The sequence below is a fragment of the Sminthopsis crassicaudata genome, chromosome 4 (assembly GCF_048593235.1).
Source record: "Sminthopsis crassicaudata isolate SCR6 chromosome 4, ASM4859323v1, whole genome shotgun sequence".
NCBI classification, from domain to species: domain Eukaryota; kingdom Metazoa; phylum Chordata; class Mammalia; order Dasyuromorphia; family Dasyuridae; genus Sminthopsis; species Sminthopsis crassicaudata.
In genome coordinates, this window is record NC_133620.1 from 131,182,027 (window position 1) to 131,304,939 (window position 122,913).

The 122,913-nt window shown below is 35.1% G+C and overlaps 1 protein-coding gene across 2 annotated transcripts; it reads left to right on the forward strand.

Annotated features, from left to right (window-relative positions):
* The first annotated feature begins 60,382 nt into the window (after window positions 1-60,382).
* Window positions 60,383-121,651, forward strand: PLG (plasminogen). 2 transcript variants are annotated; one of them, XM_074309383.1, is made up of 19 exons: window positions 60,383-60,488; window positions 70,378-70,513; window positions 79,745-79,851; window positions 81,709-81,823; window positions 83,635-83,774; window positions 84,669-84,789; window positions 87,922-88,040; window positions 96,810-96,972; window positions 98,494-98,627; window positions 100,650-100,809; window positions 103,324-103,508; window positions 106,444-106,592; window positions 107,786-107,879; window positions 109,192-109,315; window positions 111,749-111,823; window positions 112,872-113,012; window positions 113,914-114,020; window positions 120,054-120,199; window positions 121,171-121,651. In XM_074309383.1, the coding sequence occupies exons 1-19, from the start codon at window positions 60,440-60,442 to the stop codon at window positions 121,330-121,332; spliced, it is 2,427 nt and encodes an 808-aa protein (XP_074165484.1). In that variant the 5' UTR covers window positions 60,383-60,439; the 3' UTR covers window positions 121,333-121,651. The 2 variants fall into 2 exon arrangements, with proteins under 2 accessions (XP_074165484.1, XP_074165485.1); XM_074309384.1 differs by having other exon boundaries at window positions 60,387-60,488; window positions 81,721-81,823.
* Window positions 121,652-122,913: the final 1,262 nt, after the last annotated feature.

The following is a 122,913-nucleotide window of genomic DNA, read 5'->3' on the forward strand; positions in this document are numbered from 1 at the left end:
CTGTATACTTTTTGTCTTTTGAAAGCCATGCCTGTAGAAGGACTGGTTCTAACATAGAATCATAGAATCACAGACTCTTGGGAGTTGTAAGGGTTTTAGGAACCATATAGTCCCACCTACAGCTGAACCAAATCCTTTCTATAACATAAGTGGCCATCTTTCTAGCCTTTGCTTGAGAGTCTTAGTGACAAAGAATCTTATTACCTCCCAAGTTAACTCATTCTGCTTTTGGTCATTCCTAATTGTTAGGAAGTTTTTCTGTTGTGGTACTCTACTTTTTGTACATGCTGGAATATCCTCTGATCATGAGCAGAATGGGATTTTTGTACTCTTATGTCTTTCTATCTCTGCAGAATGGAGTAGAACAATAAAGAAGCCAGATGGAAAGAAGACTTGACCCTATTTCATGGATATCAAATTTTAATTCTCCTTTCTGAAACTTCTCTCCTTTACTCATAATTCTCCTTCTGGAGAAAAGCAGAATGTCTACATTCCCTTTTGTGTGACAATCCCTTAAAAAATTTGAAGATGATTCTAATTCCTTCCTTCCCCCCCCCCACCAGTTAAACATCCTCTGATGCTTCTTCTAGTCCTTACATGATATACTCTCAAGTATCTTCATGATTCTCATTGCCTTTTTCAGGATATTTTCAAGTTCATTATTATTCTACCTAAAAAGTGGTATCCAGAACTGAACACAATATCCAAGATATACTTTGATAGCAGAACCATCTCCAGTCTGATCCTGGACACTCAGCCTTTTGTAATGTAGCTCTAGATTAGGTTAATATTTTTGACTACCATGACATTCTATACACTCATACTGAGCACTAAAAACTTCAGTTTTTTTTTCAGATGGACTTCTATCAAGCCATATCTACCACATTTTGCACTTGTAAAGTTGAATTTTTTGAACCCAACTGGAAATCTTTGTATTTATCCCTATTAAATTATCTCTTTTTAGATTCAGCCTAATGTTGTAACTTGGCTATTGTTATTTCCAGGCTAGCTCATTGAAAGGCTCAGAATCAGCCAGAGTCAGGATAAGCAAAAGTCCTCACCCCACATTGAGCGCCAAAATGTAAAGTTCTGTTGTCTCTCAATTATAATCCTTCTCTGAGAGATTTCTTTTCTGAAATGCCTTTTCTCTGGGAGCAGGTTTCTTGGGAGGCTTCTGGAGCCTCTAGCCAGAGCGAAGGTAGATGTGGGAATGAATCAGATTCTCCGTCCAAGAGTATGGGATTGTGGGTTTCCGGGAAGTCAATCCTAGTTGTGAATCTCTATGAGCAGGCTTTTCCTTTAGACTTGTGAATCTGCTCTTATGCAAGTGTCCACAGTCAGCACCACAGTAGAATCTCGAATCCACAGGAAGTCTTCTCCTTGACCCAATCTGGACTCTCTTCTTCCAGACTGACTCCTTTCAGACTGACTTCTTCCAGACTGACCTCTTCCAGACTGACTACTTATATCCTCCCAGAGAATGGGGTTGTGGGTACTCCCAGGGGCTTGTGGGAATTCCTTTACAACTGATGAGCTAGCTCCTTTTAAAGGGGTAAACCTAAAGGTGTGAACTCTGAGTTAGAGAATTGTTAAGTACCGACTTAGCACCTAATAAGGAACCTAACAGGGTGTGGGGCATGTTTAAGGAGGACTAGCACCTCTTGCTAAGCCCTTTTCAGGGGTGCTCATCTATCTTTGGTGTCCATATGGCAGTCAACTCTTATTTGTGACTCCAAGAAGCTGTAGTGTACACAGTAGCTACATCCTAGTAAACTGTTTCGGCAGATGGGCTAACTGATGTGCCTCAAACCAGTTGGTGATTTGGGGATATCTACCCCAAGTATGTGAAATGGGTGGATAAGAACAATTAGTTCCAACAGTCACAAGAGTGGTTGAAACAGGCATTGTGGAGTGCTTAGAGCTTTGTTGGGCATTGAAGATGCCAAGGTTATCCACTGCATCCCAGGCTATTGCTAGTCATCTTGACTTTTGTCTTGCCACTGAACAGATGACTCTGGAAGAGAGGCTGAGGCTGGCTACTTTGTGCATTTTTGTCTCATTTTAATGCAATTCACTATCAAGTCAAGACATTATACAATGATATCATTTGTCCTCTTTGAAAATGAAGGACAAACAACAAACAATATGTCAGCCTATCAAAATCTTTAGGGATCATGTCTTTTTCTTCTGGTATGTTAGCTGTTCCTTTCAGCTTTCTATCAAACGTAAATTTCATAAGCATTCCATTTATGGCCTCATATGATTTGCTTTTTTGACTGTTGAGTCCAATCCCCTCATTTTATTTTTTTTTATTATAGCTTTTTATTGACAAAATATATGCATAGGTAATTTTTCAACATTGACCCTTGCAAAAACTTCTGTTCCAGCTTTTCCCAGCTTTTCCCCTCCTTCCCTCTATTCCCTCCCCCAGGGGGCAGGTAGTCCCATACATGTTAAATATGTTAAATGTGTGTTAAATACAATATATGTAAACATATTTATACAATTATCTTGTTGCACAAGAAAAATTGGATTTAGAAAGAAGGTAAAAATAATCTGGGAAGAAAAACAAAAAGCAAACAAACAATAACAGAAAGAGTGTAATGCTATATTGTAGTCCACACTTATTTCCCAGTGTTCTTTTGCTGTGTGTAGCTGGTTCTGTTCATTACTGATCAATTAGAACTGATTTAGATCCTTTCATTGTTGAAGCTAGCCAGTTCCATCAGAATTGATCCTCATATAGTATTGTTGTTGAAGTGTATACTCATATGATTTATTGATACAAATCTTCTGCAAAACAGCATACATATAGCACAGATCACTGGGAAAATCCACTGGCGCTCTACTTTCAAGTTTAAATCAGCTCACTGATAACTTACCCTTTGGTTCTAGCTGTTCTTATGATTTCAAATTCACCTAACCATACTATTGTCTAATTTGAATCTAACCATCATTTCTATAAGAATAGTATTACTTTGTTAAATGCTTTGCTAAAATATAAGTGAAAATAAAAGCAGGTAGATGATGCAGTAGATATAGTACTAAGCTTAGAATCAGAAAGGTTCTTCTTCGTAATTTCAAATCTAACTTCTGGCACTAGATATATAACCCTGGGCAAATAATTTTATCCCCTTTGTCTCAGTTTCCTCATTTGTAAAATCAACTGGAGAAGAAAATGGCCAATCACTCTGATATTTTTGCCAAGGAAAACCTAAATGGGGTCATGTAGAGTTGGGTACTGATCCACAGCAAAATATAAGTAAATTATATCTATAGCATTTCTAAGTCTCCTTCCCTTGTAACCTGTCAAAAAAAAGGAAAGAAAATGAGTCTATTACAAAAAAGATAGGATGATGAGAGATAGGATGGAAATGTAAATAGAGATTAATTAAATAATAATTCAATATAAGATATGACTCGGTCAAAATGAATGGTGAAGTTAAGTGCTCTGCTTCTTTAAAACCTACCTACAGAATCCAATTCACTTTCTTAACTCCTACATGAATTTCCCCTCATTAATTCTAGCCTCCCTATACCTGTCTTATTTCTGAACTTCTACTTGCTCTCTTTCCCACTCACTTTTCACTTATATACTACTTCAGATTCTTATTGTTCCATGGGTGTTAGCTTTGTTTTCCTAAATAGATTAGGAGTTTTTGGAGTTTAGGGATCTAATCTATTGTTGTTGTTGTTGCTTTGTTTAGTTTTTGTTTTTCTATTCTAGCACCTTGTGCAATACTCTTGGTTATAAACCTGACAATGTTACAATGACAATGACAATTTAGTCAAAAGGAATATACAGTTTAGTGACTTCTGGAGTATAGCTCCAAATTAATAACTAGACTGATTTACTTATTCTTATACACAGTAAATAAGCACTCAATAAATGAATGAACTACTGGCTTTTAGACCACAAGATCTCTTATCCCAACAAGAAGAATTTTATTGGGCTCCCCTTGCCTTTAGGTTAAGTGAACCAAAATTTTAAAAAGTCCAAAAAATTATTTTTAACTTATATGTTCTGTCATAAGGGTAGCTAAGTGGTATAGTGGAGAGAATGCCAGACCTAGAATCAGGAAGATTGCCTGTGAGACCTAAGCAAGTCATTTCATTTTGTTTGTCTCAGTTTCTCATCTGTCAAATGAGCTAAAGAAGAAAATGGCAAACTACTTCATATCTCTACTAAGAAAACCCCAAATGTAATCACAGAGGTTGCAGCAGGACTGAAGAAAACAACTGGACAACAATGTTTTCTTCTCTATATTCAGAGATTCAAAAATTTGAGTAGTTGCCTTTAACAATACATAATTATTAAAAATCAGTTTCCCCAACTATGAATCAAATGTCACATTGATTATGTATTATTCACAAAGATTCCTTATATGTAAGCTAAATTTACAGAAAATTTATATTCATGAATTTGACCAAGTTCCTACGTACTCAAGAGTTTAAAGTCACTAAGTAGATGTAATTCTTTATGATTTCAGATAAAATAATTTTCAGGATCACTCCATTCTGCATCTGATACTCAGACTGGTTGAACTCCTAGAACACATCCTTCCCACATTAAACTCATGCATCACTATGCAACTAACTCAAGCCTTGAGTAATGTACTCATCCCTTTTTCTCTTACCTCACTAAGCTAGTTTCTTAAGAAGTAGATAATGTGCTTCATCATAGGTCAATTGGAGACATGGTTGGTCCTACCTTTGATTAAAGATCTGAAGTCTTTCAAAGTTTTTTTCTTTATATTGTCATTATATAATTTTTTCTCCTAGTTCTGCTCACTTCACTCTTTGTTGGATCCTACTTCACAGAAGTTGCTAAAATCATCTCTTTTTTTGACTCCTCATCACATAATATTCCACTGCATTCATATTTTACTTATTCTGCTATTCCTCAATTGATGAATACTCCCTTAGTTTATAGGGCTTTCTTTTTTTTTTCTAATCTTTTCAATTCCCCTTTAATAGCAGACTATCTGACTAGAATATAAAATATAAAGGAATATGGAATAAAAAAAGGATAGGAAAGTATATTGCAACCATGTTGGATTGGAAAGTTTCAAATGCCAGGGCAAGGAGTTTATATTTTATCTTATCAGCAATGGGAAACCATAAAGTTTTTTGCTAGAATGACCTGGTCAAACCTATGAAACACTGAGGTGATTTAGTTTTCAGTTCTTGGCTTCAACTGGAGCCTCTTGATGAAGTCCTGGGTTACTAGATGGAGTTGACAGAGAAAGCCTGAAAAACTGTGTAATTGATTCCATTGCTTTATAATCATGTCAGGAATTTCCCCCTAGCATTAAAACTTATTCTTTCATATTATAGCTTAAGACCAGTCATGTTGTACCATGTCCTCAATGGAGATAGAAAACAACTCTACACACCATTTGCAATATAATTTTTTTTCTACTGGAAGTGAGAGGCCATATAGTCAAAACTCTCAGTAATTCCATAAACAACAACAACAAGAAAGTGTTCCCCCTACATCCTTTCTACCCAGTAGGAAAAGTTTTTCTGGTCCATGGCAAGGCTGGTTCCTTTTCTGAAAAAGCTACACAAAAAAGCTTTTGGCTTTGAACTAAAAAAGCATGGCCAGTTGGCCAGAGTCTACTCTTCAAATGAGGAAGAAGTAGAATGATAGCCAATGATTTCAGCTGAAGTAAGAAGCTAGAAAAGGCTCCATAGATACATGCCCAGTTTTGCTATCCTTGACAGTATTGGAACTATGATTTGCTATCGTATGACTTGGCAACACATTCTCTACGTGTGTCTCTCCATAATGTGATCCCTGCATATATTTATACTTCCTCCTGCTGATATATGTATCTATGGGAGAATATGTACCAAGTCTGTAGATTAAATGTTTTATTGATGCTTTTCCTATTATTTTATGTTATTTAAATGCCTTTCCTTTAAGTTAATAATGCCCTGTGGTTGACTAGTAAAAGTAAATGTCTCCTGTGGAAGCTATTTTTAGTGGCTACAGAACCTGGGATTGTCATCTTTGAAAGTTCATCTCTAGGGGGCGGCTAGATGGTGCAATACATAAAGTACTGGCCCTGGAATCAGGAAGACCTGAGTTCAAATGTGGCCTTAGACACTTAACACTTGCTAGTTGTGTGACTCTGGTTCATTTAACCCCAACTGTCTTGAAAATTTTTTTTTTAAAAAGGAAAGTTTTATCTCTGTGAGTTGTCCAGTCCTCTACCTCTCAATTACTGCCCTCATCTGAATTTGTATTGGCCTAAGATTTTCTAGTTACTTCTTTATATACACTGGTACAAACTTTTTAAGGAGCAGTGAGCCACATTCAAAATTGATCTTGTCCTTTGACTTAAGTGATTCTCCTGTTAAGAATTTATCTTGAAACTATTAATTAAAAAGGGGGAAAGAAAATACGACTCATCTGTTTTAAAATATATATCACTGCATTAACAAAAAAAAATTGAAGCAATCTATATCTCCACTAATTATAGAGTGGTTGGTTGAATTGTGCATGCAGAGAAATATATGTAAATATGGAAAGATTCATATAAAGCCATGCAAAGCAAGACTGACAAAACTAGAAGAGCATACCTATTACCAACAAAGAAATAAAAAAGAAAATTACATCTATACCAATAGAACTATAGGTGGATGCAGGAAGGATCATAAGGAAAATAATTATTGGGTTGCTGTTGGTTTTGGCTGTTAATTTCCTTGATTCCATTTTGTTAAATAGTATATACATTTTTATTCATTACGTTATAGATGCATTTCTGTTGATTTTTTTAATGTTGATTATTATTAGCTTTATAGTTATTACATTTTCATTACAAAAGAGTCAGCATTTTGAAGCCTTTCCTGGTTCCTGTCATTGCTAGTACCTTCCTGCTGAGAAGGCTCATATGTAAACATAAACACACACACGTATATTTTTTATGTATTTAGACACACTGCATATCTTGTGTATACTTAATTATTTGCATATTTTCTCTCCTATTAGAAGTGAACTTCTTGAGGGCAGAGTCCATGTTTTTGTCTTTCGATGTCACCTTCCTGTAGGAATTGATCCATAAAATATATACATTACTAGTGGAATTGAACCATATCTATATTGATATTCTCACTATAAATAAAACAAGCTTTTTTAAAAAGTTATAGCTCGGTGGAAGTACAATTTACAAGTTGGCAGGGTTGGTTTTATTGTGTGCCCAAAGGCAGAACATGCACAAGTCATATTAAGATGCCCTTTATGCCCTTTACGCAATTTAAGTTGCTTCCCATTAATTATCCAAAGGGCAAAATGCCCAGCAGAAAAGACTCCTCTCATAGTCTGTCTCAGCATAAATTGATACTCTGCACCATCAGCTAAATTGCTCTGAATTCTTATGGGGTTCACAGGATAGGACTCCACTTTCTGTAGTGTCTGGCAGAGCCTACTGAATACATTCCAACCAGGTTGACACATTCAAGCTAATTGTAAAAGCATAAGCAAAACAGAGGCTCTAATGTGGTTCTATAATTTTAGCCTCTCCAAAATAGCTGACTTTGACACAAATTCGATACTATCTATGTATTTGAAAAATCAGTGTGATACAAAATTATTATGCTTTTTTATTCATCAGACATCTTTTAGCTCTGGATTTTAAAACATGTAAAATTCAACTAAGGATGTTATTGTTTCCATATTCTAGGTAGTAACAAATAGAGTAAAAAATTACTTTTGCTAAAGGTCACACTGTATAGTCTGCTGTTGCTTGCAATCAGATTCATCATTCTCCCTACTGAAATTAGAATCCTTTCTACATACCAACTGATCAGTTATGCTCTACTATTCCTTAATTATCCTTCCAAAGATAAATTATTTTGAAAGCATTTCTGTGAAGAAAAACTTAGGGACTTATAAGTCATAATACATTTAGAAAAGTAAGAACATGAAACATGTAAGCCAAGCAGGCAAAAATAAGACAGGGTCCAATAGGGGCTAGAGAGCCATACTTGGAGTCAAAAAGATTAACATTCACGTCTCTTGAAGTTTTTTGATTCTGGGCAGGTCATCTGACTTCTCAATGTCCCAAGCAATTTTTTAAGCCTATAAATTGCTGGTCTAAATTAATTGAAGGAGTTTCCTCACCAGGAATGTCCTAGCATATAGGATCAAACAAACAAACAAAAACCAGCAACAATGAAATCACTTAAGTATCATTTCATTCCTACATACCTAGGAATTTGGCAGGAGGGCATAAATTATTCTGTGACTGAACCACATAAAAGAGGAGAACAGCTATAAAGACTATGAAATCCAGGAAAGGATTAGTTAGATCTAGGTGAGGGGACAAGATAAGGAATATGAAGAAAATGTTTTATTAAGGATGTAGACAATATTCTTTTCCTGTATTCCTGTACATTGTAATTCCTGTACAAGAATTAGATTAATTCAGGCACTGAGTCATTCTGGGAATTGAATATAAAGATTCTCAATTCATGTAGAATTGAAGCAGGAAGGTGCTAAAGCAGGAGAGCCAATCGTTAAATTTTCAATGAACATTTATATCTCAAAAATTGGCAAATGCTATAAATTAGGTCTTGATTTATTGTTTTAATAGCCATCTGGGCTTAAGGAAATGTTCAAGAAAATGTTAATAATGCAGATTAAACTTAAAAGTGTCAAATGTATATTTTATTTTTTGGAGAGCTTGTTGTTAAATACATTCCAGTATACCACTGGATCTATCTAATAGATTTTCAGCCTATTTTAGAGTTGTATATTTCTTCCCTTTTATCACCTGGCTTCCTCCAAAACTCATTTCAAATCTTCTTTCTTGGTACCAACCACTGTGTTAGTAGCTTCTTTCTGAGATTCTTTCTGTCTCTCATTTTATACATACATGTATACACATAGACATACATGTGTGAATATGTGTATGGATGTGTATATGTATATGTATTCATGTATATATGCATATATACATATACATATCTTGAATGTAATTAATTATTTGCAGTTTCTTTCCCATTAGAAGTAAACTTCTTAAGGGCTTGGACCATGCTTTTGCCTTTTAATTTGTACAATAATACTTAGCACGATGGGACTGCTGGAAGCATCAGGCCTAAAGTCATGAAGATCTATCTTTGTGAGTTCTAATCTGGCCTCATTGCCGCAGTTTCCTCATCTATAAAATAGGCTGGAGAAGAAAATGGCAATCTACTTCAGTATCTTTGCCAAGAAAACCCCTAATGGGGATGTGTAGGGTTGGACATGACTAAAAATGATTGAATGACAACTTAGGATAATCAATATTTATTAGTTGACTGACTTTACCAGAGAGTGAATTTAGGATTCTCAGATCTGAAAGGTTGTGAAACATTGCAAGACTAAATTCTTTCAATTCTGACTCTTAAGGATTGAAACTGCAGCTGTGAGGATGCCTGCAGCTGTTGCTTTCCTGGAAAAGAGAGAGAAACCCTCTTGTAAGTAATGCCAGGATTTAGACACAACTAAGAGGCAGCTCTTTGGATTAGCATCCATTTTATTCTTTTCTCTCTTCTAGCAACTTGCTCAAATCTTCCTTTGTCCAATCTTTCTTGTGATAATTTACACCTAATTTCCCACCAGGCACATAGCAAATACACTTTTCCAAGTACACTCTATGGAATATTTGTTAGGTAAGCATGACCAACTGTTGTATGTCACATAATCTTATAGGGGATGAGATTCCTAAAGAAAACATTTCCAATACACCAGTTCATATAAACACACACACACATGCACACAAAATAACTTCCTAATTATACTGATTGGTACCTGGCTATACTACATGAAACTCAGATTGATCTAGATATGTTCAGTTCAGGTAACATGGAGGTCTGTCTTCTCCACCTCATAATAGGGGACACACTGTTATCCACCCTGGCAGTATCCAAACCAGCCTGTCACCATACATACATACATACATACATATATATATGCATGCATATGTACGTACATATATGCATGTATATAATCACTTATAGAACAAATGTGGTTCATATATATGTCATTATTTGTTATTCACAAAAAAATTTCAACTTGAAGCCTGTAGCTCATTGCCACCATTCAGGCAAAAACAAAGTTTTGTCATTTCCAATGTAAGTCCCAATTCAATCTAGTGTTTTTTTCTGTCAGTTTTCTAATTTAATCTTTTTTTGTGCCCTAACTTACCAATTAAGGTTCAGAAAGAAAAACAACAACAGCACTCATTTGATTAAGGAACTGAATTTGTGTAAGGTGCTTTACCTGTGGGGTCATAGAACTTAGAGAAAGTAAGTACCTTAGAGATCATTTAATCCAATTTTCTCATTTTACAGATCAAGGAAACTGTTCTCTGGATCTCAGTTGCCTTTTCTGTAAAATGAAGTTGCTCTAAATAATCTCTAAGGTCCTTCCTAGCTCAAAAATTCTAAACTGACAATGAAAACCATCTTTATTTTAATTGTTTCAATTTTTCTGCTAGTTAGCATAACTTTTAAGTTTTCTTAGTCATTTGTGATTTTTCATAAACCCATTTGGGGTTTCCTTTTTTTTTCTTTTTTAGATTTTTAAATAGTATTTTATTTTTCCAAATATGTGCAAAGATGGTCATCAACATTAACCTTTGCAAAATCTTGTGTTCCAAATTTTTTTCTCTCCAGCTCTCTACCCTCTCCACAATAGCAAGCAACCTGATATAGATTAAATATATGCAATTCTTCTAAACATATTTCCATAATTGTCATGCTGCACAAGAAAAATCAGATCAAAAGGAGAAAAAACACAAGAAAGAAAAAAAAAAGCAAATAAACCACCACCACAACAAAAAGATGAAAATACTGTGCTTCAATTCACATTCAGTCTCCATATCTTTCTTTTTGGATACAGATGGCATTTTCCACAACAAGTCTATTGGAATTGACATGAATCATCTCATTGCTGAAAAGAGCCAAGTCTATCACAGTTGATCATCACATAATCTTGTTACTCTGTACAATGTTTTCTTGGATGTGCTCACGTCACTTACTATCAGTTCATGTAAGTCTTTCCAGGCTTTTCTGAAGTCAACCTGCTCATCATTTCTTAAAGAACAATAATATTTCATTACATATATCATAATTTACTCAGCTATTACTCATTTGATGGCATCCACTCAGTTTCCAATTCCTTGGCACTACAAAAAAGCTGCTACAAACATTTTTGCACATGCAGATCCTTTTTGATCTTTTATGATGTCTTTGGGATATAGATCCAGTAGAGACACTGCTTGATGGTCCTTTGGGCATAGTTCATTTAGTTTTTTTTTTTTGGGCAAAGATACCAGAATGGTTTACTATTTCCTTCTTCACTCATTTTACAGATGAGGAAACTGAGGCAAACCAGGTGAAGTGATTTGCCCAGGGTGACAAAACTAATGAGGCCAAATTTGAATTCAGGAAGGAGAGTGTTCCTGACTCCAGAACTGGTACTCTGTCCACCATGACCTCTAGACCTGTGATTTTGCTATTATAAGGCAGTGCTATCAAATGCAAAAAGAAATGGATCCCCTGCGAGTACATGTTGACTTAGAACACCACAAATTAATTAAGATATATATAGTAATATATGTAATATTAATTATATATGCATTAGACAGATAAATAGATACATATGATTTTGTTAATCATTTCCCAGTATATTTTAATATGGCTTTTGTTTAAGAGTTTTGTAGTCCATGCTACTCCTTAGCTGGATTTTGATACTACTGGCACCCTATCTGCAACTTAAGAGTCTTAGGGAATTTCCTGGGGATAACTTGAGGTTAAATGCCTAGCCTACAGTTACAGAATCATTATATATCATTAGCTAGCTCTCTATCCACTGTTCCAGTCTGTCTTTCATTTAAACTATTAATGTATTGGATTTTCCATCCCTGTATTAGCTTAAGTTTTTACACTTAGAATTCTATTTGTCTTCTTTCCAAAAGGATTAGTTTATCCTAAATCACTTCATTACAATATGGCTGAATTTTCTTTGTAATGTGTCTGAATTTCTCATCTGTAGTGACAAAAGAAGATAGATATCCTTGGACAGATGGTACAAATAGGTGTGTGTGTGTGTGTGTGTGTGTGTGTGTGTGTGTGTGTGTGTGTGTGTGTGTGAAGACTACTTGTGATTGTATTAATGCATGGATTTTCCAAAAGGAAATCCCCTTTACCAAGGCAGATCAGCATTTACTCAACAGTTTTGTAGTCTTACTGGGGCTATTTCTAATTATCCTGATCTATATCTTGCCACTGGACCCAGGTGGTTCTGGAGGAGAAAGTGAGGCCAATATCTTTGTACAGCCCTCTCTCGCTTAAATCCACTCATTTCATCACTTTCATGATGTCATGGTCCTCTTCTAGAAGGAAGGACAAAGGACAATAACAATAGTTTTACAGAATTGGCTGGGGTCACTGAGAATTAAGTGATTTACCTGGTGTCAAAAAGCCTGCTGAACTTGCTGGTCTTGAATCCAGGTCATTCTAACTCAATAAGCTGGTTCTCTATCTACCATCATTCTTTTTCTCCAATTTGGTATCTATCTTTCTTTCTTCCTTTCTTCCTCCCTCTCTCCCTCCCTCCCTCCCTCTTCTCTCCCTCCTTTCTCTCTCCTCCTTCCTTCCTTCCCTCCCTCCTTCTCTCTCTCTCTCTCTCTCTCTCTCTCTCTCTCTCTCTCTCTCTCTCTCTCTCTCTCTCTCATCTATCTATACTTAGAAATAAGTTCTTGTCCTAAATTAATTACAATCCCTTTGTCTTACAGCTCAGTATTCAATTGAATACATCTTGTGTTTCCTAGTACTCTTCTGTAAACTATTGTCATAGATTCACATCTTCTGAGCTCCAGAGAAGGCATGGATTTGTATTCGACTCAATAGAAATACATAGACTCTTGTGCAAACAGTTGGCATCCTGGGGATGGCAACTTTCTTAGAGAAAGAAAAGGTTAGTTAAGGCTCTTTGGCCATTTTACAGCTTTGAGATAGTTTTTTTTAAAGAACTCTGAATTTAAAAACAAGAACTACTTTTCTTTTGTTCTTGGGATCCCTAGAGATTGAACTTTTATATATCCAACTTGGCTTGTTAAGTCGTTTTAAGCATATGCTTTTTATTTTGAATAAAAAGGGTTTAGGAAATACCTTCTGGGCAACACACAGATTTAAAAGAGGTTTGAAGAAGTGTTCAGCAAGGGTTTATTTAATAAAAAATATTTACATAGGTGTCCTCTGTGTGGTTCAATGGACATTTAATGTTACTTTTCAAAAGGGAGTGCATAGCTGCATATGTAGCTTAAGTAGCCTCATTCTGAGGTTCATTGTGCTTAGGAGGCAAAGCCAAGATGGCATAGTAATAAGAAACAGTACAGCAAGTTCCTCCAATGCCCATCTCCTTCAAGGAGACCCAGAAAATATAACAAATGGAATCCTGATGAAGAAATCCAAGAAAAAGTCACAGTGACTCATTTTTCCAGCCAAAGTTCGCATAGGGAGACAGAGAAGCCCATGGACACAGGAGATAGGATCTATCCAAGAGCATGCTTGGTGTGGAATACTTTAATGCCAAGGGGGAGGCTATATACTAGGTCAAGAAAAGGTCCCAGACCCATACTGGGAAATCCTCAGAATTATACAGGCCATTGTGATACGGTCAGGTATCAACTGGCAGCTTTGTCATTCACTACCCAGCTCTGGGTCACAGATCAAAGATGAACTGAAAAGGAGATCTCTGTCCACTCCCTTCCTCCATGACTCAGTAGTATATAAGAGAAGAGCAAGTTCAGAAGCAAGCAGTAGCCATGAGGCTCTACTTTCCAGCTCAGTCTGAAATTTGAAGTCTGAAGAAAAATCACCAAGCCAGGAATCCCAGATTTCAAGAGAACTTGCAATTCTATCCCTGAATAAGTCTAGCTTCCTGGGAACTGTTTGCTCTTGCTCAGACTCATTTCTAGAATTTACAGAGCTCAGACCTGGGGAGCAGCAAAAAGACTTTGATCTAGATCATACCATTTTACTAAAGAAGGGAAAGGGACCTGTATGTGCCAAAAGGTTTTTGGCAGCTCTTTTTGTAGTAGCTAGAAACTGGAAGATGAATGGATGCCCATCAATTGGAGAATGGTTGGGTAAATTATCGTATATGAATGTTATGGAATATTATTGTTCTGTAAGAAATGACCAACAGGATGAATATAGGGAGCCTTGGAGAGACTTACATCAATTGATGCTGAGTGAAACAAGCAGAACCAGAAGATCATTATATGCTTCAACAATGATACTGTATGAGGATGTATTCTGATGGAAGTGGATATCTTCAACATAGAGAAGAGCTAATCCAATTCCAACTGATCAATGATAGACAGAATCAGCTACACGCAGAAAAGGAACACTGGGAAATGAGGGTAAATTGTTAGCATTTTTTATTTTTCTTCCAAAGTTATTTTTACCTTCCGAATCCAATTTTTCCTTTGCAACAACAACAACAACAACAAAATTCGGTTCTGCACATATATATTGTACCTAGGATATACTATAATATATTTAATATGTATGGGAATGCCTGCCATCTAGGGGAGGGGGTGGAGGGAAAGAGGGGAAAAATTCGGAACAGAAGGGAGTACAAGAGATAATGTTGTAAAAAATTACCTATGCATATGTACTGTCAAAAAAAGTTATAATTATAAAATTAATAATAATAAAAAAAGATCATACCATTTTGGGAGCACTGAAAATCTTCAAGTCCTCAACTTCAGATGTTCCTGAAATTCTGGAACAGCACAATACTCAATAACCCAAGAAAGTAGCAATAGAACCAGACTATTTTCTTGCCAAAGATGTGCAAAGAGTCAGGAAACAGGATGGACACTGTGTGTGTGTGTGTGTGTGTGTGTGTGTGTGTATGCATACATTCATGTATATATACATATATATAAATACACACAGTGTACAACCTGTTGGATATATAGATGTATATATGTTTACACACATGTATATATGTAAATGTGTATGTGTGTATGTATATATATGCTAAAATCTCAAAGGAAAAATAGCTTTGGAATACATTCAATAGAAATTTTTCAAGAGATGAAAAAAAGTTTAAAAAACAAAAAGAATAAAAAATATTTTAATCGATGAAATGACAGTACTGGAGAAAAAAAATAAAGTAAATAAGAGCTATGGAAAGAAGAAAGGGAATTAATAAGTTTACACAAGAAGTACAAAATTCTATCCAGAACAATTAACTGCATTTTTTAAATGTCTATTATGTTAAAGTACTGGACTATGGACCAGAGGTTTAACTCTGTGTTCCCATGTAGGACAAAATACTATCTCTGATCTGACATTTAAAACCCTCCACATTTGGGCCCAAATGTTCCTTTAAAATATAATTTCATATTACTCCCCTTTACACATCCTCTACCTGAGCCAAACTGGAGTACAAAATTCTTTCCACTTTCTTATTGCTGTCTCTCACCTCTAAATAGTTGTAAAGACTGTTTCTCAGGCCAAATAGAACATACTCCTTGCTCATCTCTGCCTGTTGAAATATTCCTTTTCCTTAAAGGCTCAACTTAATTGCCGTTTACTCTGTTATATCTTTTGGGATTGGCCAGACTTAAAGTGTTTTTTTCTCTATCCATTTTCCAAAACCATTTTATTGAGGCTATCTCCTTTGCCCTGTTACTTTCTGACTTCCCATTGTACTTGTTTATTTCTCAAGTTCCTTTAACAGACTGTAAAGTCTTTGAGAAGACTGACTACAACATCAAACATTTTTGTATACCTAGTGATTAGCCTAGTATCATACAATAGACAGTTAATAAATACTTGTTAAATTCAATTGAATTAAATTACACCTTCATGTGTGCTGTGAGGCTACGCAGTTCTTACAGGAAAATGCGGATTTAGAGCTGAAAGGGGCCTAGAGACATCTAAGTAATCCAATATAGTCAAATCTAGCCATGGGGTCTTAGTAACTACATGACACAGGGCAAGTCACCTAAATATGATCTGCTTCAATTTTTTCAAACTGTAAAATGAGGATAATAATGGCACCTGCCTCATAGAATTGTTGGAAGGATCAAAAAAGACAATATTTGTTAGTTTTTGTCCCATGTTATTACAAGGTGATGTCTTGTCTCAAGAATGAATTGGATTTCAATGAGGCAGAGTTGTACAGAGTTGTCAGTCTCACTCTGTTTTGCAGAGTTATTAAAGTTCTGTGGCAAAACAAAATCAAAATGACTGGCAATGGCTTGGGATGCATGGGTCACATTGGTAACATTTTGACATCAAAGACATTTTCATATCCTTTGAAGAGTTTCCTCAGCTGAATGGACAGATGAGAACAATTTGTTCCAACAGCCATCATAATATTTGTAAAGTGCTTAACATAGAGCTTCAAACAAAGTAGGTGCTTAATAAATGATTGTCCAGAATCACACAGCTCATAACTGAAGCAGATTTGAACTCAGATCTTCCTAACTCCAAATTCAGTTCATTCTCTCTCTCTCTCTCTCTCTCTCTCTCTCTCTCTCTCTCTCTCTCTCTCTCTCTCTCTCTCTCTCTCTCTCTCTCTCCACTATATAATATTGCTTCTCACTTTAGTCTGATCATAATTATTTAGAATTGTAAAGGAGCTTAATCCAGCACCTCATTTTTTATTTTTTTATTAATTTTTATAATTATAAATTTTTTTGACAGTATATATGCATGAGTAATTTTTTTATAACATTATCCCTTTTATTTGTTTTTCCAAATTTTCCCCTCCCCTCCCATACATTTTACATGTGTTACAGTATAACCTAGATACAATATATATGTGTAAATCCAATTTTCTTGTTGCACATTAAATATTGGATTCCGAAGGTATAAGTAACCTGGGTAGATAGACAGTAGAATCCAGCACCTCATTTGATAGTAAAGGAAACAGAATTTTTGAGAAAGGTTAATCATTTTGTCAAAGACCACACAAATACTAAGAGTAAGTGAGGATCATACAACTAATAAATATTTCAGATCTTTAGGCCCAGTTATTATCTGTTGTATCACTTAGCTGCCCTCTGTATTATCCGTATTCCCATAATCTTGTATTTTTTCATTTCTCTAAAGAGATTATATCTCCTAGTAGTGTTAAGGACCATGCCTAGGTGAAGGGGCAGGCCAATTCTCTGAGAGCCTCCACAGCTGTGAATCATAACACTTGAAGGAGTCACAAAGCAGCCTTTACTTACACATATGTTCCTTGTGGATTGGGAATGAAATAAATTGGTGGCAGAGGGAAGAGGAGAGAGGTCAGAGAACACAACTGCTTCTCAGTCTCCTGTTATCATCATCATCCTCTCACATGGAAAGATCCATTCTACAGGTCTGAGTTAGACTTCCGGCAGCCACTGGCAGATGGCTCCCATAACACAACAAGTAGAATGTAATCTCCTTGAGGATAGACAATGTTTTTCATAGAACAAGGTTCAGAAGAGATCAAACCCTTTGAATTCAATCTCCTTATTAGGGAACTGAAGCATGAAGAGGTGAAAGTAGCAGAGATGGGTTCTGACCCAACAATTTCCATCTCCAATACTCTTTTCTATTACATTTTATTTAAAAAAAATTTTTTTAAACTAACAAGCACTAGGGCAGAATTGGAATTTAAAACTAGTACACTAACCTCAGTGGAAAATCAATATGTACTCTGTTCTTATAGTAGTTTTCTAGCTAGGAGAATGATTGAAAACATTAGCTAAAATATTAGCTAAACTATTTTTTCTTTGTTAGGGACAATATCAAATATCTCATCATTGTCATTATTATTGTTGGTTATAGTGACTACTGCTGTTGATTAATGTCCTGTAATGGCCATTTGCAAAAATTTGCACTTGTAGAAAATATATTTCACTGTGCATTCCAATGCAGCCAGCAGAGGAGGAAAACACACACACACACACACACACACACACACACACACACACACACACACACACACAGTATTTGGAATGCAAAGAACTTGTCTTTAAAAATGAAGGCATTGGCTTAGACAAATCTCTGAATTCCCTCTCAGTTCAAAATCCTATGATCCTATAGTAAAAACCAGCCAGTTTTTTCATACGCAGCATTAGCACTTGGCTAGAGGAATACATGCTTTCTTTACCAGTCAGTTTTTCAACAATGTGCTGTTCAGAAGTCCCAACAAACTGGACCATGGAAAAAAATGTGCAAAAGGTTCCCATTTGAGGAAAATGCATGCATCCATTAGGAAAGAGGTCACAGTAATTTTAATGCTATAAAAGTTCAAGGAATTTGCCTTCAAAGTCCTCTTCTTACAAAGGCTTCTCTGAGCTCAGATTCTTTCCTATGTAGTAGAATGCTGCTTTGCATAGAGGAGGAAATAATTTAACAGTAGAATCAATGTTAAGGTTTCTTGGAGACCGATAGGCATTTGCAACAAAGGAGAGTTTGCATTATGCATTGAGCTGCTTTTGGCAAAACTTATGCACATGCTGACATGCAACGTATATTCAGTTCTGAATGCTCATTTATTTCTTGTTCATTTATTGCAATTGTAAAACTTCGTGGCAATGGAAATAACAGAATAGAAATACAGCAGATGCAATGTTTGGGTCAAATTTCTTTGCTTGGCCAAATCCATGAAATAACTCAAAGCCTGAAGTGATGGCAAAAGGTTAAAATGCAAACATGTTCTTTTGCTGTTAGGACAATGCTCTTGTATTTATTTATGGAAATAATTTAATCCAAAGCCAATTTTTTTCTCCTGTGAACAAGTCTCTTAAATCTGCTCTGCTTCTGTTTGCTACTGAGGTCTGTAAAGAATATTGAATCAGGGCTTTCATAAAGAAAAGAAAAACAAATTATCTGATAAAGATATAAAGAGAACAAGAAGAATTATGTATCTAATATGTGCAAGACATTGTGTTAGATGCTAGGGATTAAAAGACAAAAATTAAAAAATAGTCTAACTCAAGGACTTAGAGTTCTAGGTGAGGGAATGGAGCTGGGGTGCTGTGGCATATAATATTTAGACAGATAAGTCAGTGCAAAATAATTTAAAGAGGGAGAAAGTGAACTATATCATGTATTTTATAAGATAATTTAAGAATTATGATCACCTGATTTTTCTTGTGTAGCATAATGAATATGGAATTATGTTAAGAATTGTATATGTTTAATCTATATTGGATTGTTTGTTGTTTAGGAGGAAGGGGGCAAGTAAAGGAGAAAAATTTGGAACACAAGGTTTAGCAAAGGTGGATGCTGAAAACTATCTTTTGCATATATTTGGAAAAATAAAAAAGCTAAAAATTATGATAAATCCAATACTAGATAGGGAGTAGCCTTGGAATCAAGAAAAAAATATTTTGAAGCTTACTTAAAATATCTTATTTTGAGGCAACTAGATGTTATAGTGGATAGAATGCCAGGCCTGGACTTGGGAATTCAAATCCAGTCTCAGATATTAGCTGTGCGATCCTGGATAAGTTACCTCACTCTGCCTCAATTTCCTCCTCTATAAAATTAGCTGGAGAAAGAAATGGCAAGCTACTCCAGTATCTTTGCCAAGGAAACAGCCAAAATAGAGTAGTAGAGAATCAGATTTGACTTAATAACAACAGGTGGTATAGTTAGTTGAATGGTGGACTCTTGTTTTAGTCACTTTTCAGCTTTGTGACATTGGGCAGGATCACTCACCTCTCTGTACCTCATCTGTTTCCTCATCTGTAAAATAGAGGATTAGTTTTGGTTGTCTTTAGGGTTCCTTCCAATACAAAATCTATAATCCTATGAACTATGATTGCAGTATCAGCACAGTGCCTGGCACATGGTTCTTATATGCCTGTTGATTGATTGCCAATAAATAGGGGTCTTTGTTGCATTGTAGAAAATAAAGTGTAGTTAATTTAGGACTCCCAAGAAGGGAGCTATTTAAGAAGCATGTTAAATAAATATTTTAGATCATGGAAACATCTTGGTGTTTTATGTATACAGTAGTCAGTCAGCACACATTTATTTATTTATCTATCTATCCATTCATTTATTGCTGAGGCAATTGGGGTTAACTGACTTGCCTAGGGCCACACAACTAGGAAGTGTTTAAGTATCTGAGGCCAAATTTGAACTCAGATCCTCCTGACTTCAGGACTGGTGCTCTATCCACTGCCTCACCTAGCTCCCCAAGCACACATTTATTAAGTGCATACTGTATGTTAGGCACTGACTTAAGAAAAATAGAGTCCATATTGTCAAGGAACTTACATGCAAACAACTATGTCTAAACAAAATTATCCAGGATAAATTATAGATAATCAAAAGAGAGAAGATAACTAGAATTAAATAAAAGATAGGATTTTAACTTGGACTTAGAATAGCCCTGGCCCCTTACCAGGAGGTAGGAACGAGAAAGGATAGTATTCCAGACATGGGCAATAGGTTGTGAAAATGCCTGGAGTCTGGTGATGGAGTGTCTTATTCAAGGGACAGCAAAGTAGGAAGCAGCCATGTTGTGAAGGGGGTGTTGAATGAAAAATATTTTATATTTGATCTTGGAGGTGATAGGGAGCCACTGGAATTTATTGAATAGGAGGTGACAGGGAAGATCTACACAATAGGATGATAAATTTGACAGCTTAGGAGAGGATGGAATAGAGTGACAAAGACAATATAGGCAGACCAGACTAAAAGCTATAAAGAGATATATGGAAATCATTTTTAAAAATCACCAGCTTTTTTGAGAACTATATTAAGCAGGAAAAATTGCCAAGAAATTATCAGGGATCTTCTCAAAGTCTATAAAGTTACAAGATGCAACTTTATATTAAGGTGTATTTACTGGGATTTTGAATTTCTTCCTGGAAAACCTAGGTTATTTCAGTTATTAGCTAAATATTTCCCAATTACACATAAAATATTTTTAATATTCATTTAAAATTTTTTTTGAGTTCCAAATTCTCTCCTTCCCCTTTTCCTCTCCCTCCCTTAAGAAAACAATTTGATATCATTATATATGCATGTAAGTGAATTCTAACAATGTTGTTTGTATTAATGACATATGGCAGGAAATCACCAGTAGCTAGATTTTAGTTGCATTAAAAATTTTGTTTTATAAAAAAAGCACATATATTTTAAAAAGTGTGTTATTTTTATGAAAACAGGTGGTGATAGAACCTGAAACCATTTTTGAAATGAGCACGAAAATGACAGTTTGCCTCCTTTTATGGGTGTGATAGAGACAAAATTGTTGTTTTAAATGTCATCCAGAGGAAATAATTGTTAAAGAAGAACTCCTACAAGTTACTGATTTGGCTGTAGTTGCTGGTCAGTCATATCTGACTTCATGATCCCATATGGCAAACATAATAGAGTGGTTTGACATTTCCTTCTTCAATAGAGTAAGGCAAACACTAGCCTAGGTTCACACAGCTAATGAGTGTTGTTCTCGTTGTTTGGTCATTTCAGTTAAGTACAACTCTTTGTAACCCTATTTAGAGATTTCTTGGCAAAGAAAAAGTGAATTGCTATTTCCTTCTCCAGAAAGGAATGATTGATTTGAACTTGGTTCTACCCAATTCTACCTGGCTATTTCTATTTTCAAAATATGAAGCTTACCATTATTTCATTCATTAAAAGATAAAATTAATACATGTTCTGGTAAAGTTTTTATTTTTATATTTTTTGGTTTTTAGTTGTGCTCAGCAAACTATTCTAAAAAAAATTGCCCTTGGGAAATTATTCCTGTGAAAATCCAAGCCATCCAGTTCTACTAGACACCCTTCTTCCTTCATGAGCCCTTTGGAAGCTCATGTTTTTATCCTGAGTTATCACAAACATATTCCTTCCCTGTTTGCAGGCATTTTAGAGGAAGTCACATATTGGTCCTGTGTCAAGTATAAATTTATTTTAACTAATCTCAGGGGGATCTCATTGCTGCACAGCAATTCTTTTATTCTTCCTTTTTTGACTCCCAAGTCCTAATGTATAAGAAGTCTGGAAAAGCTGATCCAAACCTGGACAAATCTCTTTAAGCCTTTTAAGCCAAACCTTTCCAACTCCTTCTCCACAGCAGAACTTAATTCCTCATACTTTAATGAAAAAAAAAACAAAAAACCAAACCATTAAGGCTCTGTGTCATGAACACTCTTTTCTCTACTTTAGAACCCTTCTGTATTCTTCTATTTTCTCCTCTTCTCCAGGTACTTAGGTGGCTCTTCTCCTTGCCAAAATCAACCTCTCTACTTACATCACCATACTACTACTATCTTCTCCAGCAGTGTCCTATCAGTAATCCCCCCTCTCTTCATTCAGGCATTTATTAAGCACTTACTATGTATGTTCTAGGCACTGTGCTAGTGCCTGGAAGCCAAAAACCCCAGTCCTTGTTCTTAAGGAGTTTTTATTCTCTTGAGGGAAAACAGCATGCACACAAATAAGTAAATTCAAAATATATAATGAAATAATTTTTAATTTTAGGGAGGAGAAGAACATTTTGGAGGAAAGGAGATCAATTTAGAACTCATGCAGGAGGGTGGCATCTGAATTGATTCTTTAAGGAAACTCAGAGACTGTGATGAGGATAGAGAGAACATTCCAGGCAATGTGGGACAGCTTTTGTGAAGGCACAGAACTGGGAGCTGGAATGTTGTGTCCAGGAAATAGGAAGCAGGCCAGCATGACTGCACTAAAGAGCCTATGAAGGGGAGCAATGTATAATAAGTCTGGAAAAGTAGCTTGCAGCCAGACAGGGAAGGGTTTTAATTGCCAAACAGAGGAGCCTGTATTTGATCCTAGAAGGAAGAAAAAGTTACTGTAATTTTTTTTAAAAAAAGAATTACATGGTTAAAATTGTGCTTTATCAATGTAGCAGTTATATGAAGGGTGAATTGGAAATGGAAGAATTTTTTTTTGCCAATGTATTTTTATTTAGTTAGTTAAAATTTCCCAATTACATGTAAAATATTTTAAAAATTCATTTAATTTTTTTTGAGTTCCAAATTCTGTCCTTCCTTTTTTCCTCTCCCTTCCTTGAAAAAGCAATTTGATATCATTATAAATCCCAAATCATGCAAAACATAATTCCATATTAGCCATGTTAAAAAAAAACAGACAAAAAACTCAAGAAAAATAAGGATTAAAAAGTATGCTTCAATCTGCATTGATTTCATCAGTTTTTTCTCTGGTATAGATAGCATTTTTCATCATGGGTTCTTTGGAATTGTATTGATCAGAGTAGCTGAATGTTTCACAGTTGATCATCCTTACAATATTGCTATTACTGTGTACAAAGGTCACTCACTTCATGTTGCCTCAATTCATATAAGTCTTCCAGGGTTTTTCTGAAAGCAATCTGCTCACTATTTTTGATAGTAAAAGAGTACAAGACAGAATATGGGCAACTAGGTGGTACAGGGATAGAATGCCAGTCCTGGAGTTTGGAAGACTACTCTTCAAATCCAGCCGAAGACACTTACTAGTTGTGTGACCCTGAGCAAGTCATTTACCCCTGTTTACATCAGTTTCCTCATCTGTAAAATGGAACCAAAGAAGCAAATAGCAAACCACTCTAACATCTTGGCCAAGAAAACCCCAAATAAGGTCACAAGAAAATCAGACACAATTGAAAGACTCAACAAAACAAAATGAGATAAAAGAGACTTAATTCAGAGAGATTCATTAGGAGACTATTGTAGGAGTCTTAGTGAAAGTTGACAAGGACCAGAACTAGGGTGAATGTGTAGTGATGAATGGAAAAGATAGCTTGAGATAGAATCAGTAAGGGTGAGACAATTAAGGTGAATCTGCGTGACTAGAAGAGTGGTTGTGTCCTATATAAAAGATCTTCAATCTCTGTTCTTTTTGGCTCATTTATTGCTGCCTATAACCCTAATTAATTCTTTTCTTTTTTTCTTTTCAAAACAAAACAAAACAAAAAAAACTTCTACTTAATTCTTCTCTCCTTTAATGGTATACTGGAAAAAGCATTGGCTTTGAATTGAGAAGTCCTGAGTTCAAATCCTGTCTCTGATACTTGAGTGTTTAAGTCACTTGGTCTTCTTGTAATTCAGTTTCCTTATTTGTAAAGTGAGGAAGTTAAAATCTCTGAGGTCCATCCCAATATCAGCTCTATGATTTTATTTCTTTCCTTCCTACTTGGAAGACAAACTTCCAAAGAAATTCATTTCTTCTGTCTTCTTTTAGTCATATCTCAAATCCTTATAATTTGACTTTTGCTTCCATTGCTCTTTCCAATGTTATCAATGATTTCACCATTTCTAAATCAGATGTCCTTTTTCAGCCTCTGTCTTTCTGGGTTTTCTTGACACTAGTATCTGACTTCTGGCACTAGTGCCTCTCTGAGTCTTTCTTTTCCATCGTCTTTGTTGCATCTTCATTCAGGTCCCAGTTTCTAATTGTAGGTACCCCTAAGGCTCACTCCTGAACACTTTTTTCTTCTCTTGAAATCCCTTTTCTTAGTTATCTCAACAGATTACATGAATTCAATAATTAAGCCCTGATTTCTCCATTGAATCCTTCATTCCTAGTTGCCTCATGGACATCTGGATCTTGATGTTCCATAGTATTTCAAAATCTATCTGTATAAGAAAGAATCCCTTCTTTTCTATGAAAAATCTGTCTCTCCTCTAAATATCTTTGTTTCCATTGTACCACCAAACTTCCTGTCAATCACATTCATAATCTCGGAATTATAATCGACTCTTATTCTTTTTCACCCCCATCCATCTCTAACCTGTTGTCAAATCTTGTCACTTCTACCTCTTCACCTTTTCCTAAATTATCCCTTTTCTTCCATTCATATATATTGACAACCCTAGTTCAGGCCTTTATCACCTCTCAGCTACCTTATTGCAGTAATTTCTAATCAGGTTTTGTTTCCATTCTCTCTCTTCTCCAATTTATCCATCACAGAACTGCCAAAGGTCTTCCTAAAGTATCAATCACATCACATAATTCTCTTTCTCAAAAATCTGTAATAATTTCATATTTTCTCTAGTATCAAACTCCTAAAGCTAGTTGTGCCACTTTAAACCTGTCACAATCTGGCTTCAGCCTACTTTTCTAGACCTTTTTCATATTAATTCATTTTATGTATTCTATATTTCAACTAACCCATTTCCTCCTTAAACCTATCATTCTCTCTCAGACCTTTCCTCTAATCTTAATGCTTGAAATACACAACTTCTTCCTGTTATAACCTTTAATTTGCTTCAGGAATCAATTCAGGTGCCATCTCCTACAGGAAGATTTTCTTGATCTCTCTAGTTCTTAATGTTCTCTCTCTTCAAATTTTCTGTTTTATTTGTTTCTATGTTATATTCTCCCAGTTTTATGTAATCTTCTTAAGGGAGTTCGTGGTGTGTGTGTGTGTGTGTGTGTGTGTGTGTGTGTGTGTGTGTGTGTGATCCCCAATGCCTAATACAATGCTTGTGAGCAATTTTTTTGACCAAACCTGTGAAGGAGATCTGAGGAATAGCTAGAAATGCAGCCCAATGTCTTCTCTTCAATTTATTGTTTTAGAAAATTGCCTGGGGGTACTGAGAGGTCAAATAACCTGTTAAGCAGCACATAACTTATATCAACCAATTAATAAACATTTATTAAGCACGTACCATGTGTTGGCCATTCTGCTAAGCACTGAGGATACAAAAAGAGGCAAAAGACAGTCCCTGGCTATTATGTGTCAGAAGCGAGATTTAAACTCTTCCTAACTTAGAAGCCAGCTTTCCATCCACAACCCTGACTTTTGCATTTGGACAAAGTAAGCATTTACTAAACTAGCTGAGTTGAATCAGTCCACTTAAATTTCTTAATTCACTCACTATGTTTCTTTTCCATTAGAACAGTATATTTCTGAGGATCCTTATACTTGCTTTCAGTTATGTTTATTTAAAATATGGGTGGGAAGTAAAATGTCACATCACCACATTCTGGTAGTTATTATACTAAAATGTGGACTTTTACTTTATACCAAGCTCTATTTCTAGCTCTATACTTAACACCAAATAAAAAGCGTATCTTGTCAAATTATGACAAATAGTTATTTGAATTGCAAAGGACATGCTAGCTATAAGTAATTCCAGCCTTCCAATTTAACCTTTGTGCAGCAGAATGAATTTGGTTCTTGTACTTCTGCAGTCTTAAAAGAAGTCTCAGCAAAAACAGTTGGATTATTCCCAAGGAGGTCCTAACACATTTTTTATTTTAAAATGAACTATTACTCTTTCCTTTAAAAAAAAAGTATAGCTTCATGCAGTTGGGTACAGAAGTCATCTAAAAATAATATGGTTAGGGTGAATAAAATCTTTCTGCTAGCAACATTAAAACAGTAAAGTCAGTGTTTGGGTGCACATCCATGCACATGCATGTGAGCATGTATGAGGGTTTTACTTTATGGTCAGAAAATTATAACTTTCAACTTTAAAGAAAAGAATTTTAAAAGATGCCTGTGGTAAAAATGTCCTCCCCATTTGTATAATTCAACTTAAATTCCTACTAAAATGTATACAAGCTTAAAATGGAGGTATCATAAGATTTAGATTGTAAAGGATCCTTGAAATCCAATCCTTTCAAGTTACAGAAGAAGAAATTTGGGTAGTAGAGAGATTTAATGACTTGCTCAAGATTATATAGGTAGGAACATGATTAGAATCTCTGACCTCGTACCTTGAGTCCAGTGCTATTTCTAGCTTATTGTCCTGGTTTTGTCAGAAACCATATGAGTAGATTATAATTTGGGTTGTCTCATGTAGTATGTCCTGCACAAAATAAAACAGATTTTAATAGCTTAAAATTGCACAAAGTGTTTGGGACACTCTGGATTTCCATTTTGCCTTTTAATCCTTTAGGAATTTTAAGACTATAGTTTCCACTTACGTGCTCTGTCTCCAATAGCCTTAAAAGCCTTTCTGTGCCTTCTCTAGGACTGCCTTTTGCCTGTTAACTACAGTTAACTACAGTTTTTACTTTCATGGTTTGTTCAAAGAGCCCTCTGTATGTAAGGTACTCTACTGGGCACTGGGTGGTGGTATGGATTGCTTAAAGAGAAAAATAAAGAACAAGTATGGTATTAATGTGTGGAGGAGAGGGAAGAATTTTCTGTTTGCCAGTTTTATCTGCAGTTTTTCCACCTGTCACCTTTTCTAAGATTGCTAAAATATGAAATTGGTGTTAAGAAAATTATTAGAGTGTTTTTTTAAACATTAAATTACAAAAGTGTCTGAGGATCCAGTCCTTAATTATATGTCATTAAGGAAGAGAAAAGTTTTAAAAACTTGACACTCACTTTAAAATTCTGAGCATATGGACAGGTTGTGGTTTTAATCACCATAGAAGACTGAAGCTTCACTTGTATGTTTATCTCAAGAAAGGTACCTCAAATCACACACACACACACACACACACACACACACACACACACGTCTGTCCTTTATTTTTAAATCTGGCTAATCTAGTTTCATCACCTTGTAAATATTTTTGCCTAATATTAAGCTGTCAGTTGTATAACTGACTTGAAGAATGAAGGATAATTTTCAAAGGCAATTATATCAGTAGCTACTTAGTTTCAACTAGCAATTCCCTCCATACATTAGATACAAAAATTGCTTTTTCCTTTTTGAACCATTGATTGTTAGAGCTAGAAAGGACCTTAGATTTGTATGTCAGTTTATCTACAACTCATTTTTCTACCTGAAATATTTTCTAAGATTACTGAAATATGAAACTAAATATTATAGAAATGTGTTTTTTAGTCTTCATAGAAAACTTTCATTCCACAGTGATATATTTTACACTAAAGACAGAATGGTTGTAAATATTAAGACAGTTATAATGGTAATGTAAAAGGTTGTAGAGAGGCCCAAGTTTCTTGCATAATTTCTGACAATTATATGAAAAAAAAAAAACAACAAGAGAACCAGTGGTAAGAAAAACTAAAAAAGAAATAGAAATAAGGTCTTCCACATCATCCAAAATTGCAAAAAAATATAAAAACAAGTAAAAGTAGTCTGGAATCTAGTATTTGTGAAGGTAAATGTTAAAATCTACAGAAGTGGGGAATGTATACCAGAGAGTGCAACATAAACTCAGATAAAAGGTCAGTAATCAGGGGAACTGAGAAGAGAAGTAGTATTAGAACAAACTCCCCCAAGTGGAAATAGCTATGTTCCCAAGGTTATTCAATTGCGTAAGTCTTTTACTCTGTAATACCCTATTAGGTTTATTCCCCTAAGAAATCAAAGAAAGAAAAAAAGAACCAATATACACAAAAATATTTCTATAAAAACAATGTAATCAAAATTAATTTTCTTATTTAGTCCTAGACTAAATATACCAAAGAAATATTTAACAGAGCTAGAAAAAATAATAATGAAATTTAATGAAAGAACAAAAGGCCAAGAATTTCAAAAGACTGGGAAGGCAGGGATGCACATCAGTACAAGATCTAAAATTGTATTACAAAGCAGTAATCATTAAAGTAACTTAGTATTAGTTTAAAAATAGAAATTGATAGAACAGATTTGTTATATTACATACAATTTGATAAACTCAAAGACTATTCTAGTGGGGAAAGGACTCATTATTTGACAAAAATTTATGGAAAAACCATAGAGTAGTCTGGAGGAAAGTAGGCTTAAAACAATACCTTCCATTATCTACCAAAATATGTTTGAAATAGACATATCCTTAGATGGTGACCTGTGTTACACAATGAACAAATTAGAGGAGCAAGTAAGAAATTCCCTTTTAAATCTTAGGATAGAGGAAGAGTTCTTGAATTAAGAAGTCATAGAGAGGAATTTACAAGATAAAATGAATAATTTTGATCATACAAAAGTTAAAAGATATACAAATAAATATAATAAATATAATACAAATAAATATAATAAAATTAAAATAAGAAGGGGTTTATCTAAATATGAAAAAAAATTGTAGCAATTTTTCAGATAATGAATTCATATCCAAAATAAATATGGTACTAATTCAAATGCATAAAATTAAGATCTATTCCCTAATAGATAAATGATTATGGGATATGGACAAGCAGTTTTCAAAGGAAGAAATCCAAACTATAAGCAATTTTATATGAACATTGTTTTAAATCAATGAGAAAACAATAGAGTGCAACTAGAGAAATGCAAATAAAATCACATTTAAAGTTCTGCCCCTCACCCATAAGACTGGTAAAGATTGCAAAAGAGAAAAATAACAAATATTGGTAGGGCTAGGAAAACAGGCACACTAGTGTATTGTTGGAAGAACTGTGAAATAGTCCACCCCTTCTGGAAAGCAGTTTGGAATTGTGCCCAAAATATTACTAAAGTGCACATATTCTTTGATCTAACTACTATGCCTTATATCCCAAAGAGATTAAAGAGAAAAAGGACCTATACGTACAAAAATATTTAGAATAGCTCTTTTTGTAAGAGCCAGAAATTGGAAACTAAGAGGCTTATTTTCCTATTGGGGAATAGCTAAATAAATCTTTTTGAATGCAATGGAATATCATTGTGCCATAAGAAATTAGAAAATGGTTAGGTAGGTTCAAAGGAGCTGGAAAGACCTCTGTTAGTGAATGTGGAATGAAGTGAAATGAAGTGAGCAGAATTAAGAGAAGAATTTATATAATATTATAGAGAAAAAGCAATTTTGAAAAACTTTAGAGCTCTGATCAATGCAATGATAAAGTATGAGTCTAGGAGACTAAAGATGAAATGCACCATTCATCTCCTGTCACAAATATAATTAACTTAAATGAAGAGAAAGAAACACATATTTTGGATCACAATGTAGGAATTTGTTTTCTCGACTCTGCATGTTTATGTAGGGGCTATATTTTTAGATTTTTTTGGGGGAAGGAGAGTGTTATTTGTGGATGAGACAGTAGGAAGGACCCATTACAAAGACCTGTAAAATAAATATTTATTTGAAAACATTCAAATATATACATATTAAGCAATTTTCAAGTATATCAAATTCTCAAACTAGATACATTCAGGATATTTGGTCAATAAGATGAAGCTATTAGCAATATATAAAGTCCCTAGAAATAATTAGAAGAAACTATGTGCTGAGTGGCTTCTTATATAAAATGAAGTCCTAGAAGGGGAAATAACCTTAAAATTATTAACATGAATCTGGTTTCATAATGTGAAATATCTAAATGGAAAATCAAAATAATCTGTCCATTTGATAAACAAAATCTAGGTATTTGGAAATGTGGCTGAGGGAATTTTTTACTTATCAGAAAATCATGCTTCTTGTTAATCCTTGAATTTTTAGATTTTTACAAACTAAGACACAATTTGAGTGTAGATAGAGGTGAACAAAACCCATTTCTTAATTGAAAAAAAATTGCTTTTGAGAAATCTGATAGATCTAATTAAATTTTAGTAGCTAGATGGCGCAATGGATACAGAACTCAACATGAAGATAGAAAGAACTGAGTTCAGATTTGACCTCTTTCAGTTTCTAGCTGTGTATTCTTAGGCAAGTTACTTAACTTCTGCCTGCCTCAGTTTCTCCAACTATAAAATGAGGAAAAAATTAATACTAACCTCCTCAGGTTGTTTTCAGGAACAAATGAGATTAAATTTGTGAAGTACTTCAAAATATTTTAATGAGTCCTATGAATGCTAGCTATAGTAATTGTTCATATAAAAATCTTCATTTTCAAAGCAGGTAACTGTTAGGTCACCACACGTTTTTTGTTTGTTTCTTTTCTTTTTTATTATGAACTTAACACACTTACATAAATTTGAACAGTTTAGTATACAAAGAAGTATGGAAAAGAGGATTATAGATGAAACATATAAAATTGTTCAAAACAATAAAATTGTATAGGATTCTAACACAAATGTCTTGTCTCTTCCATTTTGAATTTCTACTTTTTTCAGTGAATCTTTTTGAATTTCTTAGTGGTATTCGTTTCTTTATTTCAAAATTTTATATAAAAAAGAATGTTAAAATGGATTTTACATATAATTGGAAAAAACAAAATACAATTTAAAAGAAAAAAAAACAAATAGAGGAATTTATATTTGATTTATTTTTTGCCTGAAGGTAACAAAGGAGCCATGGGAGTTTACTGAATGAGGAAAGGTACTGTCAGAATCATGCTTTACATGCTTTTTACAGAATACATGGTTTTACAATCAATTTGATAGATGAATGGAAGATGGATTGGCGTGGGGAAAAACTTGTTGTATGGATCAAATGGGCTAAGATCCTCAAATCTCTGCAAACAATAAAGTAATAGATAAATATGAGTTATTATCTTCATGTTATTAGTGTTATCGTTATTATTATTATTTTTGCTGAGGCAATTGGGGTTAAGTGACTTGCCCAGGGTTATACATATAGGAAGTGTTAATTAAGTATTTGAGTCCGGATTTGAACTCAGGTTCTCCTGACTTCAGGACTAGCTGAGCCCTGTTATTATTATTTTGATGATGAAATAGATGATGCACTATAGAGAGAACTGTGTGTTCCACTAAGGAGAACTATGGACTTCTTCCCTTGGCGAGGGAATCCAATCCAATAATATCCAATAATAGATAAACTTTTGTATTGACATAGAAAGTTTTTATTGTTTATTTGCTTTTTTTTTTACTGTTTTCTCTTGCTTGACTGAAAGATGGCTATTAATATGAGTGAAAAAGATTCACCCTGACAGACCTTGGCAGAATAACTGAATAGAAGAAAGTGAAAAAGTCATTCAGTGGATATTGAATAATCAAATTGACATTTAAGTCATCAAAGAAAAATTGTAAAAATGAAAGCCAGTATTCTATACTCTGTATTATTCTCTTTCCGAACTCTCTTAACAAGGAGATAAGAGGGGAACAACTGAAGTTTTCATGGAGTAGGTATAATTTCTGTTAAGTGATTTGCCCACTATCACAGCTAGTTAAGTGTTAAATGTCAGAGGCTGAATTTGAACTCAGGTTCTCCTAACTTCAGGACTAATGCTCTATCTAATGTGTCATCTAGCTGCCCCAGGACATTTCTTAAGGAGTCTTATCACTGGAGCTATCTAAGAGAACAGCAGATCAATAAACAAACAAAAAAGCCAAATGCATCTGCAATGATCTTTCAGTTAGTTAAGAGGCACTGAATGCCTATTATGTGCAAGACTTTCTTTATAGATGTCCAGCTAAAAGTCTGTCCTAGATATGGGTGTGGGATTGAACATTAGCCAGGGTATATTTTTCTTGCTATCCTTGCTTGGAGCTGGAGGACTCCCACGGGTATAGAAGCGTTAGCTAAGCCACAATTGTCCAGCTGTTCTTGCTTCAAGATAGAGGTCTTCTGCCCTCACTTTTGCACTATCCCCTAGAGATTAGTGACTGTTAAAAGAGAAAGCCAACTTATTTCAATAGCAATATTTTAAACATCTACTATATACCAAGCACTGGGAATCAGGGTCAAGCAAGAAAGGAAAAGACAATATTTAGATAATACACAATTCTTGTACTTTCAAATACACACTACCAGAACTTAGGGTTTGGTAGGAAGAGAAGGCATATAGGCAGCTATAATACATGATAATACGTGATTAATTACAAGTGTGTATTATGAAATCATCACCTCTGACTCAGAGCACTATTTAATTTATATCTTGACTTTTGTCAAAGCAAAAAGAAATAAAATTCAGTCTCTACATCCAAATAATTCCCTCCAGTGCACTTTCTTATTTACACTAGACTGGCTAAACTTTTGTCCATTGCATTTTTTCTCTCACATGCTTTGTCACTTATTGCCTCTTGACAAATGCTGCTACCTACCCAAGGGAAGGAGAAAATCCTAATTGAAGTGGTGACATAATGGATACAGAAATAGAAGCATATGTTCAATATATATTAAAAGACAGACCTTGGCAGAATGACTGAATAAAAGAAAGTGAAAAAGTAGTCCAGTGGATATTGAATAATTAAATTGACATTTAAGGCATCAAAGAAAACCTCCAATAAAAATGAAAGCTAGTATTCTATACTCTGTATTATTCTTTTTTTCTAACTCTCCTAACAAGGAGATAAGAGGGGAGCAACTGAAGGTTTCTAGGGATAAGTGTAATTTGTGTAATTCAAAATGAATGGGTAGGAATTAAATAGATAAGGAATAGGAGAGTTGACATTGTCGATATAGTGATAAGACCCTTTGGAATGAAATTGGATAGTACAGGATTTACTTGGGGACAATTTTTTCAGTTTAAATCCTCTTCCTTTCATAATAACTCTTTGGATGCTTCTGAAACTACAATCTTCCTAAAATCCTTTTCTTTAAGAATATCTGGAACATCTGATGTATACTATGAAAAATGGAACTCATTTTGCCTTTCTATAAGTATAATATATTAGCACTGGGTTTTATATTTAGCATAGTGCTTGGAATATAGTAAGTGCTTAATGAATGCTTATTGGGTGACCTAGTGATGGACCTTTAAACTACCATTACGAATAATTTAAGGCAAAATAACAATCTGAATTTGTAGGAGATTCAAAAAGTCAAGTTTGTGCCTTTTCTTCATTGGATTGATAAGATACTCTTGACCAACCTGTTAACTTAGAAAAAAACTTACCTTGAAAGAAATTTCACAATCTAATCATGAATTGAAGGATAATATAGATTGCAATCCTTTTTCTTTCACTATATTTCTTTTCCTATAAATTCTGTGGCTGCAATAGCTTCTGCTGCAAAACTCGGCAGAAAGGCAACCCCTTGATTAGATTGTTGATACAGTTTTTATGACATGATTTTATTGGGTCAATCTTGGTTGAGCCAATGCTTTGTAAAGTGTAAGGTTCTTGAATTGTAAAGGTCCGGTCGTCTCTTAAGTTATCCTTGGGGACTGGCGTCTCAACTCAATCCCAGACTCCACTAACTCCTTGCCCTCCTGCCCTCCTCTTTTATTTTAACAGAGATTGTAATGAGAACTCAACAGGGCTTGTGAGAAAATACTTCAACCAATGAACTTGCTCCTTTTAAAGGGGCATGTGAGAACTCAGGGGCGTGGGAAAATTACTTCAACCAATGAACTTGCTCCTTTTAAAGGTTGTGTAAACTTCTTTTCAGAACTCCTTTTAAAGGTGTAATCTGCTTTATGTAAACTCCTCCTCAGAAGTTCAAAGGTGTAAACTCCCCTTAAAGGCCCGAACCAAAGGTGTGAACTAGAGATTTGTTAAATAGCGACCTAGCACTTAGTAAGAACCCAACAGTAAAGGATTGGCCCAGGTTAGCCCTCAAATCAGTGGCATGGGATGCAGAAGTACCCAAATTTTAAGATCCTTTTGTATCACAACTACATTTACACAGATTAAAAAACAATTCAGTGTTCTTCATAGAAGTAATGGGATAAGATTGTTCATCCCCCACATATGACCCTTCTTTATTTCCTTTGCTAGATCTTCATCCAGATAGGTGTCTTCTAGGGTCCTGGGTCCTTTTCTCCCCTATTAGTGATCTCATCAGTTCTCAGGGTTTTAATTTTCTTTTCTGTTAATGATCCTCAAATCTGCTCACTGAACTCTGCTGACCACTAGTCTAATTTCTTCAACTGCCTCTTGGACATCTGTAACTGGATGTCTTTTAGATATCTTAAACTTAACATGTTCAAAACTGAACCCATATTTCCCCCAAACTATTCCCTCTTTCTAACTTTTATATTATTCATTAGGATACTATCATCCTCCCAGTTGCTCAGAGTCACAACTTAGCTGTCATCCTCAACTCCTTATTCTCACCACCCATATCCAATGTGATAGAAAAATCTCTCTTTTACTTTTAAATTATTTCTTTTACTTAGGTTGGAAAATGCCATCTACATCCAGAGAAAGAACTATAAAGACTGAATGTGGATCAAAGCATAGTATTTTCACCTTTTTTGCTTGCTTACTTTTTCTTTCTTATTTTTTTTTCTCTTTTGGACTGATTTTTCTTGTATAACATTTGAAATATGGAAATGTTTTTTAAAAAAACAGTTTAACCTAGGGGTAGCTAGGTGGTGCAGTGGATAGAGCACCAGCCCTGAAGTCAGAAAGACCTGAGTTCAAATCTGGTCTCAGACACTTAACACTTTCTAGCTGTGTGACTCTAGGCAAGTCACTTAACCCCAATTGCCTCAGGAGAAAAAAAAGTTTAACCTGTATCAGATTGTTTGCTGTCTTGGTGAGGGGGAATGTAAGGGAGAGAGGGAGAAAATTTCAGAACATAAAGTCTTGCAAAAATGAATGTTGAAAACTATCTTTACGTGTATTTGGAAAAATAAAATACTGTTGAGAAAAAATAATTAAAAATAAATATAAAAAATATATATCTTTTATATACATACTCCATCTCTCCTCTGACACTGCCATTACCCTGGTGCAGGATCTTAATTCCTACCTGAACTAGTGTAACAGCCTAATCTCTCCCATTCCAGTAGATCCTCCATTTAGCTGTCAATCATCTTTCTAAAGAGCATATTTAATAATTTCACCTTCTTACTCAATAAACTCAGTCAACTCCCCATTAATTCCAGGATCCCAATAAACTGCTCTGTTGCATCCAAAGCCCTTCGTAATCAGTACCTCCCCACTCCTTCAGTCTTCTTACATCTTTTATTTTTCCTTCTCCTATATATTCTGTTCCTTGAATAAGACATTCCAGGCATTTTCACCAGTGTCCCCCATGCCTGCAATACTCTCTACCTCCTCATATGTACCTCTTGATTTCCCTGGCTTCTTATAAAATATAAAATTTTACCTTCTCTAGCAGGGGTAGGGAATGTTTGGCCCATGGCCTGAGGAATCATTTGTTAAGGCAATTGCAGGTGATGATGAGCTAAAAGCTAGGTACAACAACCTTCCACTGCTTGAGTTCTACGAATTGATAATTTTGTATGGCCCACAAATGATGCTATAAATATCCTTGGCTGGAAAAAAATATTACTCATTGTTGTTTTATAGGAAACCTTTTTATTTTTTCTTAATCTTAATGCCTTCTCTGTGTTGAGTATTTTGAACTTATCTTGCATATAAGCCTATTTGTATATAGTTGTATACAGTTGTTTCCTCATTATACTGTGAATTCTATAAGAACAGGGACCTTTCTTTGTCTCTCCAGAGCTTGAAGAGCTTGACATAATGCCTGGCATACAGTGGATGCTTAATACATGTTTATTGAGTGATTGACAAATAAAAGGTAATTAATTTTCCAGGTTAGCCTAGTGTAAAGAAGGGAAAAGGTCATTGGTTCACTCAATCAAACATTTATTAAGTGCTTTCTATGTGCTAGGGAAAGCATTGGGGAAATAAAGACAAAATTGCAACAGTACCTTCTGCCAAGAACTTCACTTTCTATGGGGGCAAAGAGTGAGTATGAATACAAAATGTTCATAGATAAGTAAATACAGGACATATAAAAATAAACAGAACATGATTTCTTCTTGAAGAGCACTAATACCTGAGGGAATCAGGGAAGATCTCTTTAGCATGAAGGGAGCCAGATGTTCTAAGAGACCCAGGTGAGGAGAGAATGCATTCTGCACAAAGCCTTATTGACAGGACATGGAATGTCATATATAGGGAACAGGACATAGAATTCCATGCATGGGGAATAGGTCATAGAATGTCATGTATGAGGAACTGAACATGGCATGTGAAGTATGGGAACTGGACATGGAATGTCAAGTATGGGGAACAGAACATGGCATGTCATGTATGGGGAACAGGGCATGGAATATCAAGTATGGAGAACAGAACATGTAATGTCATGTCATGGATGGGAAACTGGAAATGGAATGCAATTATGGAGCATGAATTGTCATGTAAGAAGGCCAGTTTTGCTGGAGTAAAGAATGCATGAGGGGAAGTACTATGTATTTAGCCTGAAGTAATAAGGCTGGGTTAGAATGTGAAGATCTTTAAATGCCAAACAGAAAAGTTTATATTTTATTCTAGAAGCCATAAGGAGTCACTGGGGCTTCCTACAATGGAGAGTAATATGATTAGCCCTATATTTTAAAATTGTCAATTTGATTACTGTGTGGAGAATGGATTGAAGAAGGGAGAAACTTGAGGCAGAGGAATCTACTTTTAGGAGTTATAATAGTCCAACTTAGAGATGATTAAAGCATGACCTAGAGTAATTACCATGGGAATAGAGAAGAGAAAGATGTGAAAGATGTAAATAGATAGAGAAGATAAGACTATAGGGAGGTAGTGAATGAAATCTTGAGGATAATTCCCAAGTTGTGATCTTAGGTGATTGGGAGAATGGGGGAAAGGAGAGTGGAAAAAGAAAAAAATGTAAGTACCTACAATGTGCCAGGCACTTTACAAATATTATCTCATTTGATCCTCATGACAACCTTGGGAGACACATGCTATTAATATCCCCATTTCATGTATGGTTAATGAATTTGAAGCAAACAAAAGTTAAGTACTGTGACCAGAATTACACAGCTTGTAAGTGTCAGAAGGCAATTTGAATTCAGGTCTTCCTAACTTCAGGCTTAATGCTCTATTCATTGCACCACCTAGCTGGTATTTCTCAAAAGAAATAGGAATTTAGAAGAGGGGAAAGAGATAGGTTGAATTTGAAATGCCTATAGAATATCTGAGTTCAACAGGTAATTCATGATGGCTAAATCTAGCTAAGGAGAGAGATAGGAGTGTGTAGATGTGGAAATCATCTGTATGAAGACAGATACTAATTGAATTCATGGGAACTGATGAAATTACCAAGAGGGAATAGAGAGAAAAAGAAAGAAGAGCAAGCCTTAGACAGAGCTCCATAATAACCCTCATGAATAATAATGCTGGGATATGGAGAATGCCTAGATATGTAATATAGGCAAGGGTTTTTAGTCTAACTGACTTAATAGCTAGGTGACATTGGCCAAGTCTCCAACTTCCCTAAGTATTGGAATGTAAAATGGAAAATAAGAATAATAAAATGTAAAAATGGAATAATAAAACTTACATTCAATCAGGTATGTTGAGAAGAAAGCATTTTATAAATCTGAAAGCACTATAAAAATAATTTAATAATTTAACAAAAAATAAAAGCAATTAAGAGAGTATCTTTAAGTGCACTAACTCTGGAGGAGTTTTAAAAGTTTCAAATTCTTTTTGAGTTAGACTAGCAGTAAGTTAATGGATTCAGAAATCCTCATTGACTTTCGAAGGACACTCAAGGATGACTTTGTGCAATACAGGTATTTGGAGCTCTCAAATACAGCCTGAGGTTCATGGGGCAGTCTCAAATAATTACTGTATCAGAAATGAGGTCTAGATTGTAGAAAGGCCACAATTGCTGAAAATCTAGGGGAAAAAATTCTTCTCATGCAGTCCTTCTTACTGCTTTACTTCCACTTCTAATCTAGTCATCTACTTAGGGCATCTTATCAGTTGTCCCGCTATTCCCTGTATCCTACCTTCTTCCCTCGATTTCTAGTTTTTTGCTCTGGGCAAAGCAATCAAAACAATAGTACTATTGCTTCTGGAAAGGGCATATCAAATGATTGCTTTACATATCATTTTTTACTGTCTCTATAATTCCCCACACCAGAATTTTCCTGCTCACATTCCCTTATATATTTTGTCTTCCCCTACTAAAGCAGGGAGTGTTTACTCTTTATATTCTTATTTATTGTGCTCAGTTAGGACACAGCATTTAGTAAATGCTTTTTTATTCATTCACTTTCATTCATTCATTACATCATATTTCTACTTCATGTAGAGAAGGGGATACTTGAATACCAGAAGGAATTGACCTTTTAAAAAACTTTTTTTAAAAATATGCTAACAACCATCAGCAAACATTTTAATATACAAAGAAGAACAAGGAAGAGGTTTGTATAGAAACTATCAACTTCTATTAGGAATTGAGTCTGTGGTGCTTAGAGAAAAGAAATAGAGTTCTAGATTTGGAATTAGGAACCCCTGAGTTTGAATCCCACTTCAGACATTTACTAGTTATATGTTTCTGGACAAAGGACTTAATCTTTTTCAATTCCAGTTTCCTTATCTATAAAATGGGGATACTAATAGCACCTATTTCATAGGATTGTTGTAAAACTTAAATGAAACAATAGAGGTAAAGTGCTTAGCAAACCTTAAAGCACTCCATAAATGTTAGTTATTATTATTACTATAATGATGGTGACTATTTACCAACAGGAAACTCTTCTTTTCCATTATATCCTTTGCCCTAAGTTGATCTGTTATGAAGGTTTAAATTTGTGTCTCAAAAACTAGCTTTACTAAGCCAAGAAACACTAGTATTTGTTCAAAGATGGGTAGAAAAAGGGTTGGAGGCTCATATAAAAGTGTGATTGAAGCCATGTATAGAGCTGGAAGGGTATTTCATGCTTCTATAAATGGGACTATCATCCTATCTTGCTATCCTGACAGTCACAGTTTACAATTCATGCAGCTGTTCCCTAAGTCTGTCAACAACTCGAAGTTGGATAGGAGAAGCAGTGGTATCCATGCTTTCGTGTTACATTTCAGTACTGTTACATCTAGAGCTCTCAAATACACTTGAGATTGATGGATAAAATCTTAGAAATATATCCAGTGCTGTTTCAGAAACTTATCAAAAGATTCATTTTAACTGAAAGGGTGATTGCTGGGTTCTGGGGAGTACCAAGCATAGATACAGCATAACACATAAGAAGGGAAAACGCAGATCTCATTAACTACAAGATGCAGCTCCTCTGGCTGCCTTCACATGGATAAGTGCATATGGAGAGATGTATCCTCAACAAAGAAGTCTCTCAGGAGTCTCAAAATATTGTAGCCAGATCTTTTTGTGACACCATGTTTACTTGGGTCAAATCTGTCACTAATTGCTTCACAATTATGACCCAACCTAATTAACTATTAGCACCAGGTACTGTTCCTCTCCCTTCTTCAATCTTTCAACTAAACACTACGCCCACACATTCATAATGATGAAACAATGAAGCTTAACTATGGCTGGTTCTGCTGCATTCCATAGCCATAGTGTTGACTGAATTAGCTGCTGATTGTCTATACCACTCACTCTAGCCATGGTCCTGACAATAAATGAAAAATCTCAAGGTACTTCTAGATTCCCTTCCTTTGCATGTCCCACTGCCATATGCACCATACCATAGTGATCTAAAAAAAGTTAATGAGATATCTCAAGTACTTAGTCTAGAAAATGATTAATACATAGAGACTTTTGTCTGTAAAATTGGCTATTTAACTTGTAATTCATCTTGAATTCTTGAGACTCTAGGATACATGCTAAAGGGTGAGAGGCTATGACTCAGAAGCCAAAATATCTGGATATGAGTAAAAATATTCAGTCAATCATCCAAACAATTTAGATACATGGCACTAAACATTGCTGTGTTTCCTAAATATGTCAATGTGTGGCATTTATGCTACAGAAAGCAAAAATAAAATTAGAATCTGATTCATTTTAGAGGTAGCAGGGCATCATTAAACTTTCTCTGGGCTAGGAATTAGGAGACCTGGGTGTGAGTTGTTACTTTGCTACTTTCTAGTTATATGATGTTGGCATGTTACTTTACTCCTGTAAAATTTCCCCTCATCTATAGAATAATAGAATTGAACTTGATAGAATCTTAGGTCCTTTCCAGTCCTAAGATCCTATGCCTATAGATATTCTTGAGTGAATAGGAGGGAAAAAAATCACAGCATCCAAACCCCCCCCCACTCCCAATAACTACAGAGTTAAAAATAAATTGGTGCTCATGCATTATTCTGTCATCAGATAGGGGTAATTTCCTCTTGGCCATTGTACCAAATGAACAAGGTTGAAAGCCCATCTTACTTATGTACAATATTTCCTTCTGAGTTGAAGCCAACACTCTTGCCAATACTCAGTGCTCTCTTGGCTTTATTGATCAATCACTGGCATTTCCTTTCTACAACTTGCATAACCTTAATGCACCATTTTCTTTTAAATCATTGGGAAGAGTGAGATTTCGGTTTTAGCTCAGCTCTAGGACATTTTGTGTCTCTTCTACTTTTTTGTTCCACAACAATTTCAATAATTAGGGACAAATTTGAAGTACTATTAAAGAGTATCAAGATAGAGCTTAAGTCTGACTCACAGCTTATTAGGTTATACAAGGCAAAAAAGACAAAAACCTCTTTTAAAAGTGTTATAAATGAAATATTCAACATTTTCCCAGTGCATTTCTGAACACTGATTTAAAATTGGAGGCAGAATGGTACAGTGGATAGAGATTGGAGTCAGATAGACTTAGATTCTACTATGGCCCCCACATTTATTAGTTGTATAACCTCTAAGTGTCTCAGGCAACTTAATTATAAATGATTATAATTTGCCTTGATGAGTTCTCACACTTAGAATTTCACACAACTGCAAAATCAGAGACTCTTTGAGTATTTTAAAATTAAAATAATTTGAAGGATGAGTATTGCTGTTTTCCCTTAAAAGCATGTAAGCTTCTTGAAAGCAAGGTCTGTGTTGTCTTTTTGTTTATACATTTCCAGTACCTAGATTCATTGTACTATAAGTGCTTCAAGTTACTTTAACCTTCATTTTCAAAGAGGATCAATGACATCGTGGAGTGATTACTTGACTCTCACCTGCATTGGAGATAGGTGAGGCAGAATTGCATTGTTGTCAGCTTGTCTCTTCCAGAGTCATCTAAGTGCAGTGGCAAGACACAAGTCAGGATGACTGATGATGATTTAGGATACAGGGATCTTGGCATCTTCAGTGTTTGATTAAGCTATAACTGCTCTACAGTGTCTCTTCAGCTGCCCTTATAGCCTTTGGAACAAATTGTTCTCATCTGCTCATTGCACAGGAGTAAATGAGGGGGTATCTTCACATCTCCCTAACTCATCAATGAATTCAAGACCTGTTAGTTACCCTTAACCAGGTTTAACCCATCTGATGGCATAGTTTTAGGGGTATGTGGCACCCTAACACAACTTTTTGGAGACACAGGTGAGAGTCGGGTGACAAGTGAGTATCAAAGGTGTATGAGCATCCTGAAAAAGGGCTTCTGAGTCTTTACCTATGAAGTGCTACACCTCTCTGAACAGCCCCTACACCCCATACACATGAAGTGCTTAATATATATTGAATGAATGAGTAAATGAAATTCTCATAGCAATTGCTTGATAGATTACAAAATTGTGCTTTACTTTGAGGATGACTGTTCTGAAGGATATTTACAATTCATAAAACTACCACTTGGGATAAGCTTTATAACAAAGATAGATATTTAGGGGGAAAAACCATTCATTTTATTCATCTCTCTCATTCCCATGTCTTCTTTTTCTAGGTATCTAACCACTTGCCACCTTTACCACTCTCATAAACCTCCCTAATTTAGTTATTTTTCCAGTTGCTTCTTTTTCAGAACCTTTGGCACTATCTGTGTTAGTAAGGTTCCTCATTAATTATTTAATTATGGATTCTAGTACTTTGGGGTCCCCAGTGGTATATTCCATTTTGTCACCAAGACAATTCATTTTTTAAATGACTTTAATGTTTATGAATATAGTCCATGATCACAAATTGCAGCCAACAAAGTAGGTCATAACCTTGGCCCCCACTGGCATCATTCCCTAATCAACTGAGTGGTCTTTTAAGTCTAATATTTGCAAAAAGTGACAAGTTAGGTTAATAGCAGTTTACAATATGCTATCACATTTTTTACTTTGATGTATTTCTTCACATCTACATAGTTTAAAATGAAATTATATGTATTGCTTTATAGAAAATAAATATTTGTTTCTAAAGTTAAGGTATTCCAAAAGTCTAAGTACAGGTCTATGATCTAAAGGCATAGAGCTGCATTAAGACTGGGGATACTTTATACACATAATTTTTAAAAATTGTATAATATATTCAGTGCTCTAGAATAAAGGGTTTTACCTTTTTTGTGTCATGGATTTCTTTATAAAACTGATATTTCAGAATAATGTTTTAAGTGCATAATATAATATGAATAAGATTACAAAGAAAACCAGTTGTGTGTGTATATATATATATATATATATATGTATGTATATATACATACATACATATATATATACAAACACACATATATATACACACACACATATATATACACACACATATATACATACATTATATATACGTACATATACACACACACACACACACACACACACACATATATATATATATATATATATATATATATAGTGTATATATATAATTTATGGATTTGGGGTAAAATGACTTGCTTAGTATCACAACCAATTATATTTAAATGTACTTATCAAAATATTTTAAAAAACAAGCTCCTGGACCTTAAGATAAGTTTAGAGGACTTAGTTTAAAAGTCTCTATAATATAAATCAAGCTTCATTTGTGCTTCTTAACTGCATATTTTCTTATATGGGATTTTCTTAAAGCATTACAAAGTTGTTCACTTACTGATACCTCACTGTTCCTCCTTTAAGACAGCATTAATGATCCATCACTATAGAGTAATTCTATAGTCAAAATGAAATCAACAAAAAGTGCCTGTAGTTCAATTATCATTTTAAAATGAGTCAAAATAACCTGAAACAGATTGTAGCCAATCCTGAAGGTTGAGGAAAAAACTATCCATCTTTTCTTATGAAAAAGAAATGCTACTTTAGGTTAAAAACATTAGAGAAAATATTATTGTTGAATAAAAGTAAATAAATATTAAAACATACACAAATACAAAACACACATATATAAAGAAATCTGTGAACCATATAAAAACATGGTTAACATATTTCTTTTTTGACTCATCTTTCTCATTTTATATTTGTTATATGCAGCCAGGATTATAAGACAGAGTATTTGGTAGAGTAGAAACAATTAAATTTAGCAAGAAAAATTTAAGTAGAAAACTACTAGATTTTATATGCTCTCCCTTTGCCCTGCTCTCCACAAGTGAATTTTTCTCCAATCAGAATATAACCTGGTGTCTCACTCACTCTCAGTGCCATTCATCCCAAGCATAATTTATACTTCTTGCCTTTGGTGCAAAAATAGCTAACTTTGCCTGTTTGTCTACCATAAAAATGAAGGTACATATTTCTATTTGGCAGTTGTGATTAGTCACTGAAGCTATAGTAGCTTAAAATTTCACAAAGATTTTTGGGATACCCTGTGTTAATTTATAGTCTTCTATGCTTTTTAAAAATGTATAGTTTTCTGTCTTTTCTCTGTATTTTTGTCTGACCTCTCTCATTTCCTCTTAAAATCTGCAATAAAATTCTAAAGTAATAGAAGTAACATAGGAGGAAAAATAGTGAGACATTTTGTGAAGAAAGGCATATATCATTGACAGAAACTAGGCACTGATCCACACCTAATACCGTATATCAAAATGAGGTTGAAATGTGTTTATGATTTATACATAAAGAATGATATTACAAACAACTTAGAAGAACATAGGATAGTTTACTTATCAGGTTTGTTGAGAAGAAAGGAATTTGTGATCAAAGAAGAACTGGAACTCATTAGTGAATACCAAATACATAATCTTGATTATATTAAGTTAAAAAGTTTTTGTACAAACAAAATGAATACAGACAAGATGAGAAGGGAAACAATAAATTGGGAAAACATTTTTACATTTAAGTGTTCTGATAAAGGCCTCATTCCTAAAATAGAGAATTGACTCAAATTTATAAGAATTCAAGCCATTCTCCAATTGTTATGGTTAAAGGAGATGAACAGACACTTTTCAGATGAAGAAATTAAAATCATTTCTAGTCATATAAAAGGTGCTCTAAATCTCTATTGATCAGAGAAATGCAAATTATGACAAATGAGATACCACTACACACCTGTCAGATTGGCTAAGATGACAAGAAAAGATAATGATGAATGTTGGAGGGGATGTGGGAAAACTGGGACACTGATGCATTGTTGGTGGAGTTGTAAACAAATCCAGCCATTCTGGAGAGCAATCTGGAACTATGCCCCAAAAGTTATCAAACTGTGCAAACCCTTTGACTCAGTAATGTCTCTAATAGGCTTATATCCCAAAGAGATCTTAAAGGAGGGAAAGGGACTCACATGTACCAAAATGTTTGTGGCAGCCTTTTTATAGTGTCAAGAAACTGGAAAATGAATGGATGCCCATCAATTGGAGAATGGCTAAATAAATTGTGGTATATGAATGTTATGGAATATTACTGTTGTGTAAGAAATAAACCAGCAGGTTGATTTCAAAGAGGCTTGGAGAGACTTACATGCACTAATGGCAATTGAAATGAGCAGAATCAGGAGATCATTGTACATAGCAACATCACTATTATAGATGATCAATTCTGATGAATGTGTCTCTTGCCAATAATGAGATGATTGAGGCCAGTTCCAATGATCTTGTGATGAAGAGAGCCATCTAAACTCACAGAGAAGACTGTGAGAACTGACTGTGGATCACAACACAACATTCTCACTCTTTTTGCTGTTGTTTGCTTGCATTTTGTTTTCTTTCTCATTTTTTTCTTTTTGATCTGATTTTTCTTGTCCAGCAAGATTATTGTATAAATACGTGTACATGTATTGGATTTGACATATATTTTAACATATTTAACATATATTGAATTACCATCTAGGGGAGGAGGTAAGGGTTAAGAGGAGAAAATTTGGAACACAACTTTTATAAGGGTCAATGTTGAAAAAATTATCCATGCATACGTTTTGAAAATAAAAAGCTTAAACCAAAAAAAATTTCCTCATGTGTATAATGAATGGGTTGGATCAGATGATGTTTAAGGTCCTTTCTAAGTCTAATGATTTATGATCATATATTCACTCTCTCAGCAATATACTAGACATTTTAAAAAAGTAAAAATAAATAATGCAGACTTAAAAAAAATATCAGAATTCCAGACCACATGCCTAATTCAAAATTACATTGGCCAAAAAGATGGCCAATGAAAAAAAAAGATATTTGGTATCTTTCAGCTCTATAATGTCATATACATTTTCCTATTTTAACAGCTTACTATAGCTTATCAAGGACATGGCCCTGTATTCTTGAAGGCTATGCATGTTAGGAAAGGCCAAGCTTTGGCAAGTCCTAACAACCTGGAAAGGCTCTGAATACCAGTCAAGTGACAATGTTATCCTAGCTGAGTTCAGAGAGGCTCATCACCAGAAGATTTGTTATTTTTGGCTAAAGTGTCTCATGAAGCCATCTATTATGGTGTCAAGGCATTTGTCATCCATATTAATGCAGAGGATCCACGTTGGCAAAAATCACAGATCTTTACAAAGTACTAAAATAAATTGGTCTATTATTGTTGAAATTTGTTTATTAACAATATTTTCTGATTCTACTTTTGCTTGAGGATAGTGATGGTAACTGTGGATAAGAAATTTTACTCAAATGGACTGTTTAGTATAAGAATAAATTGATCTTATTGTGATGTACAGGAAAATGTGCTGAATTTGACTTCAGAAAATCTGATTTCAAATTTTGGCTCTGCTTTTTACTACATGTTTAAATTTTGGTATATTACATAACTTCTCTAGGTCTCAGTCTATAAAAAAGAGGGAGTTGAATTATATGATCTTGAAGGTCCTTTCCAACCCTAAATCTATGATAATATTTCCTGTAAATAAGTGGATGGGAACTCATAGAAAGATTTGAGGATTTATACAATAAAGAACTAAGCTGGTCAGGATGATTTCTGAAAAGCCTGGAGAGACTTACATGAACTGATGCTGAGTGAAAAGAGCAGGACCAGGAGATCATTGTATACTTCAACAACAATACTGGGTGATGATCAATTCTGATAGACGTGGCCCTCTCCAACAATGAGATGAACCAAATCAGTTCCAATAGAGCAGTAATGAACTGAACCAGTGATAGCCAGCGAAAGAACTCTGGGAGATGACTATGAACCACTACATAGAATTCCCAATCCTTTTTGTCTGCCTGCATTTTTGATTTCCTCCACAGGCTAAATGTATGCTGTTTCAAAGTCCAATTCTTTTTGTACAGCAAAATAATTATATGGATATGCATACATATATTGTATTTAACTTATATTTTAACATATTTAACATGTATTGGTCAACCTGACATCTGGAGGAGGGGGTGGGGAGAAGGAGGGGAAAAATTGGAACAAAACGCTTTGCAAGGGTCAATGCCAAAAAATTACCCATGCATATATCTGGTAAATAAAGAGCTATAATAAAAAAACAAATAAAAATTTTTTAAAAAAGAACTAAGCTGGTTAGCTGTGATATTTTCCTATAAGATAATGGAAGGGAGCTCGCAGAAAGATTTGAGGATTTATAGTACAGTAAAGAACTAAGCTAATTATCTATGAAAGGGATATTCAATTAATCAGTATGTAGTAATGATAGGAGTATGGTCCTAGAGTCAACTAAAAGGCATGCTTTTTTTTTTTTTTTAAAGGCACTTTTCTTGGTAGTTTTACATTGATAGCAGAGTTGTGATGATTTTTGAAGGCTTTTGAACATTAGTCAAAAGCCAATCTTTTCTAAGGATATGCCTTACTTTAAACAAACCTGAATAAAGGAATAGTCAGAATTAAGCATTTCTTTACTTAAGTAATAAAAAGGGTTTTTATGTTTTTTAGGATTTCTTTATATATATTTGTGAATTGTAACTATCTTTCATTTATAAAATTTGTTGTATTTATAGTTTTTTAGGAAACCTCTTATAAATAATAAATAAATGGACGTCACAACTTCCGTGAACCTCATTTCTTCTGCAAAATGGGCATGTCTATAGCCCTCTACACCAATGGATTCATTATAAGGTTCAAAAATTTAATGAATATAAAGCACCATAAAAAACTACTTAAAGATCAGCTATCATTATTGTTACAAATTTCAGTTTGCCTGAATTTAAGTAAGCAAAACCAATTAAATCAAATTGTTCTGTGCTTAATGGATAGAGAACTCTTCTTGGAGCCAAGAAGATTTAAATTCAAATCCTGCCTCTGACACAAACTGGCTATGTGACCCTAGAGAGTCCTTTAACCTCAATATTCTAGGCTAGAGGTGTCAAACACTGGACTCACAAGTGGCCCACAACACTCCCTTGCAGCCTGAACTAGATTAAAATGTAATTAGGAGATGTTTTACAAAAGCACCAAAAATGTAAATTAGGAGATGTTAATTTGTGATTTTCTATGTCAACATGCAATCGGCAGGGATCCATCTCCACTGAGTTTGACACCACAGGGTAGGTAATTCTCTAAGCTGCAGAGAAGGGGGTTGACCTGTATGGATAGAGGGTGTTTCTTATATCAATGATATCACAGATGCATTCCCAATTTTAATTCTTCTGACCTGCTGAACACCACCTACTGAAGCTCTAATAAGGTTCCACACAGAATTTGCCCAAAAAAATTATATCCGTGTTCTGTATTGGTATGATCTATGAGACGGGGAAATGCTCCAGAGATGGCTTTTGGGATACAAACAAAGCTCTCCAAAATATAACCTACTCTGCCATTCAGTAACTTATTAATATATTATTGATACCATTTCTACCATCAACACTACCAGGAGAAAGGTGAAAAATCCATCATGCAATCTTCTTAGTTTGTTTACAATTACCCAAATAACTTGTTTCTCTTCTTCCCTCCTCCTTGTAACTGCTTAATCTGTTTGACTAAATTAGCCAGCTGGCTTACCTAATTTAGAGAAAGATTGAGATGCTTTATCCATCAAATGCACTGTTAGGCAAATGTTAACAGTTACTCTGTAATGTAATCAAAGAGATAAAAAGATAAATAGAAAATAAGCAAGAAGCATGAAGCCATCTTGTTGAACACAGAGTGGTCCCCAATGATGGGAGCCTAGCAACAGCAGAGCATCTTTCCTACCTTGGGTTCCTTCTCCTGCCTCTTTCTTTTCATCTGTTCACCAGAGTAGGGTGGGATGACTCCCAGAGAATGACAGAGAACTGGCCAGCCCAGTGTCAATGAACTGACTTCCACATCAGGAAACCAAGGGAAGTATTAGGTTCAGCGGCTTGGGCTTTGACTGAAAGGTCGTTGCAGAGTTCCTGTGACTTTGCAGGAATGCAGGCAGCTGCTCCCTTGGCCTGAATTACCCATTTTTTCCAGAGGAGCTTCCGCCTCTCTGTCAAAAGCATGAATTTTAAATAGCAGCTGGCAACTTGCCCAAATGGCCAGTCCCCACCCAGCCCTTCCTAATTGTTTTGCTGGTTATTTTCTTTACTTGGCTTCTTTGTTTTGGATTTGGGGAAAGCTAACCAACCTGCTTACAGAAGCCAGACAAGATAAACTGTGGCAGGTCTGAACAATTATGGAAAGGAGAGACTGTGCTATGGACACTAATGACATAGTTTCAGAAGAAGGGGTGACTTTGCTGCCCCCTTTTGGACCTCCTTGGTATGATCTCCAATGTAAAAGGTTCCAATTATATTTAGGGTTTTCTTTATCAAAGCCCTGGGATTTGAGTTCATCTCAATTCTTCTTTTTTGAACTTGAAAGAGACTATTTTCCTGAAGACACAAATGTCACTACACAGATCCTCATTGCTTCTGGGGAACTCTGGCTGCGAGACCCAAATCGGGTTCTGAGAGAAGCCTTTAGCTTCCCAACCCACATAGATGTTAGAGCTTTTCTCTTTATATATACTTTCCATCATATATACATAGAAGGTCCAGTTGAAGGGACCTTGGAATCAAAATTTCTTATTTTACAGATAGGGAAACCGAGACCCAGAGAAATTCAATAATTTCCCCATCATTATATATAGTTAACAAATGAGAGAGTGAGTATTTTAGCCTAGTTCTTTTTCACTTTAAATCTAATTCTCTTTGCCTGGCTCTGGGTTCAGGCAATTTTTTTCCCATTAAATAAGCACAGTTGGGTCTTTACTTTTTTCCCTTGCCCTCTTCTTCCTTCTCTCTCTTTCTCTCTTCTCTCTCTTCCTCTCCCTCTCTCACTCCTACTCCCTCTTCAACTTTTCCCCTCTCCCTCTCTCTTCTCTCCCCTCTTCTCTTTATTTTTCTCTTCTCCCCTCTCCTAACCTCATTTTTTCTCCTTATCTTTCCTTTCTCCTTTTCTCTTTTTTCCTCCTTTCTCCTGTTTCCTCCTCTTTCCATCCTTTTCTCTCTTGCTCCCCTCTCCTCTCTTTCCTTTTTCATTGTTTACAGGCTTTGGGAAGAGAAAGGAATTCACACTATTCATTCTGTGCAGAAAAAAAAGTGAAAATAAATATAAATTAGAATAAAACATTATAACTAGACAATTCTCTTATTAGATTTTTCTTACTTTTATAAACATGATATTTAATGAATAACATATGAATAAGGCTGAAAAAATGACATTCAATTCAACAAATATTTATCAATCACTTAGTATGTGCCTAATCCTGTAACTAGGTCATGCGGTGATACAGAGAGGAAAAAAATTACACTATATAGATCCTGTCCCCAGAGGGCTTATGGTCAATTTATAGGGAGCTTATCTTCATTATTGGTAGGAGGAAATTAAGAAATCCTCAATCTGACATCTAAAGTCTTCAATTATATGACTCCTAACTTTCCTGACTATTTCATATTACCCCACTTTTTGTGTTTTCTAGTCTAGTTAAACTAGCTTGCTAGCTGTTTCCTAGATATAATACCTACTTTTTTTCCATAGTCCATCTTCAGTGCTTAGGATGTACTTCTGCTCATCATTGCTTCTGAGAAATTCTGGCTCCCTTCAAGGTCCATATCAGGTTCTGAGAAGAAACTTTCCCAACCCATGTAGATATTAGAGCTTTTCCTCTCATGTACACTTTCCCTTATGTATATATACTTCATAACTACATCATATTTTTATTTATCATTGTACATGTACCCTGCAGGTAGAATGTGAATTCTTTGAAGTTAGGGAGAGCTTCAGAGCCTTGTACATAGTAGGTATTTAATAAATATTTATCAAATTCAATCGACAGATAGTTTTAAGCACTTATTTATATTTTGTGCTAGGTGCTGGGGATACAAGTGCAAAGAATGAAACAATCCCTACTTGCCAAGAGCTTACATTCTTGAATTGAACAAAAAAAAAAAAGATATTGAAGAAACAGAGAAATGAAATGACTTGCTCAGTCACCCTACTAGGATGTGTTTAGATTAGAATTTCACCTGAAGTCTTCTTAACTCCAAGTTCAGCAGGGTTTCCCATGCTGGTTCACAGTATTTGTCATATAATAGCTTTGGTAGAACCCATCTGTGGACCCTGCCTTGAGTTAGTAGCTGGAGCTTGTTTTGATAGCTCTGAAATCTCTTTGCTTTGTGACAATGACTTTTCCTTTTTGAGATTATCCCCAAGATTTTTTGGAAGGAAAAACAGTCATTTCCCCTTTGACTATTGCATGTCAGGCTGGTCTTACAACATTCCATAATTATACCTCATGGTGGTCTTATACCATGTCTTCTGTCTGTTCTGTTTGGCAAAGAGCCCTTCCTTTCCTATATCCTGCTATCATCTCTCCTTCACAACTGCCCAGAAGAACTGGGATATAGCAGATATAGATTTTATGCTGATCTCCTGGCTTTCAGGACTTGCTTAGTTAATCATCAAGCGTTCAGTGGTTTTAAATTTCCATAGGGAGTGCTGAGGAGATTGCTCAAGAAGGCTGTATGTGCCTGGTGTCTGGGCAAGTCCAAGTCTCAAGGCCACCAAGCAGAACATAACCCTTGCTCTGTAAATCTTTAGTTCAGTTAGGTTCTGGTGTTAGATGGTCGGCTGAATTATCACTATTCAACTGTCTGGACAAATTATTGCATTTGGCTTCCAGGATGATAGTAAAGAATTGTGTCCATGGAAATTGATCTGTATACTGGGGATAAAGATTATAGTCCATTGTTGTTCAATCAGTTGTATCTGAATCTGTGATTCCATTTGGAGGTTTCTTGGCAAAGATATTGGAATGGCTTGCTATTTCCTTCTCCAACTCCTTTTACAAATTAGGAAACTGGGGCAAACAGGGTTAAGTGATCTGCCCAGAGTCACAGAGCTAGCAAGTGGCTGATACCAACTTTGAATCCAGGTTTTTCCTGTCTCCCTGCCTGGCACTCTCCACTGTGCCACTTAGTTGCCCATTATAGGCAATTACTGCTTCCTTCTAAAGGGAAAGTATAAAGTGCAGATCAATCTAGTTTCAGTCCACTGAAGTCATTCCATCCCAATTCTATGCTCTTCTTTTCAGTATTCCAAAGAACATGCTGGCTTTCTCGATTCTGTTTTCTATTTTTCTGCTTGCCAGCACATCATTTTTTCCATTGAATTGTTAAAATATCAACTTGTTTGTTTTTTTGGATTTTTTATTTTATCATAAATGTAGAATGGATATAAAGCAGATCTTGAAGACTTCAAGAACTGCTTCTGACACATGTTGGCATGACACTGAACAACTAACTTCCCAATGTTCTCAGAAGTTCTCTAAGAATATCATTTGTATTTTTGATCTGATTTTTTTTGTGCAGCAAGATAATTGTATAAATGTGTATGCATATATTGGATTTAACATGTATTTTTACCATATTTAACATCTATTGGATTACTTGCCATTTAGGAGAGCGGATGGAGGGAATGGGAAGAAAATTGGAACACAAGGTTTTACAAGAGTCATTGTTGAAAAATTATCCATGCATATGTTTTGAAAATAAAAAGTTTTAATAAAAAATAAAATAAAGAACATCGGTTGTAGAAAAAATTGGTAGAGTGAGTTTTCTCAAAGAGGAATTCCTTATACCAAATAGTCTTTACCCTTATCCTAGGTTATGAACAAATGTGAATATTTTAGCATTCCAGTATTAAGAACAGAGAGAAGATTGCATGTGAAACCATAAACTTTTGCTTACATAAAGTTTGCATTAAAATGTATATATGTATATATATATATATATATATGTGTGTGTGTGTGTGTGTGTGTGTGTGTGTGTGTGTGTGTGTGTGTCAAATTTAACAGAATAGAAAGAGAGAAGGGGGAATAAACATTTATTTAGCCCTATGTGTGCCAGGTGTTGTGTTAAGTACTTTACAAATATTGCCTCTTTTGATCCTCCCCAAAACCCTGTAAGGTAAGTGTTATTATTATCTCCATTTTATAGTTGAAAAAAATGAAACACAGAAATTAAAATTTTTTTCCTCAATAGTATTTTATTTTTCCAAATACATTTTACAGATAGTTTTCAACATTCATTTTGGTAAGATTTTGTGTTCCAAATTGTTTCTCTTTTCCCTCCCTTCCCTCCCCACTCCCCAAGACAGCAAACAATCTCAGAAAAATTAGACCAAAAGGGAAAAAAAGCACAAGAAAGAAAAGCAAATAAACAAAAGGTGAAAATACTATGTTTCAATTAACATTCAGTCTCCATTGTTCTCTTTCTGCAATCAGATGGCATTTTCCATCCTCAGTCTATTAGAATTGTCATGGATCACCACAATGCTGAGAAGTTTGTCATAGTTGATCATCACACAGTCTTGCTGTTGCTGTGTACAATATTCTCCTGGTTCTGCTCACTTCATTCAGCATCAGTTCATGTAAGTATTTCCAGGCTTTTCTGAAATAACCCATTCATCATTTCTTATAGAACAATAATATTTCATTACCCTCATATATCATAATTTATTCAACCACTCCCCAACTGATAGACATTCACTCAATTTCCCATTCCTTGACACTACAAAAATAACAAGGCATACAGAAAGTAAATAAGTTGCCCAAGGTTGCACAACTATTAAGTGTCTGAAACTAGATGTGAATTCAGGTCTTCCTGATTCTTAGGCCCAAAGCTCTATCCATTGTTCTTCTTTGTCCTGTTTGTGTCCTCTTGTGAATTTTTTTTTAAATTTTATTTTTTGTAATTCTTTTTAGATTTCTGTTGCTAACATCTTTGACTGTCTTTGAGATTTTGGTAAAACTAATTATTATCCTGTAGCACCAAATGAAACTTCAGATCAATCTTTGATTCAACATAAAGTAAATATTTAAGTTCTCACTATGTATGGTAATGCATGGTAAGACAAGGGAAACCTGGGAAAAATGGAAAAGCTTTTCAGAAATTGTTTTAGCTTTCAGAGTTCTTGTTCAACAAGAGCAAAACTTTGTAAAGTAGGTCAAGTAACATTGGATTTATCATATAGTTTTGCTTTTCTCTTTTGGTGATATGAATGTACCTGAAAAGAAGAAGACCAGATTACACAAGAAGGGTCAAATAAAGGCATTGGTTAAATCTTGAGTAAAGCCTAAATCAGTATCCTGCCCTTTGCTTCCTTTCTTATACATCCTATTCAGAAAACATTATGATTCTCTAAGTTCAATCAGCTACAGACTATCATAGGGAGATGAGTTTTTCTATCTCTCATTTAAACACAGACTTTTGGTATAGTTGATCTAAGGATACTATTCCTAAACATTTAAGGGACACTTTTTTCTCATTCTGCCTAAGTAATATGGTAATAGCTTCAAATGACCATCAGAAATTTTAGGATTCCTTTGACTGATCAGCTGTTCCAAACTTTTCTTTTAGTGACTCCCTTCTAATTCATGATACCTTTTATATTAATTGCACCCAAAAAGAAAAGGAAGACAATCTTTATTTAATGTTCTCATGCTCATTTCCTTTTGTATCTTTTTTTTCTTCCTTCCAATCTTAATTAAATCCAAGTTAATCTGAAAACTCTTCCACAGGGAACCTAAGTACTCTGAAGTCAGTATATGTGCTACCTCTTCCTCCTAACTACTTGTACCTCTTCCACCAAATCACATTATTTCATATATATGTATGTGTATATATATTTATGTGTGTATATATATTTATGTGTATATATATATATATGCACACATACATATTTAGGTATACACATATATACTTAATCACATTAAGTCTTTCACTATTACAGATATTATTCTATACTGCTACAGGATGATGAATCTTTAAAAGCAATGAAAATGAAAATTGACATTTATTTAGTGCTTTCGTGCAGTGAATAGAGAGCTGAGCCAGGAGTCAGGAAGATCTCAGTTCAAAGATACTTAGGCCTAAGATTCTTATTAAATGTGTGGGACAACTCAACCCCAGTTATCTCAGTTTCCTCACCTGTCAAATGAGTTGGAGAACAAAATAGAAAACCACTTTAATATTTTTGCCAAGAAAATCTCAAATGGAGTCCTCAAGAATTGATATGATTGAAATGACTGAACAGACTGAATAAAAAAATTTAAAGTCAGAAAAAACTTTACATACAGTATATTATTTGATTTCACCAAAATAAAAGTCATCAGAATTTTCTATACTGTCTTCTCATTTAATAAACTGCTTGGGGGTTGGGGCTATGTCCATCCTATTATATAGAGAAAAAAATGAATCCTTAAAATGTCAGATGATTTTCCCCAAGACTATGCTATAATTTTTTTTAATCTTTAGCATATAGTATAGTGACTTCCATATAGTATGTGCTCAAATAATATTTGTTGATTATTTTAAAAACTATCCTCTCCCCTTCTTAATATAATTATAAATCTTCAAAATTTTGTGAATCTGATGAAAAGAGATCAATTCAGTGAATCCAATGGATCAGAGAACTCAATTTAAAAGCATTATTTTTAAAAATTGAATTAATCAGTTAACTTTTACTTAGAAAGTGTTCTCCAGCTGATTAAACTTTAACCATTATACCAACTTAGCAATCCTGCTATCTTCTTACTCTGAGGTAAAGGCTGATAAACATCCCATCACAGGGCCTCAGAGGATGTTGAACAAAAACTAACAAAAAAGAAATGGAACAGCAATATTTCAGAATGAAAAAGAGTTCCAATTTTTCTCTCTTTCTTTTCTTTCTTCTTTCTTTCTCTCCTTTCTTCCCTTTCTTTCTTTCTCTCCTTTCTTCCCTTTCTTTCTTCCTTCTTTCTAGATACAAATTTTCTTCAAAGAATGGGAATGACTCTCTAAATTTATAGTTTAGAATTATGTGTCCTAATAAACTATTTAAAACTAAGTAGTTGATTAGGACATAAAGCCAGAGAAAGAAGAGAACAACTGTCTAGTCACAGAAAGCCAAAGAAGTGAAGTTTTGTATTTTTTCATTTTTCATTTAATTATCTTGCCTTTAAAAAGAGGTAGGACTAAATAAGTTTTAAGGTCTGTTGCAAGTGTAAGAATCTATGATTTTACAAACTAATTAGAACTATGGGAGTAGTCACTATTGGCAGGTGATCTTATCAAAGACAGAGATTGAAGTTTTGATTTTTTTCTATTCAAGGAAGGTATAAAATGTGAGAATGTCAAGAAACGGAGGGCACCGGGTGGAAGAGCATAACATATACATCCACTGGTCATACACATTATCTATTTTTTTGACCTGTTATGGTGTGTAGGAAGAATGCTTGTCCAAAATAACATGGTAAGGATGGGGAAGAGAATGGGATTCTATTCTCCCTGGGATTCTATCTTTTTGAACTCATGCTCGTGTCTTTTCCCATGCATATAAATTGAGCATAGAGAAATTTCCTATTAGCTATATCAAAATGAGGTTTATTGGATGTCTGCTATGCTAAACAAAGTTTTGAAGACAAGTTAAGCTTGTCTTACACTTGTTTTCTCCGTTCCTCTCCCTTCCCATTCTTCTATCAGAGAAACATAGGATTTAGAATGGGAAGGAACTTTTGATTTGAGGAAGAGTCATAATTTACATTTCTTTTGTATGTCCCTCCCCCCTCTTACCCAGTATAGTATAAAGCATATAGTAGACACATAATAAATACCTTAAAAACTGAATCATAATATTCAGCATTAATTTGGAATGCAAAATTTTGCAAAAGGTGAATGTTGAAAACTATCTTTGCATATACATGAAAAAATAAAATACCATTACAACAAATAAATAATAGAAAAAAATTCAGCATTCCAGACTTTGTAGAAGACCTACAAATAAAGCCATAATTTTGGTCTGAGAGTGGTATGGAGGGATGATATCTTCTTTCATTTCTACTTTCTGAATGGTTTCCTTTCTATCAAGTTCATAATTAATTAATTGCTCAGAGCAAGTAATCTTCATAACCAGTAGCAAAGTAGCTTTGAGACTCAAAATGTTATTATTATTTTTGTTTACAAAGACAATAATACTAGCTAAGCTAAAGTTCTAAAATGTAGAAAGTGATTTATAGGTAGGGATGTACTGAAAAACGTTTAACAGTTTTTGCTTTAAAAAAAATCACCTTTAAGTGGTATCTAAGTGGTGCAGTAGTGGGAACTCTGATGTGTGTTCAATCTGACTTCAGAAACTTAATAGCTGTGTGTCACTGAGAAAACCACTTAATTCTGTTTGCCTCAGTTTCCTTATCTGTAAAATGAGTTAGAGAAAGAAACAATAAATCATTGCAGTATCTTTGCCAAGAAAACCCTAAATGAGGTCACAGAGTTGGACACAATGGAAACAACTAAACAACAACATAAATGAAACACTTTTAATTTTTGGTTTTCATTATTAACATTTAATCTAACAGTTTAACTCTAGACGACAACAACAACAACAACAACAACAAAAACCTAATAAATTGAACACTTGCTTTTTTGAGTTGGTATAAGCTAGCTCCAACACTCCTTGGTTTAGAAGTGTAATTTGATACTCACAATTCTTGTAACTGAGGAAACTGAGATTCTGAGAATTTAAATGACTTGCCCATTGTAACAAAGATAAAATATATTTGGGGCAGGGGTTGAAGATCAAGTGTCGGGTCCTGTCCAGTATATACAACCTAGATTCCAGACCATCTCTGACACATTAGCAAGCTACTTCTGAACTTTAATTTCCTTCTTTGAAGAAATGGCTCTGCAATAGTTGCTGTTGTTCAGTCATTTCAGTTATGTCCAATTCTTCATGACCCCATTTGGGGTTTTCTTGGTAAACTCACCTTTTTCTTGCTATTTTCTTCTCCAGCTCATTTTACAAATGAAGAAACTGAGGCAAACAGAGTGAAGTGAGTTGCTCAAAGTCATATAGATAGTAAATGTCTGAGGCCAGATTTAAACTCAGGAGGATGAGTCTTCCTGATTCCAAACACAGTATTCTAAGCACTGTGCCATAGTGGACCAGATTATAATCATTGCATTGGTATTATTCTCACTCTTTCTTAAAAACTCTTATTGATCTTTTTGCTGAATCATCATCTATATATTGTGTCCTCTAAAAATGGTTGTTTCCCAAGGTTCTGTCCTAGATTTTCTCATCTTCTCTCTAAATCAGGGATGAGGAACCTTATTTTTTCTGCCACGGGCAGAATTTGGATATTTATTTATAACATTTATAGCATCACTTGTGTTGACCATACAAAATTATCAGTTTAAAGAACTCAAGCAGTGGGAAGTGGTTGTTGTCTGAGGTTGCCTTGATAGGGCCAGACCAAATGATTTTGAGGGTCTTATGTGACTCCTGGGTCAGATGTTCCCCACCCCTACAACTATGTTTTTGAGAGCGCTCATTAGTTTTCATGGGTTTAATCTTCACCTCTATTCATTTGATTCCTAAATCTTTATCTCCAACCTTGGTCTTTCTTCTGAGCTCTATCTGTACATCTCCAATTGCCCTATTGGATATTCCAAATTGAATATTCAAGAAGCATCTCAAATTCAATACATCAAAATGGAATTCACTATCTTTCCCTCTTAAACTCACCTCTATTCTGAATATGCTTATTTCTGTTGAGCCTACCACATTCTTCAATTTGTGTATTTGCAATTTTGGGGTCATTCTCAACTTGTGACTCATTCACTCCACATATCCACTCCGTCACCAAATCTTGGGTATGTGTGTTTGAATCTCCACAATATTCCTCACATCTGTCTTCCCCATCTTTCTACTTACATAATCCTAGTCCATCTCAGACAAGGACTAATACAATAGCTTCCAAATTGGTATCTTTGCCTCAAGTCTCTTCTTACTAGAATCCATCTTCCCCATAACTTCTGTGATTTTTCCTAAATTGCAGGTTTGACCAGGTCCCTTATTCATTAAAATCCAGTGGCCTCCTATTTTCTCAAGTGTCACTCTGTCTAATTTTTGAAAGCTTTCACAAAGTGACCTTGATCTTTCTTTCAAACTGCTCTGTGGTCTAGCCAAACTGTCTTTGATGTTTCTCACATTTAATAACCCATTTCTTATCGCCATGTCTATTCTAACCCAAGCCTGACTCAAATTGGCTAGTGGCCAATGTTTGGGGTTAAAATAAAATGAAATCTCCATAGATCATCTAGCAGTAAGTAAGAGATTTACTTAACAATAGCATAAAAAGGACACTCATCAAGGATACAGAACTGATTCATTTGAATTCTACATTTCTCATATGTTGAGTCTAAGGGAATTCAATTCCTCCCTGAAAGTGGGGCCAATGGTTTCAGTCCTAGATTTCTGGACTAACGGAGTCTCAAAAATGTTTTGCTATTTTTTAATAGTTTATGTGGGGTGGATGCTGCTGCCATGCTGGGGATTGATTCCTTCTTATCTAATCTACCTCTCTTTAGAAGACCTCAAGTACTTCAAAACTCTATTCAAGTACCCTTTTGTACATGAAGCCTTTTCTGTTTTTTTCTACCTACTACTATCTCTCTCCCTTTTAAAAACTGATCCTGTATTTATTCTGCAATATTTTAAGCATAGTAATTTATGTACATGTTGCTCTTGTCGTTAAAATGTTGACCAACAGATATGTTTTTAAAACCATAATAGCTCATTAAGGTTGTCTATAAAAGAAGGATTGTGATTTGAATTCGTAGTAGGCATACTATCTGAATAAAATCATGGATCATTGAGCTGAAGTCTAGGCCCAAAGAGTATTTTGCATATTAGTAGGTATCCATTAAATGTTTGTTGATTGAATGATTTTTATAGCTCACCAGGAATAAAGTTGCTTAAACAATCAAACAACAAAATAACAATTTTGAGTTGAGGAATAATTCTTACTGTTTGGTAGAATTGGGAGATTTAATGAAAATATGTCAAACTTGAGTTTAGTAACAGAAGGGTGAGATATTTCAGAGCCAGTATGTTTCTCACTTTCTTTTAATGAATCAGAAAGGAAATAAAGGAAGAAAACAAACATATGAACTATATGGGGAGATAAAGAGATGGGGACAAGCATTTGGAAAAGGCAATGAGAATAGGACATGGGGAGGAGGACTATTTTCATCACTTCCTAGAATCTAAAACAAATATTGGCATCAAACATTTTGTAAGATCTTCCATGGAAGATAATGTTTGAATGCTTACAGCAGAATGGCAAGGGTCTCTGGGAGAATAATTAACTTAATTTGACTGCTTTGTTTGTTTACGGTCCTTTTCTCTTGTATGAGTCAATAAAGCTTGGAGCTTTGGGACACATAGCCCTCTGGACTCTGCCAGCCAACCCCAAAATGGAATATGGGAAAGTAGTATTTTTCTTTCTTTTATTTCTAAAATCAGGTAAGATTTTGAAAACTATTTATTTTGATGGAATGTGTAATTTTAAGAGCACCTAAGTTTTTTTATTTTTTTAATCACAATTTCAATTTTTTTCCTCGGAATGAGTAAGCATGTTGCAAATGCTTGAACAATTAAGACTCAACAATACATTTGACTATTCTTCTAGCCTGACTTAATATAAAGATGATTGTTGAAGTGACTTTATGTGTAAATTAGTTCTTTTAGTATTTGGTCCACTGAATTGTCAGGTCAAGAAGTGGTAGAAAACTGAAGAATTTATCAGGTGATAATAGCAATTTCCCCAGGAATATTGTCAAAATGCTAGAGATGATTAGGATAAAGAGGGAAATAAATCACTTTCTAATTTCCAATATATTTTTAAAAGGAAGGTTAAACAAAATAAGCAAGCCATTAATTTGGCATTCCAAAAAAGTTTATCAAATTGACCAATAAATAGATTACATTATTATGATTTTTAATTTATTTAAATTATAACATTTTTACAAATGGTTTCTCTTTAAGACAAATTTAAAATGATACAATACTACTTTTAACATTATAATCTATTTTTAAAAATTAGGCCCGTATAAAGGAAAAATAGGACCCTAGAAATAGTTATAGGATACATCAAAGAGATATAATTATAGTGTGTGTGTGTGTGTGTGTGTGTGCACATGTTTGTAATTGGATGTCCAATTATGAAGATATAAGAAGTGGAACAATGGTTAAATGCCCTTCTGTGGCAATAAGTCTGTTTGAGTGGTTCCTTAGTTGGACTTACCGTTTTATATTCAACATGATCTGGGTTTCTTGTTTTATTTTAGTGAATTGTTAGAACAATCTTTGTTTTCTTGTTTATCATACCATGAGCATTCCTAAAAGATAAATTAGAAATAATTCAGAAAGAGACAGGCATAAAGATAGGGATTTGTCTGGGCTACCTTTTCCAGTGTTTTATAAAAGTTAACTAATTTCTCACATCATTTGATTATTTTTAAAAAGTTTGGATAGAGACTTTAGAGTTGATATAAATGAGATAAAAACCTTAACAAAATGAATTTTTTAAAACTGTAATCAAGCACTTGTTTATATTGCAAACTTCCCAGAAAAAAGAAAAGCAAAGAGAGGTCAGATAAGGAATGAGCAAATATTTTTTTTTTTGCTCTGCTCAGCAATCTGAGCACAAGTTAAAAAATTAGGGAGGAACATTTATATGTCAGTGTGTATGCACACACATATAACACAATGCACATATAATGTGTATTATATTATAATGTATTATGTGTGTTGTATATGTGTCTGCATATATACATATATGTATATGTGGATAGCTTGCCATAGATAATCTAAGAGAAAAAAAATCTTCAAAAGCACACATCTTTTTAAATACCAAAATTTATCTTCATTTTAAACTTTAAAATTTTTTTTAATTTAAAATTTTCTTTTTTCATTTTGCACTTTAGTATCATTTTTCTACAGCACTGAAATAGTCCTTCAAAATGGATCGGATTGAACTTTTTACACCTGCCTTTAGCTGATGCAGAAGTATTTTACAATTTTGCAAAAATAAAAAAAAACCCTCTGATTTATTTTTTTAAAAAGTATTTGTCTCTGTAACAATATAGTTTCACCTTGAAATGAAAACATTTTTGATGCTAAAATATATTCTTATATTGTCCCATGGATTCAAGTTTCTTCTAGAGTATGACAGCTTTGAGAAACTGAGAAACAGACAAGTTGAACAAGCACTGTCATTTGGGAAGGGTCAAAATCAACACCAAAATTCATAAGGAAAAAACATTCTAGAGTTGATTCCTATTTATCTGGAATATGAACTCTGAAACTTGTTTTTTCGTGCTGTTTTTCAATGTCTTCTCGGGGTGTGTTAGGATATTTTTATTACAGACTCAGTGGGGAAAAGTAAATCCTTTTTACTTCACAAAGTGTTCTGATCTACACAATTGCAAATAAATTCTCTGGGACTTGAAAGCTTAGCTTGAAACACAATGTAGACTCTAGGCTTTAGAGCATATGATTTTCTTTAAATTTTCTGTAATTAAATCAATCAGTTAAACTGCTTATTATGTGCCAGGTGCTATGCAAAATGATGGAGAGGAAAAAAATCAATCACTGTCCTCAAGGAGCTTACATTCTAATTGTAGAAAGACACACATTTTTACTTAGAAGATAGCTACAGAGCAACTGAAAGAGTAGAGAAGAAGGTATTCACTTTTCAGATTGGGGAAAGGCCTCCTGAAGGAAGTGGTAATTCAATTGAGTCTTATAAGGGCAGCCAGGATTCTAAGACTCAAAGGTTAAGAGCAAGAGTATTCTAGGCATATGAGACAGTCAGTATAAAAATGAGACAGTCAGGATGGAGCAGGAATGAGAAAACCAGCAAATAAACTATTATTGTAGGACTGTGAGTACATGGAGGAGATTACTGTATAAAGAAGCCTGGACATGTAGGAAGGGGTCAGGTTGTGAAATCTCTAAATGTCAAACTAGAGTTTATGTGATTGAACTTTTTTTTCAAAATCTTAAGATTTTTATTTCAAGATTCATATATAGTCAGTTATCCATTATTATTCATTATTGGGGTTGTCTCAAATTAAGAAGAATGAAAAATTAGGTCTTCAGGTAGAGATTGATTATTTGGTGGAGGAAATGTTCAGATAGAAGTTAGTTGGAAGAGATAATCTCTAAGGTCACTTATAATTAATTCTAAGATACTACAAATTCTAAGATCCTAACTTCTAGAAGGACATGTTACTCCTTTCTCACTTTGTCTACTGTAGTATCATGATTTGAAATTGGATATTAAGACCTAGTGAAAGATTTAGTCATGTAACTTTGTAGTTACATGTAACTATGTTACATTAGTTACATGTAAGTTAGTTGCACATAAGCTTTATATTGGTGTAACAATAAAGATTAGTGTGGCTCAGCTACAAACTAGAAATTCCAGAGTAAAACAGATCTATAAGTTACTTCAAAAAGAAGTTTGGATTGGGAGGAAACTGGAAGGAAATGAAACAATTTGATAATATCAAAATAATTTGATAATTGAAAATAGATGAAAGAAGGAGTAAAGGTAACCAAAGGAGGTTAAAATTAGGTGAGCTGTGCCATGCTGATAAGGATGGGATGGGAACAGGAAGATAGTTAATAGGTTCTCAAGGTCTACATCTGTTTTGTTTCAATCTATGCTTAATATCAATCTACTAAGTCAGCTTTCCTTTTTCTCTCCAAACTTCAGTAAGCAAAGTGGAAATTTTCCTCCCTTATATCCACCACCAAAATATACTCACTTTTGGAAGAGAAAGAAAAGGTGTTAGTAGGGTTTAACATAGGATATCCTCTGTCTTCTGAATTTAGTTGAGAGGCCACAGTTAAATCACATGCTTCCCTGCAGGTAGGCAGATCCTTCTGAAAGAAAAGATAGAATGATGGAATAAGTTTAACATGTAGAGAATAAAATAAAAGAATGGATGAGTAATACATCTTAGAAAAGTTGTTGAATAATAGCATTTAAATCTTACATGTTTTTAAAAATGAACTATTAAGCATGAATATTATTTAACCTGTATAAAGAGTTGATAGGATTGGTCTCTTTAGATAAGTAAGATATTAAAAGTCTGGAATGAATTTTTTTCCTTGGCTTAGCACAGTACCTGCCACACAGTAGGGGATTAATAGATTTTTTTTTTAAAACACGATGAATGTATTAGAAGTCATGTTGGACTCACTTTTTGAATCACTCCTCAAAAATCATGTTCTGGGACATATATGTTAGGGATTGCCATCCTCTAGTGACTGATATAGCTTTGTGAAACCTGCAGATCTAAATGTCTCTAGAAGATGGCAATCTCTCACTGAGAGCAGGAACTTTCACTTTTGATTTTGTATTTCCAGTGCTTAATATAACATTAGGCACATCTTCGGTGGGTTAATAAATAATTGATGATGGTTAATTATTGAATTTTCAACTAAGGATCTCTAGCAGCTCAAAGGACCCAGTAATATGCACTTCAAATTTCATATTGAGGAGAAAAGCTCTTTTGTCCTCTTACCTTAGAGCTTTGAGGGACTATAAACTTTTGAGAACACACAAGCAACATCAAAATGACCTTGGGAACAAAGTACTATTCTTGTACCACAAAATGAGTCTTACAGGATCAAATGAAGAGTGTTCAAAAAAGGGCAAATATGATTAAAACATTCTCAGATTTATCTCAAAGTTGAGAGAAATCTAGAAGTTTTCTAGTACACCCTCAATATCAGGGCAGTTATAGGAAATCAGGCCTGAAGTCAGGAAAAGCTTAGTTCAAAACCAGCCTCATGTACTTATTGGCTGTTTGATCCTGAGCAAGGTGAAATGGAGAAGGAAATGGCAAACTATCCAATATCTTTGCCAAGAAAACCCTACTAGGGTCATGAAGAATTGGATGAGATTGAACAACAAACAAATATCCTGAGTAAGAATCTCATTTACAATATACTCAAATGAGCTTTTAGCTTTTTGCTTGAAAAATTTCCAGCGAGGGGGAAAATCCCCAGATGAAATCTACTGAAGGACTTAGGGATATCTAGTTTATAGAAGAGAAGGTAGTGTGACAGGATATTTCTTTTTAATTTAACTTCAGAAGGCAAAACTAGGGGTGATGAATGGAAGCTACAAAAAAGCCAGTTCAAGTTGTAAAGAAAAACTTCCCACTAGTTAGTTATCCCAAATGTCACAGGATGTAGTGATTTTTTTCAAGCAAAAGGGTTTTTTATGGTTTGTTTTGGTTTGGTTTGGTTTTTTGGTAGGTATATTTTTTAGAGGCAATTCTTGATCACAGGATTATGGATCTAGTTCTGGAAGGGACTCAGAGTTTATCTTGTACTAATCCTTCATTTTACATATAAGGAGTTACATGACTGACCCAAGCTCACATAAGTAGTATGCATCAGAGGAAGAAGCCAAACTCTGATCTTCTGATTGCAAAACCACTGCTTCTGCTTCTATTGGACAATGCAATTTCTTTTACTTATTAACTCTTAGGTGCTCTCCAACTCTGAGATTCTGTAAATTGTTATTAATTGCCAAAAACACCATTGATATAATATTTATCAACACTCCTCCCTTCCCTAGGCCATACACAAAGTATTTAATGATAGTTGTTGACTCTAGAAAAACAGGCACAGATCTAAATAAATAGAGATACTCTTTGTCAAGTGTCAGAGTAGCAGTTGCTGCCCCAGTTTTAGGAAACTGGGCTAGAATGTATAGAAATTCCTAAACCAATTTTTTTGTGTCATGGTTCTCTTTGGCAATTAGGTGAAGCTTATGAACCCTTTCTTAGAATAATGTGTTCAAATGCACAATGTCTAGGACTATAAAGGAAATCAATTATTTCAATGGCAAACTTTTATACGTTTTTAGACCACAATTTTTTTAAATGCATGCATATTCACACATGTGCATACTCACACATTTTATTTATAAATGTATATATTTTATATGAACTAATAATATGGGGTTTTAATAAAAATCAGACTATTGTTGCTATTTTTTGTTCTTTTTAAATTTTTTTTATTATAGCTTTTTATTGGCAAAACATATACATGGGTAATTTTTCAGCATTGATCCTTCCAAAAACTTCTGTTCCAACTTTGCCCCTCCTTCCATCTACCCCCTCCCCTAAATGGCAGGTAGTCCCATATGTGTTAAATGTTAAAGTGTATGTTAAATACAAAATATGTACACATATTTATAGTTGCATAGACCACAATTTAAAACCTCTGCTCTTGAAAAAAAATTGGAACTCAAAATCTTAAAAATATGGTTGTTGAAAACTATCTTTTATATGTAATTGGAAAAATAAAATATTATTAAGTGAAAAAAATGAGAATTTTTGCTCTAATGGTGGAAGTACCTTGTTTTTTCCTCATACTTTTTAGCTCACTGAATCCCTCACTCTAGTGCTTTGGGAACAAATTATTTTTAATGAAAGCTTTTTATTTTCAAAATATGTGTATAGATAATTTTCAGCATTCACCCTTGCAAAACCTTGTGTTCCAAAATTTTTCCCTCCCTTCTCCCTAACCCTGGCAAATAAACCAATATATGTTAAACATATGCAATTCTTCTATATATATTTCCACAAATATCATGCTGCACAAGAAAAATCAGATCAAAAAGGAAAAAAAGAGAGAAAGGAAAGAAAATGCACAAAAAAGTGAAAATACTGTGTTGTGATCCATATTCAGTTCTCACAGTTCTCTGTCTGGGTGCAGATGGCTCTCTTCATCACAAGACATTGGAACTGGCTTGAATCATCTCATTGTTGAAGAGAGCCAAGGGGAATAAATTATTTAAAGGTTACATCTAGGTCTGCCTAAAGGATCATGTACTCAGATAAAAGGTACTCAGTGTAAACTGTAAATTAGTTATGGGACAGGTATTTTATTCTTATACACACAAAAAATGCTAAACATGAAAGACAGTGAACATTGATAAAATGATTTAAAATAGGAGTCTAACATATCTTCTGTTACAATGCTGGGAATCCAATATAAGATATTATCAAAACATGCAATAGTCTGCAGGTCCTGATGCTGATAGGGTATTTTAGATTTCACCTAGGCTCTCACTGGTCCTCTTCAAAAGCAAAGAATAAACAACAATATTATATTTCTCCAAATCTATATTTGCAGGATAGAAAATCAATCCATACTTTGAGCAAAGCAGAATTGAAATAGCTCAGAAGAAATGCAACATAAACCAAGTTAGAGAAGATGCCCCAAATGTTCATAGGGATATTTGTGGCAGGAGCATCCTAAGCTCATATTGGCCTGATGAGCCACAGTTAGACACATTATAACTCGACTCTAATATTGTGATGTCATTTTGGTTCTCTTTGAAAATGAAGGACACAACCAATTTTCAGCATACTGATCTCTTCCTCTTTTTTGGTGATCATGTTCTATTAAGAAACTCCTATTGTTGTTAATCAGCTTCACTCAGTGAGACCAGTGGGCTCCAAGAAGCTGTAACATTTGGAGCAGCCATCCTCCAGAAAACCATCCAAGCAGATGAACTAAACCAGGTGGAGAATAACTAACAGGTTATCAAATTCATTGGTGAGTTAGGAGAATAACTACCTGAGCATGTGAAGATTTTCTGGGTGGATGAAAACAATTTGCTCCAATGGCCCTAAAGGCACTTGGAGCAGGTTCCGTGGAGAGTACAGAGCTTGGTTAGACATCCATGATATCAAGGTCGTTCACTGAATCCTGGACCATAGCCAGTCATTTTGACTTTTGTTCTGCCACTGTATTTTGATAATTCAGGAAGAGTGAGACTGACAATATGTGCCTTTGCCTTATTTAAATCCAATTCATCTCCAAATCAAGACATCACCTGTGATGTCATTGATTCTTTTTGAAAATGAGGGATGAACAATAACAAGACTGTTCAAACTTACAAGAATTGCCTCCAATCATGGATATGTACACTTGAGATTTATATTCAGGAAAGGAAATGCAGAGGAGAAAAGCAGACTAGAGGCCCAGATGTCTCAGGAAAGCTGTAACCATGATGCTCAGGTGGGAAAGGGCCAGCCTATCCCTCATTCCTCATTGTGAGTCTCCTTTGATGTTACCTGGATGGGTAAAGGAGGATTAAATCTGCCAGAAACTCTTTCTTTTGAACTAGTGCAGCATTTTACCCTCCTGCTACTATCTAAAGATAAAGGAGGAACAAGAGACCACTTAAAGTTTTTTTTGCTTCATTCTGATGGACCAGTCCATTCAGTGTTAGGCTAGTATATGGCCAGAAGTCATGAAGTTCATCACCCTCAAAAATCCAACCACTGAGTCTTCAAAAGTAGCCAGAGGGAGCTCCAAACAGTTGCTAGATTGGCTCCTAAAGTTCAATTGTATCAATATCACTAAGGATGCCTTTGGTGACTTAGCAATAAAAATAATTGTTTAGTGATATTATATAATAAAATCAGGTGAGACATAAAACAGGGAGCCATACCATCACCAAAAGCATTCTCCATGGTCAAGGAAATTAGCATTACAGAGTCCTGGTCAAGGAGGGATTCTTGCGTTTGGTGAGACCTTTTAGAGCAGAGGTGTCAGAATTTAGACTGCATAGCAGCCAAACCAGATTAAAAATGTAATTGGGAAATGTTTAACAAAAAAATGTGTCTTTTTAAAAGTCAGCATGTGGCCAGAAGGTTTCCTTTCTTAGTTTGACAGCACTGTTCTGCATTATCCTGATTGTGCTGATGGTGTCAAACTACAAGAACCTATAGCGTCTCCTGGAAGAGACCTGTAATTACTCAAAGGAGTTTGGTCTATAAATCTGCGCAGAAAAGACTGAGTAGATGAAAAATAACTGTTGTCTAGATTTTGACATGCAGTTGGAGGAATACCTCATTGAGACAGTTCAATAGTTTATGTATATCTAGAACAGACAGAACAGATACACAATAAGGTAGACCTGATAGGTAGCTAGATGGTGCAGTGGATAGAACACTGGGCTTAGAATTAGAAAGGCTCATCTTCCTGAGTTCAAATTTGACCTTAGACTTGTGTTACTCTGAGCAAGACCCTTAACTTTGCTTGCCTCAGTTTCCTCATCTGTAAAATAAGCTGGAGAAAGCAGCAAAGCACTCCCGAGTCTTTTGTCAAGAAAACATCAAATGGGGACATGAAGAGTCAGAAATGATTGAACAACAATGATTTATTTAACAGAGTTTTTATGAGAATCAATTGAGATTAAGTCTGTAAAGAACTTTATAAATAGAGCACCAGCCTTGAATTCAGGAGGACACGAGTTCAAATCTGGTCTCAGACACTTAACACTTCCTAGCTGTGTGACCCTAGGCAAGTCACTTAACCCCAGCCTAAAAAGGAAAAAAAAAAAAAAAAGAAAAAAGAAAAAAAAAAAAAGAACTTTATAAATGCTAGTTTAATTTGATTATTATCCTTATGCCTATTACTGTTAATTGCTTAAGTAGAAAGGTAGCAAGCTTTTAATAGTAGAGATATTAATAAAATTTCACTTCCCTTTCAATATCTTCTTTAGTAATTCTAATGCCCCAAATTTCCTTGATGGGGCAGTCCTTCCACTAAAATAAACAAGGCATCCCTTCCTCTCTCCTCCCACCCCAAGCCATATACATATACATATACATATGCTTATTTTTTGTTAGAAAATTTTGTGAGTTACTCTGGTTGGAAACAATTGACACCTAGTTGTCTTCTAGTGACAAACCTTTCCAAACACACATAGTCTGGTCTTTGGATGACAGTCTATTAGTGGGCCCATATTCAATCAGTCAATAAACATTTATTAAGTATCTATTATGTGCTAGGAAGGGATGCCTCAAGGAATTCATAGTCTAATGAATTAGATGTTTGAAGCTTTCCTGAATTGGTAGGAACTTCCATACCATAGCTTGTGTATTTTTGACAGCCCTCAAAAGTCTTATCCCATTTCCAAACCATAATGGAGCCTCTAAGATTCTAATGAAGATTTAATTCCTTCTCTTCATTCAAATAGTAGCATGTTGCTTTACCAAATTGTTACAATCTATTAGAAGAACTATTTATTTCAGTCAAAAAATTTCTTCACGCTAAGATTTTTTTTTTCTGGATTCACATTAAGCAGCAATTCTATGACGAATTTTTATGTAGCTTCAATGGCTTTCCATTGCTTAAAGAATAACAACCAAATACCTTAACAAAGAGCCTTTTTTTTTTTTTTTAGTACTTTCATGTTTTAACCCCCTATTTCTTTTCCGTACTGTAAATTGCAAAGTATTAATTATTTGAACTGAATGGTATTTGCTATTTCTTTGCATTCTTTTCTCTTTTCTTCCTCATTTAGGACAAGGAGATCTGTTAGAGAACTATGTAAAAACAGAGGGAGCTTCACTTTCTAGTTCCACCAAAAAGCAATTTGAGGCAAATAGCATAGAAGAATGTAAAGCAAAATGTGAAGGGGAAACTGAATTTGTCTGCAGGTAAGTTCACTTGGGCCCCAACTGTGCATGCATTCTGCTGGTTGAGACACTATTTTTGGAACCAAAGCGAAATTTATCCAAACATTTGTTTATCAGCCCAAGGTAGATTTAACTAGAAAAAAGAATATGGTGATATCATATCTGAAGCAAGCAGCATTAGCCTTTTAATTATCCCTATGTGTCTAAAAGCATGCTTAACTTATGTCTACTCCAGAATTTTACTAAGAGCTAATATGGACCCGTGTCCCCATTGCTTACTTATATAGAATAAAGTCCAAACTTATTAGTGGGCATCCTCGAGGTTTTCAGAGCTTGCCTTCTGCCTACTTTTCTAAGCTGATTTTTTTTTACTAATTTTTCTTTTAAATTTCAATAGTACTTTGTATCTCACTCTAGGACTTATCACATTCTACAGTATATATTAGTAGATCATAAACTTCTGCGATCTAGATTTGGGAAGCAATGTAACAAGTCTTAAGAGTTTGGAAAATCTGTTCAAGCCCTGCTTCTGGCACATCCTAGATGTATGTGACATCTTTTTAGAAGGCCATGAAGCATTCTGATACTAAAAATTATGGACAGATTGAATTTACATCCTTAGAGTGAATGAATATGAAATCTTAGTCCCAGGACTACCCCTAAAAAATCCTTATAGTACCTAGACACATAAATTATTTGATAAATGCTTGACCTAATAAATGAATTGATTTCTATGAGAATATCTCTAAAGTATTTGTATTGGCCTATTTCATAAACCAGAGTTAAAGCTAATAACATTATGACCAAAAATGCAGAATTGGACAGAAAGTTGATTTTATAAAAGCAACTCTAAAAATGTCATCCATCAATATTTTAGTAGACACGATCTTTATCAATTCACTTGAAAAATATAGATCTCTTTCCCTTCATTCCCTTTTCCTTCTCATCTCCTTCTTTCTCTTTCATTGTCTCTTCTTTTCTTTCTCTTTCCTTCTCCTTTTCTCTTCTGTCTGTCTGTCTCTCCTCTCCAACCACCCTGAACACATGTTCCAGGCAAATTCTAGCTTACCATAAATAGGCAAATGGAACACAAAATTGGTCAATTTACCAAAACAGCTTCTATGCAGAGAGTTAACTTTTAAAGATTGAGTTATGAACATCCATGCAGGCATATGTAAGAAGGATTCAAATGAATTGTTTTATCCAAAGGTAAATGTCCAGAAGTCAGGCTTACCTGTTCTTGTGATGTCAGAGAGAGCTAGTGGTGGCTCATCAGTGATACTGAGGCAGAGCTTCAATCTGCTGTTGACTATCCAGTCTGTGAGCCCAAAAAAGAGAAGGAGAAAATTCATACATTCACTCTGGCTGCTGTTGTGGTGTGGAGAGGGGGAAAGAAAAAGGAGAAGGGAAACAGAGGAGAGAAAAAGTCCAAGTAGAGAAATGAGTGCTGTCTCCTATCTCCCTCAGCAAGGAGAGAGGAGGAATTAACAACAGTTATTGGCTAGTTTCTGTGTCTACAGATGTGCTCTAATTTCTGAATAATGCTGCAGAAGTCAAAGTCACATGTCACCATCACTACTAACAAGCATTTATTGAGTGCCAAACTATACCAGATATAGTGTCATGCATTAGGGATACAAAAGCAAAATTTAAACAGTTCTTCCCTTTAAAGAGTTTATATTCTCAAGGCCAGCTAGGGAAAATAGCATCATCTATATTCTAAAATTTATTCCAGATGAGTTTAGCTCAGTTCCCAAGAAATGACATGATAACAATTTAGATATGGCAAAGGACCTTAGATAACCTACATGAGGTTTCTGGGATTTGTGAGAAGTTGTGCTGGGCTAAAAGTAAGGAGAACTCAGGTTCAGGCTCATCCAGTGACTCACTATGAGATCTTGGGCATGTCCCTTCCCCCTTACTATGGCCTCCATTTTCTCTTTCTATAAAATGGGAAACTGAACTAACATGATGTCTAAAGACTCTTCCAGTCTAACATTCTTCCTTCAAAGGTCATCTTTCTGCCAGTTTCTGACAGAAGTCCTTCTAGAAAATATTCATGCTTTGCTTCTAATATAATTTCTCTATGTGCTTTTCAGTTCAAATTCAGATTGAAAAATGATATTCTTAATTTAGTGCCAGATTTAGTCCAAGTAATGAGGTCAATGATAAATCAGAAAGAACTGGATATCAAATAAAAAATTGTTTCCTTCATTTAGCTTTATTGCCCTCAGTTTCCTCTTTCTAAGAGTGATCTCTGGGCAAGGATGGTAATTATATGTGCTTTATTAACCAATTGGGATGCATCTGGGATTTCATATTATGATGATAGTCACCCTAACTTTAATACCTAAGTGAATCTTCTTTCCAAAACTTTCCTTTTGAAACAAGTGGAATGTAAAAAGTATTAATAATTCCAACAATACTTCAACACTGGACTTACGAGTCAGAATATATGACATCATGCCAAAATTTTCCACTCAGTATCTATGACATCTTTTCATAAGTAAAATTAATGTGAAATTAAGTGACTGTAAGGTAAAATTTGAGCTCAGGTCTTTTTTACTTTGGCATTTTACTCAATAGGCTGATCAAAACATAGTATATAGATTCCTGAACTTTAAGTCTAGAAGAATTATTTTCAAATTCAGATATTTACTTAGCAGTATGAGCGTAGGCAAGTCATTTTACCTCCATAAAATGTGAGGCTCAAATGAGAGAATAATATGTACATATGTTCGGTAAATCTTAAAGCTCTATATAAATGTCACAGAGCATTTTAATTATATGTCCACCAGCAAGATTTAATAGATGTGCACATAAAATATGTAGAAGTATAGTTTGGATACTGTGCAGCTGAATGGACTTCCTTAAGCCATAATGTTCAATGTATATATTGAAGATAGAGGATATGCATGTTGCAGACATGTATTATTGCTATTTGAAAAAAAATTCTCTAATAGCCGTGGTGTCATTTTTACTCCTCAACAAGGTTATGAGAAGATGAATGGAACATTAGTATCATATAGCAATCTTTAATGCCCTGGAGATTAGTGTAATTCTACATGAGTCTAGCTTTTATATTTCATTATTAGTTAGCTTTCTGGTGAAAATTAAGTTCACTACAAAGTTATTCTAACTTTTCTCATTTCCTTCATTTGCTTATTTGCTTATTAATTTTTAACATTCTTTTAAAGTTCCAAATTCTTTTCCTTCTACCCTCTTTGCTTCCACAAGCAGGCAAGCAATATGATATTTTATTCATGTGAAATTATGCAAAGCACATTTCCATATTAACCATAAAACAAAAAAAGAAAGAAAGAAAGAGAGAAAATTATGCTTTAATTTGCACATGGAGTTCAACAGTTCTCTTTCTGTATGTGGACAGTATTTTTTCAATATGAATCTTTTGAAATTGTCTTGCATCATTGTATTGATTAGTGTGGCCAAGTCTTACACAGATGATAATTATTACAACATTGCTGGTGCTATGTATAATGTTCTCCTGCTTCTTCTTGTTTCACTTTGCATCAGTTCACATAGGTCTTCCCATGATTTTTTCTGAAATCAACCCCTCATAATTTCTTATATGATAAAAGCATTTTATCATAATCATATGCCAATCATTTGGTGGGCTTTTTTTCTTGCCATGGACAACTGCTTTATTTATGCTCTTGATCCTGTTCCTTTAATTATCTCTAGTAGCTTTTACTTTCAATCACTTTCTCCCTTTTTTCCTCATCTTCCCATTCTCCTTATCCCTGCTGTCCAAATTATGCCCAGATTTCTCCCATCCTTAAAATAGCTCTTCTTGACTCTGCCATTCCTGCAATATGTTTTCCACATCTCTCTTTTTTTTTCACGCTTAAATCCTAAAAAGCACTGTCTACCCAAATGGAGTCACAATGTCCTTGAAAACTGACTAACCAAGAACTTTATATTTACTTATTTGGGTACATTATTCCTCTCTTTCAAATAGAATACAGTCTCTTTAAAGATAAGTGCCTTATCATCTATAACAATTCAGAATGAGTCGGATGACTGAATTCAGAATATTTGTTAATGGTACGATATCAGTGTAGCTGGAGGTGTCCAGGAGAATACTGTTCCTAGCCCTACATTGTGTAATATTTTTTATCAGTGATTTGAATAAAGGCACAGATGGCACAAATTTCACATTTATACTTGAGAAAATTGGGAGGGCTAGCTAGTACAGTAGATGATAGACTCAGGACTCGAAAAACTTGACAGACTCAAGTACATTAACCTGAACCTAATCAGACACATAGGAATAAATGTCAAATCTTATTTGGGTATAAAGCATAATTTTGAAAAGTATAAGATGGAGGAAGATAAGTCATGCTTCCATAAAAATTATTCTGAAAATGATCTGGGGAGAGAGAGGGTAGTTGACTTTAAATTCAATTTGAGTCTGTGGATTTGTGAGGTTAACTAGAAAAGTGAGCACAATGTTGGGTTCTGTTAAGAAAGGTTTCAATTTCAGGAATAGAAACACGACAGTCCTATTGAACTGTGCTTTATTCAGCCTTTGTATGGACAATTGAGTTCAGTCTGGGGTTTATAGTTTAAGGAAGACAAACTTAAGGGGCCTTAAGCCTGTGCCGTCTGAGGCTTGGCTCAAAGACGTAGACATAATTTTCTTGGAAAAGTGGCCATGACTGCTCTCCATGTATTTGAAAGACTTTTATGTAGAGGAGGGATCAGATGTATTCTATCTGACCTCAAGGGCAGAATAGAAACAGTGGGTGGAAGTATCAAAAACCTGTCTAAAAGTAGAACAGGATGCTTTGAAGGGTAAAATCTCTCCTTGGAGGAATTTAAACAGAGACTGGATTTCTTGTATGTCAGACATAATTCCTTTTATAGAGATTGAATTAGATGGCTGCCAAGATACCAACTCTTAAATTCTGTGATTATGATCCTGTAATGTCTGGCACATAATGGACACTTTAAAAATGCTTATTGATATAAATCAAATGCTCAATAGTCTTTGGCAGAGAATCTATTTCAATCAACACATGGTACCATTTGAGTCATTGTAAATTACTCCCCCATCTCTGAGTCATTTTTATTGTGTATACAGAGAGGTGTATGGGAAAGTAGAAGGATTTCAAAGCTTACAGTCAGAAGGTTTGACTTTATGTCCTTACTCTAATACTCACTAGCTACATCATCCTGGAAAAGTAGTTTCCTTTCTCAGCCTCAGTCTTTTCATCTGTAAAATAGAGATATCAATATTTGGACTCTCTAGATACTCAACATATTTGTGATGTAGACAGACAACACTTTGTAAAACAAAGTACAAATATGAGATATTCTTGTATCAGCTCTACTGCCAGCTTTGTGATGATCTTGATGTTCTATATCCAGATGGTGACACAGTGGATAGAGATAGAGGATTGTTGTTCAGTCATTTTTCAGTTGTGTCTGACACATTTAAGGGTTGTTTTTTTTTGGGGGGGGAAAGATATTGGAATAGTTTTCCATTTTCTTCTCTAAACTATTTTACAAATGAGGAAACAGAGTCAGAGTTAAATGACTTGCTCAGGATCACACAGATATTGTCTAAAGTCAGATTTGAATTTGGGAAGATGAGTCACAAATCCAGCCTCAGACACGTACTAACTATGTGACTCTGGACAAATTAATTTTAATTTGTCTCAGTTTTATTTAAAATAGGGATAGTTCCCTATTTTATAGGGAGCTCCTTCTTTCTAAGGTTTCCATGAAGATTAAATGAGGTAACAAAGTCCTTAGCATATTATTACATGAATATTTTAAAAAATGAGATAACAATTGTAAAGTACACAGAACAGTACATGACACATAGTAAGCACTATATAAATGTAAGTCCTTACTATTATTATAATTATTAGCAGTAGTAGTAGTAGTGATATTATGACCACATTCTAGGAAATGTGGTAAAAAGTTGTACATTTTGATTTCTATTAATTATAATGAATTAAAGAGATTTTTAAAAGATTAAAGATTATTATAGATTAATTGTCTTATTAAAGAGAATTGTCATAATTTAACAACTTCATGAGGCTACATAGATTGGTGTTTCTTAGTTTTTTCATTTGCTACTTCTAAATTTGTTATATTACATCTTTAGAAGACACAGGTAAACTTTCCTTTTTCTACTGGCCATTTCTGGCAAGTAAGGAGATTGTTTTACATTAGAAAGTTAAGGCCTCAGATATTACTAGCTGTGTGATTCCAGTCAAATCATTTAACCTTATTTGCCTTAGTTTCCTTATGTGTAAAATGGCAAACCACTCTAGTATCTTTGCCAAGAAAACCCCAACTTGTATATGAGAGAGGGTTGTAGACCTTTGAAATAAGTTTATTTCATTAAATAATGAAGAGGAAAGAGAGAGAGAAGAAAAACAGGTGTATAAAACATCAGATAGTGTAGGACTCAAGCTAAAATTATTGGGAAGTTCTACCATCTATGACACACTAGTGTGGGACGTGCTGGTGTGTCCTGGCATTAGCTACAGAACATCAGTTTAGATCATGAGTCATTCTTCAGGATCTCTGACAAACAATAACACAATTTATGAGATGCCTCTGTTTGGAACTTCATTCCAATTCAGGATGTCTTCCAGGAGAAAGACTGTTCTATGAGTGAAACACAGTCTTGGTAATTAGATGCTAAAACCCAGACCCACCCTGGGATGGAAATCCCAAGCGAGCCAAAAACCTCAGGAGGACACAAATGGAGGCAGTGGGGTAGAAAGGGATGGGACCAAACAGGGCCAATAAGGGAGAGTGGAAACCTGCCAGCTACGTGGGCTGGCTGATAAGTATTTTCAACTGAACAAGCAAGGCTATGTACTAGAGGCAAACAATGAGATGGAAGTTGGGGGTTTGAGCTATCAGAGTTAGAAGTCAGATTCAAGAGAGAAGTCTGGAATAGCAGATCTGAGTGAGCTAGACTAATTGCTTTAAGTTTCTTTCCCATAAGAGGTTTTGGTAGATCTGATTAAGTTTATCTGGAAGCAAATACCTTACAATTATATTCTTCTAGGCTTTGTTACCTAGCCCAAGACCTGGTATATTCAAGGTAGTATAAAATTATCAGTCCACCATCTCTGCTGGTCAAAATTCCTATATTGGGAATTAATGAGTTAAATGGGATCATAGATCACAGATTCAGAACTACAAAAGATTCTAGAAACTTTCTAGTTTAACACTTATTTAGTGTATGAGGAAATTGAGATCTAGAGAGTTTAAGTATCACTTGAACTTGGCCCTCTGACTCCAAATGCAATACTTTTCCCCCTGTGACACTACATCTTCATGGTGCCTCAGCAAAATTTAGGGAAATCCACATGCTGAGTCTTCCTGACCCGAGGTCTAACCCTCTGGCTATTGGGCCATTGCTGTCCATCCTAGAAAACTGGCTGCTATTTTAGTGTATTTCTTTAAAAGGGGGGACATTGTTATTGGCATTAGTGAAAGCACTTTACACTAGTATGTTTATAGAATTATGAAGTATCTCAAGTTCCTTGAGATTTGTCTGCTTTCTCATATATGTTTAGTCGTCTTTCTCCCCCAAAGCAGAGAAAAAAGAACAACAGAGAGCCAGCAGAGAGCTGATAGAATGGCAAGTTTTTAGAATTTCCTTTGGTGTATATTTCTGTCTGGCAACGAGGTAGAGTGGTAGATTCTGTAGTGAGCTTAGAATCAGGAAGATTACTCTTCCCAAGTTCAAGTTTAGCCTCAGGCAAGTGCCTGACTTTTAAATCTCTAGCTGTGTGATTCTGGGCAAGCCACTTAATCCTTTTTGCCTTAGTTTCCTTATCTGTAAAGGGAGTTGGAGAAGGAAATGGCAAACCACTCTACTCTCTCTACCAAGAAAACCCAAAGGGGGTCATAAGAGTTATTCACAACTGAAATATCTGAAAACAACAATAATAGATTTAATGGGCATCCTTGCTTTGCTTTTTATAATATTGGAAAGGTCTATAGTTTGTTCTCATTATATAGATTTTGATTCTTCATTTTATATAGATAGTACTACAGAAATTCAGGGGAGTAAGAGATCATAGAAAGCTAGGGTAGTTGGGGGGGGAACCTCTGAAAAAGGTAGATCTTAAAGGGGGATAAGTGGATAGGTGAAAAGTCAATCCAGGCAGGGAAAAGAGCATGATCGGAGTTGGAACAAGGAACTGAGGGAATTAAGGAATAGATTCATTTGATTGAAGCAGAAGATATGGATATATATATATATATATATATATATATATATATATATATATATATATATATATATATATATATACTCGTGTATGTGTGAATAGCTGGAGAAAAAGTTAGAAAAAATGATATGGAGATTCTTGATTGCCCAGCAAAGGGTTTTTTATTTTTATTATGCAACTAATTTTTAAAGAGTCATTCAAGGTATTGGACTAGAAGAATGGCACGTACCACAGAAGACTGATCTGGCAGTGATACCTTGGGTATATTGGAAAGGTGAGATGAGAGAGACAGAGAATAATAGGAGGGATGATCAATTCAGAGAGGAAGTAATTAGCCATCTATCTTTTCATTACAATGTTAAACCCATAGATATTAATCTGTAGTGGTTTTATATCAATGTGTGTTATGAGCAAATAATTTGAAACCAAAAGATATAGAATATTAAGGAGAAAGCTCATGAATAAAAATTTCTTTATTTCCTAACATTTTGATTTTGATTCAAGTAAACAAATATTCAATACAAGGACAGCTGTTTAAGACACTATACAAGGTGTTTGGATTTTAAAAGTAAAAATGAACTGCAGTATTCTAGGCCATGTTTACTTTTACCTAAAATGTATATAGGACAAAAGGCTCAAGAGTTCCCACAATTTATTGCAAATTATAGAGATTTTCAATTTTTGTTATGTATCTTTATATCATTGTGTTTATTAGTCAAGGTTCTCCATATCCCATTTTAAATATTTATCTCTTGCTATCCACACATACACATCTATATATGTGCAAATATATGTACACATGTACAAACATGTATATGTGCATATAAATATGCACGCATATATAATTATATATAGCATGCAATTATAATAGTATAGGTGTATATGTTTTAAGTGTACACACATGCATTTCCCACATGTATGTGTGTGTATATACATATAGTCATGTGTTTCAGGCTTGTGAATAAGTATTTATATTAATTAAGGTGTGGGGGGGAAATCTCTCATCTTTCATTCATTTTTGCAGGTCCTTTGAATATTACAACAAAGAACAGAAGTGTATGATCATGGCTGAAAACAGCAAAACTTCTTTGATTGTGAGGTGGAGAGATGTGGTTTTATTTGAAAAGAAAGGTATGCATGTCTTCTTGTTCATCTTCCTTTTTAAGAGGAAGCCATATACAACTTTTTAATGCTTCTTCTTTCCTAAAGAGATGAGGATAGATCAAATAATGAGGGGTTACTTTGTTTTGGTAATAGAGTGACCAAAATGGTAAGTTCTTTCTGTGCTAGATAAAAGGATCGCTAACATTTGCATGGAGGGGGACTGACTGTACTTCTTGGTTTCCAATTTCAGAATATGACTGAAGGGTTATTAAAATATTATGGGATACAAATGCCTTCTGCTAGTATGTATATATCTATAGCTTTCTGTATCAGTATTCTTATCTTTGTTTTTCTATGCGTGTGTATATATATACATATAAATGTATGAATCTACCTGATATATGTATTGATGCATCTATATATGTATATGCCTATCTATCCATCCATCTACCTATCTATTCATCTATCTATATTTTAGATTAGGGAGATTTTAGTTCTTTCTGAAAGTATTATATTATAGACAAATCCTTCTTACATTTTTTTTTCTTTTCTGGCAACATATAATATTTTCCTCAGACTTTTAATTAATTTCCCTCTTATTGGTGTATTAAATTCTGAATTTTCACATTTTCATTTTCCACAGTTGGCATTTGTTCCTTAGAAACTTTTAATATATCATTATTATATGAAGTGACATTATCTCAGAAAAGCAAATTCCTATAGGAGGATGGGATACTTAGCATTGTTTCAGTTAGAAGACACACAACAGAGTTTGGCTATATATAGGAAATGCTGTTTTTTGTTTTTGTTTTTGTTAAGGTGTTAATGAATGCTAAGCTTTAGAATAATTTTTGGGATAAAGCTAATTACAATTAACAATGTCCTAGAAAAGGAAGGATGCCTGCATTAGAAAACTCCATTGTGACAAAATAGGTGTTTTTTTTGTTGATATTAAAGTAGATGAAGTATATCCTATTTGGTTTTACTTAAATTATACCTTGTTACAATAGGTGATTTCCTATTTTGGGGTTCCATGAAACTTCATATAATATACTACAGAGATCCCTACTTCAACTCTACTCCTTTCCCCAATATGAAAAACAGAGGTTTTTGCAGTATTTTTCCAGAATAAGAGAAAAAGGGCAAAACTGTATGGATACACCTTTTTTTTCCACATTGGAAAAAAGTTCAACTTTTCTTCTCTGCCTCTGCTAGAGGGTACCCTTGCCCATGAAACATTTGATCCTCACTTTTTAAGCATAAATATAACTTCACACTAAAATTTGTGCCGTTTGAACACCTATTTGCTCACTGAGACAGGTCAGATTATTTCACTTCTCTGGATTTCAATTTTGTTTAAAGTCCCTTCTAGCTTTGGATCTATGATCCCATAGGTTTCACTACGCATGGAATAGAGACAGTATGAAGAATTCACCCTCCCAAATTCTAACATTTTGACATATCATTTAAGACAAAATGAATAATGTAAGATCGGTCTTGGGATTAGAGTTCAGAAGGTAGTTGCCTGGAAAGTGATCAAAAAGACCAAAAATACACAAAGGCTTCCTTTAGATACCCCTATCAAAAGTGAGAGTTAGAATATGGCCTTTCCAATATTTGCTTTTTTCGTTATAGAACCCTGAAACACTTCAACATGTTTGGCCAGGATTTCCTCATGGAAAGAAATCACTGACAAATCACAGTCCTATATGATTGGGTGTTTCAGCCACTGGAGATGAAAGAAATTCTTTTTCCAGGGGTCTGGCAGTAGCAGCTATCTAAAATGTCATTTCTTTCTGCTGTTTGATAGCCTGTTAGTAGTGTATAATTAAGCAGGAAGCTCAGATTTGTCTGTTATGTAACAGATTGATGGGAATTTTTCAGTGTATCTTTCAGAATGCAAGACTGGAAATGGAAAAAACTATAGAGGAACTTTATCTACAACTAAAAATGGTATTACCTGCCAGAAATGGAGTGATACTAGTCCTCATATACCCAAGTAAGTTTTTTCCCCCTATCACTGTTCACATGCTATATGCAGGATGATTATAGTTATGCCCTCAAACAAATCAGATATGTGAATAGAAACTAGTAACTTGGTGCTCATTATAGTTGATGATTATTGAATGAACCAAATATTTAGAATACAGTACCAAAGTGGGAGCTGCCAAAGTCAACTTGTGACTAATTTAATAGGGAGCCATGGTTTTGGAGTCAGAAATACTTAAATTCAAATCCGACCTCAGATGCTTACTAACCATTCCAGCAGTAGCAATTCACTTAACCTCCGTTTATTTAATCTGTTGGAGAAGGAAATGATAAATACATGCTAATATTTATTACTGCTGCTGCTACAGCTACTTCTACTACTCCTACTATTATTGTTATTGCTGCCACTACTACTACCACTGCTACTGCTACTGCTGCTACTGCTACTCCTGCTTCTGCTACTGCTACTACTAACTACTACAGCTACTACTTCTACTTCTACTACTACTAGGACTACTTCTACTGTTACTACTACTACTACTACTACTACTACTATTATTGCTACTACTACTACTACAGCTATTACTGCTGCTACTACTACTACTACTACTATTACTACTGTTACTGCTACTACTACTACTAACTACTACAACTCCTACTACTATTAACTACTACAGCTCCTACTTCTACTACTACTACTACTGTTGCTACTGCTACTCCTGCTTTTGCTACTGCTACTACAGCTATTACTGCCACTATAGCTACTATTACTCCTGTTACAACTGCTACTGCTACTACTACTAACTACTACAGCTACTACTGCTATTGCTACTACTGCTGCTATTGCTGCTGCTGCTACTACTACTAACTACTATGGCTACTACTGCTACTGCTACTACTACTACTATTGCTGTACTGCTACTGCTACTGCTACTGCTACTGCTACTACTACTACTGTTACTACTTACTACTAACTACTACAGCTACTACTTCTATTGCTCTACTACTTACTACTACAGCTACTACTTCTATTGCTGCTGCTACTACTATTATTACTGCTACTGTTACTGCTGCTATTACTACTGCTACAAAATGGAGATGAGACCTATATTTCCTGGCTTAGGAGGGTATAAGAGGAAAACAGCCTGTGAAACTTAAAGCACAATATAAATAAGTTATTATCATTCTACAAATGTAGATTATTTTATTCCCTATGTATTTGATATCCAAAAATCTAAATGTCTGATGAGATTTGTCTGTTTTTATGGCTTTAAAGAAATCTATTCATTATTTGAATATAGGGATGGGGTCCTGGAACTGGACATGTGATTTTTTTGTATAATAATAATAATGATACTGATGATAATAAATCTTAGCATTTATACATCACCTGTATGTGCCTGGTCATCATGCTAAGAGATTTATAAATATCACTTCATTTATCCTTACAACAATTCTGAGAAGCAGATAGTATTATTATCCCCATTTTATTGTTGAAGAAACTGAGGCCAACAGATACTATGCAAGTTGCACAGGGCCACATATGTAGGTCAAATTTAAATTCAAGTCTTCCTGATTCCAGATCCAGCAACTCTATCCAATGACCCACCTAAAATAGTTCTAACGAAATAAATCAGTATTTTCTCGATTGATAGTCTTGGAATATTGTCAGGGACAGTTTGGTTAGATGACTTAATTAGCTACCATATAATCTTCATATATTAGTCTTGGGACTTGAACCCAGATCTCTATGTATCTATGCTGTGGCTCTCTCCCAATTAAGTATTGGTTTTCAATTAAAACATTTTTCCCTTTCCACAGTTATTCACCAAGCAAATATCCAGAAGAAGGACTGGAGAAAAACTACTGCAGAAATCCTGACAATGATGTTAAGGGACCTTGGTGCTACACCACAGATCCAAATACCAGATATGAATATTGTGATGTTCCTGAATGTGAAGGTTGACCTGTCCTCCCTCCTTCCCTCCCTCCCTTTTTCCTCTCTCCCTCCTCCCTCTTTCCTCTTTTCCTTCCTTCCTTCCTTCCTTCCTTCCTTCCTTCCTTCCTTCCTTCCTTCCTTCCTTCCTTCCTTCCTTCCTTCCTTCCTTCCTTCCTTCCTTCCTTCCTTCCTTCCTTCCTTCCTTCCTTCCTTCCTTCCTTCCTTCCTTCCTTCCTTTCCTTCCTTCCTCCTTCCTTTCTTTCCTTCCTTCCTTCCTCTCTTTCCTTTCACTCTTTCCTTCTTTCTTTGATGAAACAAGGAACACAGACTACTGGATCTCAAAAAGATATTGGAAGTAGATTCAGAGAACCCACTGTTAAATTCTCAGTGTTAGAATTTATACCTTGTTAATTTACAAGGCTACAATTCAGTGTTTGAGTTACTGTTTTATTGTTTTTCTAGACTTAAGAAAGTGTTAATAATTCAGATTAAATTAAAAGTATGTTGCTTATACCTTTTATTTTTTCAGAAGAGCCAGCTATTAAACATTTATCCCTCTACTCTTGTATTCATTAAGAAATTTCTTGATTGAGCTTGACTTTAAGAGAGGAGCTAGAAACTAAAACACTCTGTGTTCTTAGTTCTAACTTTGAATTATCTATAGTCACAAAATTGGAGAGATTAGAATTGTATTAGGAAATCTCTGATCTTTTATTAATCCTTCTTTGATGAAACTTGTCTAAAAAGTTGGTATGAAAAAGCAGCACCCTGCTATTTCTAATCCTTCATCTAATGCTAGTTTCCCAGCTGTGTTTCTTCCTCCCCATTTCCTTCTCCCACCCACTATCCTCATTTTGGCTTTGTTACCTTCATTCTTTATAATCTCTCTCTGGTTTCTATCTAACCATCTCACCAGATGAATGCATGCACTGCAGTGGAGAAAACTATCAAGGTACCATTTCAACAACAGAGTCTGGAATCCAGTGTCAGGCTTGGGACTCCCAAGAACCACATTCTCACGAGTACCTTCCTTCCAAGTAAGTCATACCAGGAGAAAACAAAGATGTTGGAACTAATTCACACAGATCCTTTCTATTACTAATTCTCATTCATCCAAAAAGTGACTAGAAGATTTAAGATAAGAAGCCATTGCTGAGGAGCTTTAGATCTCAGAAAACTCATTTCTCTCCCTGCCATTATCATGATGGTAATGTAAAGGAAGAAGCCAGAACAAAACAGCTGAGAATTAAAATGGTACTATCTCTACCAGAGTGAACTATTCTTATCCTTACATTCATTCCATTGACACTTAACACATGCTTTGCTCTCATTATCAAGTATAGGTGAATTAGACCCAAGATCCACCAGTCCCTTTCCCATTAGCTGGATAATATTTTTTAACTGGACGGTTTTAATAGCTTTCTTTAAAATTGTTTTCTAAAATTTAGAATAGGTCTTGTTTCCTTTATCTTTTTCACCTGTTCAATTACATCCAAATAACATTTTTTTTAAATGAGAAAAGCAATAATAGACAGCCTCTTGTAAAATGGCAGAAAATTGAAGGGGCAAGTTAAACGAAGATTTTTCCACAAGTCATCAGCTCTGGATAATCTTTTGATACACTGCCAGAAGCACTGTGCAACCACCTGCAACTAGATTCTCTTCTATCCAGATGCTGAGCAATCCAAAGGAATCTCTTGTGTTCAACATAAGGGACCATCTGTGCTTGCTTTTACTTCTGCATTCCCTGGGGTCCTATTTTTCCTACACTGTGAACAGTCAGTAGGATAAAAGAGTCATTTATTAAAAGCCTGAGAATTCTCACTCTCTTCTCTAGTGTGTACCAACTCATTATATTTATTCAGTGAATAGTGAGCCAAATTCAAAAACTATGCATTATGTGCTATATATGTGCTGTTTCCTGTATAATAAAGGTTGCTGTTTGTCCTTTCCTGAAGAGAACCATGATATCAGGGAGGTGATGCCAGGACATGCAAGTGAATTGAATTTAAATGAGGGAGGGCTATGTAAGGTCACCTGCCTCACTTTCCCCTCCAGAAACATCTGGGTCTAGTGGCCAAATATAGATTAGTAGGACTACAGGTGGTCCTGGATGCAGTGGGAGATATGAGCCTTGTTAAACTAAGGGCTTTAACTGAGGCAATGGCCAATCTGTGATTAAAATTAGGTAAAAAATAAGACAAAGAATGATCTCTTTCACCTAGTCCAAAAAAAATAAAAATCAGTCTGGAAGAATACCCTCAGCGTTTCTGATCCAAACAGAAACATCAATATTTACATTTACTATATACATTTACATTTACAATACTCCAAACAATGAGAGCCAGAGTAATTTAGATTCAAGGCTTGGTCCTAGCCTGTAAACCTCAAGATATCTTGTGAGGTTTCAGGAGTCAAAGTTTATATTACTTTGGGCAGAGCACCCACTGGTGAGGGTATGATAAACTATGGGAAGAGAGGGAAGGGAAGGGAAAAAAAAGAAAGGAAAGAAAAGAAAGTAATAAATGTATTAAACACTTAGTCTACAACAGTCCCACATTTAACCCAAACCAGATTCAAACGTAATTGGGAAATATAAAACAAAATAAATAAAAACACAGTGGAAATAGATAACATCAATATGTGATTTTCTTTTTTCTTTTCCCTCAAAAGTGTTTATTTAATATGTGGCTTTCTAAATCAATCTGCTGCCCTTAGGAATCTATCTCTATGTTTTAGTAGCCTTCCTTTCTTTTATACTGCTGGTATACATGACATCTTTGTGTCTTTGCCTAGATAATCCTTCCAACTCTTAGAATTCCTATTTTCCTTCATTGCTCAACTTAAGCACTAAGCTTTTCCTGCCACCTTCCTCTCCCCAATACTTTTTCACTATTCCTTACTCATAATACTGTGGATTTATTTTGTTTATATATTATATAGACCTATTATTGCATGGTAAGTTGGCCTGAGGGTCTGGACAACCTGGTTTCAAGTCCTGAGTATGAAATATTTTGGTTGTACAGCCAAGAGGAATTCGCCAGTTAATCCCGAGTGCTCCAGAGAATGCTCTAAAATTGCACTAATCTGCATTGATAAAGAAAGCTTCCTTACTCAGAATCCTTTATTCTATCTTCAACATCATTGACAACAATCTATTAAGTATTTAATACATATCAAGTATTGTGCTAAGTACTAGGGATACAGTGAAAGGCAAAAAAAAAAAAAATGGTCCCTACCTGAAGGAGCTCAAAATTCTAATGGGGAAGCTGACATGCCAATAAATATATACATATATACAAAATGAATACAGTAAATGGGAGGTAAGTTCAGAGGGAAAGCATTGGTGAGTGGAGGAGATTAGAAAGATCCTTTTGAAGAAGATGGCATTTGAGCTGAGTCCTCAAGGAAGCCAATAGGCAGAAGTAAGAAGGGAGAACATTTCAAGTTTGGAAGATAGCCAGTGAAAAGGCAAAAAGTCTGGAGATGGCTTGTTGTATGTGAAGAATAGCAAGAAGGTTAGTGTTAAAACATGTAACAACAACAAGAGTAATAATAGGTAGTAGCATTTATATAGCACCTACTATGCTTCAGACATTGTTTTAAGCTTTTTTCAATTATTCTATTGTTTGATTCTCACAAGGGTGTGAGAAGTAGGTGCTATTATTATTCCTATTTTATAGATGAAGAAACTCGTCATATAGAGGTTAAGTGATTTGCCCAGGCTATATCTGAACTCAGCCGTTCCTGATTCCAAATCCTGGACATTACTCACTGCAAGAACTAGGTAGTATACCTTATGTACCATTTGGCACTTAGAGAAGAGTAAATATAAGCAGACTAGAAAAGCAGTAAGAAAGTTGGCTTGAAGGGCTTTAAAAGCCAAGGAACTTTATATTTGATCCTGGAGGTAAGAAGAAGCTATGGGAGTTTATTGAGTAGAAAGATACTATTATTAGACCTGAATTTTAGGAAGATCATTTTGATAACTGAGTGGAGGATGGATTGGACTGGGGAAAGATTGGATGGAGGAAGACAATCAGAAGCTTTTGGAGTAGTCTAGGCATGAAGTGGTAAGGGTCTGAACCAAGATGGTAACTGTGTCAGTGAAGAGAATTCTATGAAGAGATGTTGTGAAGTTAAATGTGATGAGTTCTTTTGCTTTTCAGATTTCCCAACAAGAATCTAAAGAAGAATTATTGTCGTAATCCAGATGGAGAGCCTCGGCCATGGTGTTTTACCACAAGTCCAAATAAGCGCTGGGAATTCTGTGACATCCCCCGCTGCTGTAAGCGTTACCTGTTATAGCATTGTGCTATTCAAAGTCTCTGGATAAAGTTTTAAATTGGATAAAGGTGAAAATATCTGACAGTGACAGTATCTGGTTGAAAGGTGATGCTAGTGCCTGAAAGTTATTATTGCTCTTTGTTCAGTCACTTATTTTTTTTAGTCATATCTGACTCTTTGTGTCTTCATTTGGGGTTTTCTTGGCAAAGATTCTGGAGTAGTTTTCTACTCCAGCTCATTTGACAGTTAACTAAACTGAGGTAAATAGGCTTAAGTGACTTGCCCAGGATCACATAACTAATAAGTGTCTAAGGCTGAATTTGAAAAGGTCTTGATTCTAGGCCCAGCACTCTAAGCACTGTATCATCTATTGGCCCAAATAAGAACATCAGCTCATATTTCTCTTCCTAATCAGACCCACTTACTACCATGGAAGAAAAAATATGGCCCTATATCTGGGATATTGACTCCAGCATTTTGCTCTTCTCTACTTAGCAGTAAAAATGAGTTTCATTTCTGATCTAGTTATTTACTTTCTCCTCATTTTTAAAATGTTATTTTAAAAGAATTCTATCTAATTGATTTTATTGATGCCTTTTTGATTTTTATATCATAGTCATTTCTGAATATATCCCTTGCTCTTCCACAAATCTTCCCTTTTAATAAAGAAAAATAGTTAAGTGAACCCAACATACACAAGGACAATGCCTGTATCCCATACCCATAATCCAACAAACTTTTAAAAGTAGGAAGGAAATACATCCTCATCTCTTGTTGGTTAAGATCAGTGATTATGATTATATCCTGATGGGATTTGTCTATGAGTACTTTTTTAGCATTATTTTAGTCACTGTTTTTCAGGTTCTACTGAATTTACTTTGCATCTGCCCTCTTCATGTTTCTCTTAATTCTTCATGTTTATATTCTTACATGCCAATAATATTCCATTACATTCCCTTACCATACTTGGTTCAGCCAAACCCCAATTTATGTGTAGTCACTTTGTCTCCTATTTTTTTGTTATCACAAAAATTATTTGCAATTATTTTGATATATGAAATCTAAAACAAAGAGCTCATCTTTAGATTTTTGTTGTTCAGTCATTTCAGTTGTGGCCAGCCCTTGTCCCATTTGAGGTTTTCCTGGCAAGGATACTGAAATGATTTGCCTTTTCCTTCTCCAGCTCATTTTATACTGAGGAAACTGAGGCAAAAATCATTAAGTGAATTGCCCATAATCACACTATTAGCATATGAATGAGGTCATATTCAAACTCAGGTCTTCTTGTTCTGATGCTCTATCCACTATGCTATCTAGCTGCCCTATCTCTAAATTATTAAGGTCTTAAAAGTGAAGAAAATCTTAGGTCATCATCAGAATTCTCTGACATGTATAATCTGACATTTGCTTAAATACTTACAGCAATGGGGAATTTACTATTTCACAAATGAGCCCATTCTATTTTAAAAATTATTTTTGCTTTTATCTTTATGCTTGTTTAAAAAAGAATAGAAAAAAGAAAGACAGAAAAAGAAAATAAAACAAAATGGAATGAAACAGAACAGAACATTGTCATATGCCCAGCAAAGACAGAAAAGGAAAATAAAACAAAATGAAACAGAACAGAACATTGTCATATGCCCAGCAGAATGTCAGGGAGAATTCAAAATATATAACAATAAATTCCATTTCAAGAAAGTATATGTGATAATAGAAAAAATATATTAATGAGTGTCCATTTTTGCTTCCTTGTAGGTTATTCTTTTGTTCTCTGCCATGTGTTTTTTTGTTATTCTTTTTTCCCCCTTTAATTCCTCCCAACTTCCCCAAGCAAGCTATAATTAAGCACAGACATTTTTCTTTCTTTTTTTTTTAATTTTTTACAAAAAAAATTATGCATAGGTATTTTCCAGCATTGACGATTGCAAAATCTTTTGTTTCAATTTTTCTCCTCCTTCTCCCCACCCCTTCCTCCAGATGGCAGATTGACCAATACAAGTTAATATGTTAAAGTATAAGTTAAATACAATATATGTATACATATCCAAACAGTTATTTTGCTGTACAAAAAGAATCAGACTTTGAAACAGTGTACAATTAGCCTGTGAAGGAAATAAAAAATGTAGGCAGACAAAAATATATGGATTGGGAATTCTATGTAGTGGTATATAGTCAACTCCCTGAGTTCTTTCTCTGGGTGTAGCTGGTTCAATTCATTACTGCTCTATTGGAACTGATATGGTTCATCTCATTGTTGGAAAGGGCCTCGCCATCAGAATTGATCATCATATATCATCATATTGTTGTTGAAGTATATAATAATCTCCTGGTCCTGCTCATTTCACTCAACATCAGTTCATGTAAGTCTCTCCAGGACATTCTGAAATAATCCTGTTGGTCATTTCTTACAGAACAATAATATTTCATAATATTCATATGCACAATTTATTTAGCCATTCTCCATTTTTGCCCAGTTTCCAGTTTCTGGCCACTACAAAGAAGGCTGCCACAAACATTCTTGCACATACAGGTCCCTTTCCATTCTTTAAGATCTCTTTGGGATATAAGCCCAGTAGTAATGCTGCTGGATCAAAGGGTATGCACAGTTTGATAACTTTTTGAGCATAGTTCCAAATTGCTCTCCAGAATGGCTGGATGTATTCACAATTCCACCAACAATGTACCAGTGTCCCAATTTTCCCACATCCCCTCCAACATTCTGCATTATCTTTCCCTGTCATTCTAGCCAAACAGGTGTGTAGTGGAATCTCAGAGTTGTCTTAATTTGCATGTCTCTGATTAATAATGACTTGGAGAATCTTTTCAAATGGGTAGAAATAGTTTCAATTTCTTCATCTGAGAATTGTCTGTTCCTATCCTTTGACCATCTATCAATTGGAAAATGGCTTGATTTCTTATAAATTAGAGTCAATTCTCTATATATTTTGGAAATGAGGCCTTTATCAGAACTTTTGAGTGTAAAAATGTTTTCCCAGTTTATTATTTCCCTTCTAATCTTGTCTGCATTAGTTTTGTTTGTACAAAAACTTTTTATTTATTTTTTTAAAATAGTTTTTATTTACTAGATATTTGCATGGGTAATTTTACAACATTGACAATTGCCAAACCATTTGTTCCAATTTTCCCCTCTTTTCCCCCACCCCAGATGGCAGGTCGACCAATACATGTTAAATATGTTAGAGTATAAATTAAATACAATATATGTATACATGACCAAACAGTAGTTTTGCTGAACAAAAAGAATCGGACTTTGAAACAGTTGTACAAAGACTTTTTAATTTGATATAATCAAATTTTTCTATTTTGTGCTCAATAATGACTTCTAGTTCTTGGTTGGTCATAAATTCCTTCCTTTTCCACAAGTCTGAGAGGTAAACTATCTTATGTTCCTCTAATTTATTTATAATCTCATTCTTTATGCCTAGGTCACGAACCCATTTTGACCTGATCTTGGTGTTAAGTGTGAGTCAATGCCTAGTTTCGGCCATACTAATTTCCAATTTTCCCAGCAATTTTTGTCAAACAGTGAGTTCTTATCCCCAAAGCTGGGGTCTTTGGGTTTGTCAAACACTAAATTATTGAAGTTATTGGTTGTTTTTTCCTTTGAACCTAACCTATTCCACTGATCAACTAGTCTATTTTTTAGCCAATACCAAATGGTTTTGGTGACTGCTGCTTTATAATATAGTTTTAGATCTGGTACAGCTAGGCCACCTTCATTTGATTTTTTTTTCATTACTTCCCTTGAAATTCTTGACCTTTTGTTTTTCCATATGAACTTTGTTGTTATTTTCTAGGTCATTAAAATAGTTTTTTGGGAGTCTGATTGGTACAGCGCTAAATAAATAGATTAGTTTAGCTAGTATTGTCATCTTTATTATATTTGCTCTCCCAATCCAAGAGCATTTAATATTTTTCCAATTGGTTAGATCTGACTTTAAATTTGTGGAAAGTGTTTTGTAGTTTTGCTCATATAGTTTCTGATTTTCCCTTGGCAGATAGATTCCTAAATATTTTATACTATCAGTAGTTACTTTAAATGGAATTTCTCTTTGTAGCGCTAACTGTTGGATTTTGTTAGTGATATATAAGAATGCTGATGATTTATGTGGGTTTGTTTTGTATCCTGCAAAAGTACAGACATTTAATAATACATACATACACACACACAGATATATACATATATACACACAAACATGCCCCTTCTATAGCTATATATTTCAACCTGATACCTATTTCAATTATTAATCATTAAACAACACTTCCTTTTATTTCACTGAAATCCATCTCTTTGTATTTTTGATTTACTGGACCTAGTTCTGTCCCAAACTATGCAGAATAAATTGAGTTCCTCTTCTCAGTAACAGCTTTTCAGCTACTCAAAGATAAGTAGCTTGTTTCCCTTAAGTCTTCTCTTGTCTGTGTTAAGGCAGCTGTGATGGAACTCTGAAAAATGAGGGCTTTTGTATGCTGGAAATAATCTTCAGGCTACAGGGTAGGAAATTGGCAATGGATATAGATGCTGTCATGATCTTCCAAACTGAAAGCTGTTCTGTTCTGAAAGCTGAGAAAACCACAAGAAAGCCCATTTCCAGAATCCTGAGATGGACTGACTTCCCTTACACTAGGCTAAGATCTTCACTAGGGAGGGTGAAGCCGATAGGACACATTTACTACTGCTACAGAATTTTGAAAAGCAAATGATATATTTGGGAGTTGGGAATAAGACTGATTTGTGGGTAATGAAAAACGATATTGTAACATAGTCCCAGTCTTTTTTAGCCATGTATCCCTTTGTTAATTTCATTATAATCTTCTCCTTTTTTATCAGCTCTTAGAGATGATGGAATTGATCTTGACCTACTAACAGGAGAAGCAGTCTCATTGATGTTTAGGAATAAAATACAAAGCTGAAACATAAACTTTCAAAAGAAACTTAGGTGGGAATATAGTAAAAATCATTGCTGATATTGTTCAGTAGTTTTCAATCATGATAAAGTCATTTTCTTCTTCAGCTCATTTTATAGAGAAGGAAACCAAGATGAGTTCTAGGGTCACCCAATTAGTAAGTTTCTGAGGCTGGATTTGAACTCAGAAAGAAGAATCTTCTTGACTCTAAGCCCAGCATTCCATTCATTGTACTACTTAGCTGCCTAATCATAAAGGTGCTGTGGAATAATTATGTTCTTTGTTCCAGACATTCCACTTCTTTAATTGTAGTCTAAGAAGTTAACTTTTTGGACAGCTAGATCATCTTGTTGAATATTATGCTAAACTTGTAGTTAACCCTTTTTACATTATTAATTGCCTTTAACACGTTATTTGCTGCAACCTGGACCTGAACAATTGATTTTTTTTTGGATTTTTTTTTTATTTTTATTTTATTTTATTTATTTATTTATTTATTTTTGCTGAGGTAATTGGGGTTAAGTGACTTGCCCATAGTTAGGAAGTGTTAAATGTCTGAGGTCAGATTTGAACTCAGTCCTCCTGATTTCAGGGCTGGTGCTCTATCCACTGCACCACCTAGCTGCCTGGATATCTTTTGTTTTTGTCATCTTCATTTCCAAACATAATTCTGATCCCACTCAATAAGACATCCTTTGAAATAAAAGCAAAACCAACCAATACATCAAAAGTTTCAGATAATGCTTACAAAACTCCAATACCACAGACTCCCAAATGTACTGAGAAACAAGAGAGGTGCATGTCTTCTAGCTTTTCTCCAGGGTCAAGCTTGGTCATTGTAATTCCAGTTAGTCAACAAATATTTAATAGGTACTTGCTGTGTGCCAGGCATTATGTAAAGCCCAGGGAATACAAATTAAGAACAAAAAAAAATTCCTAACCTGGTGGAATCATGAAAAGTTATAATAACATCTAAATAACTAGGTGGGGAGCAGTGAGGGGACACATTAGCACCTAAGAGAACCAGGGAAAACTTTTTGAAAAATAGGAGGAAATTGAGCTAAATTTGAAAAAAAAAAAAAAAAAAAAAAAAAACAGAGAAAACCAAAAGGGAGAGATTAAGGAGCATTTGTGGATTGTAGGATAATCAATATAAAAGCATGGAGACAATGGAATGTCATACTCAATGAATAGCAAAAGGCCAATATCGCCTTTTCTTCATATTTTGTTGTTGGGTCATTTTTCAGTTGTATTCAGTTCTTCAACAAACCATTTGAGGTTTTCTTGGCAAGATATTGGAACTGTTTTACATTTTATTCACCAGCTCATTTTACAAATGAGGAAACTGAGCATTAAGTGTCTGAGGCTAGATTTGGACTCATGAAGATGAGTCTTTCTGGTTCCAAGCCAGATAGAGCTTTATCCACTGTACCACCCTTTTGTCTGATATATCAGGCTAGTAATATCCCAGCGACTATGTCCTTCTTTTCAAAGTACATACAAAGTGTTTAATGATTGATTCTAGAATTTTGCAAGGGATTGACATCAAGTTCATAGGTCTAGTTTCCAGAACCTACCTCCCCTGTTTTGAACATGGGAGTGATATATACTCTTCCTGAGTCATCTGCCACTTCTCTTCTCCAAAGGGATTCCAGATTCGTGATCACATCTACCAGTTAATTCCTGTACTCTCTGATGTAATTCTTTTGGATTAGGTGTATTCTTTTTATCTTCCCATCTATTTCTTTCTCTCTTAACCATATTTGCTCTACCCTTTCTAGTTTGAAAGCCATTCTCCTTGACAGAGAAGATGAAAGCAATATAGGAGGTACCTCATTTGGCTTTCTTTCTGGTGTCAACATTTCATTAACAACTCCAAAGTAGTGGGTATATACCTTTCTTGTTCTGCTTTTTTTTTTTGATTTTGAAGATACAAAACAAAACAAAGCAAGAAACCCAACCCTGTTTGTTCACTTTAGACTTTTTCTTTTAATTTAAATTTCTCCTCTAATGCACTCTCCCATCCAGCCAAACTGGCTCTACTTCACACAGTATTCTGTCTCTTTTTTCCATGCCTTTGAACAAACTGTCCTCAATGTCTGGAGAGTATTCCTTCCTCTTCTCTGTCTCTTAGGATACCTAATAGCTACCTTCAATTCTTAGCTTAATTGCCACTTTTACATGAAGTTTTCCCTTATTTCCCAGCTATGGATGCCTTCCCTCTTACCTTGATTTTATTATTATGTATACATTTTGCATTTCTTTATATGTGTACGTGTTGTTTCTCTCAATAAAATATAAATACTTGGGGCAGGATGGTTTCATTTCTCTCTAAGAGAGAAAGTGCTCAGCAATTAAATACAGCATTTGGCACACAGTAGGTGCTTATTATAAGGTCGCTAGATGGTACAGTGGATGGAGTACCAAACCTGAAGTCAGCAAGACTCATTTTCCCTAGTTCAAATCTAGTTCTAGAGAATTATTAATTGTGTAGTGCCAAATCTAGTCTCATTCACTAACTAGGTAAATCACTTAACCCTGTTTGCCTCAGGTACCTTCTCTGTAAAATGAGCTGAGAAGGAAATAGAAAACCATTCCAGTATCTTTACCAAGAAAACCTCAAGTGGGTTTCCACGGTCATGAAGAATCAGAGACAACTGAACAATAACAACAATCTTAAACAGTGTCTGTTGATTGATTTTTTGATTATTCAAATCTCAACTCATTTGGGGTCATTAACTTTAGTACTATCATACAAATCCATTACATGTTTGAGATTTTTTCTTTCATGGATACTTCCATTTTTTATACCTATCCCATTTGAGAGATTTTGGGTAGCCATAATGGTATACTAGCTACTTTTTCTTTGCTTTATCACTGGAGTTATATTTCAAATATCTTGTCAAAATTTTGTTTCTGAGACAAGCCCTTCTTGGGCTATCTTCTCTTTTAGAGAATCTCTGGCCGTGAGACTGTATTTATCAATTCTCTGTTTGTGTTAAGGTTTTAACAACATTTTTTATTAACCCCCCACACTATGTGCATTGATTTTTATCAGTTAGTGGGATCCACAAATCAATCAGTTAACAAACACTTAAATATCTACTATGTGCTAAGCATTTATGCTACATGTAAGTTTCTTTAGGACAAGGACTGCATTTTGCCTCTTGTATTCTGAGTATTTAGCCCAGTGCTTGGTATATATTAGGCATCTAATAAATCTTTATTGATCATTTTATTGCTTGGGAATTTCATTCTGAGACAAATATACACAGGATCGTAAATTGAGAGCTGGATGATACCACAGAAGTTATTCAGCCTAATCTCATTTTACAGATTAGGAAATTGAGATCCCAGAGAGATTATGAAACTGGACACCATATTTCCAAGGCCAACTCTCTATGACTTCTGCCGTTCTCATATTATCTTGAAATAATAGAAGGATTGTATTTACGACAAGAAGGCTGAAGTATTGATTTGCTTTATGCAGAGATAGATCTCTGGGTCTTGAGTCAGTATGACCTGAGTTCAAACCCAGCTTTAGACACTTATTAGCTGTGTGGTCCTAAGGCAATCCCTTAACCCTGTTTTTTGCCTCAGTGTTCCCAGACATACAAGGAGGTAGAGAGCATCCAGAAATGTCTCCTCTTCAACTATCTCAGAACAAAAACAGGTGAGGGAAATACAAGCCTCATCAAGCCTTGTGAAAAATGTAAAAACAACATCTAAATGCCAAGTCTCATGGGAAACAGAGCCAGAAGGGGAACTTAGGCCAGTTTTTTTTTCTTTAATGTTTGTCTATGCTTTCAAAAAGCACAACATTTTTTTTTCTCTCTTTAAGCTACACCTCCACCACCTTCTGGTCCAATGCTTCAGTGCTTAAAGGGACGAGGCGAAAATTACAGAGGCACCATCGCTGTCACTAAGTCTGGGCTTACTTGTCAACACTGGAACAGCCAGACACCTCATAAGCATAACCGAACCCCAGAAAACTTTCCCTGCAAGTAAGTCCCTGTTGATGGCCAATAAGTATAATATACTGTGTATGTGTATATGTGTATGTGTGTGTATATATGTATGTGTGTATATGTGTGTATATACATATATATATGTTTATATATACATGCAAATATATATATTTATCTTAAAAGTTGAAGGATTTGACTAAGATCACATAGATAGTATGGGGCAGAGTTGATTTGGTCCCCAAATCTAGCCCTCGGTATTCAGAGTTGAAGATTTTAGGTGTCAGAGAAGAATTGCAAATGACTGAGACTTGTGTACAGAAAGTAGAAGGCTATAGTAACTTGTGTGGAAGACCAGACCTTCCTTTCTAGCTCTACCTCCATATTCCTCCTCTACCAGATCCTTCTAAAATTAATTCCTAAAAGACTCTTTAGAGTTATTGACTTAGAGTTAGAAAGGCCACCTAATCCAGTTCCCCTATTTTACAGATAAACTGAAGCCAGGTGATTTCACTCAGGGTCACAATTTTAAATCAATAATCAAATTTGAATCCAGGTCTTCTAGCTCCAAATTCCTCGTTATAATTCCCTATAGCAGTTAAATTACAGATTTAGACAAAAAAAGTCAGTTATAATTGTTACTAGTAATATAGATGATAGTAGTAATTATAGGTAATAGTTGTAGTAGTGGTAGTTGTACATAGTAGTCATGAGTGGAAATAGGTAGAAGTAGATAGTAGTAGTTGCAGTAGTAATAGCAGTACTAGTAAAATAGTAATAGGTACTGGTTATAGTAATAATGTAGTAATGGTGGTGATAGGGGTGATTGATTCTTTAATATAAATAACAACCCCAAAAGATGTGTTCAATAATTCTCATGAAGTCCAGATGCACTTTTCATCCTCACACCCAAAAGAGAGAGAAAGCTGTAATTAATTGTATGTGAGCCCATTCCACTAAAGCTTTACCTCTGGCATTTGTTCGACATTGTGTGTCCGAAATTTTACTCTTCTGCTCAAGAAATTTCAGTAGCTCTCTAAAGTACAATACAAACTCCTCTGTTGGGCATTTAACTTACTATTCAAAACCGATTACAAATTCACATTCTATTCTCTACCTGCTGTTGCTTGTATAGGATAGTTTCTCTTCTACCTCTGAGCTTTTACATAAAGTTATTCTTTATACTAGACAATCTTCTTTTTCATTTCATTCAGCCTCTAGGAATTTCTAGCTCCCTTCAGAGCTCAGTTAGCTCAAGGGCTACCACCAGAAAAAGCCTTTTATGATTCCTCTGTTAACACTCTAAATCCTTGGTACATACGTATTCCTTCCTCCAGCAGAGCATTAGCACCTTGAAGTCAGAGCCTATATTATTTTCACTTAAAGATTCCTAGTATCAAGCACCCACGAAACATCTAATAAATGATGTCTGAGTTCCATTGTGTCATGGTGGCACTTACCTTTGGGTCATGTATAAGTCAATCTGTTCATTGTAATTGCAAAATGTTTTCTTAGTGCTACTGATCCCAATTCAATTAACTTTCAACAAATTCTTTTCAGGGGTTTGGATGAAAACTATTGCCGTAATCCTGATGGGGAGTCAGCACCCTGGTGCTACACCACCAGTGAAGAGAGGTGGGAATTCTGTGACATACCTTCCTGCGGCTCCTCCCCTCCACAGACAGAAACAGTGGGTAAGGGAGGTTTCTATGAATGACATGAGTGATGGACCCAAAAGGAATCATGGAGTACTCCCAGTACTCTCCTACTTCTACTTTACAAAGATCTAATTATCAAGGAATAGATTATTTGGCTAATAATTGTATTTTCAGAGCTCTGTGTATGTATGGCTGTGTGTACTTACACAGAACATCCCATTTATTCATTCAGTATGGTAAGGATGTGTGCACAGTAGTGGAAAGAACTCTAAGTGGTACTTAGAGTCAGGAGACCTGGGTTTAAATCCTGTCTTTGCTTCTTATAAGTTGCATGTTCAGGCAAATCACTTAAACCTCTTGAGGGTCAGTCTCCTAATCTGATAAATGAAAACAATAATACTTATGCTATCTATTTCACAGTCTTATTGTGAAAAAAATCAAATCCTGTTTCTCTTTCCTAACTCCTGCTCTAACATTAGGGGATATATATATATATATATATATATGTATATATATATATATATTATATATATATATATATATACATATATATATATATATATATATATATCAGAATTCCCTCAAATACTCTAACTTCTCAATTCCTCAATTTACTCATTTTTATGACCTATTCCTCCACCCCATTTTGTGTACACACAGAGATGATCATATCTTTCTTTTTGCTATCACCCACCTGATCTTGAATTCTGAAATTCAATGATCTGATCATAATTTTATCATTCCTTCTTTCCTTCTGATTAACCCTGTTCTTTCTTTTCACTGTGCTCTTCAAACCTTCTGCCCCTCAGCTTTTTCTAAGCCTATCATCACTGCACTAGATACACTTTCTTCCCTTCCCAATCCTCACCCTTGAGAATCAGCTCAACTACTCTTTGTTCTGGAGTCCTTTGCCCGCTTGGCCTATTACTGACATCCCCTGCTGAATTCCAACCTTAGATTGTTCCCACGTGCATTACCATTGCCCCTTTTCTCATGTTGCTGAATAGAATTGGAGAAAGTCACAAAACTATGCTGACTTGGACCACTACAGATTTAGGTTTTGGTAGAAAGTAGTGATAAACCATCATGGTGGAAGTAGTGATACTGAGCACCAAATGTTAGCCTAGTAGTTGTAGAGTAGAATTACAGGTCATTGGGATTGAGGTGTGAAAGAGTTTGTCAGTTTAAATTTAAGCTAGAAGAGAGGTGTTTCACATGATTATCTCAGAGCTTAGAGGTGATAGCAGGGGAGCTACGAGCCAGGTGCCAGAGTCACTGAAGAAGGGAGTTCAGTGTTCAAGCATTTGGTAGATAAAAGAAATGTGGATGATAGGGAGAGAGGTTAAGAGATCTGGGAGAGGTTGTTGAGTGATGAAAATGAAATAAATAAATAAATAAATGAAAGGTAGTTAAGAGAAAAGAGTATATCTATACCTCTTCTCTGCTCTTCTCTGCCCTTGGGATCAAGGAGAATGGGAGAAAAAAAATGGCCTTTTTAAATTTTTTTTAAAGCATTGCTAAGAATGTAGCATCCACTGACAGAAGTTTCAGTTAGTTTGAAGAGACAAAATGAGTGCTTTTAGTTAGAGTGGAAGGATATAGAGGAGTTTGTTTAGACTAGAATAGGGTATCTTATTTTTTCCCTGAAAGATCGTTGTGAAAGACGCTAATCAAAGGTAGAATGATCTAGCAAAGGGAAGAATAGGGCAAAGGAAGGTAAGGGTTGAATTGGATGGGGATGAGAATACAGAAACTTTGCTTCTTGTTCTGGTGCCTCACACATTTTATGCTTATTAAATGTTTATTAAATTGTAGGATGAACTTAAATCGAAGTAAGTGACTGAGAGTTAGGCCAAAGGTAAAGTTAGAAGGAAGAGGACACAGTCTCAAGGGGGCAACATTGGAAAATAGCAAGAGCTTATTGAATTCACTAGGAACCAGATCCCAATCAGCCCACTGGTTATTCCTGTCATAATTTGAGTCACCAGCTCTTCTGATGCATTTAATGTCTATGAAATAACCAGTACTATTGTTCAATTTCTTTTATTTCTACTGCAGTAACCACTGTGCAAAGCCCTGTGATCCAAGAATGCTACACGGGCAATGGACAAAGTTACCGTGGGACATCATCCACCACAATCTCAGGAAAGAAGTGCCAGCCCTGGTCTTCTATGATTCCACACCGACATGAGAAGACCCCAGATAATTTCCCCAATGCGTATGTCTACATCATCCATCAGCTAAGAATTTTACCTAGTGTATCTATTAAAAAAATCTCATAAGGGAAACAGGACATTCAGATGCCCATCAGAACTGTGCTTTAGCAGGCTCTCCACTAGTGAATTTTGTCTTTAGTGAATTCCAAAATGTTCCTGATTCTGAGAATAGGAGAGACAAGAGCTTTAAAAAGCTTGGTGTAACCAGTTTTGAGGTGGAATAAAAGCAAAATTTTAATGGAAAACTCAGAGGGGCACTTAACATAGGTCTTTGGGAAGATTACAATTTAATGGCAGTTAAAGACTTTAGAATAAATCTATTGTTGATTGTACCATCTAATAAGAAATGCGATCTTCACATTATTAGCTTGGTTGCCTCCCAAAAAAGTGCCTCAAAAAGCAAAACTACTAATGATCCTAAGTTTTAAGACCTGTGAATGTGGGTATATAAATATATTTTACATGTGTTAGTAAATGCATTGGTAAAATAGAGTACATCAGAGAAGGGTTATTGCCATGGTGACGGGATTGTATAGTGTGCCATATGAAAGCTGGAAGGAGGAATTAGGAATATTTAGCATAAAGAAGACAAGGTATTGGGGGGCATCATAATAGCTGAATTCAAATATCTGAAGGGCTCTTATGCAAGCCAGCTTTAAAAGACAAAAAGGATAGAACTAGATGTATTGGGTAAAGATTGCTAAGGGGCATATTTCAGTTTGTTATAAGGAAGAATTTATCTCCAAAGTATAATAGTATGCCTTAGGAGGTAGTGGATTCTTTTTGCTGTAAGTCTTCCAGTAGAGATGGATAATCACTTGATTTGGACATTCTAAAAGTGATTCTTCTTCAAGTACAGGTTGGGTTGGATGGCCTTAGGACCCATTATGATCCTGCCATTATGAGATTGTGAATTTGTATTATTCTCATTGTCATGTTCTGGGTCCTGGGCAGTAAGTACTATTTTGTGGAAATCAGGCAATGAACCAAAACTGGGAGAGCCAAGGCAGATAGACAGGCAGGTGAAAAGGAAGGTACAGAAATAGGAAGGCAAGATGAGGCAGTGGGTCAAAGATGGGCAAATAGAGAGGAGAAAAAGAACTGATGTTCTCTGCTTCAGAGAGGAGGCCTTTGAAAGGTTTCCTATTCTTGCAAGATCTAATAGCTTACTCTTTAGCGTGTAAGGAGGTTAGCTCCTGTGGGTCAACGGCTGTTCCAGTGCAACAATTTGTCATGGCTGTCAGATCCCTTGTCCCTCCCTCCCCACGATACATACCACACACACATACACACTCACTCATTCACTCACCAGATAAACATTCTGGAAGCCACACACAGTAGAAAAATATGAAAGCATGGATTGTTACTGAAGGCTAGTTTTGTTGACATGCAGTATCTGTTGCAACTGTAGGAGATTACTCCATAGCACAAGTTTTCTTAATAAGTGGCAGACCATGAGTCAGAACTCATGAGTCAACTCATATTTCAGAGATTCGTGATTTTGTCATCCTGGGGACTCCACTCACATAGACAATAATGCCTTTGTGGACTTGGTAGATTGGTCATTAGGAGTTGATGGGACCACTACGATAATAATAATAATAACAAAATTGCATTTACAAAGCCTTAAGGTTTGCAAAGCATATTACATATATTAGTTCATTTGATCCTCAGCACAATCCCTGGGAGGTAGGTGTAAATTGTTAATCCCTGTTTTACATATGAGGAAACTGAGTTGATGAGTTTGCAAGGTGAGTTGCTCAAGATCACACAACTAAGTAAGTATCTGAGGCAAGATTTAGGAATTCCTGACTCTAGGTCTAACACTAACCTCAAGATATGACCTAGCTGGCTCACCTTTTTGTGGCCTACCTGGTAATGAGCCTCTCTGAACTTATCAAGGATGTCAGACTAACAGGGTGTTACCAAATCTGACCCTGAAACTTTTCCAGGTGATTAAGACGTGACAAAACTCGTGGTCTTCCTGCAAAGCTCTCAGGAACCCAGGGACACCTTAACACCCAGATAAAGCTGGTAGGACTTGACCTACAGGCCATGACTCATATCATGCTTTATTAAAATTATCTCATTAAGGAATGCTTATAAGGATCCATAGATTTATGGTTTTTACAAACAAGTCTACAAGCACTCTTTGTCTTATGTATATACAACTTAAAAATATGCCTCTTGCATATTTCTCCCCTTGGGAGAAGGCTGGTTTTGGAGTCTTGAAAACTCAGAGACTACTATGACTAAATCAAATTTAAATGCATTTAATCAACACCTACTACTACCATACATTTATACTAAAGTTTATATTTACAAAGACAAAAGGAAATAATCTCGGCCCTCAAGTACTTTTTGCTGAGCTATAGTGCTGTCTTGTATCTTTGATATAAAGATTTCACAATTTATAAATAGGTACCTCTCTAGGAAAATTCTAACTGAATAAATGTTCCTATGTGACTAAATATTCTTTTGTTATTATTAATAAAAACTGTTATTTGTTCTTATAGTGATTTGATACACAACTACTGCAGAAATCCAGATGCAGATAAAAGTCCTTGGTGTTATACCATGGATCCCAGAGTCAGATGGGAATTCTGTAATCTGGAGAAATGTTCAGAAACAGAAGGAAATCTCCCAAACTCCCAAACTACAAAACTTCCTGGTGTAGATTCAACTTCCCCCCCAGAATCAGGTAATTGCTTCTTTAAAGGCCTGTATGCTTTGACACAGGGAAGGGAAAAGAGAGACAATCTTTATAGGTAGAGAGGTTGAGAATGGGGAGATTTATTAAAGTTAGCTATATATATATATATATATATCTTTATATATATATATGCATATATATGTGTATGTATATACATCAGAGGAAAATGGGGTGGCACTTTGGAATTGAACATGGGGAAGGAAAAAGGTTAATAGTTTTAAGGGTGGTGAGTCAGAAAATACTATTCTAAGTTTTATCTTCATTATATATCCATCCTCTTCCCCGTCCTAAATCAAATAGCCATACATTAACAGGTATGATTGGTTGTACACAATGTGCCAGTGTTAGGGGCTAATTCAAAGAACAAATACTATCAGAAGGAAATTAGAAATGATACCTGTTTAATCTCTGAACAAGAACCAAAACTCAATTCTTCTATGTACACATGTTTTTATGTACACATAAATTTATGTACATTCAAGTATGTGCATATATTTTTGCAGCTGTCATTTATCATCATTTGACCATGGGCAAATTATGTCCCCTTTTAGAATCTTAATTTTGGCACCTGGAGTAGATTCAGGAATAATAATGATAATAATAAATCGCCAATATATGCTATCAAACTGCCCCTTTCAGAGGGTCTCTCCTAGTTCCTTCCAATTCTAAATTTATGACCCCTGAAGTTCTTTCCACCTCTCAAATTGCATGATCCTATGGTTTTGTGAGAGGTAGTGGGATATATTGAAAAGAGTACTGAAACTGAAACCACAAACTGAATTCAATTTTTCTTTCAGCCATTTGGTAATCTAATGACCCTCAAAAAGTCTCTTAATTTCTGAGTTGCCCTGTTTTGTATCCTGGGCCATTTCCAGTGATCCTGATCTTTATCTAGCCACTGGCTCCAAATGACTCCAGAGGAGAAATTGAGACTGGCGATTTTGCACAACACTCCCTCCCTTAAATCCAATTCATTTTCAAGCCTTGGCATCCCACCCTGACAACATGATCCTCTCAAGAATGAAGGGCAAACAACAACAAAGCAATATAAATGTGAATTATTATTATTGCTGTTGTATTCTCTATATTCATATACAGAAGCCACCCTTTCTGAGTCCTACTTAAATTAGTACTCAATGGTGATTGGGAAGGAGGTAGTAGAAGTTGGGGAATGTAATTAGAATCTTAAGAACCATTCACAACCATCCTAAACAGTAGGTTGATTGAATATTGCTGAGTTAAAATATCAATGCACCTTGGAAAAATCTTTATTAGTAATCTAAATATGAAATCACATGACCTTGGAATGAGCACAATAAACAAAACATTGAACTGCACAAATTTTATGAAAATTTCAGTGTAACTGAAATTTGGATAACTGAACCCAGAGAAACACATAATTCAATTCAATTCAAAGTTAATTCGATTTGAATTAGTTCTGGAGAAAGGGTTTGTTGCAGCTACCCACAGAATTTAAGAGTTGGAAAGGACCTCATTGGAGGGCCATGGGATCCAACTCATACATGAAGGAATCCAATTATAATACTACCTAAGTGGTAAACCAGCCTTTGCTTAAAGGTGACTCTCTAAGGCTAAAAGTTGCAGAACTTCTGTTGACCTGCATTTGTAGAAGAAATTTCCTCTCTGGGTGTTCATTACCAAAGCTATCATAGAGTTACAATACACACACATATACCCACATATTGCTTGTAAGAACACAATGACCTTCTCTTGTTGTCATTCAGCCATTCAGTCATGTCCAATTCTGTGATTCTATGGGCCATGGTACACAGGGCCCCTTCTATCCTTCTCTATCTCTTGAAATCTACCTCACTTGGATAATGGAATTATTGTGATTCCTCTTCAGCATAGGGGAAAGCTGAATCTCAGAAAAAATAAGTGAGTGACTTGCCCACATTATATAGCTAGCTAGGTAGGTCATCCTACTATTCATTTCCAGTCATCCTGATCTTTATCTTGCCACTGGACCCAAATGATTCCAGAGGAGAAATTGATTTTGCACAGCCCTCCCTCCTTTAAATCCAATTCATTTTCAAGTCATGGTATTGCATCTTGACAACAAGATCCTCTCAAGAATGAAGGAAAAACATTATCAAAGCAATATAAGTGTGAATTATCATGTCTTCTAATTCTGAACCTGATATTTCCTCCATTTCATCACTACCTTGACAAAAAGAGGACAGGAATGGAAACCAGTAGACCTAGATCCTAATTGCTTATACTCCTACTTTTAAGCACACTCCTACTAGAAACAATTTTTATTCATTTTGATTTTTTTCTAACCAAAGTAGATGATTCTGATAAGCATTTCTACTTAGAGAACTAAAGGTGGATAAGGAGAGACATCCTCATGATTGAAAATTTCTCTCCCCCACCATTTTCTGGCTATAAAGTATGATATTCTGAATAGAAAAAAATTCCACAACTAGATAAAACATAACTATAGGAGTCAAAGAAAGTTCAGTTAATGGTTTGCTTCATCAAATAGAACAGTCAAAACTTTTAGTATAACCTTGGAGAATCATTTTCCTAAAGTCATTCAATCCCTCTTTAATCACCCCCATTAATGATTCTGCTTTCCAATTAGGCAAAAAGGGAACCTCAAGAGATGTTTCCATTAGTGGAAGTAATTAAAAAGACTTCTTTATCCAGGACTCCTTACCTTGTCCAATCACTTGCCTGTATTATTTGAGGATGGAATATTTTCCTGGTCTGATCAGGAGAAGGGGGAGCATGACATTGATTTGAAATTGATCATCAAAGTCTAAAAAGATTTCTCTTTCATATAAACTCAGATTAGGATAAACTGTCATATGATATAAATCACCCCTCGCCCTTGGGGGGTGCTTTTCGATAATGCTGGAAAATATATTACAACACATTCTATTCCTTTGTTATACAGACTGTATGTTTGGAAGCGGTAAAGAATACCGGGGCAAGAGATCAACCACTGTCACTGGCACCCCATGCCAGCCCTGGGCTGCGCAGGAACCTCACCCACATAGTATTTTTACTCCAGAGACATATCCAAAGGCAGGCCTAGAAGAAAATGTAAGAAGCATCAACTCATTTGTTTAACTTTTATTTAAAATATTTATTTTATTACTTTATTTATTTAACTTATTTATTAATTATAATTAATTTTATTTTATTAATATTTTTATTATTTTAACTTTTATTTCTTTCCTTTTAAAAATTCTTTTAAAATTAAGAAATATTAATTTTCTTTCTCTCCCATTTCCACCTCACAGTGGAAAATCCTTCCAACATATATGCTTTAATCTACAGTTCAATTTTGGTAACTGGAAGGTTGATAGGGTAAGGCTGGGTTTTCTATCTGGGCGGTAGAGGAGAATGAGGCAAATAGAGGCAATTCAAATACATGGGATACAAAATATAACCAAGAATTTTATTCCCTGTGGAACAGAAGATTAGTTTTTTATTTGTTCAAGGTACCTTGAAGAGTTCTACATATTTTTAAAATCATGAGTCTACAACTGGAAGGAACTTTCAAAAGTATTTAGTACAACCTTCTCATTTTGAACATGAGGAAACGACAATTCTAGAGGACTCATGATGAAATGAAAAACAATACTCACTTCCTGACAGGTGATGAACTCAGTGTACAAGATGCAATCTACATTTCTTTGAACATGACCAATATGGGAATTTGTTTTATTTAACTATAGTTATGTCACATGTCACATTGATGGCAGATAGGATTCAAACTTAGCTCTAGAGCTCTTGAACCATTATAAGGAGGTTCATTTTAGCCTGTTTAGATGGGATTGGGAGGTGAACTCCTCAAGTATTCTGCCTAGTCACCAGTGTGATTTTTACATATTCTCATCCTTATAGGATGGTTTTTCTGGGAGGATGACTGTAAGGGAAAAGTAGGGAACTTTTAGTAGCATAAATCTTTGCCTCTTTGGGACTCAATTTCTTAATTTTGGGAAATAAGAAGGTAGTATTAGAATACTTTGAATGACCTATCCAGTTTTAGATCTTGTGACTTCAGAACCCACAGGGAAACAGTCCTCATCTGGAGAAATATTTCTGAAGAGAACTCTGAGACAGTGCCAAATCACTAGGGCCTTGTTCCATTTCCTTTTCTCACAAGCTTGTGGCCTTCTCCCTGCCTAGGAACTGATCATTCCTAAGAAGTGGACAGAGTTTCAATTACTAGAGACCCTTAATAACAGTACAAGAATATTACAAGTCTCTCTCTCCTTTTTTCCTTCTAGTACTGCCGAAACCCTGATGGTGACCCCAATGGTCCTTGGTGCTATACAACAAATCCTAAAAAACTCTTTGACTACTGTGATATCCCCCAGTGTGGTAATCCACTTTCCTCCTTTTCCTCTTATTTCTTAAAAATGTTGAAAGATGTAAAAATAATTTTCTAGTTATATTTTCACATTTCTGAGTAAGGTAGCTGAATCTTGTCACAAAATTCCCTGTTATTCTCCAGAACAGAGTCTATCTAACCTGCTGGAGGCACTCCTCTTGGCATCTTAACATTGTATGGAGGCTAATGGAACATATGAACTCTCACAACATGAAGAGTTCACTTCTGTTCTCAATAATAATAAGATCCTAATAAAAGTTTTCTTATATTTCTGTGATTCTTCATTGGAATGGACTGCTATTTAGATAACTGCAGGTTGGTCTGCAATATTTATGTATATATTCATATTGACTGTATGCTTCTTTTCCCTTTATGGCTTTCATTTTTTGGAATTTAAAGTATTTAATGACAACAAACCATATAGCATCGTTAAGAGATGAGCTTTTGATTAATTTATAGTACTTGGGGTTATTTAAAGCACTGTACAAGTTTTCCCAATTACAGCCCAGTCTCCCATCTTCCTTCTATTCAATTGTATTTTTTTAAAATTTACACTTCTCTCCCTCTCCTGAATTAAGTCTTTTGTGCCAGAGCCATGCAAGGGTCCTTGCATGCTAAGTTAATGTGATCAGTCTGCTGGACTTATCTTGGGCCTCCTGGATCATGACATGACCTCTATCTCTTGGGGTTAGGCTCCCTCGTTCTATCTTTGAGTTTCATGGCACTGGATTTTTAGGGTCCTCTCTGGAATCTCAGGGAAAAGATGTGAAGCACTTTAAAGCCCCTGAGCCTTCACTGTTCTAGTCTGAGTGCTGTACCTATCATGTCTTAGTTAATCTCTTGGATTTTCTCAGGGAATTCTCTTCTTTACATCCAGACACAGAATCTCACCAGTCTTCTGGGAAGTCCTTCTGGGAGGTCACCCCATTTTGGCAGTGGCATTGTGGGCAAATCCTTTTTTCTATTGCCTGTGGATTTCTGAGTGACTTTTTTTTCAGTTCTGGGATAGAAAAAGTTACTCACTGTAGATTTTCGTCAGATTTATCTATCATTATTGGATCTGATACAAAATAAGAAATTGGAAGTAAGGCAATCCACAGCCAGTTCAGGCAGCTGGCTAGAAGTCAATTCCTTTGGAAATCCAGGGTGCTACTACTATTTTGGAAGGTTTCTAAAGGGTCTTTTCCAGCTATGTTTGTGCCTACATAATTTGTCTGTTTTGACCCTTACTTATTAATCATTCTTGAATTGAATGACTGACAACTTAAGTCCTTTAAAAAGCTTTCTCTTTCCTTCCTCAAGTCTCACCAATCTCATTTGGCTGCGGAAAACCCAGAGTAGAACCAGTGAAATGCCCAGGAAGAATTGTGGGTGGGTGTTTTGCTCAACCCCATTCTTGGCCCTGGCAGATCAGTCTCAGAACAAGGTAAAATGCTTTACTGTTACATGCCATACATTACATTCAAACAAGTCTTTTATTCAATTACATTTAACTATGTACTGATATTTCAGAAGTCAGTAACTTAATTATTGATAGGAAGGTAAGACAGAAAACAAATTAACCAAAATATTCCTCTTATCTTTGAGAGAGAGACAGAGAAACACAGTGAGAAAAACAGAGATAGAGACAGAGAGACAGACAGAGACAAAGAGAAATAAAGAGCCAAACAGAAAGACAGACAGAGAGAAAATCCATATAAAGGGATAAAAGAGTCTTGTTAGCCAATCTCATTTGAAGTGAAAGCTTCCCCTAGTGGACCAATCTTGAATATATTTTATGCTCTCAGGGAGTCCAGAATCCAAAAAATCTATTCATGCTTAAAAATAATTAAAAATTAAAAAAACTCTTACTAATGGGCTCTGTTTCTACAGCACCATTACTCTGAATATGCCTCCCTCCTACCCCATCCCCAAATTTAGCCTTCCTTTTTAAAAAGTTTACATTTTTTTAAAAAGTTGACAAAAAAATTTTTAATTGACAACTTGTAGTTCCCAGTCTCTCCTGAGACAAATATTCCAATCAATCACCAGTGAAAATAAAGCTGGAGGAATATTGATAGTTTTATCCATACTGTTCTGACATCTTCTAATAGTAATAAGAGGAAGGGGAATTAGCATTTATATCAGACACAATCATTAATCCTCATAACTCTGTGAAGTAGGTGCTGCTATTAATGCCATTTTGTAGTGGAGGAGGGCATGTAAAGGGCAGCTAGAATAGAACTCCAAGCTTGAAATTAGGAATACTCATCTTCAAGAGCCAAAATAATTGTGTGAGCCTGGGTAATTCACTTAACATTATTTGCCTCAGTTTCTTCATCTGTAAAATGAGCTGGAAATTGCAAATACTCTAGTATCTCTGCCAAAAAACAAACAAACAAAAAAAAACCCAATCCAGATCAGGAAGAGCTGGACACAACTCAAAAACAACTGAATGACAACATAATTGATGAAAGGAAGGCAAACAGAATTTAAGTGACTTGCCCAGGATCACAAAACTAGAAAGCATATGAGGTTAGATTTGTACTCTGGTCTTCCTGACTTCAGGCCCAGTACTTTATTCCCTACCTATATTTTATTGGAATAGAAAAAAATCCTAGATGATGAAACTTCCTCTCCCAATCCAAATAGATACTTTTTCTAATCTACAGAATTAGAGAATTGCTGAGGTTTGTCCCGGGTTACATACTCAGGATGTTTTGGAAGTTAAAACTTGAATCCCAATTTATTAGCTCTGAGGCTTTTATGCCATGTTTCCTTTCAGATCTTTGGGCCTATTAAATATTTCATTTTTACAGCATCTCCTGCCTCCAGACAGTCAGTGTTTTAGGGGATATCTCCAAGACATAGGACTTCTAAGTTGAAATCAGCAGAACTTCCTATAAAATTGTCCATTGGGGAATCTTTTGCTACTTATGAAATGACTTATTTGCATTCCATCTCTTTAGCTTTCACTCTTAGCAAAAGTCTCAGAAATAAAGTCTTTGATAAATCTGTGGCTTGTTATCTCCAATAGAGCAGAAAGCTAATGAATTCAGCACCATGGACTCAAGCAATCTCTTGGTGAATGGCCAAGGACATAACATCTGCCAGCCAACTGACAAGTATAGGGGGCAGGGTGGGGGCTTAGCTGATCCAGTCAGAGCATAAATCAAAAGAATGCTGATAAATGTTAAAGCACTCTGAAAACACACTGCATTATTAACATTTTTTCCATTGCTTTAAGTCTAGACAATCAACAAAACAATAAATCAAGACATGATTTATAGGATTTGTTGATTTCTGAGGTGTAATAAAAACTCGTACTGAAAATATAACATTTGGCTTTCCTGAGCCTGTGGAAGCTGGCTCCAATACACCCCTGGTAGAGATGATCATTAGAAATCCACCCAGAAAATTTCCAATGCTAGAAAACTTATGTGAAGCATGTAGCCCATTGATAGTGAGTGTTAGAATACAAAGAATGGATCCAAGCTCGGAGGCCTGTGCTCTAGTCTCTAAATAAGCCCTTAGGTCATTCTGAATCTAAGACTCTATATCATATCTAAAAAAAAAGGGGGATAGGATGCCATAATTTTTGAGAATCAATCAATTGGTCAACAAACATTTATTAAGCACTTACCATGTACCAATTTTTAAGAATCATCAGTAGCTCAACAAGTATTTATTAAGTACTTATCAAGTGCTAGCACAGTGATTACAGCCTATGCTCTACCCTTCTAGCTTTGAATTTCTAGGATTCTTTTTTATCTAGGATAGAAATATGATTTGTAATATGGCCAGGATTAGATGCCTTACTGACATCTTAGTAGGAAATGACTAATCAGTTCTTCCACTAAAATCTGCCTCACTTTTCTAGGTTTGGTGGCCACTTTTGTGGAGGCACACTCATAGCTCCACAGTGGGTGCTGACAGCTGCTCACTGCTTGGAACGGTAAGTTGGCTGCTAGTAGTAATAACTGCTAAGTAGACCTGAGAACCCTTACCTTCAATGTGGAGGGCAAGTTCAGGCAAGCTGTGAATCTAAGTGAGCAACAGGATCAAAAGCATTTAACCATTCACAGACCTGACAGTGCCTGATCATTCATGAGGTTAGGAAGAGCCAGGCACAATAAATGGCATATATGTTCCCAATTTTCCCAAGATAATCAGTACTTATTCCTGTCATCCCTTTATGGTTTCATTTCTCCCTTTCTCAACTTCCTTTACTACTATCTTTTGATGCATTTAACCAATCAATTATTAGATGTTCATTAAGCTCCTAGTAAATGCAAAGCAGAAAAGCAGACAAGAAATTTCCCTAATCTCAAGGAATTTTATAATTTGATGGAGGAGGGATGGATGCTATGGGGTAGCAACAATAAATAAAAAAAAAACAAGATAAAAAGAGAATCGAATAATTGCAAAAGGGAGATGACAGAAAAACATGCTGAGACATTTGAGATTCAAGCAACAAACATTTATTTTAAATGCCTACTGTGTGCCCAGCAATGTACTAAAAATACAAAAGAATAAAATGGTCCTTACTGTAAATAGCCTGTATCCTATCATATGAGTATATATACCTTTGATGTGGGAGCAGAGTGGAGGACAAAGATGTGGTTTGGTGAAGTTTCAAGGAAGAGACGTTTGGAACTTGGAACTTGAAAGGAAATGCTTTATTGTTTGTTGATGGTGCGAGAGGGCAAGATTTTTTCAAGGTGTGAAAGGACTTCAGTGAACAGAGATAGAAAGAGAGGAGGAGGAGGAGGAGAAGAAAAATAGAAAGAGAAGAAAGAAGAGGAGGAGGAGGAGAAATGAAAAGATGAGATAGTTTGGAAAATAGACTGTTTGAAGGAATAGTACCTTGAAGAGGGCCTTGTCTATTAATATAAGGATTTTATGTTTTATTCAATGAGTATTGGGGGAGCCATGGAAGGGTCTCTTAAGTTGAGGAATGTGATATGAACATGCCCTACCTTTAATTGTACTTCTTATTACAGTTCCAGCAGGCCTTCTTCATATAGAGTTATCCTGGGACTACACAGGGAAGTTCCTCCAGAGTCATATTCTCAAGAAATAGAAGTTGCTCGGCTGTTCAAGGGGCCCTATCTTGCAGACATTGCTTTGCTGAAACTGAGCAGGTATTAATTGATTCATCCATGGCAATATAACAGATCTGTTTAGTCCTAGGTGTTATATACCTAGGGCAGTAGCCACAAGGTGAGCAGGAAATCCATCATAGTAGGTGCTCTAGGGCAGCCAGCTGGGATGAGTACAAGAAAGCTGTTAAATTTTCATTGTGAGCATTTATGTCTCAGAAATCACTGCCAACTCAGTATTTGATTTATTGTTTTGTGGACTGCCTGGACTTAAGAACTTTTAACTAACTAAACTTAAAATGTGTGTGCATATATTCAATATTTCAATATTGAATTCAATAAAGCCTTACAATAATCCTATGAAGTATTATTGTGGACATTTAACAGACAAAAAAACTATGGGCAAAGAAAGACTTTCCAAATCAAAAGCAAGGTTTCTATTACTATAGCTGGAGTCATTCAATAAAACACTTATTAAAGGTGAGGCATTGTGCTCTAGCGTTAAGAACTGGAGATAGAAATAAGAAAAAGAAATACAACCCCTGCCCTCTATGGGCTTACAGTCTGATAGGGAAAGACACACACACTAAGAAGCTGGACAGGGAGGAGAGAAAAGGAAGGAGGGAAGATGAGAAATCCAAAGGACTATAGCCAAGTGAGAAATGAAAAGATGGTTGACCTGAACACTTTCTTTAAAAGGAGGACTCATCTGTTAAAAGTTAACCAATTTCATTTTAAAAAGATCCTGGATACCATTATTTAGGAGTAAAAGTTATTTCAATAAGTAACTTTGGGGTATATTGATTTAAGGCTCACAACTGCATTTAGAGAGATAGCATACCCATTACTTATCAGTAGGAAGGCTGGAAAATAATAACATTGGAATAAAACAACCAAAAGAACATTGGTTTTGTCTTACTCTATTTTCTTTTTTTACTTTTAGACCTGCTGTTATCAATGATAAAGTAATCCCAGCATGCTTACCTCCACAAGATTTTATGGTGCCTGATAGAACACTCTGCCATGTCACTGGCTGGGGTGAAACTCAAGGTAAGAGAAATTCTATGGCACTAAGACACAACTGATCTTTATCTATTTTTTTGTGAAATGATCTATATTTTGGTGTTTTCTAATTGAGAAAATGGTCATATTTCTGAATATAAATCTGTATTACTAATATCATTTCTTCACCCCTATCTTTCTCTTTAGAATACCCAGTTTTCAGAGATCCAAAATTAGTCTGTTTCAAAATAATTGAGCCTTTTCTATGTACCAGGTACTGTGCTAAGCACTCGGCATCTCAAGGAAGGCACAAAAGACAATTATTGCTTTCAAAAAACAAGAATCATATGTTTCAAATGGCAAATAACTTCAGTGGGATGACAAAGGCAGTGTTTCTTAGATAAATTCTCATTGTGGAAGATTCCAAAGGATATCATTTTATGTTTAGAACTGGAAAGGACTCTAAGGCCAACTGGTACAAGCCTTTCAGTTTATAGATAAAGAAACTGAGGCTCTGAGATTTGAAATGACTTGTCCAAAGTTACAAAGATAAGAAATAGTAGAGCTAGTATTTTAATTTGTGTCATGAGTTCAAATAAAGGTTTGCTTAAATTGCACAACATAGTTTCTATGATTATAGCTGGAGGGAGTCAATAAATATTTATTAAATGCCTACTATGTGCCTGGTACTATGCTCTAGTGCTAAGCTCTGGAGATATTCATAAGAAAAAGGACAGTTCCTGTTCTCTAGGAGTTTATAATCTAATGGGGGAAGAACATATGAAAGAAAGTTGTGAAAGGAAAGATTCCCTGACTCCAAATTGTCTTTTCTATTATACTGTGTTGACCCCTCAGCAGTTTTTATAATGTTTCCTTAGTTAAATAGTCTTTTGACATAAACTCAGAAATTAAGAATCTCTGTTCCTATCTCTAGCTTATGAATTCCTAAGAAGCCAGTCAATAAGCATTTATTTAATACCTAGTAGGTACTAGGCACTGTGCCAAGTGTGGGAGATATACAAAGAAAGACAAAATGCAGTTCCTGCCCTTTAGCTGTGTGACCCTAGGCAAGTCATTTACCCCAGTCTATTTCAGTTTCCTTATCTGCCAAATGAACTGGAGAAAGAAATGCCAAACCATTCTAATAGCTTTGCCATAAAACCCTTAAAAAGGGGTCATGAAGAATTGTGAAGAACTAAAATGATTGAATAAATACCATATATAATGGTTATCTAACTTGTGCTTGAAAATTTCAAGTGAGGGAGAACCTTCTCCTGAAATAGCCCATCCCACTTTTGGAGAGTTCCAGTTATTAGGGAGTTTTTTGTCCCTGATATCTAGTCTAAATTTACCTTTTTGGCAACTTTCACAGTCTGAGTCAACATGCAAACAACTATGTATTTTAAAAATACTATATAGGATAAATTGGAAATAATCAACACAGTGAAGGCTAACTAGAATTAAGGAGGATCTTGAAAAGGTAGGATTTTAGTTATAACTTTAAGGAAGCCAGGAGGATGAGATAAGAAAGGAGAAACTTTCAAAAACGAATGCAAAGAAAATGTTTGGAGTCAGGAGATGGGGTGTTTTGTGTGAATTACAGCAAGGAGGCCAGTGTTATTGGATTCAGGAGTATTGCAGGGGAGTAAGATAAGAGAACACTAGTAAGGAAGAAGGAAGCTAGATTAAAAGCCAAACAGGGGACTTTATATTTAATCCTGGAGGGAGAATTTATTGAATGAAGTAATGGTAGTAGTGGTGGTAATATGATCAGATCTGAACTTTAGAAAAATCAGTTTGATAACTGGAGGTAGGATGGATTAAGCAAGAGATAATTGAGATGTAGAAACCATTTATTGTTGTTCAATAATTTTTTCAGTTGTGTCTGACTCTTTATGACTCCCCCCAAAACCAACCAGTTGGTTATTATAACAATCGAGTCTTGAAATGATAAGAACTTGTATCAGGATTGTAGCAGCATTAGAGAAGGAAAAATGGTACATATGAGTAATGTTACAAAGTTAAAACCAACTGGACTTGACAATAGATCTGATATGTGTGATGAGAGAGAATGAGGAGTTGAGATTACAACCTAGGTTATAACTGGGGGATTGAAAGCATCATGGTAGAAAATAGAAACAGGGAAAAGTGATAGTAATTGATAGTAATAGATAGTAATAAAGAGGTCAGGAAGGGAGGATATTTGTTAGGGAAAAGATGTTGAGCGCTAGAATCTTAGTGTTGAAAGTGACCTTAGAAATGTAGAGTTGAATCCTACTATCATGCAGAAATTCACTAACATCCTTAGTACCAACTGGCATATATCTCCACCAAGTCATCCGGGCTCTTTTAAAACTCTTCCCTCACAGAAAATATACTACCTAATAGAAATGCCCTAGATTAGTAATTTTAATAATAATAATAATAATAATGAATAACATTTATATAGATCTTCAGGCTTCGCAAAACAAAATTACAAATTTCCCATTTTATGTTTGCAAAACTCTGGCAGATTGTATGCTACTATCATTCTTGTTCTATTAATGAGGAAACTAGGTAAATACAGATAAGAAGTAGCTGAAGTGGCATTTGACCTTGGGTCTTCCTCACTCTCAGTCCTAGAGAGTTTGGGTTGCATTCCTCCAGATCAGCCAGCCTATGCTTCCACATCTTGTTCCTAAAGACCCAAAAGCCTTATTCTATACTTAACAGAAGGTGAAAACTTGAACGAAGATTTTTGATGAGTTTATCATCAAATTTGACATGAACTTTTTGAGTACAGGGACTGTCTTTTGTTTTTCTTTTTGTCCTCTGGTCTTAACAAAGTACCTGACACATTAATGCTTTTGGGCTGCCTGGCAGATCTTACTAAACTGAAGAGACATTGTGACATAGTGTCGTTTGAATCTGGACAGGTTTATCTCCATATAGTAGTAAGATGATTGTTGCAATTTCACTCATTGTGAGGGTCACCAACTAATGGAAGCTATCTACTAAGATTCCAGTTGATGAGAGTGGAATGCATTGAAGGGACTTGCTTAAGATCACATAGCTAGTTGGAAGATTTGAACCTTCTGACTAATAATCCAGCTTTTGATACCATGCATCCACCCTTTGTGATCATTCCTGAAAGGCTGATGAAGCCTTCCTTTTCCTGACAATTCTAGATGTTGTAGAATTAGCACCTGACTAAAAGTTAGAACTGGTTTCTTTGCTTATTCCTAGTTCTGACTCCATCTACTTGTGTGACTTTGGGCATTCTGAGGTCACTTCTCTGGGATTTTCCTTGTTAACTAAGCAAGAGGATTGAACTAGTTGATTTTGATAATTTAATTTGTCATGATAAGAACTCATAAGTAAGAATTTGTTTCTACCAAATCTATAATTCTTTTCTTCCCTTCCCTTTAATTAAAAAATTACCATAGAACTTCCAAATCCATTCCCTTTCAGGAAAAGTGAAATGAAGAACGATGCCTGATAGACATATAACAATCTCAAAATCCATTCTGAAATGGCTTCCCTTCCCAACAACTAGGGAAGCCATTCCACTCCCTTCTGTACTTCTGGCTCTGCCTCCTTCCTGTTGGAAGTTCTGCCTTTATCTAAATGTCACAATAGAGTAGCCTGTTTATCCATTTTCTGTAAAATAATAACCAATTATTGAGTATCAGAAGAATTAAGTAGCTTATCCTCAGTCACATAGTTAATAAATGTTAGACTCAGGATTTGAACTCATCTCTTTAGTTAAAAAAAAAAAAAGTAACAGGTTTGAAATAAATAACTCAATTTCCTTAATGGTAAAATGAGGATAATAATGGTTTCACAAGATTATTATGAAGAAAGTACTTTGTGAATCTTAAAAGCAGCATTTAAGCATGAAAAATTACTAATTTCCATGCTTCTTTTATTTTCAAAATATTCTCTTGCTCCCAGCTTATGCTCTTCATAATTTTATAATTTAATCATTGTTAATTTGCTTAATGTTAATCGAATATTGTTGCACTATGTTTCCTCCCTTCCTCCTCCAAATTTATTTCTGCACAGAACACCCCACCTTCTCTTTGTTTCTCTTTTGGCCACAAGATGACAGTATCTTCACACAAACAATTTCGCCCATAACAAAGCCCTTGAAAGCTAATTGCTTGATTACTCATTGGTATGATGGAAAATACATTATTGGACCCTACTACTAATAATAGCCCCCACATATAGAGTACTGGAATTTTTACAAACTACCCTACCCAAGGGTTGAGTTTTAATACCATGATTTTATAAATCAGGATGCAGACACAGGTAAAGTGACTTTCAATTAGTAAATATTTAAGACTAGACATGAATTCACATCATCTGTCATCTAGTTCCAAGTTCAGTGCTCTATTTACTTTGTCACCTGCCCTCCTGTTCAATGAGCAAGTTGTTTTTGTTTTGTTTTATTTTTTTAATCAGATTTGAAATTCCATTGGTATATGGAACTTCCAGTTTGGAAACTCCCATTTTCCAATAGAGATTAGCAATCCCTTAGTAATTTATAATCTTAAAGAATCGCTTGGGGGCCACTGAGAGTTTGAATAATTTATTCAGAGTTATACAATCAACATGAGTCAGAAGTGGGACTAGTTGTTTCTAGCCTTTTTTATTTTTTTTAAAATCCAGATCCTGAGAACTGTATCTGATTCTCCTTTTAAATAAATTCCTTAAAGGGTGACTAGGAGCTTCAGGCAAGACATTTGATGAATAAGAGGAGGTAGAAAAGTTTTGTTCCCATCTATTCTAATTGATTGAGTCAATCAAAAAGTGCTCTAATCAACAAAAGCAATAAATTTTAAGTAGCTGGAATAATTGTGACTTACTTTTCTAGCAGTACCAAGTTAATTGGAGGAACAGAAGATGCTTTGTCTGGAGAAGAGATAAGAAGGGGCCTAATAGCTGCCTTTAAGGGATAAGAGATAATTTGATAATTATTATCTCTTTTGATCCCCACAATAATCCTAGGAGATAGGTGTTATTACTAGCTCCATTTTATAGATGAGAAAATTGAGACAGAGGTTAAGTAACTCTTATACTTAACCTCTGTCTCAATTTTCTCATCTATAAAATAATTCTAAATAACTCTTATACTTAAGAGTTCTTTGATCCCAGGGCTAGAAGGTAGGAAGTTGCCAAAAAGGTAAATTTAGACTAGATATCAGGGGCAAAAATTCCCTAATAACTGGAACTCTCCAAAAGTGGGATGGGCTATTTCAGGAGAAGGTTCTCCCTCACTTGAAATTTTCAAGCACAAGCTAGACAACCATTATATGTGGTATTTGTTCAATCATTTTAGTTCTGTACAATTCTTCATGACCCATTTTTGGGGTTTTATGGCAAAGATATTAGCACTGTTTGGTATTTCCTTCTCCAGTTCATTTGGCAGATAAGGAAACTGAAATAGACTGGGGTAAATGACTTGCCTAGGGTCACACAGCTAATGCCTAAGGCTGAATTTTTATCTACTGCACCACCAAGCTGTGATGGAAAGGATTTTTGTTGTTGGGCTCCATAGTGTCTCAAGCCCTTTCTGAATCTGAGAGTAAACAAACTTTGCATAGTTTACTCTCTGTTCTCAAAATGAAATAAAATGTAATACAAGTTTTTTGTTTGTTTGTTTGTTTAAATGAAATGAATGTATATACTTTCAATATGTTGGGTAAGTTACTTAACCTCTGTCTCAATTTTCTCATCTATAAAATGGAGATAGTAATGACACCTACCTCCTAAGATTGTGGTGATTATCAAATAAGATAATAATTATAAAATTATCAAATGAGATAATTATAAAAAATTTAAAAATTAACTTTCTCTCTAGCTTCCTTGTGACTGAGGTGACAATCATTGCGCTGGAAACATCATGTCTCTGAGTGCAATGTCCAGTGCAGGGTCTGACACATAGTACTACATTGTTGTTATTGATTTATTTATCCATTTTGATTAAGACAAACATTACAATGTTTAACATTTTTTTCTGACTTGTTAGTCCTGAGATTTTCATGGGAACCCATTTGATGCTTTTTTTTAACCATTTCTTTGCTTTTCTCACCCAAGGCACTTCTAGAAAAGATCTGCTCAAACAAGCCAGTCTCCCTGTGATTGATAACCGAGTGTGTAATCGCTATGAATATTTAAATGGAAAAGTAAAATCTTCTGAACTTTGTGCTGGTCATTTAGTTGGAGGTGTGGATAGCTGCCAGGTAAGAAAATGTTCATGGATGCCAATCTGAGGCTACACATGGGTTTGAATGCTGTGACAACTCACTGTGGTTCCTATGTTGGGCAATTTAGTGAGAAACACCAGCCTCTCCCCATAATGTTGTTTAGCCAAGACCATGAAGAGAATTTTATACCATATAGACACACTTTATAAGCAAGGAATAGCCACAGGTAAAGGCAAAGCAGGAAGCCACCAGCATGATGTGGTATAAGGAGGGCTTAAAAGTTTTACCTCAAATAAATTTCCCACTCATCTATTTTACTTGCAGTCATTAATGTATCAAACCCAATGACAAAGGTCATTGTCTCCAGATGAGCAAGGCAGAGAGCATGGGCATCGATTCTTTAGATCTTTTCCACTGGCCGAGATGATCAGATTAGCTAGTGAAAACTTAGATACGAAAGAATGAAATTCAAGGAAATTTTAGAAAGGGCATACAGAACAGAGATGCATCGTGTGTAAATTAGTAGCAAGCAGGAGCCCCTTGGCGGGCCTGGGGGGTATTTTAAGAAGAAAGAAATAGGATGTATGGTGAAGACAGACTTAACCAATGTCATGTTTTTGTCCAGGCTTGACCTTGTTTAATAAAAGTAAAGAACAGAGAAGGAAGTGATAAATTTTTATGATAGTTTCTACAGTTTCTTTACTTTAAGTGAAACATCCAAACTGATTTCATGGGGTTTATAAGCAAAGGATTCAGCCCCAAATATTGTGCAAGGGATACAGCCCTCTCTCAGTAAATTATTATTTGATAAAACGTTATTGTAATAATAATAATAATAAAATAAAATAATAGTGTTATAAAAACACACAAGAAAGATAGATTCTAAAAACAAAATTATAGACAATCATTTTCCATGGAAGAGTCATTCTATTAAAAGATGGTTCTGTTCCTATTATTCAGTCAGTCATCACATTTGATCACTGATTGCTGCATTTTTCTTCATACAGGGTGATAGTGGAGGACCTCTGATTTGTTTTGAGAATGACAAATATGTTTTACAAGGAGTCACTTCTTGGGGTCTTGGCTGTGCTCGGCCCAATAAACCTGGTGTTTATGTTCGAGTATCAAAGTATGTTTCTTGGATTGAAGAAGTAATGAGAAATAATTAATTGGAGAGAAGAAATTGTGAAGCAGTGACTTTATGGTGATCAGCACACAGGTAGAAGATATAATTCAGAAGTAATTCACAGTCAATCGAACTAAGCCTGGGTGTTATCATTAGCTGTGAGTGATACCATCTTGACAGTAGTTGATGATTTATTTTTGTGTGTGCACCAGCTTTCCATCTTATTAACTGCTTAATGCCATATTAATAGAGACTCAGCTGTGACATTTATTAAAAAAATAAATTCTTTACTTTCTTTGGCTTGGGCCTTTTTTATTTTTGAATGAAAAAATATAAGAATAAAAGCTGATTTTAAATGTTTACATTTCCTTGTTCATCTGTGTAAAAAATCACTTTTCTCTAGTTCAAGGTTACTTGATTACACCACTCACATGGTGTTAAAATTAACTATCTTAAGTGAGGAAGATCTACTTCTCAGAAATTGTATAATGAAGAATGAGGAAGCAGACTATAAAAATCACTACAAAGGGGATGTGATGTACCAATGGGTCACCTACTCCACTACTCTTGCCAACATGGGACAGCTAAGTAGCACAGTAGATGGAGCACTACTTTAAGAGTAAGTTCAAATACAGCCTCAGACACTTGTTAGCTGTGTGAAGCTAGCTAGGCAAGTCGCTTAACTCTATTTGCCATAGTTTCCTCATCTGTCAAATGAACTGGAGAAGAAAATGGCAAACTATTCTAGTACCTTTGCCAAGAAAACCTTAAATGGGGTCACAAAGAGTTAGATATGACTGAAAACAACTGGACAGCTTGTCAATGAAGGTCTGCTTAATGCACATCTTTGTTGTCATTACTTTTGCCACTGAAGAGATTTTTTAAAAGCAGCAGCATGCATGTGGAGTTATGACAAGCAACCCTATTCTTAGAAATGATATCTATCAGTAACTTCTTTAGCCAAGTACAGGGAACATTGAACTTAGTGTTACTGTCTATAGTGGGCAAGAGAAATGTAATTCAATATTGAGCTAAGTGTCCGAATGTTATCCTTGAGCAGAATAGAATCTAGGAATCCTGCCAAAATCATTAGGAACGACAACATATACATAGGTCTACATTTATTTTTAAGCAAGATTGCTTGCCTAAAAAAAATTATGCTATTGTGATAATAAGGTGAAACAAATCCTAAGCTGAATTTTCAGGTTTTTATTAATGTCTCAGGTAATTTGTGTGTTTTTAAAAAACATTTATCAGTTTTCCCCCTACCCCAAAGAAATAGGACTTCTTGCCTCTACTACCCCACCCCACTACTTCCACCAAAATTGTGTTTTAATTTCTGCTTATAAACTATCTTACTAAAATGAAATACTTCCTTTTTTTTCAGGTGGTTAGCAAGCAGAAGGGCAGCAGGATGGAGTTAGGAAGATGAGCCTTTCTGCACCTAAATATGGCCTCAGATACTTACTAGTTATAAGATCCTTTTTGCCTCAGTTTCTTAATCTGTCAAATGAGCTAGAGAAAGAAATGGCAATCCACTCTAATATCTTTGCCAAATGGGGTCATGACAAGTCAAACATGACTAAAATGACAACAACAAAAAAGCAAGCATGAATGTAATCTC

Coding starts and splice junctions, on each gene's coding strand:
- PLG (XM_074309383.1), top strand. CDS start 60,440: ATGGAATATGGGAAAGTAGTATTTTTCTTTCTTTTATTTCTAAAATCA. Junction 100,810..103,323: donor CCAGATAATTTCCCCAATGC/GTATGTCTACAT, acceptor TTGTTCTTATAG/TGATTTGATACACAACTACT. Junction 106,593..107,785: donor AGGCAGGCCTAGAAGAAAAT/GTAAGAAGCATC, acceptor TTTTCCTTCTAG/TACTGCCGAAACCCTGATGG.